At 42.3% G+C, this 107,694-nt stretch overlaps 2 protein-coding genes and 1 long non-coding RNA gene across 4 annotated transcripts; 1 reads left to right on the forward strand and 2 right to left on the reverse strand.

Moving 5' to 3' along the window:
* Nucleotides 1–16,630: 16,630 nt before the first annotated feature.
* LOC117529918 lies at nt 16,631–22,040 on the reverse strand. The gene is made up of 3 exons (XR_004566144.1): nt 21,904–22,040; nt 17,603–17,606; nt 16,631–16,862 (listed from the first exon to the last, which is right to left on the reverse strand). It is a non-coding gene; the product is annotated as an uncharacterized LOC117529918 (long non-coding RNA).
* On the forward strand, nt 16,733–44,084 carry grtp1a (growth hormone regulated TBC protein 1a). 2 transcript variants are annotated; one of them, XM_034192818.1, is made up of 8 exons: nt 16,733–16,870; nt 21,908–22,059; nt 22,145–22,303; nt 27,280–27,404; nt 32,105–32,201; nt 34,064–34,236; nt 41,722–41,907; nt 42,013–44,084. In XM_034192818.1, exons 1-8 carry the CDS (start codon nt 16,791–16,793, stop codon nt 42,103–42,105), a joined length of 1,065 nt encoding a protein of 354 aa, XP_034048709.1. In that variant the 5' UTR covers nt 16,733–16,790; the 3' UTR covers nt 42,106–44,084. The 2 variants fall into 2 exon arrangements, with proteins under 2 accessions (XP_034048709.1, XP_034048701.1); XM_034192810.1 differs by lacking the exon at nt 16,733–16,870 and adding an exon at nt 21,338–21,447.
* Nucleotides 44,085–46,002: 1,918 nt separating this feature from the next.
* Nucleotides 46,003–106,335, reverse strand: lamp1a (lysosomal associated membrane protein 1a). Its single transcript, XM_034192832.1, has 9 exons — nt 106,102–106,335; nt 66,358–66,464; nt 66,048–66,267; nt 63,554–63,715; nt 63,260–63,462; nt 63,064–63,189; nt 62,905–62,971; nt 62,658–62,825; nt 46,003–46,157 (listed from the first exon to the last, which is right to left on the reverse strand). Exons 1-9 carry the CDS (start codon nt 106,154–106,156, stop codon nt 46,018–46,020), a joined length of 1,248 nt encoding a protein of 415 aa, XP_034048723.1. The 5' UTR covers nt 106,157–106,335; the 3' UTR covers nt 46,003–46,017.
* Nucleotides 106,336–107,694: the final 1,359 nt, after the last annotated feature.

A 107,694-nucleotide genomic window follows, 5' to 3' on the forward strand; every position in this document is an offset into this window, starting at 1 on the left:
CGTTATGCACAGCCACAGTAATTAAGCAATCAACACCAAACTTGCTGTGGTGACTGGAGGCACCAAGGGGGAGGTCACTGGGACCCTTAGGTTGAAAGCGTACACACACACACACACACACACACACACACACACACACACACACACACACACACACACACACACACACACACACACACACACACACACACACACACACACACACACACACACACACACAGAGAGAGAGAGAGAGAGTCAGCCTTATATATTAGATCACGACCTGCTCACTGGAGCCCTTATTTTCACAGTTTGTGTGGTACTCAGGTCAGGTAGCAGCATCACACTTTACTTACTACGTAGTAGCGACTGATGAAGGTGCACTTTAATTGGAATCTGAATGAGTCAGTGCGCGTTGCGTGTGAGTTAAGGTGCATGTTTTTTTCAATTAAAATGTACCTGCTGTGTACGGCATGCCAGAGCGTTGCAGTGATATGACATCAACCTTTTATCATCATTCACTTGATTCTCATGAATGTCACAAATTGCTCTATGAAAATTAATGATGACAACATGCACACAATGCAATGCAACTTACTACACGTTAACTAAAGTGACATGAAATATACACTGACATGGCTACAATTCTTCTCTATTACCCAGGCATAACTGTAGAACATAAGTATAAAAAGCATGAATATTTGAATAATAGGTACATACAGTGAGGCAAATAAGTATTTGATTCACTGTCAATTTTGAAAGTTTTCCCACCTACAAAGAATGGAGAGGTCTGTAACTTTTATCACTGGTACACTTCAACTGTGAGATGTTTCTGTGAAGGCTCTCAGTTGTCCAGGTGGTTTCCATAGTAGAGAAGCTTGAATCTTCATGATTAGAAGCGAAACGTCCTCGCATCAAGCAACCCAGTCCAGTTGAAGATTCAAGCTTCTCTACTATTCAACTGTGAGAGACAGAATCTCAGACATTCAGAAAATCACACTGTATATTTTTTTAAATGATTCATTTGCATTTTATTGTCATGATTTGCCTGTGCTCCGTCCATGATCATTATGATTTTGTCAGTTTGTCTTTATTGAGTTCTTTTGTCTTCTTTTTTGATCATCTGTTTATTTTGTTTTGTCACAGCTGCTTGTTTTCTGTTCATCACACTTCACCCACATCTTGAGTTTCAATCTGATTTAGTTTAGCCTTTGATCATTGCTCATCATTGCTTTTGTCACAGCTTGTTGTTTTGTGTTCATCACACTTCAGCCACATGTTGAGTTCCGTTCTTGTTTAGTTTTGAGCCACTATTTTTGATTTTTTCATGATTGCTTATGTCACTAGTTTGATTTGTCAGGTTTATCACATTAGTCTTCGGTTGTATATTTATGTCAGTTCTGTTCTAGTTTCGGTCCTTTGATTTTCTTGATGCTTGCTTTTCTATTTATGGTCAAGTGTTAATCTTTTCTTGTCAAGAGTCCATGCATCCTTTGTCCATTAGTTCTTCTCGGTCTTGTCATTTTAGTATTGTTGTATAGTTATTATTCATGACTCATGTCCATGTTGTCTTTGCACTCCCTTGTCTATGCTCCCCATCTCTGTTCTCATATAGTCACGCCTAGTTTTATTTGTATCACTGTCTCCCTCTGATCCCTACACTCTCTTGTCCTGCACCTGCACTTCCTCATCTCTGTTGGCCACACCCTGTTTTGTCTGTCATCTTGTCACTGCACTTTCTTGCCTCACAGTGTCTCGTCTTTGTTTGTCCACACCTTCCTCCTGCCAGCTCACCACACCTGTTTCACATCACTGCTAATTATCTTCTGTGTATTTAAACCCTTTGAGTTGTGTGTTCTGTGCTTGTTCGTTGATGTTCTGTCTCCGTTCGAGCTCACATACCTTAGTTCCTAGTCAGAGTTCTTTGTTTCTGACCGTGCCTGTTTTTCTTGGCCTCGCCTTTGTCTCAGCCCTTGTAACTCTGTTTGCCGTGCTTATGCCTCAGCCTGTATTTTTGACAACGCCCTTGCTTTACACCTGCCTGTACCTTCATCTTGCTGACTGCCTTTTTGTGTACCAGACCCACTGCCTGAGTTTTCGATAAAGTCCTTTATATCCTGCCACCTGCTTGCGAGTCTGCATTATGCTTCCTACCACCTGCTGTCCCCAGCTCCCCTGAGAATCATGACATTTATTGCATGAAATAAATATTTGATCACCTACCAGCCAGCAAAAATTCTGGCTCTCATACACCTGTTAGTTGTTCTTTAAGAAGTCCTCCTATTCTGCACTCTTGTATTAACTGCACCTCTTTGAACTTGTTACCTGTATAAAAGACACCTGTCCACACACTCAATCAAACACACTCCAACCTGTCCACCATGGCCAAGACCAAAGAGCTGTCTAAAGACACCAGGAACAGAACTGTAGACCTGCACAAGGCTGGGATGGACTACAGGACAACAGGCAAGCAGCTTGGTGAGAAGTTGGTGTAATTATTAGAAAATGTAAGAAAAACAACATGACTGTCAATCTCCCTCGGTCTGGGATTCCATGCAAAATCTCACCTTGTGGGGTAAGGATGATTCTGAGAAAGCCCAGAACTACACAATGACCTGAAGAGAGCTGTGACCACAGTCACAAAGATTACATTAGTAACACACGACGCCATCATGGTTTAAAATCCTACGGGGCGCCAAGGTCCCCCTGCTCAAATCAGCACATCTTCAGGCCCGTTTGAAGTTCACCAGTGACCATCTGGATGATCCAGAGGAGGCATGGGAGAAGGTCATGTGGTCTGATGACACCAAAATAGAGCTTTTTGGTATCAACTCTACTCGCCGTGTTTGGAGGATGAGAACAACCCCAAGAATCCAATCCAATCCACTTTATTTATATAGCACATTTCAAAAAACATAAAAGTTTATCAAAGTGCTGCACAGTGATATACACACAAAAACAGACATGACACAAAAAGACAAACAAAAAACAAAGATCACACAAGAACAGAGGTCACACAACTCTCACGCTGAGTTAAAAGCCAATGAATAAAAATAAGTTTTAAGACGAGATTTAAAAATATGTAGGGTGGGGAACAACCTTATTTTTAGTGATAGCTCTATCTCGGCTTTCAATGCTTACCAGTCCAGTAAGTATCAGTGAAATTGTGGAGAGCTGGACATGTCCAAACTTGTCCTCTGACATGCCGAAACGGAGGTGTTCCTTTGTCTCGCTTCCAAAGCGAATCGGTCGTGACACGCAAAGCCTCCGCGCGGCTTTCCATGACAAAATCTCTTGTTAAAAGTGAAATCTGCCGGAAAATGGCTGATGTCCAGCTCTTGTGATAACCAGAGAAAGAGCACATGACGGTCTTGTATTCACAGAGCCATCAGCTCAGAAATGGTCCGGTGGCTTGTGCCTTGTCATCGCAGCTCGGAGCGCGGCGCGCTGAGCGTCCTTAAAGGGGTCCTTAAAGCTGTACTACCAGACCTTATTTTCTGTGAAGCCCGTAAAATTTTCACCGAAAGCCAGATACATTTTTCGAATAGTTTCCAGGTGCCAGTCTCTAACAGCTTCTGAAAAAATTCTGATGGAAAAAAACCCCAAATCATTCCGCCATTTCCAGGCAATGAAAATCCGACGACGGGGTGGGACCACTCCTTCCACAAGGCGTGCTCAAAGGCGAATGACGTCACTGACAGGTGTGGAAAAACTCACGCATGCGCACGAGGGTTCAAGCTTGTCTGACATGAAAACATGAATGAAATCCATATAGTTTAAAAAAAATAAAAAGGTATGATACTTTATGGACAGACCTCGTATGGTCAGAAAAAACAGCATCACAAACTAAGACATTTGAAGTAATCAAGCCACATGATATGATGAGATCTAAAGTGGGCCCATGCTCTTGTGGGTCCAGTCACATGCTGCTCAAGATTAAACATCTCGATGAGGTTTATAAAATCCTTAGCCAGCGGCTTTTGTGGACAGCAGACATGCACATTGAAATCTCCAACAATTAAAATACTGTCATAATTAGGCACTAAGCCAGTTAAAAAGAACACCGTACCAACCGTGAAGCATTGGAGTGGAAACATCATTTTTGGGGTGTTTTTCTACAAAGGGGACAGGACAACTGCACCATATTGAAGGGAGGATGGATGGGGTCATGTATTGCAAGATTTTGGCAAACAACCTCCTTCCCTCAGTAAGAGCATTGAAGATGGGTCATGGCTGGGTCTTCCAGCATGAAAATGACCCCAAACACACAGCCAGGGTAACTAAGGAGGGGCTCCGTAAGAAGCATTTCAAGGTCCTGGAGTGGCCTGGCCAGTCTCCAGACCTGAACTCAATAGAAAATCTTTGGAGGGAGCTGAAACTGGAAACCTGAAAGATTTAGAGAAGATCTATATGGAGGAGTGGACCAAAATCCCTGCTGCAGTGTGCAAACTTGGCCAAGAACTACAGGAAACATCTGACCTCTGTAATTGCAAACAAAGGTTTCTGTACCAAATATAAAGGTCTGTTTTTTTTTTAATTCTCTCAAATACTTATTTCATGTAATGCATAGTGTCCTTTTTATGGTATGTTGTCTTTATGATATGCTGCCTTTCTTTGGTGCTGAAGAGATGCTGCTAATATGAAGTTTCATTGTGTCCACAATGACAATAAAGTTCTATTTGATTATATTATATTCTATAAAATGCTAATTATTTAAAAATCATACATGTGATTTTCTGAAGTTTTTAGATTGCGTCTCTCACAGTTGAAGTGTACCAATGATAAAAGTTACAGACCTCTCCATTCTTTGTAGGTGGGAAAACTTGCAAAACCGACAGTGGATCAAATACTTATTTGCCTCACTGTACGTGTTTACTTATAATTTATATGTCCACCATATTGCTGTATGTAAATTAAGAAAAAGAAAAAAAAACTAAAATACATCTTATCATTCAATAGACTATAAAATTTGTTTTAACTGTAAAGTTATGTTCTAGTTCTATGGTATATACTTCTTTTATTTATTGGTAATGCCATAGGATGCCACATACTAAAATAGAGTCTGTCATTTTGAATATGGTAACTTCCTGTTGACTGTCTTGGGCAAAACAATTTCTACAACTTTGTGGATATCATAAATTGAGGTATTGACAGAAAATATATGTTTCTGCATGCTGGAAATCAGGTTGGAGTCTATGGGTTCTAGAATGAACTTTTTTTTTACATTTTCCAAATTTGAGGGTAGGGGTAGAAAAACTGAAAATTGCAAAAATGGAAATTATCACGATCCAGCCCTTTATTTCTGTGTTCTGAGCCCCTGTGTGGTTATTCATGTCTTGTTATCATGGTCTTGCATCCCTCATGAACAGTTTTGTCCCATTTATCTTCTGTACATTATTTGCTGCTCAGATATATAGTTTTGCTTTATTATTTATTGTTTGCATTTACTCTTGGTCCTTTATGTTGCTTTTGTCTTAGTTTAATTCTGTTTATCACATTAATTGTATTATGCCTTAGTCACAGGTTTTGTTTATTTATCTTCAAGTGTTTCTTCTGATTATGTTCTGTTTGTCACTAATTGCTCATCAGTTAGTTCTTTTTTATTTATTGCACTATTCTGTAGTCAATGGTTTTGCTTATCTGTTGTTTAACCAATAGTTTTTTTTTTTACCACCTGGTTATCGTTCATTTCTTCCTTCACCCATGATTAGTTTCCATTCTAGTTTTATTTTTATTTTGATGATTCACTTTTCAGTTCATATGTTCATTCCTGGTTGTATTGTATTCTGTCCATGGTTTCTGTTATTGCCTTGTCTTCTTAAATTGCCCCTGCACCAGCACTTGTGTCTTTGTCTCTCACTATGACTCTATCTGCTCTGTGTTTTCATCTACTTCCGCTCTTGCACCTGCTCACGTGTCTTTGTCTCTTTCATCACTCTACTCTGTTTTCCTGCCTTCACTGTCTTGCACCATGCATAATCTTTGTTCACTAGTCACGCCCCCTTCCAGAACTTTCACTGACACCTGTATGTTGTTCCACTAATTACACCACCAGTTATTTAAGCCCTCACAGTCTCACTGCCAGATTGTTGAATGTTATTCACTTTCCAGCCGTTCCTCATCTTGTTTTGCCTTATTGTTAGCCTGCCAGTGTTTGACCTTGCTTTGGCTTTGACCTCGTACTTGTCTTTGCCTCTGAACACCTCCACGCCATGCTTTTTGACCTCAGCCTGTTTTTGGACCACACTTCAGCTTCACATCTGTCTGTACCTTTGCTTCATTGCTGGACCTCCTGTGTACCGAATCGCTGCTTGTTTAATTAAACCTTTTTCTTACACCAGTCTGCTTGTGAGAGTTTTGCATTTGTGTCCTGCTCTGTTTGTGCCACGCCTGACAGAAATACAGTTCTCCAAACATTGAAATATTATTTTTAAAGTAGAATAATTTGGGATTAAAAAATGGTGTATGCCACATACCTATATATGTACAATTTGTGATAAAGACATTCAAATTTCAAAACTAGGGTAAATTTTGGCTGATTTTTGATCAATTTGGTGGGCTATTTGTTGAGAAGGTGTCGTAGCACGGACCCACAACAGGGGGCGCAAATGAACGGACAATGAGTAAGCCAAAAGGTAACAATTTAATGTTGTGATAATACACAACGAAATGTACAGTAATTTTCACAGTCAATAAACACCAGGTGACGTGTGGGCAGGCTCGAAGATAGAAGACCCCTGACGAGAGAGAAGCCGCGTCCCACACGGCTTCCACCACCAACGGTCTGAAGAACACCGGAGCCGCCAAGTCCCGAGTCCCCAGGTGGCCTCCGTCTTCGGCTGTCAACCCTGGTACTGCTGGCAGAAAGCAGAGATATGATGTGTGAGTGTGAGTCCGCACACTCAGTAATCCACAGTCCAAACACAGTTAGGAGGGAGCACCTCCACCTCCAAATCACACACACTCGTGCAGCTCCTGGTCAACCACTTATCTGGGTTGGGGTGTGAGGCGAAGCCGTCGCTGTCACACCAAACGCCAATCCTCCAGATAAGGCAACACTCCAGGAAAACGGCTGCAATAGAAGTTCAAGTTATTACACACACAGTGTTAGTCAGCAGAGAAATTACCTTTTTAATGGTAGTCGATTTCTCGGCGGGGAGGTGGAGTTGCAGTCCGGCTTAAATAGTGGTGTGGATGAGTGACAGCTGGTGTGATGAGTGACAGCTGTCACTTCCTCTGGGTCTGGCGCCCTCTTGTGCTTGGAGCCCGCACTCCAAGCAGGGCGCCCTCTGGTGGTAGTGGGCCAGCAGTACCTCCTCTTCAGCGGCCCACATAACAGGACCCCCCCCTCAACGGGCGCCTCCTGGCACCCGACCTGGCTTGTCCGGGTGTCTTCTATAGAAATCGGCCAGGAGGGCCGGATCCAGGATGAAGCTCCTCTTCACCCAGGAGCGTTCTTCAGGTCCATACCCCTCCCAGTCCACCAGATATTGGAACCCCCGGCCCTTACGACGGACATCCAGGAGCCTGCGGACTGTCCAAGCAGGCTCCCCGTCGATGAGCCGGGCAGGAGGCGGCGTAGGTCCAGGTGCACAGAGGGGCGAGGTGTGGTGTGGCTTGATACGGGACACGTGGAATACAGGGTGGATCCGCAGTGAAGCTGGGAGTTGGAGCTTCACTGCGGCCGGGTTGATGATTTTGAGGATTGTGAATGGTCCGATGTATCTGTCTTTCAACTTGGGGGAGTCCACACAGAGAGGGATGTCCTTTGTTGAAAGCCACACCTCCTGCCCGGGCTGGTATGTGGGGGCCGGGGAACGCCGGCGGTCCGCATGGGTCTTGGCCCTCGCCCGGGCCTTCAACAGGGCAGAGCGGGCGGTCCGCCACACCCGGCGGCACCTCCTGAGGTGGGCCTGGACCGAGGGCACACCGACCTCTCCCTCCACCAGCGGGAACAATGGGGGCTGGTACCCCAAACATGCCTCAAAAGGGGAGAGGCCGGTAGCAGACGATACTTGGCTGTTATGGGCATACTCGATCCAGGCCAGATGGTGACTCCAGGCCGCCGGATGCGCGGAGGTGACACATCGAAGGGCCTGCTCCAGCTCCTGGTTGGCCCGCTCTGCCTGGCCGTTTGTCTGGGGGTGGTACCCAGATGAGAGACTCACGGTGGCCCCCAGCTCCTTACAGAAACTCTTCCACACCTGTGAAGAGAACTGGGGACCACGATCTGAAACGATGTCCGATGGTATCCCATGCAGCCGCATGACGTGGTGGACCAGGAGGTCTGCCGTCTCCTGGGCCGTCGGGAGCTTCGGGAGGGCCACGAAGTGGGCCGCCTTGGAGAACCGGTCCACTATCGTGAGAATCACGGTGTTGCCCTGGGACGGTGGGAGGCCCGTGATGAAATCCAGGCCGATGTGAGACCAGGGGCGATGAGGCACTGGCAGGGGTTGGAGGAGTCCCGTCGTCCTCCGATGGTCTGCCTTGCCCCTGGCGCAGATGGTACAGGCCTGGACGTAGTCCCGGACGTCGGTTTCCAGGGACGCCCACCAGAAGCGCTGCTGGACTACTGCCACAGTCCTACGCACTCCGGGATGACAGGAGAGCTTGGACCCGTGACAGAAGTCCAATACGGCAGCTCTTGCTTCTGGTGGAATGTACAGTCTGTTCTTGGGGCCAGTCCCCGGGTCCGGGCTCCTTGTCAGGGCCTCCCGGACGGTCTTCTCCACGTCCCAGGTGAGGGTGGCCACGACAGTGGACTCGGGGATGATGGTCTCGGTGGGGTTCGACAGCCCCGCTTTGGCTTCTTCTTCGTGCACCCGGGACAATGCATCTGATTTTTGGTTCTTGGTCCCGGGGCGGTACGTGATCTGGAAGTCAAAGCGCCCGAAGAACAGAGACCAGCGGGCTTGCCTGGGGTTCAGCCGCTTGGCGGTCCGGATGTACTCCAGGTTCCGATGGTCTGTGAAAACCGTGAAGGGCAATGATGCCCCCTCCAGCAGGTGTCTCCACTCTTCAAGAGCCTCCTTCACCGCAAGAAGTTCCCGATTGCCGACGTCATAGTTCCGTTCAGCTGGGGTCAACCTGCGGGATTAAAAGGCACAAGGATGGAGAACTTTATCAGCCTCCACGCTGTGGGACAGCACGGCTCCTATCCCTGAGTCAGAGGCGTCCACTTCTACTATGTACTGGCGATCAGGATCAGGCTGCACCAAAACTGGTGCAGTCGAGAACCGGCGTTTCAACTCCTGGAACGCGGCTTTGCACCGATCCGACCAGGTGAAGGGGACCTTGGTGGAGGTCAGGGCAGTCAGGGGGCTAACTACCTGACTGTAACCTTTAACGAACCTCCTGTAGAAATTTGCAAAGCCGAGGAACTGCTGTAGTTTCCTGCGGCTTGTTGGTTGGGGCCAATCTCTCACCGCCGCAACCTTAGCCGGATCAGGGGCGACGGAGTTGGAGGAGATGATGAACCCCAGGAAGGACAAAGAAGTGCGGTGGAACTCGCACTTCTCGCCCTTCACAAACAGCCGGTTCTCCAACAACCGCTGTAGGACCTGACGTACATGCTGGACATGGGTCTCAGGGTCCGGGGAAAAGATGAGTATATCGTCCAGATATACGAAGACGAACCGATGCAGGAAGTCCCGCAAGACGTCATTTACCAAAGCTTGGAACGTCGCGGGGGCGTTAGTGAGGCCCAACGGCATGACCAGGTACTCAAAATGACCTAACGGGGTGTTGAATGCCGTCTTCCATTCGTCTCCCTTCCGGATCCGAACCAGGTGGTATGCGTTTCTAAGATCCAATTTCGTAAAAATTTGGGCTCCATGCAGGGGCGTAAACACTGAATCCAACAGAGGTAATGGGTATCGGTTGCGAACCGTGATCTCGTTCAGCCCTCTGTAATCAATGCATGGACGGAGTCCGCCGTCCTTTTTGCCCACAAAAAAGAAACCAGCACCCATCGGGAAGGTGGAGTTCCGGATCAGCCCGGCAGCTAAAGAGTCCCGGATGTAGGTCTCCATTGATTCGCATTCCGGACGTGAGAGGTTGTACAACCTACTGGACAGGTACTCAGTGCCCGGGACCAAATCAATGGCACAATCGTATGGTCGGTGCGGGGGAAGAGTGAGCGCCAGATCTTTGCTGAAAACGTCAGCAAGATCGTGGTACTCCTTTGGCACCGCCGATAGATTGGGGGAGACTTTAACCTCCTCATTAGCCGTCGTGCCGGGAGGAACCGAGGATCCTAAACACTCCCGGTGGCAGGTTTCGCTCCACTGCGTCACAACCCCAGACGGCCAATCTATCCGGGGATTGTGCTTCACCATCCATGGAAATCCCAAAATCACTCGGGAGGTAGAAGGTGTTACATGGAACACGATCACCTCCCTGTGATTTCCAGACACAACCAAGGTCACTGGCTGTGTCTGATGTGTAATTAATGGAAGCAGGGTGCCATCTAGTGCTCGCACCTGCAATGGTGCTGGCAGAGCCACCGGGGGAGCCCTACTTCCTTTGCCCATCCGCTATCCAGCAGATTCCCTTCCGACCCCGTGTCTATCAGTGCTGGGGCGTGAAGGGTTAAATCCCCACAAAGGATCGTTACTGGGATTTGTGCAGATTTGCGGGGTTTCCCCGCTTGCGTGTTATGACCCACCCTTAGCCCAGTTTCTAAGGACGGGCGTTGTAGTTTGACCGTTTTGGGGCAGTCCTTCTGCATATGCTCACAAGAGCCGCAGACAAAACATTCCCCGCGGGCCAGCCTCCTTTGTCTGACGTTTGTTTTTATTTTGGCCCTGCTTGTGTCCATAGCCTCCTCAGCAGGGGGAGCTGTAGCCACACGGAGCTCTCTGGCAGTGAAGCGTAGGGACGACGTCACCCTTTCGGAACCGGAAGGGAGAGGGACGGCTCGTGCCCGGTCACGCCCCCCGGCCTGCTCCCGACGATGCTCATTCAAACGGTTTTCTAAGCGTATAACTAAATCGACAAGCCCGTCAAAATCCCGCGGTTCCTCCTTAGCCAGTAGGTGCTCCTTAAGGACCGGGGACAGTCCATTTACAAAGGCGGCGCAGAGCGCAATGTTATTCCAGCCGGACCTCGCTGCCGCGATGCGGAAGTCGACTGCATACTCGGCTGCGCTACGGCGCCCCTGTCTCATAGACAGCAACACGTTCGAAGCGGTCTCGCCTCTGTTGGGATGATCAAACACTTGTTTGAACTCCCGTACAAACCCAGTATAAGACGTTAGGAGCCGTGAATTCTGCTCCCAAAGCGCCGTAGCCCAGGCGCGTGCCTCTCCTCGCAGCAGATTAATAACATAAGCCACCCGGCTGGTGTCTGACGCGTACATGACAGGGCGCTGTGAAAAGACGAGCGAACACTGCATGAGGAAGTCTGCGCACGTCTCAACACAGCCCCCGTATGGTTCCGGAGGGCTTATGTATGCTTCAGGGGACGGTGGGGGGGTTCGTTGAACGACCAGTGGAACGTCTGTTACAGGCCCAGGACCAGCCAGAGGAGTGGCTGCAGCAGCGCCCTGATCGCGCGCTTCCACCCTGGCGGTGAGAGCCTCCACCCTCCGATTAAGGAGGACATTCTGCTCGGTCACTAAATCTAACCGAGCCGTGAAGGCGGTTAAGATCTGCTGCAGCTCACTCAACATGCCTCCCGCTGACGCCTGCGCTCCTGGCTCTTCCATTGGCCGTTCAAGCTCGGGTTGACGCCCCTCGGGATCCATGACGATGGCCGAGAAATCCTGTTGAGAAGGTGTCGTAGCATGGACCCACAACAGGGGGCGCAAATGAACAGACAATGAGTAAGCCAAAAGGTAACAATTTAATGTTGTGATAATACACAACGAAATGTACAGTAATTTTCACAGTCAATAAACACCAGGTGACGTGTGGGCAGGCTCGAAGATAGAAGACCCCTGACGAGAGAGAAGCCGCGTCCCACACGGCTTCCACCACCAACGGTCTGAAGAACACCGGAGCCGCCAAGTCCCGAGTCCCCAGGTGGCCTCCGTCTTCGGCTGTCGACCCTGGTACTGCTGGCAGAAAGCAGAGATATGATGTGTGAGTGTGAGTCCGCACACTCAGTAATCCACAGACCAAACACAGTTAGGAGGGAGCACCTCCACCTCCAAATCACACACACTCGTGCAGCTCCTGGTCAACCACTTATCTGGGTTGGGGTGTGAGGCGAAGCCGTCGCTGTCACACCAAACGCCAATCCTCCAGATAAGGCAACACTCCAGGAAAACGGCTGCAATAGAAGTTCAAGTTATTACACACACAGTGTTAGTCAGCAGAGAAATTACCTTTTTAATGGTAGTCGATTTCTCGGCGGGGAGGTGGAGTTGCAGTCCGGCTTAAATAGTGGTGTGGATGAGTGACAGCTGGTGTGATGAGTGACAGCTGTCACTTCCTCTGGGTCTGGCGCCCTCTGGTGCTTGGAGCCCGCACTCCAAGCAGGGCGCCCTCTGGTGGTGGTGGGCCAGCGGTACCTCCTCTTCAGCGGCCCACATAACACTATTTGCATGAAAAAGTAAATCATGTTAACATAATGTTTACTTTTCCATCAATAAACATATTCTGTATTATAAAATGCTGAGTAACTGTTTATTTGATGGTCTTTTAGAACAATATCAGCATATTGTCACTTTTCGCATATTTTTGGGGTACTGAACTTTAAGAGCTCACCATGGTCATACCCACCAAAGTTATCATTGCACACAACTTGATTTGAATAGCTCATGGGCCCTAGTTTTGAGAAATATATGACTGCAAAACTCCCCCTGAGGGGGAGGAGGGGCCTCCGTAGCCCACGGTCTAGATGTCAGGGTGCTGCCATGCAAGGCGCTCTCACTGGGAGCAACTTGGGGATTAAGGACCTTGCCCAAGGGCCCTTTCTGATTTCCAACCAGACAAAATTTAAATTGAAAAAAAAAAAAAAGATAATCCCAGCATGTGTGTCCAGCCTGCTGACCATGCATGCCGCCATCATAAGACTTTCTCCTGTGATGATTAGATTAGATAGAACTTTATTGATCCCTTGGGAAGACTCACTCAGGGAAATTGAGGTTCCAGCAGCATTGTATAGCAGCACACAGGGCAGGAAGCACACAGTATCAAAAGTGAAAAAAAAAAGAAAAACAGTTTGTAATATAAATACAAATACACAATATAAATCCCAGACATACTGATCAATACTGCAGCTGGTCTGCTCTGTGTCAGCCTGATCCCATCAGATCTCAGAAGCTAAGCGATGCAGCATCTGATTAGTACTTGGATGGGAGACCTCTTCGGAAAAACAGCGGCTGTGTATGTTTCTCCAGGTAAAACTGGAATTGCATCAGGATGGGCATCCGGCATAAAACATGTGCCAAATGCTGATGCAGATCTGACTGTATCCGCTGTGGCGACCCTGAACAATACGGGAGCAGCCGAATGGACAACAACAACAACATACTGATCAATACTGGTTTACTCGCTACTACTGTTCCTCTGCTTCTCATTCCCGACCTCTGGTGGGTCAGAGGAAAAGACTTCTTAGAATGAAACGGAGATTGATGCAGACTGGGTCGGATTTGTGAGAAGACGTGTGACACTGCCAGGTTTACCATTCATTGCCATTGTAGGGAGTTACAAGGCTTTGGGACGGCAGGGGAGAGACTGTCCAGAGTCCCTTGAGTATCTGCTCCAATTTGTACAGGTTTTAAAGACCAATAAGTCCACTACTGTTGTCTTTATTTTGAGTGTCCTTTTATTTATTTTCTCACCAGATCAAACCAAAAATTTATGATGTTCAATGCAGTTGGGAAAATAAAGTACCCATTATTTTTTTTTAGAAGGTGGTGGTTGTGTGTGTCTCATCTTCCTACACCTGGCCACATAACCCAGACCCTTTTATGGTCTTTCCCTCGGACCCACACCTTATGGTCCTGATTTACAAAAATAAATAAATAAATAATCCTGTGGCTCACTCATCCAATGGGAGGGGATGGTGCCACCCAGCGAATGTCATCTGAAATCCATATCCTGGACAGAGCCTGTGTGACGTCACCCATTGGTTTTCTGTCATGGCTAGAGGTGGGAGATACCGGGAATTTTCGTATTGATCCGATACCAAGTAAATACAGGCCCAGTATCGCTGATACCGATACCGATACTTTTTCATATTTAAGTTTCATAGAGCCAAAGGATCCAAAAGTCCTAGGATAGAATTTCACCAAACATTGTACATGACAACAATACTTTATCACAATCAACATTTTTGTTTCAAAAAATATCACTCAACACAACTTAAAACAAAATCTCCTGAGGTAGAGGGCTGACAAACCACAATACAAGGGTGCACTGCTACGTGTTGTGTGACACAGCGCAGCACTGCTCTTACAGACAGAGAGTAGACTTTGATGAATCTGTGTGCGCAGCAGTCAGTGCGTGCGGGAGAGAAAAAGCTTGAGTATCGATTTTTTTTTTTACACAAGGATTGTTCAATATCAATACCAGCGTTGGTATCGATATTATCAATATTAGGATAGATCTGCTCACCTCTAGTTGAGGCCCAGAAGAGCTGAAATGAAGCCAGTGAATGGGCTGTGTTCTGTACGGCTCCATGTTCACAGAAAGTAAACAACAAACTCATTAATGCAGAAAGGGGCGGAGCGTGGGTGATAAAAGATGCCTGAACACGCCCCTCTCAGAGTACGACGCTTAACCTCCAATCAGGTTTTTATTATATTTACTTTGGTATGTATCTTAAAAATAAACCTTTGCCTCAACATGTCCAGGATCCGTCTATAATGAGGGACTCCAGCTATAATTTGTGAGGAATATTATTTTTTTGAGAAATTAAAGATCCGAACTACTGTAAAAAGTCATTGTGTTTTTGTTAATGAAGCTGACATTTTAAATAACTGTTCCTTTAAAAGGCTTTACAAAAATAATAAATGTACTTGTTATAGTATGAAGAATATTATGTTTACCGATTTTGTTATCGTGTTTGGGATTGTGCACTATAGCTTGGCTGTGTTTTGAAATTTTAGTGCATTGATTAAGTTATACTGTTCCTGCACATTTATTTATTATTTATTTGTTTGTTGTTTTTGTATATATATATATATATATATATATATATATATATATATATATATATATATATATATTTTTTTTTGTCTTTATTTTGTCTTCACTCCTTCGGGCACGCAGGTACACTGTTCTTTTAATGAGTTTTTGTTATTGTTGATCTGTGTGCCGAATAAATTCATTCATTCATACATTTCACTTACGCAAAACTGGTGGAGAGGAGGCGGAGACACAAAATTTCACAAAAACAAACGAAAAGGCGATATTGACTAGTTTAAAAAAAAAAAAAAAAACTTTAAGTAACAGTAAAAATAAAAGTCCGCTTTCCCTCTTAAGGTCTCTTAATGCTGAAACTGAAAGAGCTGAGGTTAACTTGATGAAGTGGTTTGTCAAAATGTGAACAGGTCCGTGTTGTGTTTACATACACTTTGTTACGTGTCTGCGGCAGCAGGTGACGTAGAGGGCGTGGCTGCTTATTTTTCTGCTGCGTTTAGGTGTTATCGGAAATACAACCTTAACTGCAGTTTTCCCCCGTCAAAGTAGAAAGAAAGCCATGTGAAGACGTCGTTTCAAGACACATTTAGATTCCTTTTATGTGTCTGTTTCACACATGCGCACGCTTTATTATGTAACGATGTGGAGGAAAAAAGTATATATAGAAAGTCAAAGTTATGAGCCAAAAAGGTAAAAAAAAAAAAGTATAATTGTTACAATTATGAGCCAAAAAGGGCTTTGTAAGCCATAATTATAAGATATTCAAGATTTCAACAGTTTAAGTTACAATTATGAGAAACATTCTAAATGTTGTCTTTCTCTAAGTCATTTCTAAATGCTTCGAAATTCTAAGCCAAAACGTGAAGGTTGTGTCATTATGACAAAAACTTAAGACTTACTAAGTTAATGGTGAGGTTCTAGGTTATGTTATATTAAGGGTTAACATGTAAAAAGTTTAACTTCTGTCGTAATTATCAGATGCTGTAATAATTTTAACTTTCTCACAATAGAAAGTCACAATTTTGACACGGTATCTAATAATTATGAAATGGCCTCATCCTTAATTTTTAAAACTCTCCATTATGACGTCCAAATTTTGGCTTGGTAGCCATGATAGTTAAAATTTGACTTTCAGCATCTCCTTCTTCGCCGGAAGTGGGATTCCACACACTGTGGGCAGCTTTGGAGGCAGAATTTCCGGGATCCCTTGAAAGCAGCAGTGGATCTCTGTGTCCTGGGGCAAAGTTGGCGTCAAGTCGAACCGTGAAATCTGAGTTGTGTAGATACGAACAAAAGAGCTCTTGACTGGGCTGTGCGATGATTGAAGTGTTGGTAATATTCATGCAGCAGTTACGTTTTTTCGGTGCTACAACCACAATCCAAACTGAGGGCGAGCAGAAAGAAGCGGGACCAGCGACAGGTGCCTGTGGAACCACACAAAACAAGACGAACTATCCACACGGCTTCAGCACGGACGAATCGATAAAATGTAGGAACATCCGAACTAAAATAAGTTCTTGATTTGAAGTAAAAACGAAGCAGTAACCTCTTTTTTTCCCCCCTTCAGGAATACTGTGGAATTCTGGGAATAAGTTGCAGCTTGTCCCGTTTTAGCCAAACACGGATACCAAAAGTTATGCTATCTCACCTTAAAACTATGACTTCGACATAAATGTTTGCTGTGGACGTATTTTTGGTATTTAGACGAAAAAATAGTGTATGCTGAATATCACGGAAGAAGAAATGGAGAAGAATAAGGAGATAAACGGGACCCGCTCAGCTAAAGACAGACTGGGCAGGTAACTGGAATCTGTTATTTCTTTTTTTAATCAAGTTGAAGAAGCCAGTCTTATTTAGGTAATGTGACTGTTCATTTACTCGTCTTTTAAGGCGTTACATCGTGTTTACTGTTTAGAAGATGCCAGTCAGACATTAGGTGACAGTCCATTAGCGCTTCTAGGCGGGGGGGCCACTACCCCCCTCAGCAACAACGCAACCTCCCCTATGTAGGTACATATGGCTTAAATATGGTGTCCGCTGTTGCGGATGTATCAGCTGTAAATGGCCTGAGAGACTTTCCAGGCAGTATTGCTGAGTTTGCATTGGAATGTTTGTATTTTTCCCCCTATTTGATGACATAGTTGAAATCCCCCTCTGCAACATCATTTTTGAACTGCATTCGTGTGACGAGTGGAAGTTAGTCGGGTGCCAGAAAAAATCAATTCACGTCCGAATCGCGATTCTTATTTATTACAATTCTGAATCGATCCAAAATGTCCAAGAATCGATTTTTAAAAAGCATTTTTTTAAAAACATTTTCTTGCTTACTCGCTACGTGTACTATTTGTCAGGCAATGGCCTCCGTACTACAGCGTCCCCGCGAGGGGAGGGTACGGCGTGCTTCAAACATTCGTGAGCTGCAGCTTAGTATGGCGGACGAAGAGCTAATTCAGCCAGCACCGTCTTTGCTGAAGGCAAATGTTTGGGCGCATTTTGGATTTTATTATTTGCTGCGTAAGAAGGAGCTTGACATGACTTATGCAGTGTGCAAAATCTGCAAAATGAAAGTCAGGTACTTCGGAAACACTTCAAATCCACAAGTCCACATGCTACGGCATCACCCGGAGCTAAAAGAGGGGAGCAGCGGTCTCTGCCGACTACTGACCAGCGCTTCGCTAAACTGCCAGCCAACTCCGAACGAGCAAAGAAGATAAGTAAATTTACATCTAGAATCACTTGATCAACCTTGTAAAGCTGCATTTTCTTAAACATAAACATTTTTTAAGTCATATAACTATTTCTCAGAGCGCTTTCAATCGAAAATAGATTCTGAATCGAATCGTCACCCCAAGAATCGGAATTGAATTGAATCGTGAGTTGTTGTACGATTCACATCCCTAGAAGTTAGGAAATTCCATGATTGACGTTTGGTGACGTTTCTGTGACGTTTGGTGGTGATCGAAGCCTTCGCTTGCATATTTTTATGATCTGCAAAACCGATGTCAAGTCGGCAAGACGGCGGACATGGCGAAATTGACTTTTGTTTACCTTGGAAACTACTGTCAGCAAACAGTGTGTATACGGCGGATCGTTGCAAATCATACTTTTAAATGAGATCATAATTAGCTTGGACAGAGTACCATCATTTTGAAATGTAAACAGTGAGACACCGGTCACGGCTTTCTGGTGTTTGTTCCTTAAAACACACACAGACGTAAATTACTAAGATCTTCCCACCTTCAAATGCTCATAACTTTGTTTATATTTGACAGAGAACAAATATTTCAACACTATTTTGAAGGTCTCTATAAGCTCTTTTGCAACCACCATTTCTGTTACAGTTCTTTTAACTTTAATTTTTTTTGTCACGTACCTACCTAATGTCTAACTCTCATCCCCAAAATAGTCTTTCAAAGCCCCGTATTGGCCATGACATGCAATCAGACTCCTTTGAGCTTTTCCCATATACTGTGTGTGTGTGACTGCGTGTCAAAACACAGGTTTTAATAGGGACACGAAGAGCAGTTTTGAAGCCAAAAAATTGCTGCTGGGGGTGTTGCCATGTTGGCAGTACTTACTCTGCCGCTGTACGTCACAGCTCGCCCATATTTGAATAAAGAGGTGGAGCGTAGGCGAGACCCTGCATAACCCGGACAGTACGAATGAAGCCTGAACATGCCCCTATCTTAAAAGTTACTGAACAAGCTAAGCTAGCAGGCTAACTTTAATGCTAAGATTTTATTAAAGCATTTTTTGGGGGGCGGGGGGTACTGGATGGTGGTTCTCATAACATGTAGCTTTAGTGTGGGCATTAAAAATTATGACTCACTTATTTCCTGAGTAATCAGTGATTAATTGAACGTACCATCAAGCTACCGATAGCTGCTAAATGTTAATGTCTTGAGCATAAAACATTAAATAAAACCCAAACCAGCTCAGCAACAACACACAAGTTATCACTCAACGCAAACATGCCACGGAGCCAGCCTCTAATAGCCGATGATGGAACTGCAATTTTTTTTTTTTTTTTTTTTTTTTTTTTCCGGGTGGGCCTCATTTTGGACTGCCAGAACTTACCACTTGGCTTGTCATCATATCTTTGACGGTTTGGGCTCCAGAGGTAAAAATGTACCTCACACATGAATTAATATAGTTACAAAATGCATAACTTAAACCGTAACAGTGATCAGTCATAATCATGATCATACAGCTTGTGTGCTGGTTGTCGAGCCAATATTCTTGACAATTAAAAAATGAGGGGGTACTGAGAGATTACATAGCCTTCAGACTATGACAAACAGCAGTACACTAACTTTTATTTAATCTGCTGTGAGAGACCAGAAAATACATTCAGGAGCAGTCTGTATGTGCTGAGCCATCCCCACTTGTGCTACATGGCTCAGCACGTGTACACCACAGGGTGCAGTCAGGTCCATAAGTATTTGGGCAGTGGTACGGTTTTTCAATTTTTTTTTTTTTTATTTTTTTTTTGCCTCTGCACACCACCGCAGTGGAGTTGTAATGATTAGTCAGCATGTGCTCATAGTGTCGCCTTTCATCACATAAACCAGGAATTACAGCCATTTGTATATTTGTATACAACCCCCCCCCCCCCCCCCAAAAAAAAAAAAAAAAAATCAGAGTCCATAAGTAGTTGGACAAACTGAACACAAGGATTGTTGTTAAAATAAATTGCCAGCTTTCTTTAGACAGGTCAGGGATTGGGTATTACATGAACATTTCCTGGTCACTGAATATGTTTTGGGCTTCATTCAAATGAATCGTCAAGAAATACAGACCGTGTGGTACCTGTGCGGTGAATTTGTCTGGAGTAGTCTGTTCTCAAAAACTGCCATCAGCCATCTTTGCGGTGGAGTGGAATAGAAAAAGATTTTCCATACATGAAAACTGATCAGAGTTGATTAGGCTCGACTCTCCCATGTGCCTTCTGGCAAATTCATTAGATTATTATTTATTTTTTGAAGAAAATCCTCAATGGTTTATTTGATCTTGTTGTTGAACCTTGTTGTTAGTTAAAGATAAAAGTCTACATTTCAGTCATATCTTGATTGTTTCATTTCAACTTCACTTGGGGGCAAAATGACCAAACCAGTCGCTATCCCTGTACTTGTGTACGTATCTGTATATAGCTCAGCCCACGTAACACAGTATAGCTGAATGGGTCAGTGCGGCACACGGGGTCCACCTGTGCTGATTGGGAATTTGTGTACTGCGCACCACTTGGCCAGGCGCATTTATGCTTAAAATCCAGGCCTGGGATGAACTTGATGACTATCATTTATTTTGCCGACATGAACAAGACATCCCCAACAATCACTTTGCTGGCGACAGGAAAAAAAATGCAGTTTTTCCATCAGCAACGTTATAGTGCAGACACATCAGGTGTGGTTGACTGTGTTGCAGTAGCCTACAGGGTTTAAGATATTTCATTACTTGAGCATATTTAAAGAATAAAGAGCTGAGGTGACCCACCTACACCCATTGTTTTCATTTAGATCCAGATAGAAGTCGTACAAAGACAACCAATAAATTAAATAATTTTCTGATTACATATAACATTATTCTTTTATCTTTTTTTTAAAGCCTATAATTCTTGAACAAGGTATTAACTAAAATATTACAGTCAACAGTAATCAACTGTATAATAGTGGTGTCACATGCTGACAATATCTTCTGTTTTTGTACCCTGATAACACCACAGAAAAACTTCAACTTCCGCAGTGGTGTTTTTTTTTTGTTGGAGAGAATACATTGAGGAGTCAACATTGACTGAGTTTGTCTTGAACAGTGTAATTTAATAACTGTAGATCTGGTTGCTTGTTGGAAAGTATTGTTGGTTTGAGGGGATTAGTCTTAGTTATTCAGCATTTGGTCTAACCTGCTCTTTAAAAAGTAAGTCAGTCTATTGAGCACATGTCATTATTTTTAATTTATTTTATTTCATTTCACTGTTCTTGTGTTGTGTAGCAAGCGGTACATCTAAAAATAAAAAATTTAATCGGCATTTGGAAATGACACACAAGTCTTTGATCACATTTTATTTCACTTCATAAGCTTTGTACCAGCGTACCTAACATACCGCTCTCAGTGTTTTATGCTAGTTCATCAGCATGCTGCAGTGCACTTTTCATACACATATGAAAGCATGACAGCACATATACACATTTACAATTTGCTTCACTTCAAATACACACAATCTGTTTCTGATGGATGGTGTATGTGATGTGCTTCTCACTGACCAATCGGAGACCACATTCCACATGGATAAACGAGTTTTTCTCACCATCTTGTCTGTTTTTTTCCTCCTGGTAACAGGCACTCCACAGGCCCTTAGGGTCGGAAGCCCCCATTTTGGGTAAAGGTTCACTTTTGATGGCATAGATTTGTACATAATAATAATAATAATAATACGAGCGATTGGAACATGTATGTTGTGTTGATTCAATTATGAAGACAAAAAAATTGCATTTTAAACAAAATTTTGACTGTTTTGTACCAGTTAGGGATGCAGCTGACAGTCATTTTCATTAATTTATTAATTATTTAATAGTGTATCTTTTAAAAAAAATTGTTTCACAGACAGCCTAAAAGACAAACATAACAATTTTGCAAAGATATGAAACATAAAAGCAACATGCTGTCACAAGATGGAAACAGAATGTTTGATACATGAAAAGCTGTTAATTATAGAAATGTTTCAGTAATTGGTTATTTAATTGAAAAGAGTAGTCCTTTTATTTAACAATAACTTTACAGTTTTTTTTTTTAATGAAAACTGTTGGCAGTTTTTGACTTTGTCCTTCTTGGTGACCCAGAGTGGATCCATATGGCTTTGAGCGCTCAGAAGACTTTGATTATGAGTCATATGAGGAGCTGATGTCGGAGTACTTAGTTGTGCTTACCAGACGGTCCATCAAGTGGTCCAAACTGCTGAAGGGCAAAAAAAATGTGCACAAGAATCTAAAGCGTGAGTGAGAAATCTAACACTGCAAAATGCCCACAGTGTCTTTCCTGTGAGACATCTTGACTTTGCATTGATTTGTCTCTTTCAGTGAAGCGTTATGTGCGTAAAGGAGTTCCCAATGAGCACCGGTCCCTGATCTGGATGGCAGCCAGTGGGGCTGAAGAGCTGCTTGAGAAGAATCCGGGCTACTACCAGTCTTTGCTCAGAAGCCAGCATGATGCCAAACTGGTGGAGACCATCTGTACAGGTCTGCATTTCACTGGATCCAAAAGACAAGTTGTTCTTTTAGCAGTGTTAACAAGTCCTGACAGCATACCCAGCAAAACGGTATCAAAATTGGATAATTCTCTGTATCCTCGCAGAGATACTGCCTGTGTCAATAACAGGCTTTAGTAGTGAGACCAGAGCATGCTGGGATATTTTTGAACCAATATCCTCTGTTTTCACTTCAAAATAATCTGAGAATTCCTGAGCACTAAAGGTAGAGCGGCTTACAGGTGGTTGCCCTTGAATAAGTGTAGCCACAGTGTCAAACAATAACTTTAAATGATGCTTGTTTTTGGTAATCAAGTCAGAGTAGTTGGCCTAGTTTGTAGCTATAACGCATGCTTCTAATCCAGCAGAGCATCGCGGCATGCAAAGTGTGCTCTAAACTCCTACACTTACAGTAGTGTTCAGAATAATAGTAGTGCTATGTGACTAAAAAGATTAATCCAGGTTGTGAGTATATTTCTTATTGTTACATGAGAAACAAGGTACCAGTAGATTCAGTAGATTCTCACAAATCCAACAAGACCAAGCATTCATGATATGCACACTCTTAAGGCTATGAAATTGGGCTATTAGTAAAAAAAAGAAAAGGGGGCGTTCACAATAATAGTAGTGTGGCATTCAGTCAGTGAGTTTGTCAGTTTTGTGGAGCAAACAGGTGTGAATCAGGTGTCCCCTATTTAAGGATGAAGCCAGCACCTGTTGAACATGCTTTTCTCTTTGAAAGCCTGAGGAAAATGGGACGTTCAAGCCATTGTTCAGAAGAACAGCGTAGTTTGATTAAAAAGTTGATTGGAGAGGGGAAAACTTATACGCAGGTGCAAAAAAGTTATAGGCTGTCCATCTACAGTGATCTCCAATGCTTTAAAATGGACAAAAAAAAAAAAAAAACAGACGTGTGGAAGAAAACAAAAAAACAACCATCAAAATGGATAGAAGAATAACCAGAATGGCAAAGGCTCACCCATTGATCAGCTCCAGGATGATCAAAGACAGTCTGGAGTTACCTGTAAGTGCTGTGATAGAAGATGCCTGTGTGAAGCTAATTTATTTGCAAGAATCCCCCACAAAGTCCCTCTGTTAAATAAAAGACGTGCAAAAGAGGTTACAATTTGCCAAAGAACACATCAACTGGCCTAAAGAGAAATGGAGGAATATTTTGTGGACTGATAAGAGTAAAATTGTTCTTTTTGGGTCCAAGGGCCACAGACAGTTTGTGAGATGACCCTCAAACTCTTCACAGTGAAGCATGGTGGTGCAAGCATCATGATATGGGCATGTTTCTCCTACTATGGTGTTGGGCCTATATATCGCATACCAGGTATCATGGATCAGTTGGGATATGTCAAAATACTTGAAGAGGTCATGTTGCCTTATGCTGAAGAGGACATGCCCATGAAGTGGGTGCTTCAACAAGACAATGACCCCAAGCACACTAGTAAACGAGCAAAATCTTGGTTCCAAACCAACAAAATTAATGCCTCGCAGATGTGAAGAAATCATGAAAAACTGTGGTTATACAACTAAATACTAGTTTAGTGATTCACAGGATTGCTAAAAAAGCAGTTTGACCATAATAGTTTTGAGTTTGTAGCATCAACAGCAGATACTACTATTATTATTATTACCCCCTTTTCTACTTTTTTTACTAATAGCCCAGTTTCATAGCCTTAAGAGTGCATATCATGAATGCTTGGTCTTGTTGGATTTGTGAGAATCTACTGGTACCTTGTTTCCATGTAACAATAAGAAATATACTCAAAACCTGGCTTAATCTTTTTAGTCACATAGCACTACTATTATTCTGAACACTACTGTAAGATTGAGGTCACATACAACCCCTGGCAAAAATTATGGAATCACCGGCCTCGGAGGATGTTCATTCAGTTGTTTAATTTTGTAGAAAAAAAGCAGATCACAGACATGACACAAAACTAAAGTCATTTCAAATGGCAACTTTCTGGCTTTAAGAAACACTATAAGAAATCAGGAAAAAAAATTGTGGCAGTCAGTAACGGTTACTTTTTTAGATCAACAGAGGGAAAAAAATATGGAATCACTCAATTCTGAGGAAAAAATTATGGAATCATGAAAAACAAAAGAACGCTCCAACACATCACTAGTATGTTGTTGCACCACCTCTGGCTTTTATAACAGCTTGCAGTCTCTGAGACATGGACTTAATGAGTGACAAACAGTACTCTTAATCAATCTGGCTCCAACTTTCTCTGATTGCTGTTGCCAGATCAGCTTTGCAGGTTGGAGCCTTGTCATGGACCATTTTCTTCAACTTCCACCAAAGATTTTCAGTTGGATTAAGATCCGGACTATTTCCAGGCCATAACATTGACCCTGTGTGTCTTTTTGCAAGGAATGTTTTCACAGTTTTCGCTCTATGGCAAGATGCATTATCATCTTGAAAAATGATTTCATCATCTCCACACATCCTTTCAATTGATGGGATAAGAAGAGTGTCCAAAATATCAACGTAAACCTGTGCATTTATTTATGATGTAATGACAGCCATCTCCCCAGTGCCTTTACCTGACATGCAGCCCCATATAATCAATGACTGTGGAAATTTACATGTTCTCTTCAGGCAGTCATGTTTATAAATCTCATTGGAACGGCACCAAACAAAAGTCCAGCATCATCACCTTGCCCAATGCAGATTCGAGATTCATCACTGAATATGACTTCCATCCAGTCATCCACAGTCCACGATTGCTTTTCCTTAGCCCATTGTAACCTTGTTTTTTTTCTGTTTAGGTGTTAATGATGGCTTTCGTTTAGCTTTTCTGTATGTAAATCCCATTTCCGTTAGGCGGTTTCTTACAGTTCGGTCACAGACGTTGACTCCAGTTTCTTCCCATTGGTTCCTCATTTGTTTTGTTGTGCATTTTCAATTTTTGAGACATATTGCTTTAAGTTTTCTGTCTTGACGCTTTGATGTCTTCCTTGGTCTACCAGTATGTTTGCCTTTAACAACCTTCCCATGTTGTTTGTATTTGGTCCAGAGTTTAGACACAGCTGACTGTGAACAACCAACATCTTTTGCAACAATGCGTGATGATTTACCCTCTTTTAAGAGTTTGATAATCCTCTCCTTTGTTTCAATTGACATCTCTCGTGTTGGAGCCATGATTCATGTCAGTCCACTTGGTGCAACAGCTCTCCAAGGTGTGATCACTCCTTTTTAGATGCAGACTAACGAGCAGATCTGATTTGATGCAGGTGTTAGTTTTGGGGATGAAAATTTACAGGGTGATTCCATAATTTATTCCTCAGAATTGAGTGATTCCATATTTTTTTCCCTCTGCTTGGTCTAAAAAACGTAACCGTTACTGACTGCCACAATTGTCTTTCCTGATTTCTTATAGTGTTTCTTAAAGCCAGAAAGTTGCCATTTGAAATGACTTTAGTTTTGTGTCATGTCTGTGATCTGCTTTTTTTCTACAAAATTAAACAACAGAATGAACATCCTCCGAGGCCGGTGATTCCATAATTATTGCCAGGGGTTGTAGACACTTGCTGAGTCAAGGCCTTTGCATTTTTTTGGGGAGGGGGGTGATTTTATAGTAGATGGCACAGTTGCATCTAGTAGACTCATCAGCACTCAGTTTAAGCTATCCACAAGGCTGTACACTGGAAGATCATGTCCATAAAGTGATGCTAAACGATCAGACAGTCTAACACCAAGTTCATTTATTGTCAAAGAGCTAATGAGAACAGAGATGATAATCGGCTGTCCAGTCCCAGTGGACAGGATGAAACTGTAAACAATACGTTTGTGATCTGAAACCGCTGACGTAAGAGAAACAATGGCAGCATGACAGCATTGAGAGAGAGAAAGCTCTTTTCTCAGTCTACTCTGCCCTTTCTTCTTTCTCTACTTCCAAAGAAATCCGATGAATGAACTGAAATCACATAAACCCAGGTTTCCAGTTATCAGATTACTGAAGTGTATGTAAACGTGAGAAATCATGTTGTTACAGTTATCTGATGACTTAGGGAATAACCCTGTTGTGTCTGATGATTTGTGGACATTCATGCTGGTTATACGGTTGCAAATTGACCTTTTCAAAAGGATATTTGCGCCCGTATAACAGCATGAACGTCTGCAAATCATCAGACACAAGGGGGTTATTTCCATTCTAATCCAATTCCATCGTTTGAACGGTTTATTTTTCTGTAGGTAATTCAGTCGGCGAGGCTTACTGTGAGGCAGCGTCGCTCCAACAGCGGTCAGGGCGCGGAGTAATCCAAATGTGAAAATCCATCAAATGTGAAACAGTAATTCTGTATCAGAATCCACATCAATACTTTCGTATGGTAGCTTAAATTCACCCATTTCGGCGGCGGCGGCATTGGTATGTGACATTCTCTCGCTCTAGCAGCGCTAACAGCTAGCAGCTTGCGGGGCTGGTGTTGTGTTGAATTGTTCGTCTCGTCGGATAAATTGACAGTTCCGCATCCTGACAATATTGAGCATGCGTGCGCAGTTGTGCGGAGGACAGAAATGATATTTGATAGGAATGGCATCTCGTCAGAACACCGGTCAGAGTGCAGAGTAATACATCTAAATGTGAATCGGTCAAATATTTTGCCACCGTTACCCCAATATTATAAGGTCTGAAATGTCACATGATTAACCAGTCAGATTTGCGGAAAAATGTAATTGGATTAGAATAACAGTTATCTGATTATTATGATCATGTAAACGGGGCCACTATTGTAATTTTGCATGAAGTCTTACAATTGCAACATTCTTGAGAACGCAATGAATGGCCAGTTGATAAAATTTAAACATCATACAATAAAGTGTGTGTGTGTGTGTGTGTGTGTGTGTGTGTGTGTGTGTGTGTGTGTGTGTGTGTGTGTGTGTGTGTGTGTGTGTGTGTGTGTGTGTGTGTGTGTGTGTGTGTGTGTGTGTGTGTGTCTCTTAACTTTCAGACTTGAACAGAACCTTTCCAGACAATGTGTACTTCCGCAAGACGTCCATCCCATGTCTGCAGAAAGCTCTGCACAATGTGCTGCTGGCTTATGGTTGCCACAATCCACCTGTGGGCTACTGCCAGGTAATTTTGGACAAACATATTTTATATAATGCCACTCTTTAATTCATGTATGCTTACATCCAGCTTTCTTGATGTAAATGAAGCATGCATACAACAAAACTGGAAACAATTTCAAATGTTGCTGAATTTTACTCTTACATTGGTGTGCATTTTTGAGCAACCTTGCAGAGCCTTTGTGAATAATGTGCACTAAACAACCAATGCCATATGTTGCATCTTTTAAAAGTCAACTTTTATTGCTATATATGCAATAGTGCAACACGTGACTAAATATTGCACAGGATTATGTGTACAGATATTGCAATTTGCGGATATCAGGTAGGAACTGCAACTAATGATTATTTTTCTTCTGTTCAATCTAGTTATTAGGTTTTTATTATTCTATTAATTCTTTTCTGATTAGTTGATTATATGGTTAATTTAAAATAAATCATAACCATAATTTTTACCTGTATTTGTCAACCATGTATTCAAATATTTTTTCATAAAAGTATTTATTTTACAAATGTTTAAAATTCTCAACATATCAAGGATTTATAAACTGCTAAAAATGTAAGAAGGCAGTCATAAAAATGGAAGAAAATCTTGCACTCAGCTTGTCTATTCATGAGACACAAAAAAATCCCAGCATATTTCAACTTGCTACGAACAGTTGTTTTCATTATCTGTTATTCTGGTCAATATTTTTTGATTAATTGATTAGCTGTTTGCTCCATAAAATGTTACAAATATTTTGTTGTGACAAATATTGATCGGTGTTTCCCATAGCCTAAGATCATCTTCTTTCGGTTGCTCCCGTTAGGGATCGCCACAGCAGATCAGTCGTTTCCATCTCACCCTGTCCTCTGTATTTTCCTCTGTCACACCAACCACCTGCATGTCCTCCCTCACCACACCCACAAACCTCCTCTTTGTCCTCCCTCTTCTCCTCCTGCCTGGTGGCTCCATCCTCAGCATCCTTCTCCCTATATACCCTGGGTCTTTCCTCTGTACATGTCCAAACCATCTCAATCTCACCTCTGACTTTTTCTCCAAACTGCCCTATGTGAGCTCTCCGTCTTATATGTTTATTCCTAATCCTGTCCATTCTCGTCACTCCCAAAGAGTGTTGCAACATCTTCAGCTCTGCTGTCTTTTTGTTTGTGCCACCATCTCTAAGCTGTATAACATAGCTGGTCTCAGTACTGTCTTGTAAATTTCCCCTTCACTCTTGTAGAAAATCGTCGGTCACAGATCACTCCTGCCACCTTTCTCTACCCACTCCACCCTGCCTGCACTCTCTTCTTCACCTCTCTACCACACGCTCCATTGCTTTGGAAAATTGACCCCAAGTGTTTTAACTCATTACTTTCACCACTTTTACTGCTTGTAACCACATTATTCCACTGGGCTTCCTGTCATTCACACACATGTACTCTGTCTTGCTCCTGCTGACTTTCATTCCCCTCCTCTCCAGAGCATATCTCCACATTTCCAGGCTAGATTGAACCTGCTCTCTACTGTCACGACAGATAACAATGTCATCTGCAAACATCATAGCCCATGGAGACTCATGTCTGATCTCATCAAGCAACCGGTTCATCACCATTGCACACAAGAAAGGACTCAGAGCTGATCCTTGGTGTAATCCCACCTCCACCTTGAGTGACTGTCATTTCTCCTGCACATCTTACCACTGTCACACTATCCTTGTGAATGCCCTTGCATTACCCTCAAATACTTCTCTGCCACTCCAGACTTCTTCATACAATACCACAACTCTTCTCTTGGCACCCTGTCATAAGCTTTCTCTAAATCCACAAATGCACAGTGTAACTCCTTCTGGCCTTCTCTATACTTCTCCGGTGGTATTCTCAGAGCAAACATTGCATCTGTAGTGCTATTTCTTGGCATGAAACCATATTTCTGTGCACAGATCTTCATCAGCTTTCCAAGCCTAGCTTCTACTACTCTTTCTCATAAGAAATCACATTGTTCTTAAAAATAGGAACCAGCACACTTCGTCTCCACTCCTCGGGCACCCTCTGACTTTCCAAGATTTTATTAAACACTCTGGTTAGAAACTCCACTGCTATCTCTCCTAGATATTTCCATGCCTCTACTGAAGTGTCATCTGGACCAACTGCTTTTCCACTCTTCATCCTCTTTATAGCTGCCCTCACTTTATTTTTACTAATCTCTTTTTTCAACATCATCCTGCCTTTTCTCTTTTATTTTCTTCATTCATCAGCTCCTCAAAATATTCCCTCCACCTTCTCAACACACTCTTCTCACTTGTCAGCACATTACCACCTGCATCTTTTACCACTCTAACCTGCTGCAGATCTTTTCCAGCTCTGTCCCTTTGTCTGGCCAGTCGGTACAAGTCCTTTTCTCCTTGCTTACTATTCAACTTCTTGTACAGCTCGCTATATGTCTTTTCCTTAGCTTTTGCCACTTCTCTCTTTGCCTTACACCGCATCTCCTTGTACTCCTGTCTACTTTCTTCATCTCTCCAACTATCCCAATTTGTTTTTGACAACCACTTTCTCCTTATGCTTTCCTGGACATCTACGTTCCACCACCAAGTCTCCTTGTTTTCCTTCTGCTGTCCAGATGTCACACCCAGTACCTTCCTAGCTGTCTCCCACACCACATTTGGACTACTTTTCCATTTGTCCAAAACTGCTTCCCCTCCACCTGCTCACTGAATTTCACATGTCTTTCTATTTCAGCTTCCACCATCTGATCCTTTGTTGAGTTCTCACTCTTCTTCTTCTTCTCCTCTAAAGTCATCCTACAAACCACCATTCTATGCTTCCTTGCTACACTCTCTCCTGCCACCACCTTATAGTCTCCAATTTCTTTTAGCTTGCATCTCCTACAAAGAATGTAGTCCACCCGGGCGCACCTTCCTCCACTCTATATGTCACACTGTGCCCTTCCCTTTTCTTAAAGTAGGTATTCACCATAGCCATTTCCATCTTTTTGGAAAAATCAACTACTATCTGCCCTTCCACATTCCTGTCCTTGATACTATATCTACCCATTACTTCCTCATCATCTCGTTTCCTTCATTAATATGCCCATTGAAGTTTGCTCCTATCACCACTCTCTTCTCTCTTCTTTCTCCTTTGTCTCACAACTTACCTGAGGGCATATGCACTGATGATATTCATAATCACCCCTTCAATTTCCAACTTCACACTCATCACCCTGTCAGACACTCGCTTAACCTTCAACACACTCTTAACATACTCTTCCTTTAAAATGACCCCAACACATTCCTCTTCCTATAGTAGAGAACATTCAAGCTCCTCTACTGTGGAAACCACCTGGACAACTGAGAGCCTACACAGAAACATTCCTCTTCATACCACACCGTGATAAAAAGTCTTGTTTTGTCTATAACCCAAAGATATTCAGTTTACTATCAGAGAGGAGGAAATAAACCTGAAAATACTCACATTTTAGAAGCTGAAATTAGACAATTTGGACATTTGACAAAAAGGAAAAAAAAAAACCTTCAAAATGAATAATCAATAACCAAAATAATTGGCAGTTAATTTAATGAGTGATTAAATGTTGAAGTTCTAATAGCAGGCTTAAATATATGACATACACACATGCATCTACAGGAAAACAACACATTTATGACATATTTATTGTTATTTTGTAAAACAGTGATGACTTCATTCATCCAGACATCAGGACTGTGTTTTTGGGTTTGTGGGAATGGACATGCATCTTACTTCCCATTGTTAGCTATTTGAAAGTCAAATGAAGTTTGTCACTACATCGAGGGGTTTATTTTGCATTTCAAACAGGCAGCAGTGCTTGCATGGTTCTTTTTCTTCTCCCTAAACAGGAGCCCCTTGATTTGAAATTATACTCGACATGTTTCAGTTTGAACAAACCTGTGGCCCTTTGGGCCTGGTTTCATAAAGCAACCTAATCTTGTTTAGTCTAATAACCTCACTTAGTTGACTAATTTTTTTTTATGTTAGTTTTTGCACAAAGTGCTTAGTCGGCTAAAGTTTTGCGTTACCTGGCTAAAGTTTTTAGCCTGGTACAGAGGAGGTTAATCTTATTATAGTCAACAAAACTTCAGTGTCTCACCTCAAAAAACGGCGGCTATCATGTACCAACACTTGAATGGAACACTCAAGAGCACCCGTACGGTGCTCGTATTCCTTCAAAAGGAGAGCTTCCTCTGCTTTTGGCCGTGTTTGCAGTAGACGACTGTCATGATGTGTTTCATAGTTTTCACATGAGCCACCGGGCGTCACTTACGCTGAGCAACGTTGTGTGCACAAAACAGGCTTGACCGAAGTGTAGAAGAAGAAACTGAAGAGTGAAACTGCTAGAGCTAAGCATGTCATTCTGTGGTTTGTATGGGTCTGTAAATGATAATAAACCTAGTTAATGAAACAAAGGCTACATAGTTCATGACAATGACTAAGGTAAGACGGCTAATCTACAAGTTTAACTGTCAATGTGAAACGGTGATTAGACGGATAATATTGGGTGACTGACTGTAGTCGACTAAGAAAGTTTAGTAGACTGAAAGATTAGACTGCTTTATGAAACTGGGCCCTGGTGTTGTTCTTGTCATATCCACGCTACGCCTGCCCTACTAAGCAGGAATTCTTTTCTATAACAGGAGTTGTTCAGGCTGGGTGTCAAATGCTGTGCATGAGCTGTGTGTCTTTGTTTTTCAGGGGATGAATTTCATAGCTGGATATTTACTTATCGTCACGAAAGATGAAGAAAAGTCTTTCTGGCTAATGGATGCACTACTTGGCAGAGTTCTACCAGGTGTGTGTTTGTGTGTGTAATCTGATTTGCCAGCACAGTGGTAACACTGGCGGCTCAGGTCTAAGAATAACTGTCACGTGGACTTTATCTGTGTGTAGATTAACAGCCTGTGTGTTCACTTATCTCTGACTCTCACTCATGCAGCTACATCACAGTCGCTAAGTAGCTAAAGTAGCTTAGATTTTATACACTGGCGAATACTGAAAATTCTCATGCTGAATACCAAAAGGCACAAGGTAGCACACACAGCTAGCTTCAGGAAGAACGAATAAAATCAGTTCAGCCTCATGGCCTTCATCAGCTCATGAAAGAAACTGGAGGTCATCTCGTTGATATACAGGTGTTGACAGATGACTGGTTTAAAACATCACGTAATTTATTTCCTAAAGCACTGCATGCATCTTTTCTTTTAATAATATCACAATGATTTTAAAAACAAGTATAATAGGATTTGAGGTTATAGATTCTACAATGTACAGAATACTGAAAATTGTTACCTAAAGCAGTCTGACTTAAAAAAAATAAAATAAATAAATGTGCTGTTTCTGGAAGGCACTTCAAAATCAATTGACATAATAATAACAGTAATGTTGGTCTTTGTCAAGAGTACACATCAAACATCTTAGCACATGGGGTGCTCATTCTGAGGGGTTAAGGTGTGTACCATATGCAGTTTGTATCATCCTCAGGTTCAAATCCCAGCTGGCACAAGTCTTTTCTGCATGCCTCTTCCCATCTTTGGTTTTTTATAATAATAATAATAATAATGACTGGAAAATATGCCCCCCCCCCCCCAAAAAAAACAATAAAAAACCCAAAAAACTAACAAACCATGTAATATGATATAGGCTGACTGTTTTGAAGAATTTTGATAGTGAGAGATGTTTCACTTATACAAGTAAATGATGATTACGGGGTAGAGTGAAGAGGCTTGGTGGCTTCCCTCACTGGTCTCCTCCCAGCATGGACACTCAATTTTTAGAACTGCCTGCTCCACACAGATTTACCACACAGTACCGTATTGTTAGTATTTCTATGTAAATAAAGGATGTATAGTACGTGGAACGTGTTGTAGGCTTTAAATACAGAAATGGATGTATGTTAAATGAAATGAAGTTAACCACACAAAACATGAAATATCATGGATTCATACGGTCAAAGTTTTCTGGAGTATCTGCCACACCAGAGTATAAGTTGCACCTATTTTTCCTGTATTGTCAGCTCTTTAATTTTGGATTTTTGTGCAGTGTTGAAGTATACTTTATTTAGTGGTTGATTCCTGGTAAAACCCTATAATTAGTGATTCTTATTAATAATGAGCATGTGATGTGGGGGAAAAAAATCTCTATATATTTTATATATAAAATTCATTTTTTGTTTACGATTCATTTGATACAATATGATACACTTTATTGTCCCAAACGGTAGAAAAAAATTTGACTTACCCGGAAAATGCGGTAAATGTAACGATCACTGTTTTGGGTTTTTTTTTTTTTGTTGTTGTTGTTGTTACGATTCATTCAATACGATGTGATACACTTTATTGTCTCCAAGGTGAAATTTGTCTTGTACTTGTCCCCCCCATTTTCCATATCATCCCACCTTTTTCTGATTCTTGGAGTTGTACAAGCTCCACAATATTTATGTTTGGTGTAGTGATTGATCTTAATTTTTGCTGAGCCAAACATGAAAAATGTTTAATTCTTGTTACCAGTTATGACGGGACGACTCACTGATGAATGAGTCGTTTGTATGAGGTGCACTCAGCTGCATGAGTTTTATAGAACTAAAGTGTGCAATTAAGAAACTGGCTTAATTTCTCTTTGTGTAGAAAGTGTAACTGCGTAATGTCTGATTTCCAGACTACTATAGTCCGGCCATGTTGGGACTGAAGACAGACCAGGAGGTGTTAGGAGAACTGGTCAAAGTTAAAATACCTGGCGTATGGCAGACCATGGCAGACCACAGCGTCACCTGGACCTTGGTGGTCTCCCGATGGTTCATCTGTCTCTTCATAGACATCTTGCCAGTAGAGGTGAGTGTACGTGTGGCCGTGTCATGGTGGGACTAAAAAAGAACTTAGATTCCTTATTGCCTCACTTAATAAAGCCTTAAAAAACTTTTGGAAAGTGGAAATCAATCCAGCCCTTTCCAAAAGTGTTGGAATGATGAGGTTAGATCTGTTGTTTTTAGGTTTGAAATTTAAAAACATGATGACAAATTAAACTGTCAGTTTTGTTTCCTTGTATTTAGGTCTTTGTGTGTTATCTTTGAACATATCTTTTTTTTTTTTTTTATCAGATGAGCAGATCAGGTGAGCAAAAAATATTGCAACATCTGACAAACAGGTGTTTCTTTTGACCCAGATGTCTTTTTCTTCAACTTCCACCAAAGATTTTCAATTGGATTAAGATCCTGTCTATTTGCAGGCCATGACACTGACCCTATGTGTCTTTTTGCAAGGAATGTTTTCACAGTTTTTGCTCTATGGCAAGATGCATTATCATCTTGAAAAATGATTTCATCATCCCCAAACATCCTTTCAATTGATGGGATAAGAAAAGTGTCCAAAATATCAACGTAAACTTGTGCATTTATTGATGATGTAATGACAGCCATCTCCCCAGTGCCTTTACCCGACATGCAGCCCCATATCATCAATGACTGTGGAAATTTACATGTTCTCTTTAGGCAGTCATCTTTATAAATCTCATTGGAACGGCACTAAACAAAAGTTCCAGCATCATCACCTTGCCCAATGCAGATTCGAGATTCATCACTGAATATGACTTTCATCCACAGTCCACGATTGCTTTTCCTTAGCCCATTGTAACCTTGTTTTTTTTTCTGTTTAGGTGTTAATGATGCCTTTCGTTTAGCTTTTCTGTATGTAAATTCCATTTCCTTTAGGCGGTTTCTTACAGTTCGGTCACAGACGTTGACTCGTTTCCTCCCATTCGTTCCTCATTTGTTTTGTTGTGCATTTTCGATTTTTGAGACATATTGCTTTACGTTTTCTGTCTTGACGCTTTGATGTCTTCCTTGGTCTACCAGTATATTTGCCTTTAACAACCTTCCCATGTTGTTTGTATTTGGTCCAGAGTTTAGACACAGCTGACTGTGAACAACCAACATCTTTTGCAACATTGCGTGATGATTTACCCTCTTTAAAGAGTTTGATAATCCTCTCCTTTGTTTCAATTGACATCTTTCGTGTTGGAGCCATGATTCATGTCAGTCCACTTGGTGCAACAGCTCTCCAAGGTGTGATCACTCCTTTTTAGATGCAGACTAATGAGCAGATCTGATTTGATGCAGGTGTTAGTTTTGTGGATGAAAATTTACAGGGTGATTCCATAATTTATTCCTCAGAATTGAGTGATTCCATATTTTTTTCCCTCTGCTTGGTCTAAAAAAGTAACCGTTACTGACTGACACAATTTTTTTCCCTGATTTCTTATAGTGTTTCTTAAAGCCAGAAAGTTGCCATTTGAAATGACTTTAGTTTTGTGTCATGTCTGTGATCTGCTTTTTTTCTACAAAATTAAACAACTGAATGAACATCCTCCGTATATATATATATATATATATATATATATATATATATATATATATATATATATAGAACTTCACGAAATTAGCGCCGTGCTCAGAGAAAAGCCTTGTTAGCCAAATAATCTCCCTGTAAGAGCCTCTATTCTCCCACGTTTCTTGAATAATTCGACTCGCACAAAAAAAAAAAAAAAAAAAAATGCTATGTGGCTCATTATTCAGCGTTCATTATTCGGTCTGACCAGGGCTTAATTCTTTAGGGGGAACAGTAGAAGATTCCAGACTGGCCCAGTTGATCACCAAACCTTTGCCCAGATTAGCCTGCATGCATGTCACCTCCTGAAGAGGAACTAAAGGGAGAACCCCCCGAACCAAACAAGAACTGAAAGATGCTGCTGTAAAAGCCTGGAAAAGAAGAACAAAAGACAAAACCAAAAATTTGATGGTGCCAGTGAGTCACACGGTTGATGCAATTATTAAAAACAAGGGATACGCAACCACACATTAACCACACTCTTGCACTCAGATACTGCTGCATGCTGATTTACTAAATGTGCAGTGATGATTACGTCTTTTAAATGCGCAAAATGGTACGTATTGTCCATTTAGTGTGTTTGCCTTTATGAATATGAAATTTGTAGTCGCTCCACATGACAGACCAAATTCTGGAAGGAAACATGCAAATAGGTGATGTTTGCATACACAGTGTAATTTATCAAGGTCTAAAGCAGGGGTGGGCAATCATGTGCCATGAAGGGCCAAAGCACTGCAGGTTTTCCTTGCTACCAGTCACCTCAGCAGGTGATTTCATTAATGATCAGGTGTTTCAGCAGGTAATTTCAAGATGACCAGGTGTTTATGTTCAAGGTAGAAGCTCATCTGCAACCCACCTGCTGAGGTGATTGGTTGCAAGGAAAACCTGCAGTGTCTCGGCCCTCGTTGCCCACCCCTGGTCTAAAGGAAGGTGCGCTGTTTGTGTGTTCTGTTGTGTGCATTACTTTGTGCAATACTTCAGATTTACCATAAAATATATTGTTTGTTTTGTAATGACGGATGGAAATTCAGTCCAGCACGTATTCACTGACATGTAGATGTTCATGTATCCACCCACTGACGTATCTAAAGAAAACTAGCTATAAAACTGATTTACTGTAAGTCAGTCGAAAGGTGCCAATAACTGTCATATGTACATTATACAGTATGACCAGAAAGTATTCACAGCACGTCACTTTTTCCACATTTTATGTTATAACCTTCAGGTAATTTTTTTTTCCCCCTCAAAACTCTACTCACAACATCCCGTAATGACATGAATTTTTTTTTAAATTTTTGCAAATTTATTAAAAATAAAAAAAATAAGACATCACATGTACGTACGTATTCACACCCCTTTGCTCAATACTTTGTTGGTGCACTTTTGGCAGCAGTTACAGCCTCAAGTCTTCTTGAACATGATGCCACAAGCTTGGTGCGCCTGTCTGGGCAGTTTTGCTCCATTCCTCTTTGCAGCACCTCTCAAGCTCCATTAGGTTGGATGGGGAGCATCAGTGCACAGACATTTTCAGATCTCTCCAGAGATGTTCCATCAGATTCAGGTCTGGACTCTGTCTGGGCCACTCAAGGACATTCACAGAGTTGTCCTGAAGCCACTCCTTTGATATCTTGGCTGTGTGCTTAGGGTCATTGTAATGCTGAAAGATGAATCGCCGCCCGACTCGTCTCCCAGTTCCTGCCGCTGAAAAACATCCCCACACCATGATGCCGCCACCATGCTTCACTGTAGGGATGGTGCCTGGTTTCTTCCAAACATGATGCCTGGTATTCATACCAAAGAGTTCAATCTTTGTCTCACCAGACCACAGAATTTTGTTTCTCATGGTCTGAGAATTCTTCAGGTGCCTTTTGGCAAACTCCAGGTGAGCTGCCATGTGCCTTTTACTAAGGAGTGGCTTTTATTTGGCCACTCTACCATACAGGCCTGATTGGTGGATTGCTGCAGAGATGGTTGTCCTTCTGGAAGGTTCTCCTCTCTCCACAGAGGAATGCTAGAGCTCTGACACACTGTCTAACAGGTTCTTGGTCACCTCCCTGACTAAGGCCCTCTCCCCAATTGCTCAGTTTAAGCAGGCAGTCAGCTCAAGGAAGAGTCCTCGTGGATGCGAACTTCTTCTGTTAACGGATAATGGAAGCCACTGTGCTCATTGGGACCTTCAAAGCAGCAGAAATGCTTCTGTACCCTTCTCCAGGTTTGTGCCTTGAGCCAATCCTGTCAAAGACTGTGAATACTTATGTACATGTGATTTCTTAGGTTTTTTTATGTTTCATATTAGAAATTTGCAAGAATGTCAAAAAAAAAAAAACTTTCACATTGTCATTATGGGGTATTGTGTGTAGAATTTTGAGGGGGAAAAAAAATGAATGTCATCAGTTTTGGAAAAAGGCTGTAACATAACAAAATGTGGGAAAAAGTAAAGTGTTGTGAATACTTTCCAAATGCACCGTATGTCAGTATTTTAATTTCACTATATTCAAGCATTTTGTTTTATTGTTTTTGTTGTTCAATAACTTCAGACATTTTATTAAATATTCTGATGATACATAATAGGTTAATTTGTATTTGTTTTTTGTTACATATAAATTCTGCCTTTAAAAATTAAAGAGTCTATTAAAGCTGACAAGGATTGCAGGAAAGTAAAAGTAACAGAGGAACTAAACCTTAGTAACTAGGTACCTTGAACAGAGTAAGTTCACACTTTTTGAAACGTGGTCTTTGGTCCTGATTACTTGAATCTGATTACAGAAAGACTGACAGTCGGCAATGAAAATACATCTTTGGTGAGGTTCCAAGGTCAAAGATCAGCAGTCAGGATCATAGCTAGGTTATCAAAATCAAAGCTTGATAATTGGGATAAAGGAGGAGTAATCAGGAACGCAAGTCAACGATCAGGATCTGACAATATTGGAGAAGACATCAAAGGAATAACACTGTCAACAGAGACGTAAGCAGAGGACTGTTGGACAGTGGTGGAGGTATGTGCTCTGAGTGCCCTTCTAGTCTGTTTTGTTTAAACAGACTTAAATTATTTGACACATGACTTGTGTTTGCAAACACTTTCATTTGAATGTCATGCATGAACTGTTAAACGTATGACCTGCTCCCAGCCCCAAACCAACCTCTAAAATAATGTGTTTTATTGTTTATCAACATTATTTCACCTGTTTTGGAGATTTTATATTAAAGATAATGCATTTCCAGTCTTATGAGGCTGCTTTAAAAAAAATTTAAATGTACAGAATACTGTACATGAGACACCTTGAGACATTTTTGAAATGTCTGACTTTGCTTTGTGTACTGTCTCCTCTCTAGTCTTCCTCTACAGTCTGTCTTACGTGACGTGTTTTAAAGCATGCACAACTTGCACTCTCTGTTGGCACACATTAAAACGATCACTTATTTAATTCATAATGTTCACACGCTCCTTCTTCACTTACCTGAACTTGATGCTTTTCAGTGAAAAATAATTCATTTGAGTGTGTAAGGTTTAGTGTCGTCTAGTGTTGAGGTACAGATTGCACTATGCCATCGCTGGTCACAATTTTGTTTCTTTGGCAACAGTGTAATGCTCCTGTGCCTTCTGTTGTGATGAGCAATATGTACAGTAGTGTTCAGAATAATAGTAGTGCTATGTGACTAAGTCCCCCTGTTAAATAAAAGACGTGCAGAAGAGGTTACAGTTTGCCAAAGAACACATCAACTGGCCTAAAGAGAAATGGAGGAATATTTTGTGGACTGATGAGAGTAAAATTGTTCTTTTTGGGTCCAAGGGCCGCAGACAGTTTGTGAGACAACCCCCAAACTCTGAATTCAAGCCACAGTTCACAGTGAAGACAGTGAAGCATGGTGATGCAAGCATCATGATATGGGCATGTTTCTCCTACTATGGTGTGTTGGGCCTATATATCGCATACCAGGTATCATGGATCAGTTTGGATATGTCAAAATACTTGAAGAGGTCATGTTGCTTTATGCTGAAGAGGACATGCCCTTGAAATGGGTGTTTCAACAAGACAATGACCCCAAGCACACTAGTAAACGGGCAAAATCTTGGTTTCAAAATAACAAAATTAATGCCTCGCAGATGTGAAGAAATCATGAAAAACTGTGGTTATACAACTAAATACTAGTTTAGTGATTCACAGGATTACTAAAAAAGCAGTTTGAACATAATAGTTTTGAGTTTATAGTGTCAACAGCAGATGCTACTATTGTGAACACCCCCTTTTCTACTTCTTTTTACTAATAGCCCAATTTCATAGCCTTAAGAGTGTGCATATCATGAATGCTTGGTCTTGTTGGATTTGTGAGAATCGACTGAATCTACTGGTACCTTGTTTCCCATGTAACAATAAGAAATATACTCAAAACCTGGATTAATCTCTTTAGTCACATAGCACTACTATTATTCTGAACACTACTGTATAAGCCCCCATTTTACAAAAATGAGGGTTCTAAAACTTGTTAGACTGCTCAAGCAGCCACTAGACTGTATGTAGGGGAGCAGCCACTGGTTTCTCTTGTTCATTCTTCTGGCTGCATTGCAAGATGTAAATGAATAAATATGTCCCTTTTGGGCTACTATACTATCAACATATTTGCCCCTCATGAAGGCAACGTGGCTGCCTTCATGAGGGGCTCACCCCCATGGAGATATGAAGAGCTCATTCTAAGCTCATGAAAACATATTGGTTGGTTGTTGCACTAATGACCAGATGGGTAAGCAGTGGTGGGCACAGTTCTGCTAATCCACTAAAGCCCTTTTCACACCGGGGCTGCTCCCAGTTGCTTCCTGTGGCCTCATGATGACGCAGGAATATCTGCGTCAGGTCCACACAGCAGGGGGCAGAGAGGAGGTGAGAACGCAGCCAGCAGGTTCTCTGCACAGAGAAGTCAGAGTGCACAGATTGGCTGCAGCCACGAACCGTCCATGAGCAAATGTGGAGATGTCTGGAGTTCTACTTGATGTTGACATGTCCTGTCTCTGGCAGTGAGTCTGTGAGCGGGACTTATGTCCTTTTTTGGCCTTTTTTTTTTTTTTTTTAACAGTGATGAGACAGTTTGAGGGGAGAACAAGGAACTAACTGCCTGCAGCCAGACAGCTTTTTTCTTTTTTTCTTTTAATTGTTCACTTGCGCGCGTGAACGAACCGTCCATGAGTGGACTGGAGATGTCCGGACTTTTTACTGGATGTCTCTGGCAATCAGTCTGAGCAGGACATTTATGGATTTTATTTAAACACATTTGTGGGAGAAGAAGCTGCTTCACAGTGCCTCTCTTCACCAGACAGCTCCACATAGAGAGGAGCTGCAGCTGCAATCAGCATTTTTTTTTTTCCCCCTGTGGTCATCTTTTTTTTAAGCGTGTAGTTTTTACTGCATTGAGTACACGGTAGAAAAACAATCCTGCATGATTTATACTTCAGGAACAATGGAACACAACAGGAATCATAAATTAGCATTGGGTAACGTCGCCTTGTGAGTGTGTGGCTTCCAGTCATGCTGAGTACCGTCCTGTTGCTCTGACTTGTGCTGAAACCACTTAATTCTGTGTCGAGCAAAGGACGCAAAGAAAATTAAACGTTTAATTTTTGTTTGTGCCCCTCGCGCTGTTGTGGCGCCAAGGTGCATCGTCTCGGCACTAGGTTGCTTCTACGTGGCGTCGTCATAACGACGCACAACGCAACTGGGAGCAGCCCTGGTGTGAAAGGGGCTTAAATGCTAATTAGTGAAGGTAGATTTTTGTTAGGTGATTAGCTTTTCAGCTAATTTTGAAAACAATCAGTGGACCAATTAGCTTCTGCTAAATTTAGCTTTAAGAACCTTCCTCATTATCTCCTAGTTTGATTTCAGTAACACTGTTGTGCATTTGTTTGCTGGTGGTTTTCTCGCTTTATTGCTGCATTTCTTGCAGACGGTTCTGCGGATTTGGGATTGTCTGTTCTACGAGGGTTCGAAGATCTTGTTCCGTGTAGCTCTTACACTGATCCACCACAACCAGGCTGTGATCCTGCAGGCACGGTCGCTCCCAGACGTCTGTCAGACCTTCAAGCACATCACTCACGGTCCATTTGTTGACGACTGCCACACTTTTATGGAGGTACCAAGAATTTTCTCCTCGCTGTTGTTTGTAGAAAATGTTGTTTGGAGTGTGACTGGTAATGAGTGTTCTCTAGTCATGAAATATGTTTCCTTCCTCTTGTAGGAAATCTTCACCGAGCCAGGAAGTCTCTCCATGGCAACTGTAACTAAGCTCCGGGCAAGCTGTCGCTCTCGTGTTATGGAAGAAGAGATGTGATGCACCTGCTGCTCACATTCAAACACATTCCACCTGCTGCACATTTGCACCTTTGTTAAATACTTTATTCTCATTGTTTGTGTCTATTTTCAAACAATCAGTGAATATATGAGAACACTTACAATAATGTGCTGGATGAACTGATTATTTTATTTCTGTTGGTAGAATGTAAGATACATATGTTTTTGAGGTAAGATTATATATTATGCAACTGGAAGCAGCCTTTAAATCTTTTGGGTTAATTCTGGGTGGTGGGTAAAAGTATAGAGCTGTTACTAGATGCCATGGTGGTACGACACTCTAGTTATAAAAAATGTGAATTATGTGGAATCGATGTGAAAATTTAAATTCCTGAAAACATTTCAGAACCTGTAGCTGGCAAGTTGTTTGATGCTGTAGTTCGTGTTCTGTGATGACTTAAGAAAAGCACAAAGTTTAGGGCTGCAAATAGTAATCATGGGTTCATAATCTATTATTTTCTCAATTGATCAATTAATAGTTTGGTCCATAAAAGTCAGAAATTGGTGGGAAATATCTATCAATATTTTTCAGAACCCAAGATGATGATGCCTTCAGATGTTTTGTCCACAACCCAGATGTTTGGTTTACCACCAAAGAGGAGTAAAGAAACTTATAAAATAAACCAGAAAGTATTAAAATTTAAGAAAATGAAAACAGAATTTGGATATTTAAAAAAGAAGACTCAAAAATGATGGATCAACTGTAGTTATTTACAAGTAAACCTCGTTAACTCGCGCAAGTTGAGGTCCACAAAATCGGACCGCGAGTTAATGAGGTTGACAAAAACAAAAAACTTTAAATCACCTTGCCTTGCCATTTGAAGCATGATTCCTTTCTGGATGGTGATGATTTCTTCATCTGGAGTGGGTTCGGGGTCTTTCTCTTCGAGCTGCGTCGGCGATGAGGGTGGACGATTCTGAATGATTTTAAGTTTTTGGATTTTACTCTTTAGACCCTTACTGCTGGTTCAGATTTGGCCAGAATTTATACACTCTGCCTGTGTGTTTGAATTCCAGCCAATCTGAACCGGCAGTAACGATCTAAAGAGGAAGGTTGCATTCAAAAACTTAGAATCATCGAGAATCATCGCTGACGCAGCCCAAATAGGAAGAAGAAATCATTGTCCAGAACTGTCCGCACTGACGATTCCTCCCAAAAACAGTCAAATCAAAATGGACTTTCATACAGTAATCTAAATTTTTGCGGTCCACAAATTGACCACGAGTAAAGCCAAAACACGACTTACGCAAACGCAGGCTAACGAGGTTTACCTGTATTTTCCCAAAATAATTGTCAATGAATTTAATCATTGCGACTCACGTAAGAACGGCTCTCTTCTCGAACATCGTTTAATTTATGGTGCAACTGAAACTTTCGCTACACTGGGCAAAATATGTGTTATTTATGGCAACTGAGCAATCAGACAAATCAGGACAGTCAAAGGACTGTGTCAAAGAAACACTGAATAAATCTACAATGAAGGGCTTTATTGACTTTCACTGAGCTGCACAGCAGGAGGTAAAGATATTTTCTACATAAAAAATTAAATGTTTAATCACTACAATTCATAGTGATTTTTATATACCGTATTAGGAAGAAACTGGGGGGAAAAAAAAAAAAATCTTAATGCACATATGTGTTCACACACTGTGTAGTTGGACCAGCACACACAGCACACGTGGAACAATCCACCAGGTTTTATTGTCAAGACGCTCCTGTACAACCTAAGTACCTCGATTCATTGGCGAGACGCTTTGTTCCTGCTTTTCTCATTTCACTGCAGAAGAATTTGATGGAAATAGACAAACCTGAGTTTTTCCTGCTTAGGTAGAACTTATTTAACGTTCACAAAGAAAACCAATGCAACTGTTTTCTGATGCATGTGGGAGAAAAATAAAGATTATTCCAACTGACACGATGTTCAGTGTGTAACTTGTATACTGTGTGTGGTTTAAACTCAGAAAAAACAGCTGTCGTTAAACAATTAAGCATTATGAATTTTGTGTTGAATTTTTCCTACAGGTCATCTGATTAATAGGAACCCACGTACATGAACTGTGTATTGTCTAAAAGTGACTACTTGTTTTGCAATTAGCATTTATAAATCCTGCCTCACAGTCACCTTAATTGTAAGAGAGATGATTTTAGAGGTTCAACTAACTTATTTTCATGACGGATGGATTAATTTGTCACTTGTGATTCTTTAGTCACTAAAACACAACCATTAAACGTAATTAAATAAAAGAAACATCAATTTGATGGGACCCTGGTGTTCTAGTTGGCCAAAAATACAGAATTAGTTTGACAACCACTTCGACCTGGGCAGCACGGTGGCTTAGTGGTTAGCACTGTTGCCTCACAGCAAGAAGGTCATGGCATCGATTCCCACCTGTGGCCTTTGTGTGGAATTTGCATGTTCTCCCCGTGTTTGTGTGGGTTCTCTCCAGGTGCTCCGGTTTCCTCCCACATCCAAAGACATGCAGGTTAGGTGGATTGGAAACTTTAGAATTGCCCCTTGTTAAAGAGATCTCGATCTCAATGGGACTAACTTGGTTAAATAAAGGTTAAATAAAAAAATAAAAATTCAGTAGTAGCCAGTTCATTCATGTTTTTGCACTGCTTTAGAACAGGTTGTTCAAACTGGTTTGAAGTTATTTAAAAGTCAAACTCTTGTAATTATACTACCAGTCAAAAGCTTGGACACAACTGTGTCCAAGCTTTTGACAAGAGTTTTAAACCTGGTCATTTCCAATTGTGTAACTTGACCAGATATGCCACACTGCCATGACCACCCACAAGGAGATTAGACGGTGGTGTCTTCTAAAATCCTGATGTTTGATGAGTCCAACTACTACAATTTAAAGATTTCCCATTGCTTTGTAGGTGGTCTTCCCAACTGAACATCTTTAATTACAATGAATTAAAGATGTTCAATTAATTTATTAATTACAGTTAAAGATGTTGGACAGCTGGTACCTATCACATCCAAGTGGGCAATAATACAACAAAACTGTTTATTTTGCAATTATTTAGCATATCATAATGCCATTATGAGTCACATGACCCTTGATGATTACGAGAAATGAAAAATGGCAGCTATGTGGACAGAAGACATGCTTGTAAGAGCATCCATCCTTGTCCGCAAAGGTGGATGTATTTCATCTTCCGCGTTCTATCATGCGCACAATTTGGTCAATCAAATCAGGTTTATGATGTTTGATCACTGCAAATAAGAAGCACAATTTCTTCACACCTACTGACAACGGTCGAGTCTGTTGCACCTTTAGTATGTGGGGCAACGTCCCCCCCTCCAGCCAAAGGTATCTGAAGTGGTTTAAAAGCGCTCGATGCATTTGTACAGTAGATACGAAGCTAAATTCAATAGTTCTGACCTCATAGTGGAACTACGAGTTCAGACCGTCTTTGGGTTGGATTAGCTGCTCTTTGTAAGTTCCCTCAAGCTTCACCAAGATGCACAACTTCTAAACCCCTTACAGGCCACCCTAGTCCAACCAGGAACGGCTGTCCTGCAGGTATCAGGCACATCTTGAGACCAGAGGATCCTCTGTTCAAAACCCAGACAGGAAAATGGTTAAGGGCCCTTGGGCAAAGTCCTTAATCCCCTAGTTGCTCCAGGTGTGTAGTGAGTGCCTTGCGTGGCAGCACCCTGACATCGGTGTGTGTGAATGTGAAGCATAATTGTAAAGCGCTTTGAGCTTCTGATGCAGATGGAAAAGTGGTATATAAATGCAGTCCATTTACCGTCTTACATCATCAGACACAAAGGAAAATAAAATATGCAAAGGGAGAAAAGAAAATATGCACACAACTGCTTCTGTTGTGATGATGCCTGCAGTCTTTCCCTCATTCACAGGTGCAGCAGCTTTGAACTCAGATGGTTTGGTATCCGGCGTGGCTCCTCTTCCTGCCTATTAAGTATGCAATGAGCACAATCAGGACCAGGCCGGCCAGAGCCGCACCAACAACAATGGGGATGATCATCTGGTCTCCGACCATCTGACAGTCCTCCGCTGGAGACAAAGACAGAAGACGAGATTAGCTGAAGATGGGAAACGTCCAGTTCCATTTTAGGAACAGAAATGTGTTTTTGGTTCTGTTGCTCAGAGAAAGCTTGAAACCTCATCCAGGGGAAACCTCTCTGGTAACACCGCTCACAGCCACTGGCGTTACATATCCTGTGAAAGTCAACTGAATGTTTTTATGAAGGGCATTTTCAACTCTTGTGGTTATGAAACTCCCAAAAATTAACAATGTGCCCCAAAATATCCATCGTCTGGAACAGTGGTTCTCAGTTCTATCTTCTGAATTTTAACTACTGCACATCTTCCACTTGTCCCTTGTCTGAACTGAACCTATGGATGTTATATACTGTGTTTTGTACAGTAACACTACCTCTAACCTTAGTGACATGAAATTTGGAGTTCCACAGGGGTCTGTCTTAGGCCCCCTGCTTTTCTCCCTTTATATAGCACCCCTTGAACACATATTGCGGCGTTTTGGGATTACCTTTCACTGCTATGCAGATGATACTCAGTTATACATGCCGATAACTGCTGGTAATGTAGTTCACATAAAATCCTTAGAAGATTGCCTTGCAGCAGTGAGAAGTTGGATGTCTAGAAACGTCCTAATTTTAAACTCTGATAAGACTGAAATGATGGTTCTTGGTCCAGTGAGACATCGGCATCAATTTGACCAGTTAACGCTCAGCTTCGGCTCGTGTGTCATACATCACACTGACAAAGTGAGGAACCTTAAGGTAATTTTTGATCCTTCGTTGTCCTGTGGCTTCCACATTAGAAATATTACTAGGACTGCTTTCTTCCACCTGCGAAATATAGTGAAGATTCGTCCCATCCTGTCTATGGCTGATGCTGAGACCCTGATCCATGCATTTATCTCTTCTAGATTGGACTACTGCAATGTTCTATTTTGTGGTTTACTGCAGTCTAGCATTAGGGGTCTCCAATTGGTTCAAAATGCTGCAGCCAGACTTTTGACATGAAGCAGAAAGTTCGACCACATTACACCCATTTTGGCATCCCTTCACTGGCTTCCTGTCCCAGTGAGATCAGATTTTAAGGTTCTGCTACTAACCTATAAAATTATTCATGGACTGGCACCTCCCTACCTAGCTGACCTAATTAAACCTTACGTACCGGCACGGGCTTTATGTTCTCAGGGTGCAGGACTACTTTGTGTCCCTAAGGTGAATAAGAAGTCTGCGGGTCACAGAGCTTTCTCTTATTGTGCCCCTGTTCTGTGGAATGATCTCCCTGTGTCAATAAAACAGTCAGATTCTGTGGAGACTTTCAAGTCCAGACTTAAGACGCACTTATTTTCCCTTTCATATGGCTAGCATACTGGTACAGTTTTGTTTTACGCTTTTTACGCTTAATTAATTTATTAGTAACTGGAGCGGGCTGCGGCCTCAACTTTACCTAAATTCTGGGTCTTTTAGTGAAGTTTAGGGCTAGTGGCCGGCGATCACCTTAGTATTTCTCTGTTTTTCTTGTTGTTTAATGCTGGCAAATTATACAGTATTTTTTGTCTTTCTGATTCTGTTTTTTCTCTCTGTTTAAGGTGCAGCTCCATCCAGAGATGGGAGTTGTATTCATGTTGGTGAGCCTCCTGTCCTGTGCACCAATAGCATTTCTTGTATATTCATCCGTGAATTGTTCTGTGAATTGTTCTATAATTTATGTTTGTAGCATGGCCCAAGCAGAGGGTCACCCCTTTGAGTCTGGTCTGCTTGAGGTTTCTTCCTCAGAGGGAGTTTTTCCTTACCACTGTTGCTCTGGGGGTTGGTAAGGTTAGACCTTACCTGTGTGAAGCGCCTTGAGGCAACTCTGTTGTGATTTGGTGCTATATAAATGAAAATAAATTGAAATTGAAAATTGTCTGAGCAGGTAGCTCAATAAGATAAGGAGTTAGGCTACCAATACATAGACCTGGGTTTGATTCCTGGTCATGCTATCTGTCTGTGTCCTTGGGCGTGCCATTTCATCTACACTGTCCCAGCAAACCTGTGATGGACAGGCGTCCCATCCAGGGGGAGTTGAGGGCTCACAACTACTTCCTGCTATAGAATCCTGAGGCAGTAAGCACTGGGGCTAAAGGGCCTCAGAGCAGAGCTTACTTCTTCTATTTACTCCTTATTAAAGCTGATACCATGGGTGTTATAAAATATCTCTGGAGTCTTAATTTAGCTAAACTGCAGGATTGTCTTACAGACATAAAGACATGGATGACCTCTAATTTCCTGCTTTTAAACTCAGATAAAACTGAAGTTATTGTACTTGGCCCCACAAATCTTAGAAGCATGGTGTCTAACCAGATCGTTACTCTGGATGGCATTTCCCTAATCTCTAGTAATACTGTGAGAAATCTTGGAGTTATTTTTGATCAGGATATGTCATTCAAAGCGCATATTAAACAAATATGTAGGACTGCCTTTTTGCATTTACGCAATATCTCTAAAATCAGAAAGGTCTTGTCTCAGAGTGATGCTGAAAAACTAATTCATGCATTTATTTCCTCTAGGCTGGACTATTGTAATTCATTATTATCAGGTTGTCCTATAAGTTCCCTAAAAAGCCTTCAGTTGGTTCAGAATGCTGCAGCTAGAGTACTGACGGGGACTAGCAGGAGAGAGCATATCTCACCCGTGTTGGCCTCCCTTCATTGGCTTCCTGTTAATGCTAGAATAGAATTTAAAATTCTTCTTCTTACTTATAAGGTTTTGAATAATCAGGTCCCATCTTATCTTAGGGACCTCGTAGTACCATATTACCCCATTAGAGCGCTTCGCTCTCAGACTGCGGGCTTACTTGTAGTTCCTAGGGTTTGTAAGAGTAGAATGGGAGGCAGAGCCTTCAGCTTTCAGGCTCCTCTCCTGTGGAACCAGCTCCCAATTCAGATCAGGGAGACAGATACCCTCTCTACTTTTAAGATTAGGCTTAAAACTTTCCTTTTCGCTAAGGCTTATAGTTAGGGCTGGATCGGGTGACCCTGGACCATCCCTTGGTTATGTTGCTTTAGACGTAGACTGTGGGGGGGTTCCCATGATGCACTGTTTCTTTCTCTTTTTGCTCCGTATGCATCACTCTGCATTTAATCATTAGTGATCGATCTCTTTTTCCTGGTTCTTTCCCTCAGCCCCAACCAGTCTCAGCAGAAGACTGCCCCTCCCTGAGCCTGGTTCTGCTGGAGGTTTCTTCCTGTTAAAGGGAGTTTTTCCTTCCCACTGTGGCCAAGTGCTTGCTCATAGGGGGTCGTTTTGACCGTTGGGGTTTTTCATAATTATTGTATGGCCTTGCCTTGCAATGTGGAGCGCCTTGGGGCAACTGTTTGTTGTGATTTGGCGCTATATAAGAAAAAAGTTGATTGATTGATTGATTAATTTTAGTGTTAAAATATTTCTGTAATATTCTGTTGGCTCTAATACAGTGTATGAGTAAACATCAAGGGTGGAAGGGTGCAGGTTTTCTTTGCTATACTGACTTTGGGTTGAGGGGTGAAGGCCATCAGTAAAACCCTGTTCTAAGGTGATCTCTTCCAAGGGAGTGTTTCAGCCCTTCACAACACACCGTTGCTCGCCCCTCCTCCAAAGAAACATGTCACTAAAATAGAGGCCAGAATCAGCTAAATTCAATCAGATCTCCATAACCACTGATGGAGAAAATTTGTTTTTTAGATTACTCAGTTAGCCCGTTTGCACTTTCTTCAATTTAACATTTTCCCAAAAGTTCTTGCCCTATTTAAATAAGAGGTCAATTTGTTCTATAGAATAGATCAATTTAACAGAATGTATAGTTAAAGGGCCAATTCTCAAAAGAGGCCTTGAATTAAGTTTTAAAAACCCTTGAGTAGATTCAGTTTGGCCTTTATCCTGTACCTGGAAACGGTGGGTTTACTTGTCTACGCATGTGCATAACCCCACAATGGTGTCATTTGTGCCCAGTCCGCAAATTTTTTATGGAAACTCAATAGTGGCTACAGAATGGTAAATTTTTTTTTGTTGTGATTTGGTGCTATATAAATGAAATAAATTAAAATTATATTAAATATTCCATATATCAAAACCCAGAAGCTTTCATACTGGATATAGTGACCTATTGCATTGTTTTATGCTAATTAATGTTACATTGTTTCATCATTTTCATTTCCTCTGAGTAGCTACTGCTAAACTTTGCGGTTCATGTTTTTCCTTATATCTTTCTTTCCAATCATTCTGATATTATCTGCTTTTCAGTGGTTATAATCATTAAAATCTCACTTGTATGCTTTTTTAGTTATGTACCATTTAATAAGACTGTCTATTTTAACTTTGTAGCTACATTCTAGCTTTGTTTCCCTTTCTTTGTCAATTTATCTAAGAATCCCTGATCTGTAAAATTATCAAATGGCAGAGTAAAACACTATAACATGCAGTGCACTTCAGCCACATCATCAAGTCAAAGCTCTGGTTTAGAACAGGAGTGAAGAACAAGGCTCACTTCATCAACATGAGCATAATCTCTCAAAAGCTAGGTGGTGCTGTTTCATGTCTGCTTCTGCTTGTCAGGCTGTGACACCGTCAGCAGCTTCAGCAAGTAAAGGTTAAGCCGTGGAAAATGATCAGTGTTGATCCTGAGAAACACCGTGGCCTTGGACGTCTCTGTGGGAAACACAAGCACAGGTCCAGCCTTGTTTGAGTCCGTAGAAGCATTTGTTGGAGCACTGTATGATGCCAAAGTTGCCACAACTGACACAAATACCTTGAGGTACAAGTTGTTCTGCCAGAAGCAGGCAAGAAATGAAGCTCTACCACTGACAAGGGACAGAATTTTCTTTAGATATTATATAGCAATAATTCCACATAATGTTATGTTACATGACTTGTGACTCTTCAAGGATATGTTACATGATTGTTATATTGTTATATAGTCTTATATTGTGTGCTTTGAGCTTAAAATTATATCTATAATATAATTCTTGTAGAGGCTGTGTGTAAACATGTGACTGGGGCTTTATAATTTGCTGTTCAGGAACAGTTATAATCATTTCGTTCTTCAGAAACATTTTTCTGAAATCAGCAACTATCACATGTACGAAACCCTAATAGAATCTAGGCTATTTAATGCAATGCCAAGAGCAATAATACACCCACATTTGGTACAAATAGAAAGGTGAGATTCTAAGAAAGATTTTTCAGTTTAAATTGTGTTTCTATCTGTAACAGAAAAAAAAATATTCTTAAATCATAGGTATTAAAGGCACTGCGCTGCGGTGGTTTGAATCATATTTGTCTAATAGATTACAGTTTGTTCATGTAAATGGGGAATCTTCTTCACAGACTAAAGTTAATTATGGAGTTCCACAAGGTTCTGTGCTAGGACCAATTTTCTTCACTTTATACATGCTTCCCTTAGGCAGTATTATTAGACGGTATTGCTTAAATTTTCATTGTTACGCAGATGATACCCAGCTTTATCTATCCATGAAGCCAGAGGATACACACCAATTAGCTAAACTGCAGGATTGTCTTACAGACATAAAGACATGGATGACCTCTAATTTCCTGCTTTTAAACTCAGATAAAACTGAAGTTATTGTACTTGGCCCCACAAATCTTAGAAGCATGGTGTCTAACCAGATCGTTACTCTGGATGGCATTTCCCTGATCTCTAGTAATACTGTGAGAAATCTTGGAGTCATTTTTGATCAGGATATGTCATTCAAAGCGCATATTAAACAAATATGTAGGACTGCCTTTTTGCATTTACGCAATATCTCTAAAATCAGAAAGGTCTTGTCTCAGAGTGATGCTGAAAATTAATTCATGCATTTATTTCCTCTAGGCTGGACTATTGTAATTCATTATTATCAGGTTGTCCTAAAAGTTCCCTAAAAAGCCTTCAGTTGGTTCAGAATGCTGCAGCTAGAGTACTGACGGGGACTAGCAGGAGAGAGCATATCTCACCCGTGTGGCCTCTCTTTCATTGGCTTCCTGTTAATTCTAGAATAGAATTTAAAATTCTTCTTCTTACTTATAAGGTTTTGAATAATCAGGTCCCATCTTATCTTAGGGACCTCGTAGTACCATATTACCCCATTAGAGCGCTTCGCTCTCAGACTGCAGGCTTACTTGTAGTTCCTAGGGTTTGTAAGAGTAGAATTGGGAGGCAGAGCCTTCAGCTTTCAGGCTCCTCTCCTGTGGAACCAGCTCCCAATTCAGATCAGGGAGACAGATACCCTCTCTACTTTTAAGATTAGGCTTAAAACTTTCCTTTTCGCTAAGGCTTATAGTTAGGGCTGGATCAGGTGACCCTGGACCATCCCTTGGTTATGCTGCTTTAGACGTAGACTGTGGGGGGGTTCCCATGATGCACTGTTTCTTTCTCTTTTTGCTCCGTATGCATCACTCTGCATTTAATCATTAGTGATCGATCTCTGCCCCCCTTCACAGCATGTCTTTTTCCTGGTTCTTTCCCTCAGCCCCAACCAGTCTCAGCAGAAGACTGCCCCTCCCTGAGCCTGGTTCTGCTGGAGGTTTCTTCCTGTTAAAAGGGAGTTTTTCCTTCCCACTGTAGCCAAGTGCTTGCTCATAGGGGGTCGTTTTGACCGTTGGGGTTTTTCATAAGTATTGTATGGCCTTGCCTTACAATATAGAGCGCCTTGGGGCAACTGTTTGTTGTGATTTGGCGCTATATAAGAAAAAAGTTGATTGACTGATTGATTGAAATCATATAGCGGGTATCCGATAAAACCGCAAACAAATATAGGAAAATATAGCAATAACTTCTCACTGAAAATGAAAATTGTGAAACAATGTAACATTTTTTAGTATAAAACATTGTATTAGGACACATTATCCAGTTTGAAAACATTTGGGATTTGGTATCTGTAGCTGCTATTGTGAGTTTCACTGAAATTTTGCTGACATCGGCACAAATTACCCCATTGTGGTTGTGTGTTGTGCTGGTCTATCAAAGAGGGGAAGCTCATTGTCAGCTCACAACATAAAATGTATCAATTTATTCATATGTGAATTCAAATATGTAAATTGGTTATAACAGTCCAAAGTTGCACGAGCATTTCACAATTTATCTCTATTACATACAGTATGATATGATGGCACAATTACCAAGTGGTTAGTGACATTCTTCCATGCAAATGTTATTTTAAAGATTGGCCAGCAGATGTAATTGTATCAAAGCTTCAAAACACTGAACCATTTCTTCATATTGAGTCAGTGTTTGAAAAACGCTTCGTTTTCTCCATCAATAATTTTCAGCAATAAAATGCATCAGCAACTGCTAATTATTTCCACATATGCACGGATAGACTTATATTTATGAATACTTTTGTAGTATATTGTTAGAATGATCTGGGATCATCATTAATCGATTAGTTCACCCTAAGGGAGCTCATCGGTATTTGATTTGTTGGGTCTGTTTTTCTGTGTAGTACCTGAGCGGCAGAATAAAGGTTACATACAAAGTGTTCACCCAGAAATATGCCTCACCGTTTAATTTTATAGTGTAACAAGTACACAACATGGTGTCAGAAAAGGTTTTTTTTCTTCAGCCACATGAGACATGAGACACCATTAGTTTTCGTTGTTACTCCACTGTGGTAAGAAGAAAGTTAAGTTTTACGTTTGTATCGAGTGACCGAACGTCAACGTTAGCATGGACCAGTTCAAGCCACCTGCACCGCTAGTGCTAACAGGCAACCTTAGCGAGAATTGGCGCCGATGGGAGCAACGTTTCCAGCTGTACATGACGGCCACAAGTGCGGACGAGAAGGATGAACCGGTGAAGATTGCCATCATGATACACACGGTCGGTGAGGATGCGTTGGAGATCTACAACACCCTCGATGTTGAAACAGAGGAAGTGGATGGTCAACCTGGTGAACCTACACTCAAAGATATACTGGATGCCTTCAGAAAATACTGCACTCCAAAGAAGAACATTGTGTTCGAGCGCCATCAGTTTTGGTCACTATCCATGCCAGAAGGAGTCAATGTTGACCACTTTGTGACGGAACTTCACCAGAAATGTAAAAACTGTGAGTTTGGAATGACCGAGAATGACATGATAAGAGATAAGCTTGTGTTTACTGTGCCTGATGTTCGTGTGAAAGAGCGACTATTGAGAGAAACGGACTTGACTTTAGATAAAGCAGTTGATATCTGCAGAGGAGCAGAAGTCGCTAAATCACAGATGCGTGCCATGCAATCAGCCCAGCCAGAGGCGTCAGTGGAGGCTCTTCACAAGGTGTCAGCTAGCTCGGAGAAGGGGAGAGCGGGCATGAAAAGAAAGCCGAGACCACAAGAAAAAACAAAGGCACAAGCAGCAGATGTACACACATGCAGAAAGTGCGGCGGGGCGCATAAACCTCGTCAATGTCCAGCGTTTGGCATCATATGCCACAACTGCAACAAGAGGAACCACTACGCGAAGATGTGCACGTCAACACAAGATAGACGAGCCACTGCCCGAGGCGTGCATGATCTTGAGGTTGAATCTCTGTTCATAGGGATCATGTCCTGTGCTGGACCCAAAAACAGTCAGCACGATAATGCGTGGTACACAACAGCCAAAATACAAAATACAGAGGTCAAGTTCAAATTGGACACTGAGGCAGACGCAAATGTGCTCCCTCTGAGCATTTTGCAGAAGATTCCGGGTCCTCATCAGCTGCAGCCCACCCGCATAGCTCTCGTGGCTTATGGAGGAACACGTCTGAAGCCAGAAGGTACCGTGAGTCTTACCTGTGATGTGGCCAGGGTGAAGTCAGATCTTCAGTTCTTCATCACCAAGCACTCCTCCACTCCAATATTAAGCAGAGACGCATGTGAACAGCTGAAGCTGGTGAAAAGAATGGAGACCATTGCAGTCAAGGCACCAGCCACAAAAGAGGAGTTAGTGGACGCCTACCCCTCTGTCTTCAGTGGTCTGGGATAGTTTCCTGGGGTGCATCACATTCACACAGACCCACATGTGACCCCAGTAGTGCATGGCTGCAGGAAAATCCCCATCACTGTCATGGACAGGCTGAAAACCACGCTGGAAGAACTCGTTGAAAGAGATGTCATTGCACCTGTAACAGAGCCCACAGAATGGGTAAATAGCCTTGTCATTACAGAGAAGAAAAACGGGTCGCTCAGGGTGTGCTTGGACCCTCGTGACCTGAATGAGGCGATCAAGAGACAGCACTTCTCAATACCCACCCCAGAAGAAGTACTCCACAGGCTGTCAGGGAAAACCATCTTCTCCATCTTAGATGAAAAGGATGGATACTGGCAAGTGAGACTGGACAAGCCCTCCTCGATGCTCTGCACATTCAGCACACCGTGGGGCAGGTTTCACTTTAAGAGACTTCCCTTTGGCATTAAGTCCGCCAGCGAGGTTTTCCAACAGAAAAACTGTGAGACATTCGGCAACATCGAAGGAGTGCACATAATTGCAGATGACATGATCATCGCCGCTGCGTCTGAGGAAGAGCATGATGCCATTCTGCAGAAAGTCATGGACATGGCACAGAGAAACAATATCAAATTCAACAAAGAGAAAATTCAATACAAGGTGGACTCGGTCAGATACATGGGACATGTTGTCACCTCAAAGGGCGTGAAGCCGGATGAGTCCAAGGTGTTAGCCATCAGAAACATGCCACAGCCTGAAGACAAAGAAAGGACTACAGAGGCTACTGGGAATGACAAGGTATCTCTGCCAATATATCCCAAACGAAGCCATGATCACAAGCCCACTCAGAGAGCTGCTGCGAAAAGATGCTGCCTGGCACTGGAGCCATGAACACACTGCTGCACTAGGCAAGCTCAAGACCGCCCTCATGCAGGCCCCAATACTCCAGTTCTTTGACCAGAGCAAGCCACTCACCATACAGTGCGACGCATCAAAAGACGGACTCGGAGCCTGTCTGCTGCAGGAAGGGAGGCCACTGTCTTATGCTTCACGAGCACTCACAGAGTCAGAAAAGAATTATGCTCAGATAGAGAAAGAGCTGCTGGCAATAGTTTTCGCAACCAAGCGTTTTCATCAGTATGTCTATGGCAACACAGTGACTGTACAATCAGACCATAAGCCACTAGAAGTCATTTTCAAAAAGCATCTGAGCAAGGCACCAGCACGACTTCGGCGCATGCTATTGCAGCTCCAACGGTATGACCTGAGAATAACATACACTGCAGGCAAGGACATGCACGTTGCTGATACCCTGTCCCGCGCTGTTGTCACTGACTGCAGGGATGACGCAAAAGAGGATCTGTTCGAGGAGAGAGTAGTGCATGCAATGGAAGCCACAGATGCACTCGATGCAGACACTCTCGCAAAGCTCAAGGGGGCCACCGCAACAGACAACGTACTGCAACAGGTGATGGAGCTACACAACAAAGGCTGGCCGAGACGACGGAGCAGTGTTTCCATCAATCTACACCAGTACTGGCCTATGCGAAAATCCATCAGCATCAGGGATGGCATACTGATGACTGGTGACAGGGTTGTGATTCCACAGAGTGTGAAGCAACTGATGCTTGACAGACTGCACCTCGCACACCAAGGGATACAGCGGATGAAAGCACAGGCAAGAAAAGTGATGTACTGGCCAGGTATGACGCAAGACATTGAACACATGGTGGAAAGCTGCGGCCCATGCCAAAAACTCCAGCCACAGAATCACAAAGAACCTCTGATTCCACACGTGGTACCTGAGCTGCCATGGCTGAAAATTGGGGCTGACATCTTTGAGCTACACGGACAGTCATACCTCCTGATGGTGGATTACATGTCAAAATACCCAGAGGTGCTCCACTTACCTGACAAAACCGCCTACGCAGTCATACTCAAGATAAAGGCTGTCTTCGCCAGACATGGAATCCCAAAAGAGCTGGTAAGCGATCATGTTCCTTTCGCCAGCTCTGAAATGAGACAGTTTGCGTCGTCATGGGGCATAAAGCTTGTCCACTCCAGCCCTGGATATCCACAATCAAACGGCCTTGCAGAGAGAATGGTAAAGACAGTAAAGCATGCACTTATAAAGGCAACACAGACTGGCACAGACCCGCACTTAGCTCTCCTGTCACTACGAAACACTCCAGTGACTGGCACAGAGTTTTCACCTGCACAAGTCCTGATGGGAAGAGTACTGTGAAGCACCTTGCCAAGCTCCACAGCTGTCCTGCAACCAGCTGTCCCGCATGGATTTCACTCTAGGCTGAAACACCTACAAGCCAGGCAAGAGCACTACTACAACCGCAACACAAAGACTCTGCCAGAGTTTGCTCCTGGTACCACAGTTCACATGGCAACACATCGTGGCTGGGAACCAGCTACTGTCTTAAGCAAAAGATTGGAACCACGTGCATACAACGTACAGACTCCCAGTGGTGTCACATTCCGGAGAAACCGACGTCATCTGAGGAGAATCCACCCCAGTCTACACAGAGAAAACGACGATGACATGCTGGAGCGACCCATTGCTTCACAGAGAGAGGACAGTGCATCACAGGCCCTGCAAGACCAGCGCACTCCTGCCTGTGAACCAAACAACCCCACTCCAGCTGCTCCCACCTACAGCACCAGAAGTGGGAGACTTGTAAAGATGCCTACAAGGTTCAGGGACTATGAGTTCACATAATGCTTATGGCCACCTTACAGAATTGTCAAGTTCTGACTTTGTTTACATTTACGTGTTTCAGTTCAATGAGTTAATATTTACTTCCACATCTTTATAATCAACAGAGCGACTGAAGTTAAAAAAAAAACAAGGGGGACAGAGACAGAAGAAGAAAAAAGAAAAAAAAAAAAACATTTTAAGACGTCACTTATATGATGTGATTCAAAGGTTGTTTTTTACAGTATAAGGATATCATTTAAAATGCCTAATGCAGGAGTTATTTCTTGTTGTGATGTTAAAGTTAAAGATGACCCTCATGCTTAAAAAGGGAGGATGTAGTATATTGTTAGAATGATCTGGGATCATCATTGATCGATTAGTTCACCCTAAGGGAGCGCATCGGTATTTGATTTGTTGGGTCTGTTTTTCTGTGTAGTACCTGAGCGGCAGAATAAAGGTTACATACAAAGTGTTCACCCAGAAATATGCCTCACCGTTTAATTTTATAGTGTAACAAGTACACAACAACTTTGATGTTGTGTTGTGAACCGGGAAGTTAATTAACGTGCAACGACTTTTTAACGAACTCGTCTTCAAGATGAACGTGTTCTAATGCATTTGTTGTCAATTAAATGATAAACTGTACATACAGTAGTGTTCAGAATAATAGTAGTGCTATGTGACTAAAAAGATTAATCCAGGTTTTGAGTATATTTCTTATTGTTACATGGGAAACAAGGTACCAGTAGATTCAGTAGATTCTCACAAATCCAACAAGACCAAGCATTCATGATATGCACACTCTAAAGGCTATCAAATTGGGCTATTAGTAAAAAAAGTAGAAAAGGGGGTGTTCACAATAATAGTAGCATCTGCTGTTGATGCTACAAACTCAAAACTATTATGTTCAAACTGCTTTTTTAGCAATCCTGTGAATCATTAAACTAGTATTTAGTTGTATAACCACAGTTTTTCATGATTTCTTCACATCGCCGAGGCATGGAGTCAACCAACTTGTGGCACCTTTCAGCTGTTATTCCACTCCAAGATCCTTTAACAACATTCTACATTTCATTCACATTTCTTGGTTTTGCTTCAGAAACAGCTTTTTTGATGTCACCCCACAAGTTCTCAATTGGATTTAGGTCTGGGGATTGGGCAGCCCACTCCAAAACACGTTTGCAAGATGTTGCTGGTTTACTAGTGTGCTTGGGGTCATTGTCTTGCTGAAACACCCATTTCAAGGGCATGTCCTCTTCAGCATAAGGCAACATGACCTCTTCAAGTATTTTTACATATTTTGGTATGCGATATACGAGGTCTATTAGAAAAGAAACAGACCTTTTTATTTTTTTCAAAAACTATATGGATTTGAATCATGTACGATTACATCAGACAAGCTTGAACCCGCGTGAGTTTTTCCACGCCTGTCGGTTGCGTCATTCACCTGTGAGCAGGCTTTGAGTGAGGAGTGGTCCAGCCCCCTCATCGTTGTTTCATTGCCAGGAAATGGCGGAATGATTTGGGCTTTTTTTCCATCAGAATTTTTTCAGAAACTGTTAGAGACTGGCAGCTGGAAACCATTAGAAAAATTTATCTGGCTTTCGGTGAAAATGTTACGGGCTTGGTAGAGAATAAGGAGTGTTACTGTCGCTTTAAGGACGGCCCCCAGCGGCTGTGGGGTGCGCCGCGCTCCGAAGCCGCCATTGACAGGCTGAATGACCATTTAATTTCTAAACGGATGGCTGTCTGGATCAGTGACCATCGTGTGCCATTTCTCTGGTTATCACAAGAGCTGGACATCAACCATTTTCCGGCAGATTTCACTTTTAACAAGAGATTTTGTCATGGAAAGCTGAGCGGAGGCTTCTCGCATCATGATGGATTCGCTTTTGGAACGAGACAAAACCACCTCTGTTTTGGTCTCACAGGACGGCTTTGAGATGGCGTTCAGACAGCTGTCGGTGGTTTTTCCATCGAGTGATTATCCGAGAAATTGTGGATGTGCCTGGACATGCCAGAACATGTCCTGTGAGGCTTCATCACGGCGTTGCTGTGCGCCATGCGGCACAGCGCGAAGCCTCCGCTCCTCTTTCCATGACAAAAACTCCTGTAACAGTGGAATGTGCCGTTCATTTCCAAACTGGACGCTGTGTTTTATCCGGGATGTCGGCTGACTAGCACAGGAATTGTGAAAAGACATGGACATCAGCACTTTTTCGGCACATTGAGACAGATGTGCGGAGGAACTCTGCGCGTCGCAGCGGTGCCGCATGGCACAAAGCAACGCCGTGATGAAGCCTCACGGGACATGTTCTGGCATGTCCAGGCACATCCACAATTTCTCGGATAATCACTCGATGGAAAAACCACCGACAGCTGTCTGAACCAAACTTGTCCTCTGACACGCCGAAACGGAGGTGTTCCTTTGTCTCGCTCCAGTAGCGAATCCATTGTGACGCGCGAAGCCTCCGCTCGGCTTTCCATGACAAAATCTCTTGTTAAAAGTGAAATCTGCCGGAAAATGGTTGATGTTCAGCTCTTGTGATAACCAGAGAAATTGCACACGATGGTCACGGATCCATACAGCCATCCGTTTAGAAATGAAATGGTCGCTCAGCCTGTCGATGGCGGCTTCGGAGCGCGGCGCACCATCAGCCGCTGGGGGCCGTCCTGAAAGCGACAATAACACTCCGTAATGAATGAATGAATGAATGAAAACTGTTTATTTCGAACATTTGATACAACAACAATTACAAGATAGATCAGTAAAGACAACAACAAAAAAGTTCCTACTGTGTACCCAACATGTCCGAAAAGGGGTAGGGTGAAGCATCAGCTTATTTATCCCTACCCCTTCTTCCCCACAACCAGTAATACCCTTTGCCACATATACACATAAATTCCTACACACCTAAACCGATATCAATATATATATATATACATATATATACACACACATACATATACACATCAACATACACATATATACACATATACATATATACACGTATATATACACAAACATAAATATACACCTACACATACCTACTTACATACAAAATACTATATATTTACAAGCCGAAGCAAACAACAAAAACACCCTAACCCTCATTACCCTTCCTCCTCCCTATACCCAGAAAAAAACATATTTTTGTACCGCTGTAATCTCTTTGAAGCCCATAAAATTTTCACCAAAAACCATCTGAATTTCTCGAATGGTGTCCACTCGGATGTGCCTTACAGTTTCTGAAAAAATTTTGATCAAGCAAAGCGGCAGTCTCTGAGCCATTCCTAAACTATGAAAAAAACGACCAGAGGAGTGGACCACTGCTCACTCAAAGCCTGCTCACAGGCGAATGACGCAACCGACAGGCGTGAAAAAACTCACGCATGCGCACGAAGGTTCAAGCTTGTCTGACGCAATCACACGTGATTCAAATCCATATGGTTTTTGAAAAAAATAATAAGGTCGGATACTTTTCTAATAGACCTCGTATAGGCCCAATACCATAGTAGGAGAAATATGCCCATATCATGATGCTTGCACCACCATGCTTCACTGTCTTCACTGTGAACTGTGGCTTGAATTCAGAGTTTAGGGGTTGTCTCACAAACTGTCTGCGGCCCTTGGACCCAAAAAGAACAATTTTACTCTCATCAGTCCACAAAATATTCCTCCATTTCTCTTTAGGCCAGTTGATGTGTTCTTTGGCAAATTGTAACCTCTTCTGCACATGTCTTTTATTTAACAGAGGGACTTTGCGGGGATTCTTGCACATAAATTAGCTTCACACAGGCATCTTCTAACTGTCACAGCACTTACAGGTAACTTCAGACTGTCTTTGATCATCCTGGAGCTGATCAATGGGTGAGCCTTTGCCATTCTGGTTATTCTTCTATCCATTTTGATGGTTGTTTTCCGTTTTCTTCCACGCGTCTCTATTTTTTTGTCCATTTTAAAGCATTGGAGATTATTGTAGATGAACAAAATATAAATTTTTGCACCTGCGTATAGGTTTTCCCCTCTCCAATCAACTTTTAATCAAACTACGCTGTTCTTCTGAACAATGTCTTGAACGTCCCATTTTCCTCAGGCTTTCAAAGAGAAAAGCATGTGCAACAGGTGCTGGCTTCATCCTTAAATAGGGGACACCTGATTCGCACCTGTTTGTTCCACAAAATTGACGAACTCACTGACTGAATGCCACACTATTATTGTGAACACCCCCTTTTCTACTTTTTTTTACTAATAGACCAATTTCATAGCCTTAAGAGTGTGCATATCATGAATGCTTGGTCTTGTTGGATTTGTGAGAATCTACTGAATCTACTGGTACCTCGTTTCCCATGTAACAATAAGAAATATACTCAAAACCTGGATTAATCTTTTTAGTCACATAGCACTATTATTATTCTGAACACTACTGTATTTGATAATTTAATTTTTTGACATTTTAGGGGAAGCTGAGCTTTCCTTGCAGTCTTAGAGGAACCACATCTGGTACCTGTGTAGATAAGTAAACCCACCCTTTCCAGTATAGATTTGGGTACCCTATCACCCCAAAAAGGTCAAACTAAATCTACTCAAAAATATTTTTAAAAATCACATTTCAGGAATTGGCACTTCAACTAGTAAAGAATCACAGTTGGAAAAACTAAATTTTTGTTGATGTAAACGATTTCCGTTGGGATTAAAAAAGTTCTTCTTATTCTTATGTAATCAGAAGGGAAATGGATTTGTATGTGACACCAAAATCAAAATTACACACCCAGTTCATATACACACCTGTAGCAAGCTAACTATCTATCTTAATATACAACATAGAAGCCAGTTAAAACAGGAGGGAAAGTGGACAAATGAAAAGAAAAAGCAGGTGCACCTGTTGCAAACTTTCCAGCAGTGACATCAAAGGGTTGGACCTGCAGTCTGAAGGTGTTGAGAGAGAACGTGGGGCCCACAACCAACATTTGCACTGTGTTACACATGTAGGAGTGACCCAGGCTGCTCTGGAGGTAGTCCAGGCTGCTGCTACCTGCTGAGAAGGGTGCTGCAGAGAGAAACAAATCCACATTTTACTGATGTAACCAAGGTAGAGAAAACAACAAAATGTTTCAGAGGTCACGTACCCGTCATATCAGACCAATTAGCCAGCAGCGTCAGCCCGCTCAGGTGGTACTTCTTGGATGTGGAGTTCTGCAAACGGAAACACCAATAACAAAGACTGAATAACATGATAGCATTTGTTCAGGTCACTGAATACAAAAACAAATAACAGATGGCTGTACCAGAGTGAAGGTGAAGGTGAGCGTGGTGGTTTGCTCCTGCGTCAAGACTAAGGTGGCACTGCTGGCTCCACATGATCCAGACGCGATCGTCAGGTTGGGATTGAGATTCATTATTTCCCGGATTGTCTATCAGAAATGAAATCAGTTTATGCAAAAAATCTGAGATTGTTATAGATTAAGTTTTGTAACTAATTACCTTATTCTGAGATTGAACAGAATAGGAGACGTTGAGCTGGAGTCCCATTTGGGCCAGGAGACATACGGTGCCATTGTTTTTCACAGAGTAGGCGCCCCGGTCAGGTGTTCCTGGAGATGGTGGTGTTGGAGGTGGAGCTACTGTAGTGCTGGCTGTGGTGGGTGGAGCTAGAGTAGTGCCCTGATCTGCCACACATATGCTTTCTATAGCAATAACATGAAGGAATATATGATCAGACAAACTGGACTCATCAACATTTCAGGAACAGGCGGACAAACGGAGGCCCAGTCATACCATTTGGACTCAGATCATTTCTAGGCATGTACGCCTCCAACCTCATGTTAGAGAATGTGACGGTCGAGCCACCAACCCTAAAAGAGCTGGAATGTAGGCAGCGGTAGGTGGTGTTGATATTCGCCCAGATCCCCACTGAGGTCGACACCACAGTGACCACGTCTAGAACAAACAAGTTTGAACAAATTAGGAATAAGACATTTGTCGCACAGTATTAGATGATCGATAACTAGCATCAAATGAGAACGCAGCACGGAATGCAAACAAAATCTGTTGCAAAGTAATATAAGTGTGTTCTTTGAGCTGCCAATGATAAAATTATAATTTACAGTGAATTTTTAACACAGAGCACTTATCTCCCCGGGACTGTACGTCTGGTAACCAAAACATGGATATGATACTTAATGTATCGATTCAAGGTTTTTTTTTTCTGAAATAGAAAATTAGCTAATAGATGCATCTTGCTTACTGCAAAGATCGTAAATATACGTACTTTGCAACACATTCTACCACCACGTTGATGTCGGCTTTAAATATGGGAATTAATGTTTGTACAAGGACAAATTTTCCCATTGGGGAAAGAACGAATACATTTGAATCTAACCCCCCCCACCCCCACCACCAGCAAGATTTTTGGACTGGCTGCTTTTGGTTTGGAAGAAGGAGAGTACTGCATTTCTACAGTGTTTTTCCATCTGGCAATTTTTACAATGATTCCTCACATTTATTTCCCCAGCCAAGGTCCATACCTATTTATAGCTGGATGGACTAGAACAATGCAGATTAAATGCCTTGTCCAAGGACACAGACAGGTCGTATGAGTGGGATTCAAACCCAGGTCCACTTATTGACAGACCAGCTCGTTATCCATAGAGCTACCTGCTATACAGCAGTCAAATGGTTCCCATCACCAAGACTCAATGATAAACATTTTATTTTTGACCACCATAACAAGTCTGTTTGGGTCAAAGTGTCCAATGAGAGTCTATACAAACATGTACCTCGTAAATAATTTAACAGGCAAATGTGCGTTAATCCACGAATTGATTGCATATTTAAAGCTTAGCAGTGTGTTTGTGTATTTTTACAAAACACGTCGCTGTGCATTAATCCATTATCTGATCAACTCGTAGATGAAGTGACAGGATGTACACTTTGAATGAATCAAGTGTAACTATTAAAAAAATGCCTGATTCGGATTTGATCAGAGTTTTCATCAACAGGGAGAACAGCAAATTTATCAATGTGGCTTTTGCAGAAAAGCTGCATTCCAATGCCCAGTTTTTCACAGGATGTGTTCATGTTCACATGCAGCCTGTCCGGTGACAGGATTTCACAGACTGCCTGCAATTACAGTCTGTAAAATCTCAGAAACTTGTAACAATGTGAAAACCAATAAATAAATAATTACCTGGGAAATCAATGTAGCAGCAGAAAGCTACAATGTCTCAAAGCGGCAAACTGAGCACATAAAGCCTTTTATTCTGACTGCTTTCGACATTTAGGATGGATTTATCATCACAACCCGCTGAAAACTGTTAACAGAAAACACCCTTGTTTTGGAAGATGCTGTGTGGAAAAACTTAATTCCTTATCGTGGAAACTGCTTGTAAATAAACACAACGTTTTAAAAGAAGTCCCTCTGTGGTATAATACGGTGCTCCGGGTGTGTTGTTTTTGCCACTGAAAACAAGATAAGTTGTCTTTTTTTTTCAGCACAGCGAAGGAGAAGGTGCACATCTCACACACATTACCAGAATCCTTTATTTGAATAAATACGTCTTTGACATATTTTGTTGGATAGTCATGAAAAAGGAAAGCTGATTTTTACTCAGGTGTTTTATCACAAAAAGATTTACTTCTACCAATACATAATAGACACAAGCAAATACTATGGCAGAGTGAGAGGTATTATTTTCTCATCTTGCTCAGAGATCTCTAGTTTGCACACACACACACACGAAACAGGATGGCCTTCAAAATGTGTTGTACAGTTTGTGGCAGCCATGCACCGATGCCAATGCTACGATAGGTTATACGATTTTGGATACTGCCTTGCTCTTGCAAGAGCAGAAGTCAGAGTTATAGAGAAGTTAAAAGCTTGGGCATTTAAAAAAGCAAACATGACAAAATTATAGCACTGCTTTGCAAACTCTAAATATGGGGGATAAAAGTACCTCAAAGCTGTTAACGAAGGTGTGTGTATTTCTGAAAAGATGCTCGTTGTTGCAGGTTGTTTGAGGAGTTAACACAAAAAACATGATTCCTGCTGAGCTGCTGGTATTTTTGAGCAAAGTCCTTCAAAGAGTAACTAAACAAAATAAACTGTTCAAAGTCACCGTCTGTTGGCACCTGTAAGCTCTACAGTTATAGTTGATTATAGTACTTGGTGTATGTACACTCGGAGGTGACCAGTACTCAGGTACTCATATTTGTAATCAGTATTCCTGCATAGGGCAGCGTGGTATGAGTTAGGGAATGTTAATGTTCTCACCAGAGCGGTTGGCCTGAGGGAAAACTGAAGCGTCACTGAGATTGTACTGCAGCATGAGGTTGGCAACGCTGTACAGACTGCCATTGGTTGAAAAGCTTAGTCCCAGGGCGTGACCATCTCCGAACACCGCCACCAGCCACGGGTCTCTGCCATCACCACCGCATGAGCTGCTGCTAGCATCGACTGTGGTGGAGTTGGGCAGAAAGACCTGCACAGTGCGCTGAGGAAAACAGTGTGACAAATTGAAGGAACGCGGCGCTGGTTATAATGTATGTAGAGAGGCCAGCGTTTGGCTGTCGGTGAGCGTTACCGTGCTGCTGGAGGTGTTGTACGGAATGGACATGGATGCAGAGAGTTCAGCTTTGATGCAGGTTGAGTTCCCCTCCCTCACCTCCAGAGTAACAGCCTGCGTGCATCCTGTGGAAGAGAAATTATGATCAGAGATTAGTTATTTGTGAAAAATTGACTAATTGTGCTCTTGATGTACATCACTTTAAATTGTAAGCAGGTTTGAAAAAGGAACTGTAATACCCCCATTACGCATAGCCAGAATCACGCAGAATGGCGTCCGAATTATGAATCGGCGCACATCCGAAAACTGTTGGATTTTAGTTCCAAAATGTTCTGCCAGCCATCTGCGGAAGTCAACACAGTTGGTCAAAATCAGCTGGTGGCACCAAGTCAATCAATCAATCAATCAATCAATTTTTTTATATAGCGCCAAATCACAACAAACAGTTGCCCCAAGGCGTGATGCACATGTTCAAAACTCTCCAGGTGTGGTCGAGATGGGACACCTATCCAACGGCAGTCCATGTGCAGTCTGAGGACCATCTAACAGCAATTTAAATATTCCAATGGCGGAAAAACAGGATCCAAAATAATTTGAGTGCATACAAGGGAACCGGTATGACCTGCACGTGCCATGTATAATAATGTCCACCCCCCCCCACGCAAAGGAACAGTTGAAATGTATGTGGCACGCTTCATCATAATAATTATGATGTATTATCATGTACAGTGAATGTGAACAGTGGCTATCAAACCAAAAGCTCCGTGCACTACTGTGCGCATGCTGCCGTGAATCTTAACAGGCTGTTATATCCATAATAGACCTTACAGTACAGATATTTGTCCATTGCTTCCCATAGGCAACGTAAATAATGTGAACTACTGTCTCCATCATAACACTGACACTGCTGACCACGCCTCGGATTATGGCAATATTTGCCATGTCGGGCATGGCTCCGGCACAGTCTCGCTATGTGTTACGGGGGCTTAAGTTCGGACATTACTTTAGACAGAATGTAACTAAAAAATGTAACACTTAATTACATATGTGTACATTCGCTGTGCAACCACGAGCAAAGCAGAACCAGCCAAAAGAATACATACAGAGGGAGCATGTGGGGGGTATTGTGCTTGATTTTTTTTTGGCCCATTTTTCAGAGAATATGAATGATAACAACAACATTTTTTTCACTCATGGTTAGTGTCACAATGGCAAAATAAACGACCCAAATGACCCTGATCAAAGGTTTACATACCCCCGTTCTTAATACCGTGTATTGCCTCCTTTAACATCACTGACAGCTTGGAGTCTTTTGGGGTAGTTGTGGACAAGGCTCTCTGATGGTAAAGCTGGGTGTCTTCTTTTGCAGGCCTCCCATCATGTACACCAGCATGGACTCCCAAAATGACCTGTATATTGGTTTTGTCAATTGTGTCGGTAGCATGGCCCAAGCAGAGGGTCACCCCTTTGAGTCTGGTCTGCTTGAGATTTCTTCCTCAAATCATCAGAGGGAGTTTTTCCTTACCACTGTCGCCTGTGATCTTGCTCTAGGTGTTGGTAAGGTTAGACCTTATTTGTGTGAAGTGCCTTGAGACAACTTTGTTGTGATATGGCGCTATATAAATGAAAATAAATGAAAGCTGCCATTGAATATGTCTTGGACTTTATTTACATCAGTTACGAAGAAATACAAACAGTATGGCACTCTATGCTAACTCTCCATGGTGTAGACAGTTCTCGAAAACAGTGACTGCAAGAAAAGTGAGGAAAGCCACCAAGACACCCAGACAACCCAGAATAAGTTATAGGCTCATGTGGCTGTGATTGTGATTGGAGAAACTGTGCACAGTACAAGCTTTGCATTTTGTATCAGCAATTATACAGCTTCATGATGAAGCGGTATAGAGGAGGATCTTCTTAAAAAGAAGACCTGAAAGTTTAGCTCCAAATTGCCAAAAGGTACATCTGAGATGTAAGTCTAGAACTGATCTGTTTTAGTGCTGTGTTTAGAAACAGTGGATTGTTTTCTGGAGCAAATATTTCACTGTGCTTCCAATATATTTTTCTTAAGCAGATTTATAATTTAGTGTTTCAAGATTTACTAAAACAATGATTGATTTTCTGAAAGAAATGTTAATAAAATGTTGTAACATTGCTGGTGAAGGAGGGAAGTCTACAGACAAGCAAATGAGAGTGAAAAAGACCACAAAGTGTTCTGCTTCACAGCATCTTCTCACTTTGATCAGGCAGGTGAAACTACACAACCTCACAGTCAAGAGTCATAACTGTTAAAACAAAATGTGATTGTGGCTTTGACAGAATTGCCAAACAGCTGTTAACAAGCACAGTCTCTCATCAGACACTTGAATACAAATGTCTCCTGAAATCTTCTCCCACGCTGCTGTGTGTCTCCGCGTCTCAGAAACATGCTGCGACTTTAATGTTCTCACAGTCTGTTTTCAGACAACAGTTTGTGTTGACATAACATGACATCTTCACTGTCTTAAGAAAAAAATCACTACAACAGTTTGAAAGTGACTTCTCACTTCCCCAAATGAATTTGTTTCAGTGAAGTGGGAGTCGTGAAATGACTACAGTTATTAAGAGCTTCTATAATGTGATGGTCTTAGTTTTACTTCTTTTTTGGGGGAGGGAGGCAATGAACAACTTTTATTTTGTATTAAGATATGAGCTTATATTTGTTCACATACTAGTGCGGAGACATTCATCACTTGATTTCATTGAACACGATGGGCCGTGTCTTGACAGTCTGTGCTGCATGCTCTATGACGCATAGGAGATTGTCTGCTTACATATTGCTATTAACGCACCACAAAATTTCAACACAAACCAGAACACTGAGCAGAAAGGGTTGACGACAAAATGTCACCTCAATGGGTGTGATGTGTGTGTTAAAAAATAAATAAAAATCAACCATAGTGTCTCCCACCGATTCTAAAGCGCATATCTATGGTATATTGCAGTTGTTTAATTGGTATTTCACTTTTAACAAGAGATTTTGTCATGGAAAGCCGCGCGTCACGACTGATTCGAGACAAAGGAACACCTCCGTTTCAGAGTGTTAGAGGACAAGTTGGGACATGTCCAGCTCTCCACAAGTTCTTTTATACTCACTCGACTGGTAAGCACTGAAAGCCGAGATAGACATGTCCCAACTTGTCCTCTAACACTCCGAAACGGAGGTGTTCCTTTGTCTCGCTTCATCAGCGAATCGGTCGTGACGCGCGAAGCCTCCGCGCGGCTTTTCATGACAAAATCTCTTGTTAAAAGTGAAATATGCCGGAAAATGGCTGATGTCCAGGTCTTGTGATAACCAGAGAAAGAGCACACGACGGTCTCGTACCCACAGAGCCATCAGCTTAGAAATGATCCAGTGGTTTGTGCCGCATCGTTGCAGCTCGCAGCGCGGCGCACCGACCGTCCTTTAAAGGGGTCCTTAAACCTGTAGTTAAAGTCCTTATTCTCTGTGAAGCCCGTAAAATTTTCACTGAAAGCCAGATAAATTTTTCGAATGGTTTCCAGGTGCCAGTCTCTAACAGCTTCTGAAAAAATTCTGATGGAAAAAAAGTCCTTTTCATTCCGCCATTTCCAGACAATGAAAATCCGACGAGGGGGCGAGACCACTCCTTCCACAAGGCGTGCTCACAGGCGAATGACGTCACCAACAGACGTGGAAAAACTCACGCATGCGCACGAGGGTTCAAGCATGTCTGACGTAAAAACATATGAATGAAATCCATATAGTTTTTGAAAAAAATAAAAAGGTACGATACTTTACGGACAGACCTCGTATATACACAATGGAGGAAGATGGCGCCTGGAGGAGGAGGCGCTTTAGAAGGCGCGGAAAGCAGAGCGGTCTGTAGGTGAAACTTAAGTTTTACCTGGCAGCCTTCACTAGAGGGTCTGATCCTCACCGCCTCTGATGGATGATATTTTTGGGCGTGGGAGCGCGCGCTGCGCACGAGAGGCTGCTGGATTCGTCCTGTTCCTGAACTGATGACCGGACCAGCTCCGCTAAAACTGTGCCCGTTGGTGCTGCAGCTTCCCGTTCCCGCTGCTGCCTCTCGCCGGGCTGCAGAGTTTTTACGCCGGTGCTGTCGTCTGCGGGCTCTCAGACGCGGCGTTTCACCTGAGCTCCTCCGGCCGTTGAAACACGTTGCGTCACTGGCTGCTGAGGAGCTGAACTTCCGCATGACCTCATTAAAACCTGCTGATCCCACCGAGATCCTTAGTTTGGGTCTCATTAACATCAGATCATTGTCTCTGAAGTCATTGCTGGTTAATGACTTAATTGTGGATCATCGTCTGGATATGCTTGGATTATGTGAAACCTGGATTAAATCCACAGCTGTCCTTCCTCTGAATGAGGCCTGCCCACCGGAGTACACTTTTAGTAACGTTTTACCTGATGTGAAAGGCGGGGGTGTTGCTTTTATTTATAAATCCAGGTTTACTTTAGTAACTGTTGGGGTCAGAAATATAATTCATTTGAGCATCTGATTCTCCGTTATGCCCATGATGCTAAGTACTGTCAGGGTCATAAAACTGGAAATCAGCTATGTTATATTGTCACTGTATACAGGCCTCCTGGCCCATATTCTGATTTTTTAGATGAATTTGGCATGTTCATCTCTAGTCTTTCAACTAGTGTAAACAACATTTTGATTATTGGTGACTTTACATTCATATAAATAAGCTCTCTGATCCCCTCGGTAAATCATTTATGGAAATCATGGATGCATTAGGATTTCAGCAGTTCGTTCATGGTTCAACGCATATCAGTGGTAATACTCTGGATTTGGTTCTTGCACGTGGCCTTGCTGTCACAAATATCGACATCCTGCCTCTTGCATCAGCAGTCTCTGATCACTCGCTTATTAGGTTTACAATTACGCTGCCACGTTTAGTGGAGCAACAACCTTACCTATCATTGCGGCGACAAATTAAACCTTCAACTTTGACTGAACTCGAAGCAAGACTACCTGAAATCCTAACTTCAAGCTTGATGAAATTTCAGTCAGTAGACAGTCTTGCAGATAGCCTGAATTTAGTGCTAAAAACCACACTTGATAAGATTGCGCCTCCTCTATTAAAGCCACGCCTTCCCAAAGCACAGACACCCTGGTTCAATAGTTATTTGCGTGACCTTAGGAATAAGGCTAGAGGGTTGGAACGGAAATGGCGTAGTTCCAAACTAGAGGTGTTTCACCTTGCGTGGCGTGAAGCTATTTTAGATTATAAGCATGCTTTATTGGCTACGAAGCAGGCGTATTATTCTGAATTGATCAACAAAAACAAGCATAACTCAAAGTTCTTGTTTGATACGGTGGCATTTCTTATTCATGGACAGCCACCTGTTGCTCGTTCTCCTTTTTCAGCACAGGACTTTCTGGACTATTTCGAAAAGAAAATAGAAGATATTAGGTTGAGCACATCTCAGCATATTTTGGTTGAATCATTGTATCCAGCTACTGAGCTGGGGACTACTACTGAGGTGCTACCTAGATTCACGGAATTTAACAGTATCTCACAAGGTGTGCTGTCGAAACTCGTGATGTCTACTAGAAGCACAACTTGTTTATTTGATCCTATACCAACAAAATTGTTTAAGGATCTTTGGCCCATTCTTGGGCCGACTGTGCTGGAAATTGTTAACCTTTCTTTAAACTCTGGATCTGTTCCAAATTGTTTTAAATCTGCAGTGGTTAAACCACTACTCAAGAAATCTAATCTTGATCCTGGTGAATTGAAAAATTATAGGCCGATATCAAATCTATCATTCTGCTCTAAAATTCTGGAAAAGGTGGTTTCACGGCAGCTTGTGGACTATCTTACTGAGAATGACCTTTTTGAGCCACTGCAGTCTGCTTTTAGAAGACATCATTCCACAGAAACAGCACTTATTAAAGTAGTTAATGATCTTCTGCGAGCAATGGACTCAGATACTACTACAGCATTGGTGTTGTTGGATCTCAGTGCTGCGTTTGACACAGTTGATCATCATATTCTACTTGATAGGCTAGAAAACTGTTTCGGGATTACTGGAACTGCTCTTGTGTGGCTGACGTCTTATCTGTCTGGTCGTTCCCATTGTGTTTTGTGCAATGACACTACCTCTGACTTTAAGGGCATGAAGTTCGGGGTTCCGCAGGGATCCGTTCTGGGTCCCTTGCTTTTTTCCCTGTATATGGCACCCCTTGGGAACATTTTGCGGCGTTTCGGGGTTGCTTTTCATTGTTATGCTGATGATACTCAGTTGTATATGCCAATAGCTGCTGGAAATCCTGTCCACATAAAATCTTTACAGGACTGTCTTGCAGCAGTGAGAAGTTGGATGTCTAGCAACTTTCTACTTTTGAACTCTGATAAGACTGAAATGATGGTTCTTGGCCCAGCAAGACATCGGCACCAATTTGATCAGCTGGCGCTTAGCCTAGGTTCATGTGTTATACATCATACTGACAAAGTGAGGAACCTTGGGGTAATCTTTGATCCTACGTTGTCCTTTGACCTCCACATTAGGGACATTACGAGGACTGCTTTCTTTCATCTGAGAAATATAGCAAAGATTCGCCCCATCCTGTCTATGGCTGATGCTGAGACTCTGATTCACGCATTTGTCTCTTCTAGATTGGATTATTGTAATGCTTTATTTTCTGGTCTTCCGCAGTCTAGCATTCGAGGACTTCAGTTGGTGCTGCTGCCAGAATTTTGACACAAAGTAGAAGGTTTGACCACATTACTCCCATTCTGGCATCCCTTCATTGGCTACCAGTTTCTGCCAGATTGGATTTTAAAGTTTTATTGTTGGTTTATAAAACTGTTCATGGACTGGCGCCTTCCTACTTGGCGGACTTGGTTAAGCCCTACGTACCTGCGAGGCCTTTGCGTTCGCAGGGCGCAGGGCTTCTGTGTGTTCCAAGGATGAACAAAAAGTCTGTGGGGTATAGAGCCTTCTCCTACCGTGGTCCGGCTCTTTGGAATGATCTACCTGCTGTTATTCGGCAGTCTGACACAGTGGAGATTTTTAAATCAAGACTGAAGACCCACTTTTTTAGACTGTCTTATCATTAATTTTTTAATCTGTTTGTGTTTGCTTTGTAATTTCTTTTTATTCTACTGTGTTTTATCTTTTAACTGTGCTTTTCTTGCTTTTAATTTTGAATTTAGATTAATTTGTGTTGTTGTGAATTATGTGAAGCGCCTTGGTGCGACTTTGTCATGATTTGGCGCTATATAAATTAATAAATTAAATTAAATACACATATTTATTGTTATTTACATTCATTATTAAGATTCTATTGTCTTACTGAACTTACAATTTGTACATGTTCAATAAAGCCCCCCCAATCAATCAATCAATAAATCAGTCATAAACAATATTTACGTTTATGAGCTTTTGACAAAAGCGGAAGTTACCTTTGAGTTAATGGAAGTTAGCATGCACATGGCTGTCTGCAAAATGTCTAGTAAATCAGTCTAGAGGCGTTATCAGGGTCCAAAAGCACTGTTTTCGAAGTGTTTATTTCTCGCTAGCTTTTACATAATACGTGACAAAGACACAGAAACAAAACATAGTTTGCAGCTAGCTACCAGCCTGTGATGTCACCATGCTAACATCCACAAAATGTTTTGTAAATCACTTCAGAGGTGTTATTAGGCTACAAAAACAGTGTTTTCAGTTTTAGAAGTGTTTATTTCTTGCTAGCCTTTACAGAATATATGAGAAACATGTTATACAAACACATAAATGAAGCCGTTTTATAGAGACCTACCACTGACGTTATAGCACCGCTCTAGTCTGATTGGCTGTCACCTCCATCACTCAAAGCAAAAAACAGAATGTGACCTTTTAACCTCTTAAAATGCCTCTTAAAATAGGTCAAGGTTAGCCATCTTTGAACTTGTCCAAGGTCTGTGTCCCAAGAATGTTCCCTGTGAATTTGAAGAATCTGGCAGTAATAGGACTGGACAGACAGACAGACGGACAGACGCAAAGTCTTCGGAATCGCCCATGGCCATATTTGATGACCTCAGGTAATGAGATGACTATTCAAAATACACAATGAATTATGAAAATATTGGTGTATTGTATTTTATTTTTGGTGCCATATGCCATGAGTTTTTAAACTGCACCTTGATTTAAATTAATATTAACAGTCTACGGCAGACAAAGTAATTTCATATGGGGCATTTCCTCCTCCATGTTGACATTCATGCGGTGTAAAATCTCAGTATAAGCCATTGCTCATTGCAAATGGGTTAGGAAGTCACTCAAGTCATTTTAGTGTTGTGGGCCTAACATACTACCTGCCGCTGCATTTAGCGGCAACTATCTCCACAATGCTACAGTTGGATACATATGTATCTGAGCAGGGACACAGTTTTTGTAGTTTTACCACTGTACACCACTACAGCCAAGTTGAAATGATTCCAACAAGATGTGACTAAAATGTGGAAGTTCATCTTTAATTCAAAGGGTTTAACAAAAATATTACATTAACCATAAAGGACTTACAGCCATTTGTCCTGCAGTTTCAAAGAGCAAAAGTAATTGGGCAAATTATCAACTGGAAATACAAGGATTATTTTCAACACTTGGAGGAAAATACTTTACAGCCAATAACTGCCTTAAGTCTGGATGTACATTAACAAATGAAAAGACATTATGAAGTTAACTACACAAAACTTGAAATGTATTTGGTTCGACCTTTTCTGATTTGGGGTTGTACATTTATGCTGTGCTGCCCTGTGTGCATTCTGATACAGATGAATGTCTTGTTGATCGGGGTAATATGTTTCTGTCACCAAACACAAGTTGTTATGCATGTTAATGACATATTATCGGTAGTCCATGTTTTTATTTCAAACCAACTTTAAAATCCAGACCCTGTGTGATATAAATGCCCCGTATTTGTCCATCCAATCCACACACAGCCCGAGGAAGAAAAGAAACATGAAAATACAGTACAAACCAGAGTTATTCAAGTTTTGCATTCTTCCATGAGGGTTTACTTTTGTTTCTTTTAATGGTTGTTTTCAAATTCAGTTTAACTGTGAATACAAACAGGGTGCATCACAAATCTGTATACGGCACATCCAAAGTATTCACAGTGCTTCACTTTTTCCACATTTTATGTCACAGCCTTATTCTAAAATGTAGTAAATTTTTCCCTCAAAATTATACTCACAACACCACATAATGACAACATGAAAAAGGTTTTTTATTTCAAATTTATTAAAAAATAAAACACTACAAATCACATAAGTATTCACACCCTTTGCTCAATAATTTATTGATGCACCTTTGGCAGTAATTAGAGCCTCAGGTCTTCTTGACTATGATGCCACATGCTTGATGCACCTATCTTTGGGCAGTTTTGCTCATTCCTCTTTGCAGCACCTCTCAAGCTCCATCATGTTGTGTGGGCCGCCAGAAGAGGAGGTACTGCTGGCCCACCACCAGAGGGCGCCCTGCCTGAAGTGCGGGCTTCAGGCACTAGAGGGCGCTGCCGCCTCACAGGAACAGTCGAGGTGACAGCTGTCACTCATCAACTGTGACAGCTGTCACCGATCATCTGCACTTCATCCCGGATAAAAGCAGGATGACACCTCCACCACGTCGCCGAGATATTGTTCTTCTAAGGAGGTAATATTCTCTGCCGTACTAAAGGAATTATAACTTACGTGTGCTCTGTTAGCAGCCGTTGTCCTGTGGAGCCTTGTCAGCTGATTGGTGGTTTGTGAGAGTGCCGACGTCTTCGCCTCTCACTCTTTCCAGATAAGTGCTTAAACAGGAGCTGCACGAGTGTGTGATTTGAGGTGGAATTCCCACTGTTGTTGTTACTGGGTGTACACACACCCACGCTTGACTGTCTTTGCTCTTCGCCAGCAGTACCAGATCTGACACGCGGAGACGGTGGCCACCTGGGGGACTCGGGACCTGGCGGCTCCAGTATCCTTCGGGTTCGGTGGCGGAGGAAATCGTGTGGTTCCGGTTCTTCTCTAGACGGACGTCTCCTATCGTTGAGCCTGCCCACACGACACCTTTATCCATTGACTTTGTATCATTCTATAATCTGCTGTGTATGGTTGTGGCATTCACAACAGTAAAGTGTTCAAACTTGACTCCTTCTATTGTCCGTTCATTTGCACCCCCTGTTGTGGGTCCGTGTCACTACACTTTCACAACACATCAGGTTGGATGGAGAGTGTCGGTGCACAGACATTTTCAGATCCCTCCAGAGTTCAATCAGATTCAGGTCCGGGCTCTGGCTGGGCCACTCAGGGACATTCACAGAGTTGTCCTGAAGCCACTCCTTTGATATCTTGGTGGTGTGTTGTGGGTCATTGTCCTGCTGAAAGATGAACCGTTGCCAAAATCTGAGGTCAAGAACGCTGTGGAACAGGTTTTCATCCAGGATGTCTCTGTACATTGCCTCATTCATCTTACCCGCAATCCTGACTAATCTCCCAGTTCCTGCCGCTGAAAAACATCCCCACAGCATGATGTTGCCACCACCATGCTTCACTGTAGGGATGGTGCCTGGTTTCCTTCAAACATGATGCGTGACATTCACACCAAAGAGTTCAGTCTTTGTCTCATCAGACCAGAGAATTTTGTTTCTCATGGTCTGAGAATCCTTCAGGTGCCTTTTGGCAAACTCCAGGTGGGCTGCCATGTCCCTTTTACTAACGAGTGGCTTCTGTCTGGCCACTCTACCATACATGCCTGATTGCTGGATTGCTGCAGAGATGGTTGTCCTTCTGAAAGGTTCTCCTCTCTTACAGAGGAATGATCAGGTTCTTGGTCACCTCCCTGCCTAAGGGCTTTCTCTCCCGATCTCATAGTTTAGACGGGCAGCCAGCTCTAGGAAGAGTCCTGGTGGATCTGAACTCCTTCCATTTACAGATGAAGGAGGCCACTGTGCTCATTGGGACCTTCAAAGCAGCAGAAATGTTTCTGTATCCTTCCCCAGATTTGTGCCTCGAGACAGTCCTGTCTCTGATGTCTACAGACAATTCCTTTGACTTCATGCCTGGTTTGTGTTCTGACCTGCACTGTCAACTGTGGGCCCTTATATGTAGACAGGTGTGTGTCTTTCCAAATCATGTCCAATCAACTGAATTTACCCCAGATGGACTCAAATTAAGCTGTAGAAACATCTCAAGGATGACCAGTGGTAGGATGCACCTGAGGTAAATTTTGAACTTCATGACAAAGGCTGTGAATACTTATGTACATGTGATTTCTTAGTTTTTTTTTTTTAAATGTGCAAAAATCTCAAAAAAAACTTTTTTTTCTCCACATTGTCATTATTGGGTATTAAGACTCTTGAGGAAAAAGTTAATTTAAACTATTTTGGAATAAGACTGTAACATAAAATGTGGGGAAAAAATGCAGCGTTGTGAATACTTTCTGGTTGCACCGTATGTAAGGCACATCTGAGCGTTACATCCATTAAATACACAAATACCCTGTGCTGGACTTTAGAACAGGTTTTTGCACTTAACTGCATTTTAAACTGGCAGGGTTATACACTGGATTTAAACTCGCTAAAATTCACAACTTTATTTATCTAAATCAGGGGTGGCCAAGTTCGGTCCTCGAAAGCCACATTCCTGACACTCTTGTCTCCCTGCTCCAACACACCTGAATCCAATGAAAGGCTCATTAAAAGTCCGCTAACGAGTCTTTCATTGGATTCAGGTGTGTTGGAGCAGGGAGACAACTAAGTGTGTCAGGAATGTGGCTCTCGAGGACCAAACTTGGCCACCTCTGATCTAAATTATGGTTCGATCAAAATGTCTAAGCAAATTGTGATGGTATTTTTAAAGTTAGAATCATGTTAACTGGACCAGAAATGGTGGCTGGCAACCTACTTAAATGTCTTAAATGCAGATTTAAGTATTTGGGTTGTTAGTGCTGTTGTTGATTTCCTTCATGGTAATGTTACTAAATTGACAACACTGCTGTTACAGAGAATTATTTGTCCTCTAGTCACCTTTTCTTGAGCTTTCCCCTTTACGGTCACAGCCTGTCCTTTCAAAGAGAAACTGTACCTCAGTCATGTGGCCGTTGAACCACAAACTCCCTTCCCTCGGTGAAACCCGACTCTGTTGTTACATCTCAGATTACCACAAACACACAGCAACCGTTTATGCAACACTGCCAAGGGCTCATGTGTATATACAGAGTATCAAGCTGCAGATGAACGCCGTAGACAGCTTTCGTGGAAAGACCCGCACAACAACAACTAACTGTACACTCACTCATGTCAAGTACAAGTTCTTAGAGTGGTGGTTAAACTCTTAAAGTCACCCAACTGGGGCTTCCACAGCCAACGGTAAGTCTGTGGTTCTCTACTACCACAAACACAAACAAAACTACAAGAGCACGAGCAACCTCTCTGTTGCAGCCCTGCGGCCCGGGGGTCAGCTTGGAATGAAACACACAGCAGTGCTAGAAATTACTTCAGCTCTGTGCTGGCATGCTTTGTCCGTGTCAGCAAAGTGGGCGTGTTGCTATGTGTGTGGGCATTAAAATAGGGGATCTGGGATTTGTGTGTCTGGGTAACGAGTCTGCTGGTCCACAAAATGACAACACGCACAACAAAACAGACGACAGCAGACCAGACTGGAACAGAATTTGTTCTACTGCACACACTGCCACACGTTTTAATGTTACCACAGTTTGAGTGGGTTTTTCATACCCGGCACACGCAAACATTTACATGACTTGCATGAAAGAAAATAAAGCCGATCCGACATCATCAAGGCGAGATAACTGGAATTCTGTGTTCAACTGATACTGTACATCATATGATACTGACTTCTTAAGTGCATTTCTCCCAAGCCACACATATGAGTACAAGTGTTGACCCGTTTCTTAACCACAAATAATTCATTAAATACACAAATTCATGCAACCAACTAGCATGGCAGATCATGACATATCATTTTGTGAGCTTGCTTGCAGATTTCAAATTTTGTGTATTTCTATAGCTGTGTGTTTTCTCTTTGAATGCAGAAAATTACACTGTTGAACTTCCCATCTGTATTTGTCAGAGAGGAAATCTTACCAAACGTGAATCACAGGAACACAGAAACAACTCAACACAGAAATAGAATCAGAATGATTTTACTTAAGTGCAAGGGCGCAATTTAGATCTAGAAATTGTGGGGGACAAAGTGCAAGGCCCGCAGGGCCGAAGTCAATAGGCCGGGGGTCTGGGGGCTGCTTTAGGCCCCCAGAAGCCAACGGTTTCTAGATAAGCTCAGATGCATTCTGAGCATCCAGAACAGTAATTTTAATGTTTTGAGAAGACCATAAAGTGGACACCATTTGACTTATGCAATTTGAAACTATGGATATAAGTACTTTATTCTGAGAATAGCCAGCATTGATGTTATTAACATCCTGGTGTAAATAAGGTATCACCAGAACTCAAAAAGAATGATAGGTTGAGTTCTCATTAAAAAACAACTGCAATGTGGTAAAATGTATTCATAAATATGAAAGAACAGGCTCTTAATAATTAACTATCACATACTGTATTTTTTTTCTCAAGATTTGTTTTTGCATAAGTTTGAAAAAACAACAGATCATAAGTTTAGGATAAATTACTTATCATGAATTTAATTTTCGAAGTGGCGCTAATGACAACACTCATACTGAACATAATTTCGCTTGCATAGACTGATTTTGGAAATCAAGCAATAATTGCAGATGGGCTTTCTGAGGTCCCAGATAGCTTTTCTGATTTCCTTTTCTAACTTTCAGAATTTAGTAAATTAGCATATGGTCCATTGATACTTATGTGTAGACACTAGAGGCAACTATTTTTGGTTTCAAATCTGAGCAAATGCAGTCCCAGAAAATTCTGAATGTGACAAACAAGAAACAGGTGTTGTAAACAAGTCAATGCTGCTAAAAATACAAACTTGCAGAAACAAAGATACTATTCTGACATGGTTTTGCACATAAGACTGACATGGTTTGCACATAAGACTGGCATAGCATGTTTCAAGTACACACACATATGTCAGAAGGTGGGGGGGCATACCATATTCTGTCCCCCCTGGTTGAAAAGGTGAGTGGGACATGTCCCCCCTATCCCCCACCAAATTGTGCCCATTCTTAAGTGCAAATAGGCACATTCAGGACTTTGAGGGTTTCTTGTGCAGAAATAAAACCAGAGAAAAGACACAAAAACTTTCATCGTATCCATCATTGTCACAGATGAGGTGAAGATCCAACAATGACCAGCGGGCACTCTAACCAGAGACACTGACATCCATGCCAAGACATACTGCAATTGTCTGGAGTCAAGAATTTCTGGTGCTATTATGGTGAAAGCCAGTCGTCTGTTGGAGCTGCATAAACCTGCACAATCTTAGTACCAATCCCAAGCTCAAAGGATTACGGAAGAAGAAGCATTTGATGAGAAACCTATGCCAGATCAGATTTCCACAGAGGACAGGTCGAGGCCTGGGTTAACACCAATCACCACTGGTACTGTTAGCCAGCACAGTACAGCAGAAACTAATGACACTGTTGGGTGATGAACTATCTGTTGGCACTGGGAGAGAAGGAAGGGTAGACTCATGCAGATAAGAGTCAGACCTTTGAGTGCTGACACTTCTTCTTCTTCTCCTTTCAGCTGTTCCCGTTAGGGGTCGCCACAGCAGATCAATCGTTTCCATCTCACCCTGTCCTCTGTATCTTCCTCTGTGGTGGCTTCAGCCATCCTGTACGGTGTGGTCTGCTGGAGCAGCAGCATCACAGAGAGGGACAGGAAAAGACTGGATAAGATCATCAGGAAATCCTGCTCTGTCCTGGGGCTGTCCTCTGGACTCTGTGCAGGAGGTGGGGGACAGGAGGGTCCTGGCTAAACTTAAATCTATGCTGGACCACGAGTGTCACCCCCTGCAGGATGTTCTGTCTGCTCTGGAGAGCAGTTTCAGTGACAGACTCATCCATCCTCGCTGTGTGAGGGAGAGATTCCGCTGATCGTTTCTCCAGGCTGCTATCAGACTGTACAATGAACAATGCTAGTACTGTGGTAACCATAGCAACCAGGACAATAATCATGTCATTACCTGCTGTATTTATTAGGTGCAATAATTTAACTTATGATGCAAACTTAAGTCACTTTACCTACTATATTTTAACCTGTCCGTATTGTAAATATCAGAGTAACTTATCGTACATTTCACGCTGAAGTCACTTTATCTAATCACTTTTACATCCCGACAGTGTATATCATCCCGGCAGTGCAGCTTTGAACTGAACAATGGTTACCCGGCACTCAGTGCTTTTTTTTTTAGTTTTTTAAGAGATACTTGTCTGTTTTATTGCATGCCCTTCTATTCCTACTGTTCTATGCTGCGATGTGACACTGAAATTTCCCCATTGAGGGATGAATAAAGGCTTTTCTTATCTTATCTCTTATCTGTCACACCAACCATCTGTATGGCCTCCCTCAGCACATCCATAAACCTCATCTTTGGCCTCCCTCTTCTCCTCCTGCCTGGTGTCTGCATCCTCAGCATCCTTCTCCGTATATACTCTAGGTCCCTCCTCTGCACATGTCCAAACCATCTCAATCTTGCCTCTCTGACTTTATCTCCAAACCGTCCCACCTGAGCTGTCTGTCTGATATCTTCATTCCTAATCTTGTCCATTCTCGTCACTTCCAAAGAGAATTGCAATATCTTCAGAACTGCCATCTCCAGCTCTGCCTCCTGTCTTTTTGTTAGTGCCACAGTCTCTAAACCGTACAACATAGCTGGTCTCACTACTGCCTAAGACTTTCCCTTTTACTCTTGCTGATATTCTTTGACTGCTGAGACTGTGACTGTTAAAGGGAGACAGCTGGCTAATTTAAATTTCAATTTATTTTCATTTATATAGCGCCAAATCACAACAGAGTTGCCTCAAGGCGCTTCACACAAGTAAGGTCTAACCTTACGAACTCCCAGAGCAGCAGTGGTCAGGAAAAACTTCCTCTGTGGAAGAAACCTCAAGCAAACCAGACTCAAGGTGGTAACCCTCTGCTTGGGCCATGCTACAGACATAAATTACAGAACAATTCACAAAATGAATATATAGGAAATGCTGTTGGTGCACAGGACAGGAGGGTCTCCAGCACAAATACCACACCCATCTCTGGATGGAGCTGCACCTTAAACAGTGAGAAAAAAACAGAATCAGGCATCAGAAAGACAAGAAATACAGTATAATTTGTCAGCATTAAACAACAAGAAAAACAGGATACTAAGGTGATTGCCGGCCACTAGCCCTAAGCTTCACTAAAAGACCCAGAATTTAGGTAAAGTTGAGGCTGTGGCACGTTCCATTTACTAATAAAATGAATTAAAATAGTAAAAAGCGTAAAATTATACTATGCCAGTATGCTAGCCATACGAAAGGGAAAATAAGTGTGTCTTAAGTCTGGACTTGAAAGTATCCACAGAATCTGACTGTTTTATTGATGCAGGGAGATCATTCCACAGAACAGGGGCACAATAATAGTCTAGGAGATGGGAAGGTTTTATTACTGTGTCAAGGTGCAAACGTTTTGACCTCATAATAAGATGACCACTATCCCAACATGAAAGAAAACCCATTTCTTGATGGTCGCAGACTATGCGAACCATGAAAAATTGAGACTTTTTGTCATTTTTTGGGGTGTGATAAACTGAGTCAACCTTCCGACCTGTTTGTCACTCAAACTCCATGGCTGTTGCACTCATTGACCTGAAATAAAGACGTACATGTAGGAAACATTATTACAAAGCCACCCATATGCATTATGTGTATGAAATGTGGAGTTTATGTAACAATATAAGGCATGAAAGCAGGAATTCTGCAAAAAAGTTGAGGATATTCCATCATATCTCTATTTATGGCAAATTTATATGTAATTATTAAACATGTTAAGGATTCTTATTGCATTAGAAGGTAGCACCATATTCATAGCTTTTAACCAAGGGTAAGTATGTTTGTGAATCACAAATAGTTTTTCACCTATTTAGGTGTTTATCACATTAACCCACTATGTCCATGCAACCAAACTCAGCTCTCAGAGTCTGAGTCGGACTCATCAGAAGAGGAGTGGTAGGCAACATCATCCTCCTCTTCCTCATCCTCTGCTGTGTGCTCAGGCAGGTGTGAGCAGATTTGTTGAGCAACCTGTGGCCCCGTGAACCACTTTGGTGTGTACTTGCCATCTACCACAGTCCAGCCATGGTTCTCTGGATTCCACACAAGTGGTTTTCTGCAGACTGATCCTTTGTACATGCTCACAATCAAATTGGTTCGTTTCATTTTCTCTAGCAGAACACTGTGGCAAGGAGGCAGGTTACTTGGATTGACTCCCTTGACCTTCTCCAGATCCTGAGAACCACGTTTGGGAGCATAGCGCTGGGGGAAGAGAGCAGACCTTGCGAGGTTGACAGAGCTCATGTTCGGTTTGCCATGCAGAGCACAAACAAAATTCTCGATGTTGGTGATGAAGGCATCATTCAGATTCTCAGAATCTCTGAATGCACCAAGGACCTGTGTGAACTTTGACAACATCAGGGAGTACGGTCGGGCTTTGCCTTTTCGATAAAAGGCAGAGGTATAATCACAACCACTGAACACATGCAGGCCAGCTGTGGCCTTACAAAGGGCAGTACCAAGAGAAGTTGCCAGGGAGGAGACATCAATGTAGTGCCTGGTGTTCTTGCTAGTGAGACCAATGTCTAGGTAGATCTGGGCATCAAAGCTGGCAGCATGCAGGAGGAGAATGACAAGAATGTCTGTGTCACTGCAACGTATGACAATGCTGCTGTTTGGATTGCTCTCTGCAATGTGCTTGACGTGCCAAGCTATCCTGGTGTCTGCCTCCTGATGCTCATATATCAGTTCTGGCACTGCTTGCTTCACAACTTTGTTATCCTCAGACACAGTGAACACCCAAGCTTGCTGGTCAATGCCAACATACAGTGTATGGCCAATGAGCAAAGGACTGTACCTGGGCTTCTCCCATTCCTTTATGAGGAAATGAAGTAGGGCTGTCTTGAATGCCTTTGAGGTCAGCTGAGCTTGAAGATCACGAGGGCGTTTCTGCTCTGGACCCGTGATTTTGAATTGACCTTGTGAAACGTCACTCCTTGCAAGGTGTTGGACATCTTTCAGTGAAGGAACATCTGTGTAAGAGTCACACACAAAGTCAACTCATGAGGCACCACTGACCACTCTGGTGAGAATCGCCTCAGCTATGCCACCGAATGTGTCTGGCACTTCCACTTGGGATCTAATGACAAACATGGCATGCACAACCAGGGCATCCACTTATTGTGGAGTCTGAGGCTGAACTTTACCCTCCAGGGTGTGCATCAGGACCGCTTTGTTTGTCTGATGTGGTGTACCATCAATGTGAGCCAGGGAAAGTGGCACAGGTGTCAGAGGGAATGAGAACACATGGTCCAAGTCCATATTGCTCTTTATGGAGAGGTGCAACAACCGGCCAAACATTTCACGATTACATTGCAGCTCCTTGATCGTCTTGTCTTTACCTGTCATTTTCACTCAGACAGCATCAGTTGAAAAGTTCTTCCCTTTCCTAGAACTTACAGGTTTTCAAACCGTTCAGGATCAGTGAGGCACTCAGCCTTGAATTTCTCACAAAGTTTGATGCCAGTTTCTCTCATAGAGAGCAGACTTTCCTTTACTTCTTCTGAGGCAGCTTTGCCAGTGGTCAGACAATACAGTTTGTCATGTGCCGGTCCATCAAATGGGTTTGTGTGTTCTTAATCAACTCAATGACTTTGTTCAAGTCAGTGTTGTCTCTCATGATGCGATGGCTTTTCAGTTCAGCAGTGCAGTCATCTGTCTGCTGCAACCCTGCCATGTCCAGGAGCCTGGTGACAATCTCACTCCTGGCTGCATGAGTGACCATCCATCTCTGGTGAGCACTCTCAGAGTGTGTGAATGCAGATATGCCTGTGAGGCGAGACGCTGCATCTGCATTCACAGTTTGTTCCAGAGTGAGATCCACAGATGCTGCAGAAAATGGCTTGTTTGTTCGTTTGATGGACATTGCACCTGCTGCTAGGATTTCTTTGGCTCCTGGATGACTGCTTGAAATGTTGAGCAGCTTCATGCAATACAACACCATGTATCTGGCATAACTGGGATGACCAGTTGAAAAGAACAAGGCACACATCTGAGACAAACTGTAGAGAAAGAGATCCAAGTCTCTTGTGCAGATTGCACAACTGTAATGCAGGTAGAGTTGTACAAGATCAATGTACCGAATCCAATAGGCAGTAGTGGCACCATGAGCAGACCTGCGAGCCTCCTCTGTGAACTCCTCGTACCTCTGTACTATCTCAATGAACTCTCCATCTTGCTCAAGCTGTGACAGAGCCTCTGGTGTTGGGTCAGCATTGAGGGCAGGAAACTTGGCAAGGAATGTCAAATTGCCTGATGAAGCTTTGGAAATGCAGCACATGCAAGGCATTGGATAGCAGTGGATGTAGCCTTTTGCAGCGGTTGTAATGTCTTCCGCTGATGAACCTATTCAGGGAACCTGGAGCAAGGACTCCTGCTTGGACAAGCACCTCAGGACCACCAGACTCTGCTAAGAAGTAGCAGAGAGGATGTGGAAGCCTCCAAGACAGATGAATACATCATCAAATTTTGGTGACTCCGTCTGCTGTATCTTGAGAGCAGGTTTGGCAACAGCTAAATCATAGGTGACTACTGCAAATGGTTGACCACACTCTTGTGCAACTCTCTGTGAGATTTTGAGCATTTCTGCCACAACGTCGTCTTGTTGGATGCAGAGAGATATTTTCCATGTAGCCAACCTTTTGCTGAGGATGAGTGTCGCTTGTGGTTTGGGCGTTCCAGCCAATCCACATGGGAACTTTCTGACACAAAGTTGTAGAAGCCATCCACAGAATGTCCCTTTGTCTTGATGGACCAAGACTTTGAGGTGTCACAAATTCTGTAACAGGGAAAGAGAACTGGGAGATTTTGGGCCTTTTCCTGTAAGGCTCAATATCATGTGCCTTGGCAGAGAATGATCGCGTCTTTTTCTCTGAACCAGCTGGAGGGTTTTGCACAGGTACAGTAATAACATCTGTGATGATGTTCTGGTAACAGATGCCGAAGGTGTCATGCAGCATTACAGACCCAGACAGAGTTTCGGTATTGTAAAGTGTCAGGAGATATCAGATTTCTGTGTCAACGTAGTTTATCACATCTTGGTCAGGTTTGGAGCTATTGTAGGTTCATGTGATAAACACCTGAATAGCTGAAAAACTATTTGTGATTCACAAACATACTTACCCTTGTTTAAAAGCTATGAATATGGCGCTACTTTATAATGCAATAAGAATCCTTAATGTGTTTAATAATTACATATGAATTTGCCATAAATACAGAGATATTATGGAAAATCCTCAACTTTTTTGCAGAATTCCAGCTTTCATGCCTTATATTGTTACACAAACTCCACATTTCATACACATGCATATGGGTGGCTTTGTAATAATGTTTCCTACAGGTACGTCTTAATTTCAGGTCACTGAGTGCAACGGCCATGGAGTTTGAGTGACAAACAGGTTGGAAGGTTCACTCAGTTTATCACACCCCAAAAAATGACAAAAAGTCTAAATTTTTCATGGTTCGCATAGTCTGCGACCATCAAGAAATGGGTTTTCTTCCATGTTGGGATAGTGGTCATCTTATTATGAGGTCAAAACGTTTGTACCTTGACACAGTAATAAAACCTTCCCATCTCCTAGTCTATAAGAGAAAGCTCTGTGACCCGCAGACTACTTATTCACCCTAGGGACACAAAGTAATCCTGCACTCTGAGAACGCAAAGCCCGGGCCAGTACGTAAGGTTTAATTAGGTCAGCTAGGTAGGGAGGTGCCAGTCCATGAACAATTTTGTAGACTAGCAGAACCATAAAATCTAATCTCACTGGGACAGGAAGCCAGTGAAGACATGCCAAAATGGGTGTAATGTGGTCAAACGTTTTGCTTCATGTCAAAAGTCTGGCTGCAGCATTTTGAACCAATTGGAGACCCGTAATGCTGGACTGTGATAAACCAGAAAATAGAACATTGCAGTAGTCCAATCTAGAAGAGATAAATGCATGGATCAGGGTCTCAGCATCAGCCATAGACAGGCTGGGATGAATCTTCACTATATTTCGCAGATGGAAGAAAAGACTCCTCGTAATATTTGTAATGTGGAGGTCAAAGAACAATGTAGGATCAAAAATTACCCCAAGGTTCCTCACTTTGTCAGTGTGATGTATGACACACGAGCATAGCCTAGCCTAAGCGTTAACTGGTCAAATCGATGCCAATGTCTCACTGAACCAAGAACCATCATTTCAGTCTTATGGTGGACTTTTTTCTGGTTCCGGAGCACAGCGGTGTTCTGCTGTATCTGTTAGCTGTTTGAACTGAGCTGTTTGAGTTCTTTGAATTAACAGTCTTTTTCAAGACTTTTTTACTTTTTTTAACTTTTTCACCGTGCTCCAACGCCTAAAGAAGACCTCTAACGGTCGAAGCATCGCGACGGAGCTCTTTTATCAGCTAACCTTCATCAGCGTTGGCAAGCTAACTAGCTTGCTAACGCTTTCGTTTTTATTTTTATTTTATTTTTTAGCACTGTTGTCGTGCTGCTCCACAGCCTGCCTAGGGATTTTTATTTTATTTTAGCACTGTTGTCGTGCGTTACCTGTGCTGCTCCACAGCCTGTCCAGGTGGATTTTTATTTTATTTTTTAGCACTGTTGTCGTGCGTTACCTGTGCTGCTCCACAGCCTGTTCAGTGGATTTTTATTTTATTTTTTGGAGCTGTTGTCGTGCGTTGCCTGTGCTGCTCCACAGCCTGTCCAGTGGATTTTTATTTTATTTTTTACCACTGTTGTCGTGTGTTACCTGTGCTGCTCCACAGCCTGTCCAGTGGATTTTTATTTTATTTTTAGCACTGTTGTCGTGTGTTACCTGTGCTGCTCCACAGCCTGTTCAGTGGATTTTTATTTTATTTTTAGCACTGTTGTCGTGCGTTACCTGTGCTGTTCCACAGCCTGTCCAGTGGATTTTTATTTATTTTTTACCACTGTTGTCGTGTGTTACCTGTGCTGCTCCACAGCCTGTTCAGTGGATTTTTGTTTTGTTTTTTGGCACTGTTGTCGTGTGTTACCTGTGCTGCTCCACAGCCTGTCCAGTGGATTTTTATTTTATTTTTTACCACTGTTGTCGTGTGTTACCTGTGCTGCTCCGCAGCCTGTCCAGTGGATTTTTATTTTATTATTTTATTTTATTTTATTTATTTATTTTATTTTTTTTTTTTTTTTAGCACTGTTGTCGTGCGTTACCTGTGCTGCTCCACAGCCTGTCCAGTGGATTTTGATTTTATTTTTAGCACTGTTGTCGTGCGTTACCTGTGCTGCTCCACAGCCTGTCCAGTGGATTTTTATTTTATTTTTTACCACTGTTGTCGTGCGTTACCTGTGCTGCTCCACAGCCTGTCCAGTGGATTTTGATTTTGATTTTATTTTTTTGGGCGCTGTTGTCGTGTGTTACCTGTGCTGCTCCACAGCCTGTCCAGTGGATTTTTATTTAGCGCTGTTGTCGTGCGTTACCTGTGCTGCTCCACAGCCTGTCTAGTGGATTTTTATTTTGTTTTAGCACTGTTGTCGTGCGTTGCCTGTGCTGCTCCACAGCCTGTCCAGTGGATTTTTATTTTTATTTTATTTTTTAGCACTGTTGTTGTGCGTTACCTGTGCTGCTCCACAGCCTGTCCAGTGGATTTTGATTTTGATTTTATTTTTTTGGGCGCTGTTGTCGTGCGTTACCTGTGCTGCTCCACAGCCTGTCCAGTGGATTTTTATTTAGCGCTGTTGTCGTGCGTTACCTGTGCTGCTCCACAGCCTGTCTAGTGGATTTTTATTTTGTTTTAGCACTGTTGTCGTGCGTTGCCTGTGCTGCTCCACAGCCTGTCCAGTGGATTTTTATTTTTATTTTATTTTTTAGCACTGTTGTTGTGCGTTACCTGTGCTGCTCCACAGCCTGTCCAGTGGATTTTATTTTTATTTTATTTTATTTTTAGCACTGTTGTTGTGCGTTACCTGTGCTGCTCCACAGCCTGTCTAGTGGATTTTTATTTTATTTTAGCACTGTTGTCGTGCGTTACCTGTGCTGCTCCACAGCCTGTCTAGTGGATTTTTATTTTGTTTTAGCACTGTTGTCGTGCGTTGCCTGTGCTGCTCCACAGCCTGTCCAGTGGATTTTGATTTTATTTTTTTTGGCACTGTTGTCGTGTGTTACCTGTGCTGCTCCACAGCCTGTCTAGTGGATTTTTATTTTATTTTTTACCACTGTTGTCGTGTGTTACCTGTGCTGCTCCGCAGCCTGTCCAGTGGATTTTTATTTTATTTTTTTATTTATTTATTATTTATTTATTTTTTTTTTAGCACTGTTGTCGTGCGTTACCTGTGCTGCTCCACAGCCTGTCCAGTGGATTTTTATTTTATTTTTTAGCACTGTTGTCGTGCGTTACCTGTGCTGCTCCACAGCCTGTCCAGTGGATTTTTATTTTATTTTTTACCACTGTTGTCGTGCGTTACCTGTGCTGCTCCACAGCCTGTCCAGTGGATTTTGATTTTGATTTTATTTTTTTGGGCGCTGTTGTCGTGCGTTACCTGTGCTGCTCCACAGCCTGTCCAGTGGATTTTTATTTAGCGCTGTTGTTGTGCGTTACCTGTGCTGCTCCACAGCCTGTCTAGTGGATTTTTATTTTGTTTTAGCACTGTTGTCGTGCGTTGCCTGTGCTGCTCCACAGCCTGTCCAGTGGATTTTTATTTTTATTTTATTTTATTTTTAGCACTGTTGTTGTGCGTTACCTGTGCTGCTCCACAGCCTGTCCAGTGGATTTTTATTTTGTTTTAGCACTGTTGTTGTGCGTTACCTGTGCTGCTCCACAGCCTGTCTAGTGGATTTTTATTTTGTTTTAGCACTGTTGTCGTGCGTTACCTGTGCTGCTTCACAGCCTGTCTAGTGGATTTTTATTTTGTTTTAGCACTGTTGTTGTGCGTTACCTGTGCTGCTCCACAGCCTGTCTAGTGGATTTTTATTTTGTTTTAGCACTGTTGTTGTGCGTTACCTGTGCTGCTCCACAGCCTGTCTAGTGGATTTCTATTTTGTTTTAGCACTGTTGTCGTGCGTTACCTGTGCTGCTCCACAGCCTGTCTAGTGGATTTTTATTTTGTTTTAGCACTGTTGTCGTGCGTTGCCTGTGCTGCTCCACAGCCTGTCCAGTGGATTTTTATTTTTATTTTATTTTTTAGCACTGTTGTTGTGCGTTACCTGTGCTGCTCCACAGCCTGTCTAGTGGATTTTTATTTTATTTTAGCACTGTTGTCGTGCGTTACCTGTGCTGCTCCACAGCCTGTCTAGTGGATTTTTATTTTGTTTTAGCACTGTTGTCGTGCGTTGCCTGTGCTGCTCCACAGCCTGTCCAGTGGATTTTTATTTTTATTTTATTTTATTTTTTAGCACTGTTGTTGTGCGTTACCTGTGCTGCTCCACAGCCTGTCTAGTGGATTTTTATTTTATTTTAGCACTGTTGTCGTGCGTTACCTGTGATGCTCCACAGCCTGTCTAGTGTCGGATTCCCTGTTTGGGAATCCGCTAGCTTAGCGTAGCTACTAGCTCTTAGCCGTTTTAGCATGGCGGCTTCTCCTGTCTCTCCCGTACTTTTCTGCTCTGGGTGTGAAATGTTTAGTTATTCCTCGGCCTCTTTTAGCAGTAACGGTACATGTAATAAGTGCAGCTTATTCGTAGCTTTGGAGGCCAGGCTGGGCGAATTGGAGGCTCGGCTCCGCACCGTGGAAATTCTACAGCTAGCCAGGCCCCTGTAGTCGGTGCGGACCAAGGTAGCTTAGCCGCCGTTAGTTCCCCCCTGGCAGACCCCGTGCAGTCGGGAAGGCAGGCTGACTGGGTGACTGTGAGGAGGAAGCGTAGCCCTAAACAGAAGCCCCGTGTACACCGTCAACCGTTCACATCTCTAACCGTTTTTCCCCACTCGACGATACACTCGCCGAGGATCAAACTCTGGTTATTGGCGACTCTGTTTTGAGAAATGTGAAGTTAGCGACACCAGCAACCATTGTCAATTGTCTTCCGGGGGCCAGAGCAGGGCGACATCGAAGGACATTGAAATTGCTGGCTAAGGCTAAGCGTAAATTTGTAAGATTGTAATTCACGTCGGCAGTAATGACACTCGGTTACGCCAATCGGAGGTCACTAAAATTAACATTGAATCGGTGTGTAACTTTGCAAAAAACAATGTCGGACTCTGTTGTTTTTCTCTGGGCCCCTCCCCAATCAGACCGGGAGTGACATGTTTAGCCGCATGTTCTCCTTGAATTGCTGGCTGTCTGAGTGGTGTCCAAAAAATGAGGTGGGCTTCATTGATAATTGGCAAAGCTTCTGGGGAAAACCTGGTCTTGTTAGGAGAGACGGCATCCATCCCACTTTAGAGGGAGCAGCTCTCATTTCTAGAAATCTGGCCAATTTTTTGGGATCCTCCAAACTGTGACTGTCTAGCGTTGGGACCAGGAGGCAGAGCTGTGGTCTTATACACCTCTCTGCAGCTTCTCTCCCCCTGCCATCCCCCTATTACCCCATCCCCGTAGAGACGGTGCCTGCTCCCAGACCACCAATAACTAGCAAAAAATCTATTTAAGCATAAAAATTCAAAAAGAAAAAATAATATAGCACCTTCAATTGCACCACAGACTAAACAGTTAAATGTGGTCTATTAAACATTAGGTCTCTTTCTTCTAAGTCCCTGTTGGTAAATGATATAATAATTGATCAACGTATTGATTTATTCTGCCTAACAGAAACTTGGTTACAGCAGGATGAATATGTTAGTTTAAATGAGTCAACACCCCCGAGTCACACTAACTGTCAGAATGCTCGTAGCACGGGCCGGGGCGGAGGATTAGCAGCAATCTTCCATTCCAGCTTATTAATTAATCAAAAACCTAGACAGAGCTTTAATTCATTTGAAAGCTTGTCTCTTAGTCTTGTCCATCCAAATTGGAAGTCCCAAAAACCAGTTTTATTTGTTATTATCTATCGTCCACCTGGTCGTTACTGTGAGTTTCTCTGTGAATTTTCAGACCTTTTGTCTGACTTAGTGCTTAGCTCAGATAAGATAATTATAGTGGGCGATTTAACATCCACACAGATGCTGAGAATGACAGCCTCAACACTGCATTTAATCTATTATTAGACTCTATCGGCTTTGCTCAAAAAGTAAATGAGTCCACCCACCACTTTAATCATATTTTAGATCTTGTTCTGACTTATGGTATGGAAATAGAAGACTTAACAGTATTCCCTGAAAACTCCCTTTTGTCTGATCATTTTTTAATAACATTTACATTTACCCTGATGGACTACCCTGCAGTGGGGATAAGTTTCATTACACTAGAAGTCTTTCAGAAAGCGCTGTAACTAGGTTTAAGGATATGATTCCTTCTTTATGTTCTCTAATGTCATATACCAACACAGAGCAGAGTAGCTACCTAAACTCTGTAAGGGAGTTAGAGTATCTTGTCAATAGTTTTACATCCTCATTGAAGACAACTTTGGATGCTGTAGCTCCTCTGAAAAAGAGAGCTTTAAATCAGAAGTGTCTGACTCCGTGGTATAACTCACAAACTCGTAGCTTAAAGCAGATAACCCGTAAGTTGGAGAGGAAATGGCGTCTCACTAATTTAGAAGATCTTCACTTAGCCTGGAAAAAGAGTTTGTTGCTCTATAAGAAAGCCCTTCGTGAAGCTAGGACATCTTTCTACTCATCACTAATTGAAGAAAATAAGAACAACCCCAGGTTTCTTTTCAGCACTGTAGCCAGGCTGACAAAGAGTCAGAGCTCTATTGAGCTGAGTATTCCATTAACTTTAACTAGTAATGACTTCATGACTTTCTTTGCTAACAAAATTTTGACTATTAGAGAAAAAATTACTCATAACCATCCCAAAGATGTATCGTTATCTTTGGCTGCTTTCAGTGATGACGGTATTTGGTTAGACTCTTTCTCTCCGATTGTTCTGTCTGAGTTATTTTCATTAGTTACTTCATCCAAACCATCAACATGCTTATTAGACCCCATTCCTGCCAGGCTGCTCAAGGAAGTCCTACCATTATTTAATGCTTCAATCTTAAATATGATCAATCTATCTTTGTTAGTTGGTTATGTACCACAGGCCTTTAAGGTGGCAGTAATTAAACCATTACTTAAAAAGCCATCACTGACCCAGCTATCTTAGCTAATTATAGGCCAATCTCCAACCTTCCTTTTCTCTCAAAGATTCTTGAGAGGGTAGTTGTAAAACAGCTAACTGATCACCTGCAGAGGAATGGTCTATTTGAAGAGTTTCAGTCAGGTTTTAGAATTCATCATAGTACAGAAACAGCATTAGTGAAGGTTACAAATGATCTTCTTATGGCTTCGGACAGTGGACTTATCTCTGTGCTTGTTCTGTTGGACCTCAGTGCTGCTTTTGATACTGTTGACCATAAAATGTTATTACAGAGATTAGAGCATGTCATAGGTATTAAAGGCATTGCGCTGTGGTGGTTTGAATCATATTTGTCTAATAGATTACAGTTTGTTCATGTAAATGGGGAATCTTCTTCACAGACTAAAGTTAATTATGGAGTTCCACAAGGTTCTGTGCTAGGACCAATTTTATTCACTTTATACATGCTTCCCTTGGGCAGTATTATTAGACGGTATTGCTTAAATTTTCATTGTTACGCAGATGATACCCAGCTTTATCTATCCATGAAGCCAGAGGATACGCACCAATTAGCTAAACTGCAGGATTGTTTTACAGACATAAAGACATGGATGACCTCTAATTTCCTGCTTTTAAACTCAGATAAAACTGAAGTTATTGTACTTGGCCCACAAATCTTAGAAGCATGGTGTCTAACCAGATCGTTACTCTGGATGGCATTTCCCTGATCTCTAGTAATACTGTGAGAAATCTGGAGTTATTTTTGATCAGGATATGTCATTCAAAGCGCATATTAAACAAATATGTAGGACTGCCTTTTTGCATTTACGCAATATCTCTAAAATCAGAAAGGTCTTGTCTCAGAGTGATGCTGAAAAACTAATTCATGCATTTGTTTCCTCTAGGCTGGACTATTGTAATTCATTATTATCAGGTTGTCCTAAAAGTTCCCTAAAAAGCCTTCAGTTGGTTCAGAATGCTGCAGCTAGAGTACTGACGGGGACTAGCAGGAGAGAGCATATCTCACCCGTGTTGGCCTCCCTTCATTGGCTTCCTGTTAATGCTAGAATAGAATTTAAAATTCTTCTTCTTACTTATAAGGTTTTGAATAATCAGGTCCCATCTTATCTTAGGGACCTCATAGTACCATATTACCCCATTAGAGCACTTCGCTCTCAGACTGCGGGCTTACTTGTAGTTCCTAGGGTTTGTAAGAGTAGAATGGGAGGCAGAGCCTTCAGCTTTCAGGCTCCTCTCCTGTGGAACCAGCTCCCAATTCAGATCAGGGAGACAGATACCCTCTCTACTTTTAAGATTAGGCTTAAAACTTTCCTTTTCGCTAAGGCTTATAGTTAGGGCTGGATCGGGTGACCCTGGACCATCCCTTGGTTATGTTGCTTTAGACGTAGACTGTGTTTCATAATTATTGTATGGCCTTGCCTTGCAATGTGGAGCGCCTTGGGGCAACTGTTTGTTGTGATTTGGCGCTATACAAGAAAAAAGTTGATTGATTGATTGATAAGAGTTTAAAAGTAGGAAGTTTCTAGACATCCAACTTCTCACTGATGCAAGGCAATCTTCTAAGGATTTTATGTGAATGAGATTACCAGCAGTTATCAGCCTTTATAACTGAGTATCATCAGCATAGCAGTGAAAGTTAATCCCAAAACACTGCAACCGGAGGGCGTGTTCCAACTATAGGGGGATCACACTCCTCAGCCTCCCCAGTAAGGTCTATTCCAGAGTACTGGAGAGGAGAATTCGACCGATGGTCGAACCTCGGATTCAGGAGGAGCAGTGTGGTTTTCGTCCTGGTTGCGGCACACTGGACCAGCTCTACACGCTCCATCGGGTGCTCGAGGGTTCATGGGAGTTCGCCCAACCAGTCCACATGTGTTTTGTGGATCTGGGGAAGGCGTTCGAGCGTGTCCCTCGGGGCACCCTGTGGGGAGTGCTCTGGGAGTACGGGGTCCGGGGTCCTTTGCTAAGGGCTATCCGGTCCCTGTACGACCGCAGCAGGAGCTTGGTTCGCATTGCCGGTAGTAAGTCATACCTGTTTCCAGTGCACGTTGGCCTCTGCCAGGGCTGCCCTTTGTCACTGGTTCTGTTCATTACTTTTATGGACAGAATTTCTAGGTGCAGCCAGGGTGTAGAGGGGGTCTGGTTTGGGAACCACAGAATCTCATCTCTGCTGTTTGTGGACAATGTGGTTCTGTTGGCTTCGTCAAATCAGGACCTTCAGCGTGCACTGGGGTGGTTTGCAGCCGAGTGTGAAGCGTCCGGGATGAAAATCAGCACCTCCAAATCCGAGGCCATGGTTCTCGACCGGAAAAAGGTGCTTTGCCCTCTTCAGGTCGGTGGAGTGTCCTTGCCTCAAGTGGAGGAGTTTAAGTATCTCGGGGTCTTGTTCACAAGTGAGGGACGGATGGAGCGTGAGATCGACAGACGGATCGGTGCAGCATCTGCAGTGATGCAGTCGCTGTATTGGACCGTCGTGGTGAAGAGAGAGCTGAGTAGGGGGGCAAAGCTCTCGATTTACCGATTGATCTACGTTCCGATCCTCACCTATGGTCATGAGATTTGGCTCATGACCGAAAGAACGAGATCGCGAGTACAAGCGGCCGAGATGACTTTCCTCCGCAGGGTGGCTGGGCGCTCCCTTAGAGATAGGGTGAGGTGCTCTGTCACTCGGGAGGAGCTCGGAGTCGAGCCGCTGCTCCTCCACATTGAAAGGAGTCAGTTGAGGTGGCTTGGGCATCTTTTCCGGATGCCCTCGCTGGAGAGGTGTTCTGGGCACGTCCCATTGGGAGGAGGCCCTGGGGAAGACCCAGGACACGCTGGAGGGACTACATCTCTCGGCTGGCTTGGGAACGCCTTGGGGTTCCCCCGGAGGAGCTGGGGGAGGTGTGTGTGGATCGGGAGGTCTGGGCGGCTTTGCTTGAGCTGCTGCCCCCGCGACCCGACTCCGGATAAAGCGGAAGAAAATGGATGGATGGATGGATGGGTCAAGATTAGGTTTATTAAGTAATGGTTTAATCACTGCAGATTTGAAACATTTAAGAACAGATCTAGAAGTTAAAGAAAGATTAATAATTTCCAGCACAGTCGGCCCAAGATTGGACCACAGATCCTTCAACAGTTTTGTTGGTACAGTATAGGATCAAATAAATAGGTTGTGCTTTTTGTTGACATTACGAGTTTTGTCAGCATGCCTAGTGAGATACTAATACGATGGAAAGATCAAAAGTAGACAAATAGTCTGAGCAAGAGACCAAGTACCAGGAGAAGAAAACCAAGAACATGGGAGAGTACCATGGTGTGGATAGGAGAAAAAATAGAGTACAGGTAACCCTGAATGAAGAGTATATTAAGTGCACTAGAGGTAAAGCCACTGTTGGACAAAGTCATGAATATGAAGCTGTAAAATGAAATGGTGATAAAGAACATCAATGGCACATAGGGAGATGTGAGATGGAGGAAAAACAACTTTTCTGGAATTTATGAGATGAAGTGGGGAAGAGTACACCCAAACAGAAACAAAAAGAGTGGTGATTGGCGCAAACCTCAATTGTTGGTGAAGGGAATAGAGGTGAAAAGGAGGTGATGAGTAGATACAGTATTAAAGAGAGGATTGTGGAAGAAGAGATGGTGGTGGACTTTGCAAAAAGGATCGAAAAACTTGTGGTGAATATGCATTTTAAGCAGGGCTGGCAAAAAAAACCTACTTTCTTTCGAAAAAAAAAAAGTCATGATTTTTGATTTTTTTTTATTTAAAGGGGTCTGTCTTGTCACAACCTGACAGCTCCCAACAAGCTGTTCTGCATCATGAAGAATGGCACCATTCTGTACACCAAGAGGTTGACGATCACTGCTGAATGTCCCATGAAGCTTGTGGACTTCCCCATGGATGGACATGCCTACCCCCTCAAGTTTGGAAGCTCTTGGGACTCCGACGAGGGCGGTCACATCTCCTCTACTCTCCCTTATCTCTGCTCTCTCCTTTAACCTTCAAGTCCCTACTTCACCAGACTGAATTCCTCAAATTATATTGGATACTAGTTCTATTGGACTATTATTGGATTAACCATGGAATTCTATTGGACTATTATTGGATTAACCATGGAATTGATCAGCTGATCTCCGAACACTATTGATCCTATCTTTTCTATAAGAAGGTCAGGACCGAGGGATCCTACCTGCCCAGATGGAACGTATCCTGCGAGCTATGTTCTTGACTCCTGGGGGTCTTGGCGTATTGCATGCTTGCCGCCTTTCTCTGTTGAGGACGTTGAGGATTTATTTATTTTTGGTCTTATGGTAGCAGGGCTGGTACTTTTTGGCTTAGGTGCTGCCCTGATCTATCAGAAAATTGGCAAGACAGCGGCATCAAGAACCACGGCCCATCGCTTATCCGTCATGATTAACGAGGTGGGTAAGGCATTGCATTCTCAGACTGCGATGACTCGAACTCAGACGCAAATTGGATGACATCTTAGAGCAGATGCAAGCCTTGCAGATGAAGTTGAAGATTTCGGAGGCCGGGGAATATTCTTAATTCATAATTAGGAATATTCTTAATTCATAATTGGGATTTGGTTGTTCAAGTTGAACTGTAAAATGTGTTTTTCATTGCTCAAACAACAACACGGCAGGCTTATCAGCCTGAAGGACAAATTGGCCGGCTGTTTCCCTCCAGAGGAATGTCTTCTGGCCTTGGTGATTATTTGGCTCCTTTCTTTCTTATCTCAACCCACAAAGACAATAAACTGTTTTTTATAGGACTGAAGCATGCTCCATTCCCTCTCCCCACCCCCTCCTACCCCCATCACACACACCCCACTCCGGCTTCAGCTCACGTCACCTCCCTTCCCTTCTGCGGGGGTGGCGCTGTTCTAGTTGCTGCTGGTCCCCGTCCCCCCCCAAGCTGACAGTGGGGCAACTCAGGGTTGCTGCATGACCTTCACCCACTTGCCTCAATTCGGATAACGGACTTCTTCAAATTTAGTGCACATAAACAATGTCAAATGTGTATCTGCTGTTCTTAATTCTGATGTGTGCCATTATTACGGTAAACAAGTAATAATTGTGGACTAATTGCTGTCTGAGGTAACTGGAGTGTAAACGTAATTTCTCCACTGTGAGATCAATAAAGTATATCACATCACAAATCAACTTCTGTCATTATTTATTTCACTGTTCTAAATGAGACTGTACAAGTAACATTATACAATTATAGACTTTTGATTTTGGTGTACCCGTGATTACAACCCCTGGCAAAAATTATGGAATCACCGGCCTCGGAGGATGTTCATTCAGTTGTTTAATTTTGTAGAAAAAAAGCAGATCACAGACATGACACAAAACTAAAGTCATTTCAAATGGCAACTTTCTGGCTTTAAGAAACACTATAAGAAATCAGGAAAAAAATTGTGGCAGTCAGTAACGGTTACTGATTTAGACCAAGGAGAGGGGAAAAAAATATGGAATTACTCAATTCTGAGGAAAAAATTATGGAATCATGAAAAACAAAAGAACGCTCCAACACATCACTAGTATTTTGTTGCACCACCTCTGGCTTTTATAACAGCTTGCAGTCTCTGAGGCATGGATTTAATGAGTGACAAACACTACTCTTCATCAATCTGGCTCCAACTTTCTCTGATTACTGTTGCCAGATCAGCTTTGCGGGTTGGAGCCTTGTCATGGACCATTTTCTTCAACTTCCACCAAAGATTTTCAATTGGATTAAGATCCGGACTATTTGCAGGCCATGACACTGACCCTATGTGTCTTTTTGCAAGGAATGTTTTCACAGTTTTTGCTCTATGGCAAGATGCATTATCATCTTGAAAAATGATGTCATCATCCCCAAACATCCTTTCAATTGATGGGATAAGAAAAGTGTCCAAAATATCAACGTAAACTTGTGCATTTATTGATGATGTAATGACAGCCATCTCCCCAGTGCCTTTACCTGACATGCAGCCCCATATCATCAATGACTGTGGAAATTTACATGTTCTCTTCAGGCAGTCATCTTCATAAATCTCATTGGAACAGCACCAAACAAAAGTTCCAGCATCATCACCTTGCCCAATGCAGATTCGAGATTCATCACTGAATATGACTTTCATCCAGTCATCCACAGTCCACGACTGCTTTTCCTTAGCCCATTGTAACCTTGTTTTTTTCTGTTTAGGTGTTAATGATGGCTTTTGTTTAGCTTTTCTGTATGTAAATCCCATTTCCTTTAGGCGGTTTCTTACAGTTCGGTCACAGACGTTGACTCCAGTTTCCTCCCATTCGTTCCTCATTTGTTTTGTTGTGCATATTCGATTTTTGAGACATATTGCTTTAAGTTTTCTGTCTTGACGCTTTGATGTCTTCCTTGGTCTACCAGTATGTTTGCCTTTAACAACCTTCCCATGTTGTTTATATTTGGTCCAGAGTTTAGACACAGCTGACTGTGAACAACCAACATCTTTTGCAACATTGCGTGATAATTTACCCTCTTTTAAGAGTTTGATAATGCTCTCCTTTGTTTCAATTGACATCTCTCGTGTTGGAGCCATGATTCATGTCAGTCCACTTGGTGCAACAGCTCTCCAAGGTGTGATCACTCCTTTTTAGATGCAGACTAACGAGCAGATCTGATTTGATGCAGGTGTTAGTTTTGGGGATGAAAATTTACAGGGTGATTCCATAATTTATTCCTCAGAATTGAGTGAGTCCATATTTTTTTCCCTCTGCTTGGTCTAAAAAAGTAACCGTTACTGACTGCCACAATTTTTTTTTTTTTTTATTTCTTATAGTGTTTCTTAAAGCCAGAAAGTTGCCATTTGAAACAACTTTAATTTTGTGTCATGTATGTGATCTGCTTTTTTTCTACAAAATTAAACAACTGAATGAACATCCTCCGAGGCCGGTGATTCCATAATTATTGCCAGGGGTTCACCGAGGCCACAGGTCCGCATAATCACAGGTACACCAAAATCAAAAGTCTATAACTGCTTCATTATATGGTAAACAAGGAAATTGGGAGTTTGTCAAACATACTAAAACTGAAAAATCAATCTCAAGTTTCAACTTTTATTTTTACTGTCATACTGCACCAACTGACATCCCATTGATCGACTGGAGATGCCTGTTAAGTCCGTGACAAAGAGTCATCAGGCTTGTTTTCTTATAAAGTTCACCATTCACCTGTCTAGCTTCCGCATGAAATCAACTGAGTACTCCGTCAAGCATCCGTCTGTCATAAGTTTCAAAGTTGGGCTTATGTCCCTTTTCAGTGACATACTTGCGAAACAGGTTGGCTGCTGACTGTGTATTTCTGCGGGTGTTCTTTGCATCTTTTCGTGTAAAATTCGTTTTAAGTCAGCATCACTAACAGACACAAACCTGTCTTCTGCCATCTTGTGAACAAACTGACAGCCAAAGTAGGCATTGTATCACGTTATCTGATTGGTCGTTATCGATAGAAGGCGTCGCTCGATTAGCTAGCGCTACGCTGCACGCGAGGTGTACTCGTTTTGCACGTGCATTCTACTCGGCTCCACCAGTGGTCAACTCGACCGAAGTGTTGACAGTACGGACCAAGCGTAGCAAAGTCCGTCCAAAAAGGTCTCCAAAAAGCTCTGATCTTTCCACACAGATCGAGCAAGCAAGGTTAATAATTCATTTATTATATGGCTATTATATATATAAAACCACACAAACTTAGGGTATCGCCTGAATATAAAAGCTGCTGACAGTGTTGGGCTCGTAGTCAGACCCGTTCTCTTTCTTCACCTCCATGAAGAACTTGCTAACAGGTGGTCTGGTCGTTAGCTGGTAAGCTTTCAATCTGTGTGTTTTTTCCGATGCTGTTTAGATATTTATGGAGTATGTTAATGTCTGGCTTGCTTTTTCTAATCGTGTTTTTACTTTCTGGTTTGTAACAAAGTTTTCAATCTGTTCTTGACTGTTTGGAGCTATGTTTTCATCTTGTTGGTCTTCATTTTGCATGTCACCTTCGAGCTTGTTTGTTGTTAATTCCTCCATTTTCTTTATTCGCCCTTTGTTTTGTTTTATTTCATACTGTGAAAATTATAAACAAAGTCACAAATCTGATACATTGGTCTGGACTGATTGTCATGATAATTGTCTGATATGGGAAAGTATCAGATTGGAAATCAGCCAACCAGAGCGCACGTAGCGTCATTTCCATACAATATTATACAAATAATGAATGCTTATGAGTTCAATGGTACGAATATTTCATGAGGGGAAAGCTGGAACAAACCATTCAACGAGGCGAATTGCACTGAATTAAATATTCGTTCCATTGAAAGAATGTAAAAACATTCATTATTTGTTTTATATAATGGCGAAAATAGATCCTTGTCATTTGACATTTTATTAATTTATAAACAACAGAAAAGGGACTTACATTTTGGTGTTCCACTGTAACGTGTAGTCCAGTGATGCTGTGCACTGACTTCAGACTTCCATAAAAAAAGACTTTGTGTAGTCTCTCAGTCCAGCCAAAAATCACGTCAGCCTTTCATGTGAACAGGTCTTCATGCATCCAGACGGCTTACAACAAAGTGGATTTTGTGTGTATGTTACAATTAGCAGCATCAGTTAGCTCAATCAAATCATCGTGTCATTGTCCCCCACGCATGCGCACCACACGCAAATGGGTCGGTTGACTGTGTACATCCTCAGAGCAGCGAAAAAAAATTAATGTCAGAAATGAGTCCAACGTTTCTTTCTTTCTTCCTGCTAACAGCCTCCAGACAGCACAGTGGATTTGTTATATGTGTGTGTATGTCTATGTGTGTCTTACAAGCAGCGTCAGTTAGCTCAATCAAATTAAGTCTCTGGAGAGTCGTTGTCCCCGTGAGGGCTGTACAGGAAAATATTAGATTGAGGTGTTGATTTGTTTTGTGTGTGTGTGTGTATGTCTATGTGTGTCTTACAAGCAGCGTCAGTTAGCTCAATCAAATTATGTCTCTGGAGAGTCATTGTCCCCGTGAGGGCTGTACAGGAAAATATTAGATCGAGGTGTTGACAGTACGGACCAAGTGTAGCAATATATATATATATATATATATATTTATATATATATATATATATATATATATGTCTCCGGAGAGTCGTTGTCCTCATGAGGTCTGTACAAGAAAATATTAGATTGAGGTGTTGACAGTACGGACCAAGCGTAGCAAAGTCCATCCAAAAAGGTCTCCAAAAAGCTCTGTGTGTGTGTCTGTGTGTGTGTGTTTATGTCTATGTGTGTCGTACAAGCAGCGTCAGTTAGCTCAATCAAATTATGTCTCCGGAGAGTCATTGTCATCATGAGGTCTGTACAGAGGTCTGTACAGAAAAATATTAGATCGAGGTGTTGACAGTACGGTCCAAGCGTAGCAAAGTGTGTGTGTGTGTGTGTGAGTGTATGTCTATGTGTGTCTTACAAGCAGCGTCAGTTAGCTCAGTCAAATGATGTCTCCGGAGAGTCATTTTCCCTCCCACACGTGCGCACACACGCAACCTGGTTGGCGCTTGTGTGTGCGTGTACTACCAAAAAAAGACTGTACGTCCCCAGTGCAGTGAAAAAAAAAAAAAAAATCACGTCAGAAATGAGTCCAGCTTTTCGTTCTTTCTTCCTGTTAACAGCCTTCAGACAGCACAGTGGATCTGTTTTGTGATCAACCACGCACATGTGCGTGCGTAATTACGTGTACATGCGTGCATGAGAACGTGCACGTGCGTGCAGAGTGCAATGGTACCAAATGTATGGAATCAAATTTACACTCTAAATGGAACCAAGCTGCACTCTAAATGCAATGCAACACAAATAATAAATTAATCTATGTCATGTGACATACAACGCACCAATCAAATGACAAGGATCCACTCAGCTGTTATATAATACATTTTATATAATGGTTCAATACATTTGGTACCATTGCGCTCTGCACACGCACGCGCACACAAAACAAATCCACTTTGCTGTCTGGAGGCTGTTAGTAGGAAGGAAGAAAGAAAAGTATTTTTTTGGTAGTACACGCATGCACAAGCGCTGACCAGGTTGCGTGTGTGCGCGCGGGGGACAACGGCACTCCCCAGACATCATTTGACTGAGCTAACTGACGTTGCTAATTCTCACACACACACACACACACACACAAAACAAATCCACTGTGCTGTCTGGAGGCTGTTAGCAGGAAGAAAGTAAGAAAAGTTGGACTCATTTCTGACGTGAATTTTTTTTTTTGCTGCACTGAGGACATACACAGTGGACCGACCCGGTTGCGTGTGTGCGCGTGCACGCACGGGGGACAACAACACAATGATTTGATTGGGCTAACTGATGCTGCTTGTAACATACACACAAAATCCAGTTTGCTGTAAGACGTCTGGATGCATAAAGACCTGTTCACATTAAAGGCTGACGTAATTTTTAGCTGGACTGAGGAACTACACAGTCTTTTTTTTTTTATGGAAGTCCGAAGTCAGTGCACAGCATCACTGGACTACACTTTACAGTGGAACACCAAAATGTAATTCCCTTTTCTGTTATTTATAAATGAATAAAATATCAAATGACAAGGATCTATTTTAGCTGCTATATAAAACAAATAATGAATGTATTTACATTCTTTCAATGGAACAAATATTTAATTCGGTGAAAGCTGGAACAAACCATTCAACGAGGTGAAGCTTCACCTCATTAAATGGTTTGTTCCTGCTTTCACCTCATGAAATATTTGTACCATTGAGCTCATAAGCATTCATTATTTGTATACTAAACGCTTCCTATAGCTTCCAATGAGAGTCTGGATTCTGGTTGAAGGTATTTTGGACCATTCATCTTTATTGTTTTCCGAGCATGGACAGCCCGCTTAAAATCACACCACAGATTTTTAATAATATTCAGGTCTGGGAGAGTACGCGCATTGTGTTCTGCGTGTCTGTTTATAAGAATCTTCTCGCCCAGAAGAAAAAAGAGCACCAACAACTACCCATAACTCTGTTCTTCACTCGGTCTTATTTTACTACTAAGGTTTGAACTTTGAGAGTGTTTACACAAGAGAAAAGTGAGAAAATCTTAATGCCTGTTTGAGAAAAGTGTATAAAGTGTATAAAGTGAGGGGTTTTACAGCCTTAAAACGTCTATAATAATTGTAAAAAAAACGCTGACTACTTCGCGGATTTTGCCTATTGCGGGCTATTTTTAGAACGTAACTCCCGCAATAAACGAGGGACCACTGTATTCCAAAATGAAGCTGGCTTGTCCAAATGTGCTTTAGCATACCTCAAACAACTCTGTTTATGGCAGGTACACAGAAAATGCTTCATCTGCATTACAGCAGCTCCTTGTGCAAAGTGCGGTGTATGAATGATGCACAGAGACACTATCTGCAGCAAGATTATGTTGTAGGTCTTTGAAGCAGGTCTGTGGGTTGACTATGACTGTTCTCACCATCCTTCGCTTCAGCTTATCTGAGATTTTTCTTGGCCTGTCACTTCGGGCCTTAACTAGTACTGTGCCTGCAGTCTTCCATTTCTTCACTATGTTCCTCACAGTGGAAACTGACAGCTGAAATCTCTGAGATAGCTTTTTTTGTATCCTTCCCCTAAACCATGATGTTGAACAATCTTTGCTTTCAGATCATTTCAGAGTTGTTTAGAGGCTCCCATGCTGCCACTCATTAGAAGAGATGCAAATAAGAGAAACATTTGCAAATGGCCACCTTAAATACCCTTTCTCACGATTGGATTCACCTGTGTAAGGAGGTCAAGGGTCAATGAGCTTACCAAACCAATTTTGTGTTCCAATATTTAGTGTCAAATCAATAAAATGACAAGGGTGCACAAATTTATGCACCTGCCCCATTTTGTTTAAATAATTATTGCACATTTTTTGTAAATACTAGAAACTTCATTTCACTTCTCAAATATCACTGTTCATCTGCTATATGATATATTTAATTTAGCCACAACGTTAGAAAAATAGCTATTTCCAGACAAAGTCGTAAATGTTGTCATTTTTAAACATATGTTTGACTGTAACAGCATTAGTTTCTTAACAGGAATGTTTATTATTGTGTGACAGGTTCAGCAATTTACAATTTAGTGAAGACTTTTCCCTGATTCTTCTTTACAATAAGGTAGTTGTCTGCGACTTCCAAGTGAATCCCAGGGTGGGATTAACCCCCACAGGCCACCTTCTGGAGTCGCCTGTGGTTATGCCCGGTAGTCAGAGTTGACGAAATTTTTGGAACAGTTAATTTGTGTTCGCATACATCTACACAGCTGCATTATATAACGCCTAACCACTTCATATAACACAACAGGTCACTCGTAATGTTCGTGGCGTCATTTTGGCATCTACATAGCAGCAAACACTCACCTAAAACTGCAATCCAGCTGATGATGAGGGCGGAAAAATGGCCAGAGAGCTTCATCTTTAAAAGCGGCACAGACACTGTAGAAATAATGAAAACCGGCCCGGAGCTTCAGACAGACCCACTCAAACGCCGCCTGTTTTTCTATTCTGCTATTAATGTATTTGTATGGTCAAACCGGTGGGTGAAAGGCATTAGTGGGACACATCCACACAGCCGTGCGTCGTCATGTGAACGGGCAGCAGTCACGTGAGGCCGCCCCGTCTGTGACGCCACCAGGCTGCGTTCAAATTCGCTACTGTTGCACGTTAAAGAAAACGGCAGGCGTACTCAAAAACAAACAAAAGGACCGAACAAAGCAGTCTAATCTCGACAGTAATTTCAAGCCTGTTCCTATCACAGTAGTTAGCCAGTTATTCACAACTCACTAAATTTGCTCAAAGACAGATGATAGGATCTGTTCAAACCGTTAAAAGGAGTAGTTCCACATTTTTCGGCCTGGACTCTCAGAAAGTGACCAGCAAGTTCCACCTGCAGATCCAAGGGGAGGTTAAACCTTCAATTGAAGAACACCCAGTAAAATGTCTGGGGAAGTGGTTTGATTCCTCTCAGGGACAGAAGTCACACACATGGGTGGAGAAGCAGGTAGACAGATGACTGGTTAGGAAAGTTCAAGGGAGGTGGGCAGGTGCCAAGTACTGCTGGAAAAGGAAATCATCTCCATAAAGCTTATTAGTAGACAGAAACATGAAGTGCTCTAAAATCTGGTGAAGGTCTAGTGGTTAAGCGTTGGGCTCGAGACCCTAGGATCCTTGGTTCAAATCCCAGCCTGACTGGAAAAATCACTAAGGGCACTTGGGCAAGGTCCTTAAACCCCTAGTTGCTCCCGGTGTGTCGTGAGAGCCTTGTATGGCAGCATCGTGACATTGGGTGAATGTGAGGCGTTATTGCAAAGCGCTCTGAGCGTCTGATAGTTGGAAAACCGCTACATAAGTAAATGCAGTCCATTTACCATATTAAAACATGTTTTTATGTAACAACTCTAGAATATACAAGTTTCATTTTCTGAAATACCTGACAAAAAATATTGAACTTTTTACAATATTCAAATTTTATGAGAGGTACCTGTATATAAATGCTTGATTTAAACCAAGTATCTAAAATAAAAGCACATTTTATTACTTATACTGTGACATGTGTGTGCAGTCAGGTGACAGTTTTCAACATTTCAAGTATGCAGAACCACTTCCATTTTTTCCACGTGCTGTAGTCATCCTACTGATGAAGTTCAACCACATGACCATCACATCAAACATGACTACAACGGGCAAAAAGTCTGACATTACATTTTGATGTTGGCCTTTAAGCGTGAACCCAAAATGTTAATAATTTCATCCTTGAATGGTAGTTTTACACAAAATCTGGTGAAAATTCCTAAATTCTTGAGGTATTTTGTTCAAGATCACCGACACGCAGGTGAACACATGTAAACCCTCCAATGACTGTCAGCAGGTTGAATAATACTGCACAGAACTCCAAAACACCCGCTCTGGGCTGTGGGACAAAGGCTTTCCCCTCTTAGCTTATCAGTTTGCTTC

The sequence above is a fragment of the Thalassophryne amazonica genome, chromosome 2, assembly GCF_902500255.1.
Source record: "Thalassophryne amazonica chromosome 2, fThaAma1.1, whole genome shotgun sequence".
Lineage (NCBI taxonomy): Eukaryota > Metazoa > Chordata > Actinopteri > Batrachoidiformes > Batrachoididae > Thalassophryne > Thalassophryne amazonica.

Excerpts from the sequence above, each read along its gene's own strand:
- grtp1a (XM_034192810.1), top strand. The coding sequence starts at position 21,353 with ATGGATAAACGAGTTTTTCTCACCATCTTGTCTGTTTTTTTCCTCCTG. Across the intron at positions 21,448-21,907 it reads GTCGGAAGCCCCCATTTTGG|AGTGGATCCATATGGCTTTG; the intron begins GTAAAGGTTCAC and ends TTGGTGACCCAG. Across the intron at positions 34,237-41,721 it reads TAGACATCTTGCCAGTAGAG|ACGGTTCTGCGGATTTGGGA; the intron begins GTGAGTGTACGT and ends CATTTCTTGCAG.
- lamp1a (XM_034192832.1), bottom strand. The coding sequence starts at position 106,156 with ATGAAGCTCTCTGGCCATTTTTCCGCCCTCATCATCAGCTGGATTGCA. Across the intron at positions 63,463-63,553 it reads AAATGATCTGAGTCCAAATG|AAAGCATATGTGTGGCAGAT; the intron begins GTATGACTGGGC and ends TTATTGCTATAG. Across the intron at positions 63,190-63,259 it reads CTGTTCAATCTCAGAATAAG|ACAATCCGGGAAATAATGAA; the intron begins GTAATTAGTTAC and ends CATTTCTGATAG.